A 143,340-nucleotide genomic window follows, 5' to 3' on the forward strand; every position below is an offset into this window, starting at 1 on the left:
TCCTGGTGGCAGCGACTGGGGACAGGGGGGCCGGCATCAAAATCAGCCACTGTTGGTTTGCTCCTCCTCTACTCAGGAGGACCGTGACTATTGCACGGTTCCTCAGGGGCCTTGGGTCAGCGGATATTGGGCCGGGCTCAATGGGGCTCTGGCTGGGCCCATTGCCTCACTGCGGGACTGCACAGAAAGCATCTTTAGCAGCTGATGCTTGGTTCTGGGCTTCATCTTCCATTTGCCTCTCAAAGTCTCTCCCCAGGCTCACCCCTTCAGGCCCTCTGGGAAGTTGGAGCTCATTCATTCATTCATTTATTCATTTGCATTTATTAAGTGCTTACCATATGCAAAACACTGTATTAAGCGCTTGGGAAAGTACAATATAACAATAAACCGACACATTTCCTGCCCACAGTTAGGTTATAAGCTAGGCCCAGGTGCCACCCACCTCAACATTAATAATAATAATAATAATAATAGTAATGGCATTTGTTAATTGCTTACTATGTGCCAAGCACTGTACTAAGTTCTGGGGTGGATACAAGCAAATTGGAAAGGACACAATTCTCGTCCCACGTGGGGCTCACAGTCTTAATCCCCATTTTATAGCTGAAGTAACTCAAGCACAGAGAAGAGAAGTAACTTGCCCAAGGTCACAAGCAGACAAGTAGCAGAGCCGGAATTAGAACCCAGATCCTCTGACTCCCTGGCTGTGCTCTGCCCATTAGACAACACTGTTTCTCCAGCACTCTCAGCCCTCCCCAGGGGACCCCAGCTCCAGAACAGCCGCCCCCGGGGCAGGTCCCAGGCTGGAGAGAGGGGAGTGGGAATCCCAGGCCTGGGGTCATGCTGCCCCCAGCCTGGCTGGTCTGTCTGGCACCCTGGGGAGAGGGACCTGGGGTGGGAAAGGACCAGATCAGGCGCTTTCATCTTTCCCATCCCTGGAGACCTATCTGAAACCAAATGAACAGGTTGTCATGAGACAGAGGAGCCCTTACCTGCACTGAGCAAGGCGCAGCTAGGACTACTGGAGCTAGGAGCAGAGGGGCTGTGGCCAGGACACGAGGGTCAGGGTAGAGTTACTGTAGCAAAGGGAGGGGAGTGGGAGCCGATTTGACTCCAGGGACTCCAGTTCCCGGCCGTTTCACCCTTCTCGGGTCTTTGCATGGATTTTGGAGCCTGGGCCTCTCTGGGCTGAGAAATAGGTTGCTGACAGAAGAGGGTGGAGGCCCCAGTCCAGCCCCTAGCCTGCCCTCGCAGCCTGCCCTCCCAGCCCACTTTGAGACATTTTGGAAAGTGGAGCCTGTTGGCAGGCAGAGTTAGTGGTCCGGGCCCTGTCTTCATAAGCCCTCCAGTCCGCCGGAGCGGCAGAGCCCCTGACCTCAAGGTCAGAGGCTCTGTGCTCAGTGGACTCAGTGCTCAGACAGAATGTGGGGAGCCAGGGCAGGGAAGGAGGCAGCAGGCGGGGAGGAGGTTGAGGTTTAGAGGGCAGTGAGAAGGGCCAACTAGACCTCTCTGGAGTCTCCTCAGCCTGGAGAGCAGAAAGCAGGACTATTGGGAGGCTGGGGCCATAGACACAGCATGCCTCTCCTAATGGCAATAGAATAATAATAATAATAATGGTGTTTGTTAGGTGCTTATTATCTGCCAACCACTATACTAAGCTCTGGGCTAGATAAAAAAAAGGTAATCAGGTGAGACATGGCCCCTGACCCGTGTCTAAGTAGGAGGAAGGAAGAACCAGTATTGAGTCCCCATTTTACGGTTCATGATCACAGAGAAGTGAAATGACTTGCCCAGGGTCATTCAGCAGACAAAAAGCAGAGCTGGGATTAGGACCCAGGTGCTTTGACTCCTAGGCCTGGGCTCTTTCTAGTAGGCCCCAGTGCTTCTGTGCCCACGTTCCTGACCTCCGTCTCTGTCACTGGCTCCAGGCACTGAGCAGTCCCAACTTTCTCTTTCTTCCTCCTTCCCGGCTGACCTAACTCCTGTTATGTTAGGGGGCCAGGTGAGTCACTTGAAGGGCGTGGGTTCATATCCCACCGCTACCAGCATTGTTTCCACCTCCTCACTGTGCCTCGTTCTCGCCTGTCCTGCGGTCGACCCCCGGCCCATGTCCTTCCCCTGACCTGGAATGCCCTCCCTCCACACATCTGCCAAGCCCTCTTCCTCCCTTCAAAGCCCTACTGAGAGCTCACCTCCTCCAGGAGGCCTTCCCAGACTGAGCCCCCTTTTTCCTCTCCTCCTCCCCATCCCCCCGCCCTACCTCCTTCCCCTCCCCACAGCACTTGTATAGATTTGTACAGATTTATTACTCTATTTATTTTACTTGTACATATTTACTATTCCATTTATTTTGTTAATGATGTGCCTATAGCTATAATTCTATTTGTTCTGATGATTTTGACACCTGTTGACAGGTTTTGTTTTGTTGTCTGTCTCCCCCTCCTAGACTTTGAGCCCGTTGTTGGGTAGGGACCGTCTCTATATGTTGCCGACTTGGACTTCCCAAGCGCTTAGTACAGTGCTCTGCACACAGTGAGCGCTCGATAAATACGATTGAATGAGTGAATGAATGAGCTCGTTGTGGGCAGGGAATGTGTTTACTGTTGCATTGGACTCTCCCACGTGCATAGTACAGTGCTCTGCACACAGTAAGAGCTCAATAAATATTAATTAATTAATTAATTAATTAATTAATTAATGGAGCGCTAAGCAGGAGGCAGGGTTGGAGGTCCCCAAGAGAATTTTAGTCTTTTTGTAATTTTGTAATTTTGTAAAGGGGTTTGGGAGGGAGACGGCTGCAAGGCACGCACCTACCACCAGAGGGCGCGAGAAGCCAAGACACGGATGTCCCTTGGCTCCAGGGCCCGCTTGGCCTTGGGCAGTCGTTCATTCATTCATTCATTCATTCATTCATTCATTCATTCATTCAATCGTATTTATTGAGCGCTTACTGTGTGCAGAGCACTGTACTAAGCGCTTGGGAAGTACAAGTTGGCAACATATAGCGACGGTCCCTACCCAACAACGGGCTCACAGTCTAGAAGGGGGAGACAGACAACAAAACAAAATATATTAACAAAAAAAAATAAATAGAATAGTAAATATGTACAAGTAAAATAGAGTAATAAATATGTACAAAAATATATACAGGTGCTGTGGGGAGGGGAAGGAGGTAGGCTGGGGGGATGGGGAGGGGGAGAGGAAGGAGGGGGCTCAGTCTGGGAAGGCCTCCTGGAGGAGGTGAGCTCTCAGTAGGGCTTTGAAGGGAGGAAGAGAGCTAACTTGGCGGATGTGCGGAGGGAGGGCATTCCAGGCCAGGGGGAGGACGTGGGCCGGGTTTGACGATAGGACAGGCAAGAACAAGGCCCAGTGAGGAGGTTAGCAGCAGAGGAGCGGAGGGTGCGGGCTGGGCTGGAGAAGGACAGAAGGGAGGTGAGGTAGGAAGAGGGGCGAGGTGATGGAGAGCCTTGAAGCTGAGAGTGAAGAGTTTTTGCCTGATGCGTAGGTTGATTGGTAGCCACTGGAGATTTTTGAGGAGGGGAGTAACATGCCCAGAGCGTTTCTGCACAAAGATGATCCGGGCAGCAGCGTGAAGTATAGATTGAAGTGGGGACAGACAGGAGGATGGGAGATCAGAGAGGAGGCTGATGCAGTAATCCAGTCGGGATAGGATGAGAGATTGAACCAGCAGGGTAGCAGTTGGTCATTCCTTCCTTCCTTCCTTCATTCATTCACCCATCCATCCGTTCATCCATCCATCCATTCATTCAATCATATTTATTGGGTGCTTACGTTGTGCAGAGCACTGTACTAAGCTCTTGGAAAGTCCAAGTCAGCAACATATAGAGACGTTCCCTACCCAACAATGGGCTCACTGTCTAGAAGGGGGAGACAGACAACAAAACATGTCGACAGGTGTCAGAATAAACAGAATTGTAGCTATAAGCGCATCATTAACAAAATAAATAGAATAGTAAATATGTACAAGTAAAATAAATAGAGTAATAAATCTGTACAAATATATACAAGTGCTGTGGGAAGGGGAAGGAGGTAGGCCAGAGGCGGGGGATGGGGAGGAGGAGAGGAAAAAGGGGGCTCAGTCTGGGAAGGCCTCCTGGAGGAGGTAAGATCTCAGTAGGGCTTTGAAGGAAGAGAGCTAGTTTGGCGGATGTGTGGCATCCCAGAGTCCTGCTGGGCGGGGCCGGGGAGGGGACAGAGGCCCCCAGGGGTCACCTCGTCCATGCCCCTGCCTCCAGTCAGGGCTGCTCCTTTTCCCCGAAAAATCCAAAGGGGCCGCCCAGCCCACCCCTTGGAGCAACGAGGCTCACAACCCTTTGAGTGGGCATTTTCCTCAGGGACTGTGAGGCTCATGTGAGACAGGGACTGTGTCCAATCCGCTTGCATCCACCCCAGCGCTTAATACAGTGCTTGGTACATAATAAGTGCTTAACAAACACCATTAATATTGTTTTTATTGTTAACTGTAGCAGGAGGGATTTCACAGGTGGGAGGTTGTGTGGTTTAGTAGATAGAGCACGGGCCTTGCAGTCAGAAGGTCATGAGTTCTAATCTCCTCTCTGCCACTTGTCTGCTGTGTGACCTTGGGCAAGTCAATTCACTTCTCTGGGCCTCGGTTCCCTCATCTGTAAAATGGGGATTGAGGCTGTGAAGCCCACATAGGACAGGGACTGTGCCCAACCTGATTTGCTTGTATCCACTTCAGTGCTTAGTACAGTGCCTGGCACATAGTAAGTGCTTAACAAATGCTGTAATTATTATTATTATTATTATTTCAGTTAGACTTTATCTTCCTTTCTTCCCCAACCTGACCTTGGACCCAGGTACCTGGAAGTTCCCTGACCTCTTTACCAACCAGGGTAGGGTGGCCAGGGGCAGCTCCCTCAGATATCCAGCGCTTAGAACAGTGCTTTGCACATAGTAAGCGCTTAATAAATGCCATTATTATTATTATTATATCGATGATGATGATGGTATTTGTTATGGGCTCACTCTGTGCCAGGCAGTGTGCTAAGCACTGGGGGTGGATACAAGCAAATTGAGTTGGACACAGTCCCTGTCCCATGTGGGGTTCACTGTCTCAATCCCCATTTTATAGATGAGGTAACTGAGGCACAGAGAAGAGAAGTGATTTGCCCAAGGTCACACAGTAGACAAGTGTGATTAGATCCCTGGATAGACCCAGGTTCATCTGGGGTAGATACAAGGTAATCAGGTTGTCCCACGTGGGGTTCACAGTCTTCATCCCCATTTTACAGATGAGGGAACTGAGGCCCAGGGAAGTGAAGTGACTTGCCCACAACTGACAAGTGGCGGAGCAGGGATTTGAACCCACGACCTCTGACTCCAAAGCCCGTGCTCTTTCCACTGAACACTATGTGCCAAGCACTGTTCTAAGCACTGGTAGATGCAAGGTAATCAGGTTGTCCCATGTGGGGCCCATAGTCTTACTCCCTATTTTACAACTGAGGGAACTGAGGCCCAGAGAAGTGAAGTGACTTGCCCAAGGTCACACAGCAGACAAGTGGCGGAGCCAGAATTAGAACCCAGGTCCTCTGATTCCCAAGCCTGTGCTCTTGCCACTAGGCCATATGCAGGGTGAATGTGCCCGGCACAGGAAGAAGCTGGAGGCACAGTTCCCAAGCTCAGGGTGGAGACCCTCTGTCTAATCAAAGAGTCTCCCCATTCCCAGGGATCACCAGTCTCTGACCAACACAGACCCGCTACTGGACCAACCAGCATGTAGCAGGGCTTAGTGGATGAGAAGCAGCGAGGCATAGTGGACATATTTACATACATATTTATTACTCTATTTATTTATTTTACTTGTACATAGCTATTCTATTTATTTTATTTTGTTAATATGTTTGGTTTTGTTCTCTGTCTCCCCCTTCTAGACTGTGAGCCCACTGTTGGGTAGGGACTGTCTCTATATGTTGCCAACTTGGACTTCCCAAGCGCTTAGTGCAGTGCTCTGCACACTGTAAGCGCTCAATAAATATGATTGATTGATTGAAAGAGCCCAGGCTCAGGAGTCAGAGGTCGTGGGTTCTAATCCCCGCTCTGCCACTTATCAGCTGTGTGACTTTGGACAAGTCACTTCACTTCTCTGTGCCTCAGTTACCTCATCTGGAAAATGGGGATGAAGACTGTGAGCCCCACGTGGGACAACCTGATGACCTTGTATCTACCCCAGTGCTTAGAACAGTGCTTGGCACATAGTAAGCACTTAACAAATACCATCATTATTGTTATTATAAACAAATACCATGATAGTTTGTAAGCTTGTTGTGGACAGGGAATGCGTGTTTATTGTTATATTGTACACTTCCTAGTGCTTAGTACAGCGTTCTGCACACTAAGTGCTCTAAAAATCCACCAAGCTAGCTCTCTTCCTCCCTTCAAGGCCCTACTGAGAGCTCACCTCCTCCAGGAGGCCTTCCCAGACTGAGCCCCCTCCTTCCTCTCCCCCTCCTCCCCCCTCCACCCCCCGCCTTACCTCCTTCCCTTCCCAACAGCACCCGTATATATGTAAATATGCTTGTACGTATTTATTACTCTATTTTACTTGTACATATCTATTCTATTTATTTTATTTTGTTAATATGTTTGGTTTTGTTCTCCGTCTCCCCCTTCTAGACTGTGAGCCCACTGTTGGGTAGGGACCGTCTCTATATGTTGCCAACTTGTACTTCCCAAGCGGTTAGTCCAGTGCTCTGCAATCAATCAATCAATCGTATTTATTGAGCGCTTACTGTGTGCAGAGCACTGTACTAAGCGCTTGGGAAGTACAAGTTGGCGACATATAGAAACGGTCCCTACCCAACAGTGGGCTCACAGTCTCAAAGGGGGAGACAGAGAACAAAAGCAAACATACTAACAAAATCAAATAAATAGAATAGATATGTACAAGTAAAATAAATGGAGTAATAAATATGTACAAACATATATACAGGGCTCACACACATATACAGGGCAACAGTGGGCTCACACACACACACATAAGTGCTCAATAAATACGATTGATTGATTGATTAAAAATACAGGTGAATGAAATGACAGAGCTAGTTTCAGAACCCGTTCCCCTTTCTCCCTCACCTCTCACAGCCGGGAAGTGACCCCGTCCAAGGCTTCAGTTTGCCCGGCTGTGAAACAGTCTGCAAAGCGCTCAGGATTCTGTCGACGTGCAGAACCCACGGGAATCTCATGCCTGTCTGGGGGGTCTGTATGTGTGGAGGGGGCGGGGGACGGGAAGACCCCAGACCTGGGCTCTGAGTGGCAGAACCGGTTTCCCCCGGGGGCCGCTGACTGGGCCTCGCGCCCGGCTGTCCCGGGCCACACGTGGGCCCAGTCGGCGTGGCGGCGGCTCAGAGCCGAGGGGAAGCGATGTGCTCGGAAGCGGCAGGAATGTACACGGAGCCGCTCTCCGCCTCTCCATCTGTTTACTTTTCCCATCCCTCCTGAATCCGTCTCCCCGCTGAGGCCCCCAGACTCCACGAAACCCGCACGGAGAGACGGCCCGGCCCTTGGCGAGACGAGCTGGAGACGGGGCGGCTCTTCGCCGCAGCTTTTCCGAGAAAGCCCCCCGACCCGGGTGGGCCCGGGCCGCTGCTGCCGTCGTGGGCACTTAACCTCTCTGTGCCTCAGTTACCTCATCTGTAAAATGGATTAAGACTGTGAGTCCCACGTGGGACAACCTGGTTGCCTTATATCTACCCCAGTGGGAGTGGGGGAGAGGGGGGACCGCGGATGCGGTGGAGATAGAGAAGCAGAGTAGCTCAATGGAAAGAGCACGGGCTTGGGAGTTCAAACCCCAGCTCCGCCACTTGTCAGCTGTGTGACTTTGGGCAAGTCACTTCACTTCTCTGGGCCTCAGTTACCTCATCTGTAAAATGGGGATTAAGACTGTGAGCCCCCCATGGGACAACCTGATCACCTTAATAATAATGACGGCATTTGTTAAGCGCTTACTACGTGCAAAGCACTGTTGTAACCTCCCCAGCGCTTTGAACAGTGCTTTGCATGTAGTAAGCGCTTAACAAATGCCATCATTGTTGTTATTATTATTATTATGAGCAGTCCCTCTGAGAGGCAAGCCAGAGGGCCGGAAAACTTGGAAGGGCGGAAAGGGAGTCAGCACCGCCTTGGGACATTGGCCCACCACCCTGCTGGAGCCAGGGAAGCCTAGGTCCAAATAAAATAATAATAATAGTAATTGTGGTACTTGTTAAGCGCTTACTGTGTGCCAGCATGAGAAGCAGCATGGCTTAGTGGACCTCTGTGGATTTGGGAGTCAGAGGTTGTGGGTTCTACTCCCGGCTTGCCACTTGTCAGCTGTCACTTGTCACTTGGGCAAGCCACTTAACCTCTCTGTGCCTCAGTTACCTCATCTGTAGATGGATGAAGACTATGAGTCCCACATGGGACAACCTGGTTACCTTATATCTACCCCAGTGCTTAGAACAGTGCTTGGCACATAGCAAGCGCTTAACAAATACCATCATTTATTTATTTGATTTTTACTAAGCGCTGGGGTAGATACAAGGTAATTGGGTTAGACACAGTCCCTGTCCCACATGGGGCTCAGAGTCATAATTCCCATTTTACAGATGAGGTAACTGAGGCCCAGAGAAGTGAAGCAACTTGTCTAACGTCACACAGCAGACACGTGGCAGACATGTGGTCCTTCTGGCTCCCAGGCTGCTGCCCAAGGCACTTTCTCCCACCCCCCAGGAAGCCCCCAGGGCCATCCCGACAGCATCCCTCGCCCTCATTCCCTATCTGGGCTGGAAGTATAAAGGTCAGAGCCCAGGAGCCCCAGAATTCCCCAGGCCAAACGGCTGATCCAGGAAGCAGAAAGGACCAAACAGAAACTCCTATCCATCGGCTTTAAAGCTCTGTCACATTGCCCGCTCCTAACATACCTGGATGCTCTGGGCCTCAGTTATCTCATCTGTAAAATGGGAATTAGTCATTCAATCGTATTTATTGAGCGTTTACTGTGTGCAGGACACTGTACTAAGCGCTTGGGAAAGTGCAATACAACAATAAACAGACACATTCCCTGCCCACAATGAGCTCACAGTCTAGAAGTGGGGAGAGAGACATCAATACAAATAAATAAATGACAGATACGGCTCCGCAGACAACCATTCCACTCCCCGCCCTGCCCCGGAAGGCATTCATGTTGGGGCTGCTTGAGAAGCAGCCTGGCCTAGTGGAGAGAACACAGGCCTGGGTGTCAGGAAGACCTGAGTTCTAATCTCGGCTCCATCACTTGTTCATTCCTTCGCATTTACTGAGAGCTTACTGTGTGCAGAACACCGAACTAAGCCCTTGGGAGAGTACAACAGAATCATTCCTTGCCCACAACGAGCTCACAGTCTAGAGGGGGAGACGGACAGTAATATAAATACATTACGGATATGGACGTAGGTGCTGTGGGACTGGGAGAGGGGGTGAATAAAGGGAGCAAGTCAGGGCGGTGCAGAACAGAGTGGGAGAAGAGGAAAAGAGGGCTTAGTCAGGGAAGGCCTCTTGGAGATGTGCCTTCAATAAAGCTTTGAAGTGCAGAAGAGTACTTGTCTGACTTTGATACCTCCTAGCGCTTAGTACAGTGCTTGGCCCACAGTAAGCCCCTACCAAATACCACAATTATTATTATTAGTTGGCACAGTGCTCTGCATTCAATAGGCATTCAATAAATAAAAATGCATTCAATTGTACTTATTGAGCGCTTACTGTGTGCAAAGCACTGTGCTAAGCCCTTGGGAGAGTACAATAAAACAATAAACAGACACATTCCCTGCCCACAACAAACTCACAGTCTAGGGGGGAGACATAATTATTATCATGGTACTTGTTAACACTTGCAAGGTGCCAAGCACTGTTCTAAGCACTGGGGGAGATACATGGTGATTAGTTTGGACACTGTCCCTCATAGGACTCACAGTCTCAATCCCCACTTTACAGATGAGGCAACTGAGGCCCAGAGGAGCGAAGTGACTTGCCCAAGGTCACACAGCAGACAAGTGGCATAGCCGGGATTATCAGAAAGCTCGTGACCGTTCATAAAGGGGTTAAAGAAAATTTCAATTACACCCTCACTTACCAAGGAGAGTCAAACTTGAAATTCATTCAATCGTATTTATTGAGTGCTTACCGTGTGTAAAGCACTGTACTAAGCACTTGGCAGAGTACAATATAACAACACACCGACACATTCCTGCCCACAACGAGCTCACAGTCTAGAGGGGGAGACAGACATTAATATAAATAGACAAATAAATAAAATAACAGATATATACAGATATGTACATATGTGCTGCGGGGAAATCTTGATTCTTCCCAACCGTAATAATAATAATAATGATGGCATTTGTTAAGCGCTTTACTATGAGCGAAGCACTGTTCTAAGCACTCGGGGGGATACAAGGTGATCAGGTTGTCCCACATGGAGCTCAAAGTCTTAATCCCCGTTTTACAGATGAGGTAACTGAGGCGAAGTGAAGTGACTTGCCCGAAGTCACGCAGCTGACGAGTGGCGGAGCTGGGATTAGAACCCACAACCTCTGACTCCCAAACCCGGCCTCTTTCCACTGAGCCACGCTGCTTCTCTAACAGTAGGGAGTAGTGCTGCACCGGTCATTTCAGGATGTATACCAGACCACCACTCTCCCCACCTTCGAAACATTAGAGACCACCTCTTCTCCAAGAGGCCTTCCCTGATGATGCCCTCTTTTCCCTACCGCTTTCTCCCTCCTGTGCCATCAATGCGCTTGGAACTGTGTCCTTTGGGCATCTGATTTGGGCCCCTCCCTCAGCCCCACAGCACTGACGCACATATCTATAAATTACATATTATAAATTACATTTTTATATTAACGTCTGCCTCCCCCTCTAGGCCGTACGCTCATTGGGGGCAGAACACGTTTGTTAGTATGTTTGGTTTTGTTCTCTGTCTCCCCCTTTTAGACTGTGAGCCCACTGTTGGGTAGGGACTGTCTTTATATGTTGCCAATTTGTACTTCCCAAGCGCTTAGTACAGTGCTCTGCACATAGTAAGCGCTCAATAAATACGATTGATGATGATGATGATGACCAATTGTGCTGTACTGTACTTTCCCAAGCCCTGCGTAGACTTCGTCAACATCTGCCCCTTTTACCCGTGGGTCGGCACCATTCACTCATTCTCTTTAATCGTATTTACTGAGCGCTTACTGTGTGCAGAGAACTGTACTAAGCACCCAGGGCGAGGAGGGACTAAACCCGGGCTGGCACCTGGGGAGCTTATTTTGCTTTCCCAAGGACAGCGTTTCGGTTCTCCTGTTCAAGAAAACCCCGCAAGAGAAACAGCTGCCATAGCTCCAGCTGAAGAGAAGCTGCCTTAGTGGCACTGGAGAACTTGGCTTAATGGAAAGAGCCTCGGTGTCAGAAGGTCCTGGGTTCTAATCCCACCTAACTGCTGTGTGACCTTGGGCAAATCACTTCACTATGCCTCAGTTACCTCAACTGTAAAATGGGGTTAAAGTACAGAGTCTTACGTGGGACAGGGACTGCGTCCAACCTGATTAGCTTGTATCTACCACGGCGCTTAATAAAGTACAGTGTCTGGCACGTAGTAAGCACTTAAGCACCATAAAAAAAATTATTCAGCCCCCGCCCCTGCCCCCAAATTATTCAATTTGTTTTGATGGCATTTGTTAAGCGCTTACTATGTGCAGAGCACTGTTCTAAGCGCTGGATTCTAATTCCTATTCAATTCCACCTCCCTGCCCCTCACAACTAGAACCACCACCTCCAGCTTGCTGAAGCACTGAGAGAAGAGTCTTTAAAAGGAGACAAGGAGACTGGTTTACACAAAACACTGTTATTTAAGATAAATTAGATTCTTCTTACCACCTTAAACATGCAGCAGTTCGGGATCTTGAATGCAAACTGTCATAACACAAACGAGCTGGCTATCCACATTTCATACTAATAATTCTCAGACCCCTTTAAACAAATTTTAAGAGACTATGAACTTCACACTCCGCTTTAAGTTTTTGGCGACACCTGATATATTTACAAGATTGATAAATAGATCACAGTTAAACAGAGAATTGAGTGTACGGTACTAGTCTCCTGGCAAAGAACCACTTAATTGCTCTGCGACCGTTAAATCTTCAGTTCCCCAGCTACGATAAATAGTACGTCCACATCCGGCGTGATAGATGAGCCCCCAGTAACAGTTGCTTTACCGAGGAGTTTAGAGCCTGGTGTGAGACGTCCAAGATATGCAGTTGTTTCTCTCCTTGCAAAGAATTCTTCCCTAATCCAGAAAACAACTTTTGAAGCCCAAAGGGAGGAGGTTTACGCGGCCCTCACCTCAAAAAAGGTTATTAATACTCGGTTCCTTTGGCGTACGTTTTACAAGGACAGGCCACAGGTCCGAGTCTTGGTGTCTGAAGCCACGCTGGCCTTCCTTCCTAGATGACGGCTATATTGGCTCGGGAGAGGGGAGAAAAAAAAAAAAATCTGGCCTGTGGACAAGGGTTTTTACTAATCACAAGCCCAGACCTCAGGAGTTACATCCTTGGAGAATCCAATTCTGAATGCAACGCTCCGGGACAGACTCCACCGTGGCTTCGTCACCCGATTTTCCCATTTAAAGGGATCCGTACCTCCAAGGAATGCTTCCTCCTCTTAATTTAAGATACCTTATGTCCTTTTTCTGGTTTTGTGTCTGTCCAGCGAACCGGTAATTTCCCAGAGCCCCTTGCCCACGGGTAAATTAGCAGCATCCAATTCCCCCGTCACTCCCGGGCACCGACGGTGCAGTGGGTTTGCTCCGAAACCCACCGTGGCTTTGTTGGGTGGCCCCTCTCCTCCCTCCCGCCCTGAGTTCTGGGCTCCAGGTCTTTCCAAATGGGCCTTCTATCCTGCCCAAAAGGAGGCCGGGTTCGGCCAGAGTTTCCGACTGGACCGTGGGTGAGGTGGACGGGGCGGGGAGGGACCGGGCGGCCCCCGGACCGCGCATCCCCCGGGGTTCGGGTTGTGCCGGCCCCTCGGGCAGCCCGTTTTGAGAAGTCCACGTGGCTCTAAAGGAGCGGAAGGGGGTCAGGAGAGGCCCGGGACCACCCCCGGGGAGTCCGAGGCGGGCGGCGGAGCCGGTCGGGGCCCCCGGGGTCCGCCCTCAGGGGATGCCATCCTTCCTCTGGCAGCACTGCGAGGGGGGCACGGCCCAGTCGTAGACGTAGGACAGGCGCAGCCTGACCTCCTCCTTGCAGAGCTTGCCCTCCCGGGCCAGGGTCTGGTGCTTCTCCAGCATGTCCTCGATGCTCTGCTTGTGCGTGACCAGGTATTTGTTGTCGCAGCCGCGGGACTTGTACTCGGTGTCGAAGCGCGGGTCGTGGACCCGCTGCACGTCCACGGGGGCCAGCCAGGCGCCCAGGGACACGTCCTCGCTCTGCCACGCGTGCAGGTAGTCGCGGCTGAGGCTGAGGAAGCGCACGAGGTCGGCGGACAGGACGTAGCCGCCGCCCAGGGCGTAGGGCAGGTAGTAGTCGCACAGGAGCCAGGCCCCCTCCCGCCAGCGGCCCCCGGGCTTGACCCGGCCCCGCCCGGAGAAGAAGCCCCAGTAGAGCCGGCGTCGGCGGGCCGGCTCCCGGGCCCTGAGCTCCTCCAGCAGCGCGTCCAGCCGGGCGAAGGTGTCGTCGTCGGCCTTGAGCACGAACTGGAAGTCCAGGTGGCGGTCCAGCCAGGCGTACATTTCCAACGCCTTGGCCGTCAGGTTGTCGTAGGAGTCCCGGAGCTGGGGCAGGAGGAGGAGGTCGCCGTGGCGGGCCTGCTCCAGCTCCAGGCCCCTCAGCTGGTCGGCCGGCAGCCCGGCCGTGCCCACCACGAAGCGGCCCCACACGTCGCCCGGGCGGCCCCGCCTGGGGCCCGACAGCCACGTGCTGCGGATGATGCTGCGCCGCTCGGCCGCCTTGGGCCCGCTGGCCACCAGCACGGCCAGGAAGGTGCGGGCCTCGACGGCCACGTCCTGTGAGGGTTGGGCCCGGTTGGGGGGCCCAAGGGCCGGGCCGGGCCTGAGGCCCTCCGACGTGCACTTGGCCAGATAGAGCAGCACGGCGGCGAACAGAGACAGGGCGCCCAGGCCCAAGGCCGTCTTGTGACGGCACACGAGGCGCGGCACGTTCATCGCGGCCCGCCCGCCAGGTGGCGCTCCGGAGCCGGCGCGCCGTCGGGGGTCGCCCGACGGCGCCCCCCGGGGACTCGAGCGTGCGCGCGCCTGCCCCCCGTCGACGTCTCCCTCTTCAGGCCGTTGGATGACGAAGGAAGGGGGGTGGGGGGGGGAAACACACGTCGAAACGGATGGGACCGGGTCGGGGGGGCGGGCGGGATTTGGGAAAAGGCGGCCCGATTCCGGATCCCCGACGACCCCGGTCACGTGGTGGGGGGGGCCGCGCTTCCGGACCACCGTCACGTGGTCTCTTCCGCCAGCAAGAAAGATGGCGCCCGCCGGGGGGGATAAAGGGCGGTGACGTCCGGCTTTTTCCCGGAAGAAAGATGGCCGCCGCTGGCGTCGAGGGCGTCGCGGTGGGCCTTCCTTGAGCATCCCCCGGGCGAGGGGACGAGCGGTGAGTGCAGGCCCACCTTCCCCTCCTCCCTCCCCTCGGCGTCACGGTGGGGTGTAATAGTAATAATAACAACAACAAGGGGATTTGTTAAGCGCTTACTATGTGCCAGGCACTATTCTGAGCGCTGGGGTGAATGCAAGGTAGTTAGGTGGTCCCACGTGGGGCTGCCAGGCTTCATCCCCATTTGACAGGTGGGGGAACTGAGGCCCGGAGAAGTGGAGTGACTCGTCCAAGGTCACACAGCTGACAGTGATAATAGTGATGATGGCATTTGTTAAGCGCTTACTTTGTGCCAGGCACCGTTCTGAGCGCTGGGGTAAGTACCAGGTAGTTAGGTGGTCCCACGTGGGGCTGCCAGGCTTCATCCCCATTTGACAGGTGGGGGAACTGAGGCCCGGAGAAGTGGAGTCACCTGTCCGAGGTCACACAGCTGACAATGATAATAGTGATGATGGCATTTGTTAAGCGCTTACTTTGTGCCAGGCACTGTTCTAACTGCTGGGGTAGATACAGCGTAGTCAGGTCGTACCACGTGGGGCTCCCAGTCTTCATCCCCATTTGACAGGTGGGGGAACTGAGGCCCAGACAAGTGGAGTGACTTGTCCAAGGTCACACAGCTGACAATTATAATAATAATAATAATAATAATAATAATAATAGCATTTGTTAAGCGCTTACCATATGCAAAGCACCGTTCTAAGCACTGGGGAGGTTACAAGGTGATCAGCTTGTCCCACCGGGGGCTCACAATCTTAATCCCCATTTGCAGATGAGGGAACTGAGGCCCAGAGAAAGGAAGTGACTTGCCCAGAGTCACACAGCTGACAATTGGTGGAGCTGGGATTTGAACCCATGACCTCTGACTCCAAAGCCTGGGCTCTTTCCATTGAGCCACGCAGTGTTAAGCACTTACTATGTGCCAGGCACTGTTCTAACCGCTGGGGTAGATACAACGTAGTCAGGTTGACCCACGTGGAGCCCCCACTCTTCATCCCCATTTGACAGGTGGGGGAACTGAGGCCCGGAGAAGTGGAGTCACTTGTCCATGGTCACACAGCAGATAATAATAATATGACGATGGCATTTGTTAAGCACTTACTATGTGCCAAGCACTGTTCTAAGTGCTAGCAGGTACAAGGTTAATAATAATAACAGATGATGGCATTTGTTCATTCATCTGTTAAGCGCTTACTATGTGCCAGGCACCGTTCTGAGCGCTGGGGTAGATAAAGCGTAGTCAGGTCGTCCTACGTGGGGCTCCCAGTCTTCATCCCCATTTGACAGGTGGGGGAACTGAGGCCCAGAGAAGTGGAGTGACTTGTCCAAGGACACACAGCTGACAGTAATAATAATGATGATGGCATTTGTTAAGTACTTACTATGTGCCAGGCACTGTTCTAACCGCTGGGGTAGATACAATGTAGTCAGGTCGTCCCACGTGGGGCTGCCAGTCTTCATCCCCATTTGACAGGTGGGGGAACTGAGGCCCGGAGAAGTGGAGTTACTTGTCCAAGGGCACACAGCTGACAATAATAATAGTGATGATGGCATTTGTTAAGTGCTTACTTTGTGGCAGGCACTGTTCTAACTGCTGGGGTAGATACAGCATAGTCAGGTCGTCCCACGTGGGGCTCCCAGTCTTCATCCCCATTTGACAGGTGGGGGAACTGAGGACCAGAGAAGTGAGCCCACTGTTGGGTAGGGACTATCTCTATATGTTGCCAACTTGTACTTCCCAAGCGCTTAGTACAGTGCTCTGCACACAGTAAGCACTCAATAAATACGATTGATTGAGTGGAGTCACTTGTCCAAGGTCACACAGCAGGTAATAATAATAGTAATGATGGCATTTGTTAAGCACTTACTGTGGGCCAAGCACTGTTTTAAGCTCTAGCAGATACAAGGTTAATAATAATAACAAATTATGGCATTTGTTCATTCATTTGTTAAGCGCTTACTATGTGCCAGGCACTGTTCTGAGTGCTGGGGTAGAAACAGCGTAGTCAGGTCGTCCCACATGGGGCTCCCAGTTTTCATCCCCATTTGACAGGTGGGGGAACTGAGGCCCAGAGAAGTGGAGTCACTTGTCCAAGGTCACACAGCAGATAATAATAATGATGATGGCATTTAAGCGCTTACTGTGTGCCAAGCACTGTTTTAAGCTCTAGCAGATACAAGGTTAATAATAATAACAAATGATGGCATTTGTTCATTCATCTGTTAAGTGCTTACTATGTGCCAGGCACCGTTCTGAGCGCTGGGGTAGATAAAGCATAGTCAGGTCGTCCCACGTGGGACTCCCAGTCTTCATCCCCATTTGACAGGTGGGGGAACTGAGGCCCAGAGAAGTGGAGTCACTCGTCCAAGGTCACACAGCTGACAATAATAATAGTAGTGATGATGGCATTTGTTAAGCACTTACTATGTGCCAGGCACTGTTCTGAGCGCTGGGGTAGATACACCGTAGTCAGGTCATCCCACATGGGGCTCCCAGTCTTCATCCTCATTTGACAGGTTGGGGAACTGAGGCCCAGAGAAGTGGAGTCACTTGTCCAAGGTCACACAGCAGATAATAATAATAATGATAATAATGATGATGGCATTTGTTAAGCGCTTACTATGTGCCAAGCACTGTTCTAAGCGCTAGCAGATACAAGGTTAATAATAATAACAAGTGATGGCATTTGTTCATTCATTTGTTAAGTGCTTACTATGTGCCAGGCACTGTTCTAACTGCTGGGGTAGATACAACGTAGTCAGGTTGTCCCATGTGGGGCTCCCAGTCTTCATACCCATTTGACAGGTGGGGGAACTGAGGCCCAGAGAAGTGGAGTCACTTGTCCAAGGTCACACAGCAGATAATAATAATAATAATGATGGCATTTGTTAAGCGCTTACTATGTGCCTAGCACTGTTCTAAGCGCTAGCAGATACAAGGTTAATAATAATAACAAATAATGGCATTTGTTTGTTAAGCGCTTACTGTGTGCTAGGCACTGTTCTAAGTGCTGGGGGGAGATACAAGGTAGGCAGGTTGTCTCACGTGGGACTCCCAGTCTTCATCCCCGTTTGACAGGTAGGGGAACTGAGGCCCAGAGAAGTGGAGTCACTTGTCCAAAGTCACACAGCAGATAATAATAATGATGGCATTTGTTCATTTACTTGTTAAGTGCTTACTATGAGCCAGGCACTGTTCTAAGCACTGGGGGAGATACAAAGTAGACAGGTTATCTCACGTGGGACTCCCAGTCTTCGTCCCCATTTGACAGATGGGGGAACTGAGGCCCAGAGAAGTGGAGTGACTTGTCCAAGATCACATAGCAGACAGTAATAATAATAATGATGGCATTTGTTAAGCATTTGTTATGTTGCCAACTTGTACTTCCCAAGTGCTTAGTACAGTGCTCTGCACACAGTAAGCGCTCAGTAAATACGATTGAATGAATGAATAAGCGCTTACTATGTGCTAAGCACTGTTCTAAGCGCTAGCATATACAAGGGTATCAGATTGTCTCACGTGGGGCTCACAGTCTTAATCCCCATTTTACAGATGAGGGAACTGGGGCACAGAGAAGTTAAGTGACCTGCCTAAGGTCACACGGCAGACATGTGGCGGAGCCGGGATTAGAACCCATGACCTCTGACTCCCAAGCCTGTTCTCTTTCCACTGAGCTGTGCTGCTTCTCTAGTGGCAGAGCCGGGATTAGAACCCATAACCTTCTGACTCCCGGGCCCGGGGTCTAGCCACTATGCCAAACAGCTTTCCAGGCTGCTTCCTGCATAATAATAATAATAATAATGAGGATATTTAAGTGCTTACGATGTGCAAAGCACTGTTCTAAGCACTGGGGGGAATACAAGCTGATCAGGTTTTCCCCCGTGGGGTTCACAATCTTAATCCCATTTTACAGATGAGGGAACTAAGGCACAGAGAAGGTAAGTGACTTTCCCAAAGTCACACAGCCGGTAAGTGGCGGAGCCGGGATTCGAATCCATGACCTCAGACTCCCAAGCCCGGGCTCTTTCCACTGAGCTAGGCTGCATCCTTGGCACCTTTCCCCCAGCCCCTCTTGGGGGGTGCCGGCGTCTCCCTCCACCCCCGGGGCGGGAAGGGAGAGGAGAGAAGCAGCAAGGCATAATGGATAGAGCCCGGGCCTGGGAATCAGAAGGACCTGGGTTCTAATCCCGGCTCTGCCACTTGTCTGCTGTGTGACCTCGAGTAAGTCACTTCTCTTCTCTGTTCCCCAGTATTCTCATCTGTAAAATGGGGATTGAGACTGTGCATCCCATGTGGGACAGGGACAGTGTCCCACCCGATCAGCTCCTATCTACCCCAGTGTGGAGAACAGTTCTTGGCACGTAGTAATCACTTAACAAACAGCAGCACAGTGCCACTTGCCTACCTTGGGCAAGTCCCTTCACTTCTCTGTGCCTCAGTATCCTCATCTGTAAAATGGGGATTGAGACTGTGAGCCCCACGTGGGACAGGGACTTTGAGCTCGTTGTTGGGTAGGGACCATCTCTCTTTGTTGCCAATTTGTACTTCCCAAGCACTTAGTACAGTGTTCTGCACACAGTAAGCGCTCAATAAATGCGATTGAGTGAATGAGCAAATGCCATGATTATTATTAAAATGATAAAGGGAGCCCCTTTGGTTGTGCTGGGATGTTTGCTGTCTGGAGCCCCTCTGTATGCCGCTGCTCCGATGGTCCTAGTTCTTGGTTTTATGAAGAACTTACTCTGTGCTCTGGGAAGCAGCATGGTGCAGTGAATAGAGCCCAGGCCCAGGAGTCAGAAGGACCTGAGTTCTAGTTCTGACTCCGCCACTTGTCTGCTGGGTGGCGTTGGGCAAGTCACTTCACTTCTCTGTGCCTCAGTATCCTCATCTGTAAAATGGGGATGAAGACCGTGAGCCCCATGTGGGGCAGGGACTGTGTCCAACCTGATTAGGCTCTGCCAATTGTCAGCTGTGTGACTTTGGGCATGTCACTTAACTTCTCTGGGCCTCAGTTACCTCATCTGTAAAATGGGGATTGAGACTGTGAGCCCCACGTGGGACAACCTGATCACCTTGTAACATCCCCAGCGCTTAGAACAGTGCTTTGCACATAGTAAGTGCTTAATAAATGCCATCATTATTATTATTATTATTATTATTGTTAGCTCGTGTCTACCCCAGCGCTTAGAACAGCGCTTGACACCTTGTAAGTGCTTTGCAAGTACCGTTACTATTATTGTAGGTTCAAGGTAAGCAGGGCAGAAACAGTTCTGTGCCACACGGGGCTCGGAGAGGCTGTGACTCGTCCAAGGTCACTTAGCAAACCAACCAATCAATCAGTCGTATTTATTGAGCGCTTACCGTGTGCAGAGCACTGTACTAAGCGCTTGGGAAGTACAAGTGGTTAACATATAGAGACAATCCCCACCCAACTGTGGGCTCACAGTCTAAAACCAGTCAATCAGTAGTGTGTGTATGGTAGAAGAGCACTGTACTTAGCGTTTTGGGGGGTACAGTACAACAGAGTGGGTAGACACATTCCCCACCTAGTCTTGAGGAGACCTGTGGCAGAGCTGGGACTAGAGCAGGGTATGGAACATGATCAGATTTGCTTTTAATTCTTGCATCACCCCCCGGTTTCGTCGGCCAGCTACTTGTCCTCTCTCAACTGTCCTCTTTTAACTGTGGGCGTCTCACAAGCTTTGTTTCGGATTAATAGTATTTATCGAGCTCTTCGTCTGGCAGAGCAATGTACTAAGTACTTAGGAGAGTACCAGAGAGGTATTCATGTCCTACCTGGAGCTTACAATCCAGCAGGGAAAACTGACACTAAAATAAAGTACAGGCGGGGGGAAAGCAGTAGTAATAGTTATGGTATTCAACGCCTATTCTGTCAAACACTGTACTAAGTGCTGGGGTAGATACAAGATAATCCCTGTCTCAGGCGGAGTGCATAGCAGGGAGAAAAGATATTGAATCTCCATTTTAATAATAATAATTATGGTGTATAATAATAATAATGGCATTTATTAAATGCTTACTATGTGCAGAGCACTGTTCTAAGCGCTGGGGAGGTTACAAGGTGATCAGGTTGTCCCACGGGGGCTCACAGTCTTAATCCGCATTTTACAGATGATGGAACTGAGGTCCAGAGAATAATAATGATGGCATTTATTAAGCGCTTACTAAGTGCAAAGCACCGTTCTAAGCACTGGGGAGGTTACAAGGTGATCAGGTTGTCCCATGGGGGGCTCAGAGCCTTAATCCCCATTTTACAGATGAGGTAGCTGAGGCCCAGAGAAGTGAATTGACTTGCCCAAAGTCACACAGCTGACAAGTGGCGGAGCCGGGATTTGAACCCGTGACTTCTGACTCCAAAGCCTGGGCTCTTCCCACTGAGCCACGCTGCTTCTCTGAGGGAACTGAAGCCCAGAGAAGTGAAGTGACTTGCCCAAAGTCACACAGCTGACAAGTGGTGGAGCCGGGATTTGAACCCATGACTTCTGACTCCAAAGCCCGGGCTCTTTCCACTGAGCCACGCTGCTTCTCTATGCTATGCTAACTTACTATGTTCCAGACATCGTACTAAGCACTGGGGTGGATACAAGCAAATCAGGTTGGACGCAGTCCCTGTCCCATGTGGGGTGCACAGTCTCAGTCCCCATTTTACAGATGAGGATACTGAGGCTCAGAGAAGTGAAATGACTTACTCAAGGTAGGCAAGTGGCGCTAGGCTGCCACCCGGCAATGTTGGGGGGCACTGGGTTCTCGGAGAACATCTCCTGCCCCAGGAGCACATGCCTTTGTGGACACAGTAGCTTCAAAGGGTTGTCCCATTTCATTCATTCATTCAGTCGTGTGTACTGAGCGCTTACCGTGTGCAGAACACTGTACTAAGCGCTTGGGAGACTAGAGAAGCAGCGTGGCTCAGTGGAAAGAGCACGGGCTTTGGAGTCAGAGGTCGTGGGTTCAAATTGTCAGCTGTGTGACTTTGGGCAAGTCACTTCACTTCTCTGGGCCTCAGTTCCCTCATCAGTAAAATGGAGATTAAGATTGTGAGCCTCCCATGGGACAACCTGATCATCTTGTCACCTCTCCAGTGCTTAGAACAGTGCTTTGCACATAGTAAGCGCTTAATAAATGCCATTATTATTATTACAATACAGCAATACAATGGAGAAGCAGCGTGGCTCAGTGGAAAGAGCATGGGCTTTGGAGTCAGAGGTCATGGGTTCGAATTCTGGCTCCGCCACTTGTCAGCTGTGGGAGCTTGGGCAAGCCACTTAACTTCTCTGTGCCTCAGTTACCTCATCTGCAAAATGGGATTAAGACTGTGAGCCCATGTGGGACAGCCTGATCACATTGTATCCCCCCCAGCGCTTAGAACAGTGCTTTGCACATAGCATTTAATAAATGCCATTATTATTATTATTATAAACAGACATATTCTGGGCACATCCACCTGGGAACCCCTGCCCTGTCTGTGAAGGGGCTGGGAGAGTCTGACCAGGTGAAATACTTTAGGACTCTCCTGTCACTCGCTTGGGATTTGAGCCTGGAAAGGGACCCAGGGCTAGCCACAGTTCTGGCTCCGCTCCGACTTGGAAAAAGCCTGGGCCTGGGAATCAGAGGGGCGGGGTTCTAATCAAGCAGTTCATTCGTCATTTATTGAGTGCTTAATATGTGCAGAGCACTGTACTAAGCTCTTGGGAGTGTGCAAAGCAACAGAGTTAGGAGGTGTGCTCCCTAGTGAGCTTACAGTCTGCGGAGGGGACAGACATATGAATTAATAATTTATAAGCTAGAATTTAAAGAGAGATAAATAACCGCCGTGGGATTGAGGGTGGTGAGATATCAAGTGTCCAAAGGTCGGAGATCACCACGTACCCTCCATGTGACTTTGTCACTTATCTTCTCTGTGCCTCGGTTCCCTCATCTGCAAAATGGGGGTCCAATATCTGTTCTCCCCCCAACTCCGACTGTGAACCCCATGCGGATTTGATGATCTTGTATCTACCTCAGCCTTAGTACAGTGCTCGGAACCTAGTAAGTGCTCAACAAATGCCCCAAATTATTATTATTATTATCATCATTATTAGGCTGGGGATGGGATACGCAGGTGTCCCTGCCTGCCCAGCAGCTGAAAACTCCCAGTAGGGAGATAAGTATTTATTCGTTATGGCAGAGGCAGCCTGACAGTAATTCAATTCAATTGTATTTATCGAGCGCTTACTGTAGATATATGAATTAATAATTTATAAGCTAGAATTTAAAGAGAGATACATAACCGCCGTGGGATTGAGGGTGGTGAGATATCAAGTGCCCATAGGTCGGAGATCGCCACGTACCCTCCATGTGACTTTGAGCAAGCCACTTATCTTCTCTGTGCCTCGGTTCCCTCATCTGCAAAATGGGGGTCCAATATCTGTTCTCCCCCCAACTCTGACTGTGAACCCCATGTGGATTTGATGATCTTGTATCTACCTCAGCCTTTGTACAGTGCTCGGAACCCAGTAAGTGCTCAACAAATGCCCCAAATTATTATTATTATTATCATCGTTATTATTATCATCTGGAGAGAAATTACTCCACCAAGGCTGGGGATGGGATACCCAGGTGTCCCTGCCTGCCCAGCAGCTGAAAACTCCCAGAAGGGAGATAAGTATTTATTCGTTATGGCAGAGGCAGCCTGACAGTAATTCAATTCAATCGTATTTATCGAGCACTTACTGTACACGGAGCACTTGGGAGATTATAATACAACGATAGATAGACGCATTCCCCGCCCACAGTGAGGTTAGAGTCTAGAGGGGAAGAGAGGGCTTCTTGGGCAGGTCATGACTTAGTGGACAGGGGACTTTCCCTGAAGATAGGGACATGGGAGATGTCCTCTTTCCTCTTCATCCATTCCACTGTGACCATCACTCCTGCTCCAGCTCTGACCTCTCACCTGCTCTCTGACTTGCTGTTTTCTTCTGTGTGGAACTTCTCCACTTGGACCGAAAACGAAACTCCTCCTTGCTCCAAATCCTTTCCCATCTCTCTCGTCCTTGACTCAAACGCTGTCTCCTTGCTCTCATTCGCTCCTCCTCCGAGTCCCTCTCCAATCAATCAATCAATCGTATTTATTGAGCGCTTACTGTGTGCAGAGCACTGTACTAAGCGCTTGGGAAGTATAAGTTGGCAACATATTTTCCGAGCACGTTCTGTGTGCAGGGCATCGTATGTACTAAGGTTATGGGAGCCCTGCTCACTTTTCTCCATTTCCCGCACGATTGTACTTATCATTATTATTGAGTTTCTGAAGTACTTACAGTGTGCTAAGTGCCAAGGCAGATACAAGGTTATCAAATTCATTCATTCAGTCGTATTTATTGAGCACTTACTGTGTGCAGAGCACTAGCTTTATTTCTGTTTATTCTGGTGACTTGACACCTGTCCATATGTTTTGTTTTGTTGTCTGTCTCCCCCTTCTAGACTGTGAGTCCGTTGTTGGGTAGGAACCATCTCTATATGTTGCCAACTTGTACTTCCCAAGTGCTTAGTACAGTGCTCTGCACACAGTAAGTGCTCAATAAATACGATTGAATGAATGAATCAAATTGGATGCAGTCCCTGTCTCGATCAATTGGTTTTTTTTTAATCCCCCTTTTTCAGATGAGGAAACAGGTTCAGAGAGGTGAAGTGGCTTCCCTAAGGTCACACAGCAGCCCAGTGGCAGAGCCGGGACTAGAACTCATATTGCACGAGGCCCCTATTCCTCCCTGCTGCTCTCCCTGGCCCAAACCTCCCCTCAATTCAATCGAGCAAACAGCGTTTTTCTCCCACCCTGATCTGATCGGAGCCTCCAGGAGCTCCCCTATCAAATCAAATTGCCTCATCAAAGTCAAGCATCGAAGCCTCTCCTCTGGCTACGGCTGCTGTTCCTGCCTTCTCCTCCATTCATTCAATTGTATTTATTGAGCGCCTGCTGTGTGCAGAGCACTGTACTAAGCGCTTGAGCACTGCATCCTCTGTGCTCTGCCCAAGCAAACCTGCGCAGTGGTCCCCGCACGTAACTTAGACTCTGCCGTTTCCCCGAGCCGTGATGGATTTTAATGTCTGTCTCTCCCTATAGACCATAAGCTCCTTGTGGACAAGGATTGTGTCTACCGGTTGTGTCGTATTGTACTCTCCCTAGTGTTTAGCGCAGTGTTGTGCACACAGCCAGCACTCAGTAGATAGCAGATAGCATTGATTGATTTTTCTACTTGCCTGGCCGTCTGAAGACTGCGAGCCCCATGTGGGATGGGGATTGTGTCCAACCTGATTAGCTTGTATTAAGTACTTAGTACAGTGCTCTGCACACAGTAAGCGCTCAAATACGATTGATTGATTGTATCTATCCCAATGCTTAGTACAGTGTATGGTGCATAGTGCTTAACTAATGCCATTACTATTATTATTATTATTAAGGGAACCCCTTTGGTTGCGCTGGGACGTTTGCCGTCTGGAGCCTCTCTGTATGCCGTTGCTCCATTGATCCTAGTTCTGGTCTTTATTAAGAACTTACTGTGTTCTCTGGGAAGCTGTGTGGCCCAGTGGATAGAGCCGGGGCCTGGGAGTAGAAGGACCTGGGTTCTAATGCCACTTGTCTGCTGGGTGACTGTGGGCAAGTCACTTCACTTCTCCGGGCCTCAGTGACCTCATCTGTAAAATGGGAATGAAGACTGTGAGCCCCATGGGGGACAAGGACTGATTAGCTTGCATCTACCCCAGCATTTAGAACAGTGCTTGGTACATAGTACGAGATTAACAAATTCCATAATTATTATTATTATCTCCTACATCTGTGAGGGATAGGGAATGCATTCAGTCTGTATATTCTGTTTCTGCCGAGCGCTTTAGTTCAGGGCTTGGGCACAGTAAGCGCGTAACAAGTGCCCCAGTTATTATTATTATTATTATTCTTACCATCACCTCTTTCTGTTCTCCCTTCCTCTCTCCGCCTTTTCTCCCTCCCGCTTCTCTCAAGCCCTGTCCTGTCTGAAAGCTTCCCAGAGTGATTCAGCTGTCCTTCACTTCACCCCCGTTGCCCTGATTGTGCTTTTCTACCCTGCCATTCCTCCAGCACAAAGCCCAGAAAGAGAGATTTCTGCCATTTGTTCCCCTCTGGGACCATTAGTTATTTAATAATAATTTTGGTACTTGCTAAGCACTCTCCCCAGGCCCAACTCTCCCCTGGTGCCTTCTCTGTGCCTCAGTTCCCTCATCTGTCAAATGGGGATGAAGACTGGGAGCCCCACGGGAGACAACCTGATTACCTTGTATCCCCCGCAGCGCTTGGAACAGTGCTTGGCACATAGTAAGCGCTTAACAGATGCCACCATCATCATCATCCCCCCTCCATCCCCCCATCCCACCTCCTTCCCTTCCCCACAGCACCTGTATATATGGATATATGTTTGTACATATTTGTTACTCTATTTATTTATCTATTTATTTTACTTGTACATATCTATTCTATTTATTTTATTTTGTTAGTCTGTTTGGTTTTGTTCTCTGTCTCCCCATTCTAGACTGTGAGCCCACTGTTGGGTAGGGACCGTCTCTATATGTTGCCAACTTGGACTTCCCAAGTGCTTAGTACAGTGCTGTGCACACAGTAAGCGCTCAATAAATACGATTGATGATGATGATGCTCTATCCACTATGCCATGCTCCTTCTCCACTAAGCCAAGCTGCTTGTCTGTGTGTGACCTTGGGACCCGGGTCAGGGTTCGACCCCGAGTAGGGGCTCAGTGCCAGCTGCAGGAGACGGACTTGCCACTGCCCGTGGCTTGGGGCCCTCAGATTTGCCTCAGTGGAGGTGGCGTCCCTGACGGGTAGCAAGGTTAGCGCTCGTTGGCTGTGCGGGAATCTGCGGCTCGCTCAGCTCTCTCACTTGCAGAGAAGCAGCAAGGCCTAGTGGATAGAGCATGGGCCTGGGAATCAGAAGGTCACGGGTTCTAATGCCGGCTCCACCCCTTGTCTGCTGGGTGACATTGGGCAAGTCACTTAACTTCTCTGTGCCTCAGTTACCTCATCTTGAAAATGAAGATTAAGACTGAGCCCCACGTGGGACAACCTGATTACCTTGTAATCAGGTAATTACAAGTGCACATAGTAAGCACTTAACAAATACCGTCATTATGATTATTATTCCTTCTGAGCACCAGGATAGAAACTGTAAGCTTGCTGGGGGCAGGGAATGTGTCTGTTTATGGTTGTGCTCTACTCTCCCAAGCGCTTAATACAGTGCTCCGCAGACAGTGAGCCCTCAATAAATATGACTGACTGACTGAGCCCCTTGGCTCAGCGGGCCCCTCTGTGCTCCCTGGGTTTGGGGCGGGCCTTCCTGTTGGGGAAGGGTGGTAAGTTGGGTTTCTAGGCATATTCTGGATTGCTTCTGGCACCTCCTTGTGTAAATAACCTTTGGCTTTTGGAAGGTAAACATTATAGATGGCTAGGTTTGCTTTGTGTTTCCAGCTAAGTAAATGTTCCCAACTAGGTTAACCCCCAAAAGAATGGTGATGGGTAACGCAGCTTAACGTGGTTCCTCCTTCCTTAAAATTGAGTTGCTGGGCGGGGGGCTAGTGGACAGAAGGAGGGACGCGGAGGGAGAGACATTATATTAATGTCTGTCTCCTCCTCTGGACTATAAGCTCGTTGTGGGCAGGGAATGTGTGTATCGTTGCTTTGTACTCTCCCAAGAGCTTAGTGCAGTGCTGTGTACACACGAAGCGCTCAAATACGATTGAATAAATGAATGAGAGAGGGAGAGAGTGAGCCTGACCTTCCCATTTCTCTCTTGCATATCAATCACCGGGCCCAGCTGGGGCGAGAATCTGCGTGGGGCGGCGCCTGGGGCCCAACACAAGATGGTGTCTAAGCAGGCCTTCCTCTGCAGCCTGGGCTCTCTTTATGTGTCTCTCCTGCTCGTCTTTCTGCTCATGGACGTCTACGCCAGGCCGGCCAACAATTCGTTCCTAAAGGAGAAGGGAACTGACAGAGATGAGAATGAAATCCTCCCCCCGGACCACCTGAATGGGGTCAAGATGGAGATGGACGGGCACCTTAACAAGGAGTTTCACCAGGAGGTCTTTCTGGGCAAGGACATGGAGGAGTTTGATGAAGATTCAGAACCCCGAAGGAACAGGAGGAAGCTCATGACCATCTTCTCCAAGTGAGTCTTGGGCACGGCCCTTGGGTCACCCCAGGACCCTCCCCGTCCCACGAGGGCTCCCCAAATCTTTTGTGTCTTGCAGCTCCCATTTGGGTTACCCTGGGACCCTCCCCGTCCCATGAGGGCTCCCCAAATCCTCTGTGTCTTGCAGTTCCCATCGGGTCACCCCGGGACCCTCCCCATCCCATGAGGGCTCCCCAAATCTTCTGTGTCTTGCAGCTCCCATTGGGTTACTCTGGGACCCTCCCCGTCCCACGAGGGCTCCCCAAATCTTCTGTGTCTTGCAGCTCCCCTCAAAAAAATTGGCATCTGGGTGCCATGGTGTGGCTGAGGGTCCAAGGGTTGAGATGTGTTCATTGCTTCTCACATTTCACAAGTGGTCAATCTTCTGCCCCCCCGGGGTACCCCAGGGTTGTGGTGGGAGGAGCCTGTCTGCACTCAGGTGTGTGTGGAGTCCCACTGGGAAGGGCAGACTAGGAACGGGAGGGCAGTACTGGCAGTGGGGATGGGAGCGTCTCAGTCGTGCCCCTGGGTCTCCCGCCATTCTGAAACTGCCAGCTGAGACTGGGGAAAAGTGGCGGGTAATTTGTCTTTGTGTTCCTCTCCCAGTCCCCTGCCACTCAGCACCACGCAATGTTTAGTCGAGGCAGAAATAATAATTACGGTACTCGTTTAGCACTTACTGTGTGACAAGCACTGTTGTAAGCGCAGGGCATCAACACGGATGAGCCCAGCAGTCCGTTCCGCCTTGTTGCAGAGAACATCTCTGTAGAGATCGAGGTTGTTGAGCTGCAGGAAAGTTTGAAACGTTGGTGGCTCAGAGAGGCAGTGAGGCGTAATGCAAAGAGCACGAAATGGGGAGTCAGGAGACCTGTGCTCTAGTCCCAGCTGTGCCAGTGGCCTGCTGTGTGACTGTGAACAAGGCGCTTAACCTCTCTGGGCTTCAGAGACCTTGTCTGTAAAATGGGGATAAGAATCCATTCTCCTCAAATCTTAGATTCTGAACATCATGTAGAATGGGTACCGGCTTCAGTCTAACTAATCCTGTGTATCTGTCTGCTCTAATAGGGATTGTCATTTAATAAATACAGTAGTATTCATTCATTCGATTGTATTTATTGAGCGCTTACTGTGTGCAGAGCACTGTGCTAAGCACTTGAGAGAGTACAGTACAATAAACAGACACAATACCTGCCCACAAGGAGCTTAAATAAATTACAGATCTGTGCCTGTAGATAGAGAAGCAGCGTGGCTCAATGGAAAGAGCACGGGCTTGGGAGTCAGAGGTCATGGGTTCAAATCCTGTCTCCGCCAATTGTCAGCTGTGTGACCTTGGGCAAGTCACTTAACTTTTCTGTGTCTCAGTTTCCTCATCTGTAAAATGGGGATTAAGACTGTGAGCCCCACGTGGGACAACCTGATCACCTTGTATCCTCCCAAGCACCTAGAACAGTGCTTTACACATAGTAAGTGCTTAACAAATGCCTATTATTATTATTATTATTATTACCTAAGTTCTGTGGACACCAGAAACTGAGGACCCCTGGAGGGTGGACTGCCCAGTTAAAACTGTGAGAAGATAGGAGGTGGTCAAGGCCAGAGGGTGCCACACCATGCTGAGGGCAAGCAGAGAGGATTTGGGGGCACACTTCTTCCCCAAGCCTCCTCTATTCTTCCAAAATTCTTGCCCCCTCCCAAAATTCTGGAAATCCCGCCTCCTCCAATCAGTCAATCAATAAATGCGACTGAATGAATGGAGTCACAACTCCAAGAGCCATCAGGCAGAACTGAACTGTGACTCTGAGTTTTCTTTTGCTGGCCTCCAGCTGAATGAAGGTCAGAGGGAACAGGCCAAGCAAAGTCCGGGAGTCTGGTCAAGGACTCAGGAAGTCACTCTCCCCTCCCCCATCCTAGCACCCCATTCTACCCCTTAATGGGGAGCTCTCTAGACTGTAAACTCATTGTAGGCGGGGAACTGTATCTGTTAGATTGTCACAATATACTCTCCCAATTGATTAGTACAGTGCTCTGCTCACAGTAAGCACTCAATAAATTCATTCATTCAATCGTATTTATTAAGCACTTACTGTGTGCAGAGCATTGTACTGAGTGCTTGGGAAAGTAAATTCAACAATAAATGTGACATTCCCTGCTCACATTGAGCAGCTCACAGTCTAGAGCAGGGAGACAGACATCAATACAAATAAAATTACAGATATAGATATGTAAGTGCTTTGGTGCTGGGCAGGGGAAGCGGGGAAGAGCAAAGGGAGTGGGAGATGAGGAAATGTAGGGCTTAGTCTGGGAAGGCCTCTTGGAAGAAATATGTCTTCAATAAGGCTTTGAACAGGGGGAGAGTAATTGTCTTTCGAATTTGAGGAGGAAGGGGGTTCCAGGCCGGAGGCAGGAAGTGGGCCAGGAGTCAGTGGCGAGATCAGGGCACAGTGAGAAGGTTAACACCGGAGGGGCAAAGTATGTGGGCTGGGTTGTAGAAGGAGAGAAATGAGGTGAGGTAGGAGGGGGCAAGGTGATGGAGTGCTTGAAGGCCAATGGTGAGGAGTTTTTGATACGAAGGTGGATAGGCAACCACTGCAGGTTTTTGAGGAGGCAGGTGACATGTCCCGAGTGTTTCTGTCGAAAGATGATCCGGGCAGTGGAGTGAGGCATGGACTGGATTGGCCAAGGAGACACAGGAGGTTGGGACTTCAGCACGGAGGCTTATTCAGTAATTTAGGCGGGTTAGGATGAGTGATTGTATTAACGTGGTAGCAGTTTGGATGGAGAACAACTGACTGCCCCTCCCAGAAGCTCCCCGTCCCCTAGCCTTGCCTCAGAATTTTATTTTGCCAGAAATGTCAGTTGCCGCTCAGTGTTCTGATAGCCGACTTGCTCCATCCCTGCCGTGGCTGTAGGTGAAAGCTGCTAACTCCTAGCCGTTACTCCCAGCCAGGCTGACCCCGCGTGGACTGGGCACGTGGGGGGGAATCCCCTTGGGAATTTTTCCTGTTGAGCTCCTTCTGGGACTGGTGGTCTCTGAGGACAGAAAGCTGATGGAATAGTCGCCCTCTTTCTGGCCCGGTAAATCTGCTTCATAGAGAACAGAAATGTTTGCGTTTGGGTGCCTGATGGCGTGGGAAGAGCAGTCGTGTAATTGCACGCGTTGAAGTCTGTGAACATGTCCCGCTTTAAGACATTCTGAGGCCACGTGGGCCTACAGTAACACACTTGGGAGAGCCAGGAAAACAGCGGCCCTCCCCGAGTGGGTTGTTGAGATGCAGTGTGGTTTAGTGGATAGAGCGCAGGTTTGGGAGTCGAAAGGACTTGGGTTCTAATTCTGGCTCCACCAAATGTCTGTGTGACCTTGGGCAAGTCACTTCTCTGGGCCCTAGTTCCCTCATCTGGAAAATGGGGACTAAAAGTGCGAGCCCCATGTGGGACAGGGGTGGTGTCCGACCTGATTATTTTATATCTACCCCAGCATGTAGAACAGTGATTGGCACCTAGGAAGCACTTGACAAGTACCATTATTATTATTATTATTGTTGTTGTTATTATTATTATTACTATCCCCAAGAAGTGGCTGTTTTTCTTGGTGTGAGCCAGTCTGCCAAAGAGCAGAAGCACACATCTCTCTGATGGGGGGTGGGCGTATCTTGTCGCCTCTAACCTTCCAGGGGTCTGAGCACGCTCCCCCAGATGGCCAGAGGCCAGAAAAGATGCCCGACTGGAATTTCCTGGACAGTGTGCAAAGTGCATGGGAGATCTTCGTGGCAGCCTCCTCGTGTCCCAAGAGGTAGAGAAGCAGCGTGGCTCAGTGGCTAGATCCTGGGCTTGGGAGTCAGAGGTCATGAGTTCTAATCCCGGCTCCGCCGCTTGTCAGCTGTGTGACTTTGGGGAAGTCACTTCTCTGTGCCTCAGTTCCCTCATCTGTAAAATGGGGATTAAGACTGTGAGCCCCACGTGGGACAGCCTGCTTATTTTGTATCCCTCCCAGTGCTTAGAACAGTGCTTGGCACATAGTAAGCGCTTAACAAATGCCATTATTATTATTATTATTTTACCTCGAGTGGGAGAATGGCTCTCTTGTTCATCATCATCATCAATCGTATTTATTGAGCGCTTACTGTGTGCAGAGCACTGTACTAAGCGCTTGGGAAGTACAAATTGGCATGTTCATGAAAGCCACCACAAGGTGGCAGGGCTTACCTTTCTTTGCTTTCCAAAAGAGGCACCTATTTAAGGAGTGGAGTATAACACACGTACATTCACACACAAAAAAATCTCCAGTATATATTAAGCGCTTCCTAAGTGCCATTCATTCATTCATTCAATCGTATTTATTGAGCGCTTACTGTGTGCAGAGCACTGTACTAAGCGCTTGGGAAGTACAAGTTGGCAACATACAGAGACGGTCCCTACCCAGCAGCGGGCTCACAGTCTAGAAGGGGGAGACCGACAACAGAACAAAACATCTTAACAAAATAAAATAGAATAAATATGTACAAGTAAAATAAATAGAGTAATAAATATGTACAAACATATATACATATATACAGGTGCTGTGGGGAGGGGAAGGAGGTAAGGTGGGGGGCTGGGGAGGAGGGGGAGAGGAAGGAGGGTGCTCAGTGTGGGAAGGCCTCCTGGAGGAGGTGAGCTCCCAGTAGGGCTTTGAAGAGAATTGCCTGCATAAGGTTGCTCCCTTGCCTAGGAAGACCTGGAAAAGTGCAGAGGTCCAAACCGCTTATCAATCAATCAACCAATGGTATTTATTGAGAGCTCCTGATATGCAAAGCACTGAACTGAGTGCCTGGGACAGTACAGTACAACAGAGTTGGGAGACGAGTTGCCTGTCCACCAGGAGCTGACAGTCTAGAGGGGGAGACAAAGATTAAAATAAATTGACAATATACCAAAGTGCCATGGGGCTGAGGGTGGGGTGAACCTTGAGGGTTTAAAGGGTACAGATCAAAGGGCAAGGGTGACGCAGAAGGGAGAGGAAGTAGGGAAATGAGGGCTTAGATGGGGAAGGCCTCTTGGTGGAGATGGGATTTTAATAAGGCTTTGAAGGTGAGAAGAGTGGTGGTCTGTCAGATATGAAGGAGGAGGGAGTTCCAGGACAGAGCGAGGTTGGGGCAAGGAGTCAGTGGCAAGATAGATGAAATTGGGCATTGGCGTTAGAGGAGCAAAGCATGGGGGTTGGGTCTTAGTGGAAAATAAGATAGGAGTGGATGAGCTGATTTGAGAGTCTTAAAGCCATCGATATGGTGCTTCCATTTGATGTAGAGGTGGAAGGGCAACCACTGTAGGTTCTTAAGGAGTGCGGAGATTGGACTGAACAGTTTTTAGACAAAATATCTGGGCAGCAGAGAGAAGAAAGGACTGGAGTGGGGAGAGGCAGGGAGATCAGACGGGGGCTGATGCAGTAATCAAGGTGGGATTTGGATCAGGGTCATAGCAGTTTGGATGGTGAGGAAAGTGTGGATTTTAGTGAAGTTGTGAAGGTAGAACTGACAGGAATTGGTGACAGATTGAATAGGAGATTGAGAGAGATGAGTCAAGGATAATGTCGAGGTTACAGGCTTGTGAGGTGGAAGATTGTGGTGGTGCCTACAGTAGTAGGAAAATCTGGGTGGACAGGGTTTTTTCGATGGGAAGATGAGTTCTGTTTTGGACATGTTAAGTCTGAGGTGAGAATGGAGGAGCAGCATGGTCTAGGGGATAGAGCACAGGCCTGAGAGTCAGAAGGTCATAGATTCTAATCCTGGCTCAGCCACTTGTCCAAGGTCACACAGCAGACAAGCTACTTCACTTCTCTGTGCCTCTGTTACCTCATCTGTAAAATGGGGATTGAGACTGTGAGCCCATGTGGGACAGGGACTGCGTCTTTGCCCTTTGGCCCTTATCTTCTCCACCTTTCCCTCCTGTCTGTCTGTCTGTTTGTCTGTCTGTGTGTGTGTCTCTCTCTCTCTCTCTCTCTCTCTCTCTCTCTCTCTCTCTCTCTCTCTCTCTCTCTCTCTCTCTCTCTCTCTCGCTCACTTCTCCCTTCCTCTCTCTTCTTCCTCACCCACCCCAGGGCTGGACGTTGTCCAGTTTTTCCATGAATTTTAAGGAAAGATGTCTCTGGTCAGTGGGAGCTCACCAGGTCAGGGGTTCACATCATTAGGTCATCCCCCTCCCCACCCCCATCCTCGAGCCTTGGGTTTTTGGCTTTTGGCTTTGGGCAGGAGCAGTGGGTTTGCATGCATGCAGTTTGCTGTGGACTCTGTACGTTCAAACGTGATCAGCAGCACACGCCTGCCTGGTTCCCACTGTGCTCTGAGAAATGAGTTTCATTTCCTTTCCCTGACCAAAAATTTCGTTTGGACGGTTTATGCCACTGAAGTCAGGCTCAGGGCCAGAAGATAATTTTTTCCTCTGGGCATCCTGTCCGCTGGCTGCCAGACCCGATAATCGCCGGGCATCCCCTCCGAGGACAGCTTGTGCCACGTGGGCGTCAAGAGCTGGGTCGGCTTTTCCACAGTGGCATTTAGGCGTCTTTTGGAAAGTGCCTGGATTTCCATGGGGTTTGATTTTGAAGCCACCAAAGCCTGGCTTGGTCACCAGAGTAGAGCAAACCAATCAATCATTTATATTTTTTGACTGCTTACTGTGTTCAGAGCACTGTACTAAGTGCCTGAGAGAGTACAATAAACAATATAACCAACACATCCCCTGCCCACAACAAGCTATTAGCACAGGACTAAGGTTTAGGGAGAGTACAGTACAATTGAGTTGGTGATAATAATAATAATAATGATTATAATGGTATTTTTTAGGCTCTTACTGTGTGCCAGGCACTACACTAAGCACTGGAGTGGAAACAAGCCAATCAGGTTGGACACAGTCCCTGTCCCATATGGGGCTCGCAATCTGAATCCCCATTTTACAGATGAGGAAACAGAGGCCCAGAGAAGTGAAGTGACTTGCCCAAGGTAACACAGCAGATAAGTGGCAGAGCTGGGATTAGAACCCATGACCTCCCCCTTTTAGACTGTGAGCCCACTGTTGGGTAGGGACTGTCTCTATATGTTGCCGACTTGTACTTCCCAAGCGCTTAGTACAGTGCTCTGCACACAGTAAGCACTCAATAAATACGATTGATGATGATGATGACCTTAGTATATACCATGCTGCTAGACTGTAAGCTCATTCATTCATTCAATTGTATTTATTGAGCGCTTACTGTGTGCAGAGCACTGTACTAAGCACTTGGGAAATACAAATTGGAAACATATAGAGACGGTCCCTACCCAACAGTGGGCTCACAGTCTAGAAGGGGGAGACAGAGAACAAAACAAAATATATTAACAAAATAAAATAAATAGAATAAATATGTACAAATAAAATAAATAGAGCAATAAATACGTACAGACATATATACATATATTCAGGTGCTGTGGGGAGGGGAAGGAGGTAAAGCGGGGGGGGGTGGGGAGGAGGAGAGGAAGGAGGGGGCTCAGTCTGGGAAGGCCTCCTATGGGTAGGGCTACTTATTTTGTGGCATTGAACTCTCCCAAGCGCTTTGTCCAATGCTCGGCACATAGTACGCACTCAAAAAATAAATACCACTGATTGAGGCGCGTACAATCCAGAGCGAACATTAGCTTCCTGATGAGCTGGGTCTCTCCCTTGCCCCGACTGATGGCACGTCCCTCCCTTTTGCACTTCTGATTCACTCCCTTGGGGAACTCATCCGCTCTCATGGCTTCAACTCCCATCTTCACACGGGTGACTCCCAAATCTACCTCTCCAGCCCCAGCATTTCTCTGCAATCTCCATTTCTGCTCATCTCCAGGGTAGCTCCCCTCAGCTGTCTAGAGAAGCAGCGTGGCTCAGGGGAAAGAGCCCGGGCTTTGGAATCAGAGGTCACGGGTCCTGGCTCTTCCAGTTGTCAGCTGTGTGACTTTGGGCAAGTCACTTAACTTCTCTGGGCCTCGGTTCCCTCATCTGTAAAATGGGGATTAAGACTGTGAACCCCACATGGGACAACCTGATCACCTTGTATCCCCCGCCCCCCAGGGCTTAGAACAGTGCTTTGCACATAGCACTTAACAAATACCAAAAATTATTATTATTATTAAGGTCCCTTAAGCTGTTTGTCAAAAACGCAACTCTTAATAATTAATAGTAGTGATAATTGTGGTATTTAAGTGCGTACTATGTGCCAAGCACTGTACTCAGCCCTGGGGTAGGTACAAAATAATCATGGGCACAGTCCCTAGCTCACGTGGGGCTCACAGTCTAAGGTGAGAAGCACCTTAGCATCTTATGAGAAGCAGCGTGGCTATGAGGAGCAGCATGGCTTAGTGGAAAAAGCATGGGGTTGGGAATCAGAGATCGTGGGTTCAAATCCCGGCTCTGCCACTAATCAGCTCTGTGACTTTGAGCAAATCACTTCTCTGTGCCTCAGTTACCTCATCTGGAAAATGGGGACAAAGACTGTGAGCCCCACATAGGACAACCTGATAACCTTGTATCTACCCCAGTTCTTAGAACAGTGCTTGGCACAGAGTAAGTGCTTAACAAGTATCATCATCATTATTATTAATAATAATAATAAGCAGGGAGGACAGATATTAAATCCCCATTTTTACATTTGAAGAAACTGAGGCAAAGAGACCTGCCGAAGATTACATCGCAGACAAGTGGCAGAGCCAGGATTAGAGCCCTGATCCGGTGACTTCTAGACCTGAGATCTTTCCACTAGGCCACACTGCTTCATCTTCCCTCCCAAATCCACTTCCCCACCTAGCTACACCATTGCAGTTGATAACACGAGCAGCCTCCCTGTCCCAGCAGCCATAGTATTCTCTGTGAACTCCTCCCTCTTTTTATTAATAATAATGATAATAGTAATAATAGTGGGATTTAAGTGCTCACTCTGTGCCGAACCCTATACTAAGGGCTGGGATAGATACAAGATATTTAGGATAATAATACTAACAACAATAATAATAATAATGGTATTTGTTAAGCACTTACTATGTGCAAAGCACTGTTCTAAGTGCTTGTATCCCCTCCGCCCCCCACAGCGGGGGATACAAGGTGATCAGGTTGTCCCACGTGGGGCTCACAGTCTTAATCCCCATTTTATAGATGAGGTAGCTGAGGCACAGAGAAGTTGTAACTTGCCCAAAGTCACACAGCTGACAAGTGGAGGAGCTGGGATTAGAACCCATGACCTCTGACTCCCAAGCCCCTGCTCTTTCCACTGAGCCATGCTGCTTCTCCCTGTCCCTCATGGGACTCACAGTCTAAATAGAGGGAATGGGATTTAATCCCTGTTCTGTTAATGAGGAAACCAAGGTCCAGAGAAGTGAAGTAACTTGCCCAAGGTCACACAGCAGACAAGTGGCAGAGTTGGGATTTGATCCCAGGTCCTTCTGACCCCCAGGCCCAGGCTTTCTCCTTTAGGCCATGCTGCTCCCCTTCTCTCTTTCAACTTCCAAATTCAGCCTCCACAACACTTGCCTGGATCTGCTCTTTCCTTTCCATCCATGCTTGGAAGAAGCAGTGTGGTCTAGTGGATAGAGCACAGGCCTGGGAGTACAAAGAATCTCGGTTCTAATCCCGGATCCACCACTTACCTGCTGTGTGACCTTGGGCAAGTCACTTCACTTCTTTGGGCCTCAGTTACCTCAGCTATAAAATGGGGATTAAGACCATGAGCCCCAGGATAAACTGTGTCCAACCTGATTAGCTTGTAGCTACCCCAGCAATTAGAGCAGTGCTTGACACATAGTAAGCACTTAACAGATAGCCATTTGGATGATGATAATAATGATATTTGTTAAGTGCTTACTATGTGCCAAGCACTGTTGTAAATGCTGGGATAGACACAAGGTAATCAGGTTGTCCCACGTGGGGCTCACAGTCGTAATCCCCATTTTACAGATGAGGTAACTGAGGCACAGAGAAGTTAAGTGACTTGCCGAAGGTCACACAGCTGACAAGGGGCAGAGCTGGGATTAGAACCCACAGCCTCTGACTCCCAAGCCTGTGCTCTTTCCACTAAGCTACACTGCTTCTCATAATGATATCACAGTGGCCCAGGTGGTCATCGTCAACTCGATTACCCTGTCAGCCTCCTCACGGACTGCCACATACTTCATTTTGCTGTCTGCATCATCTTTCTACTATGTTCCTCTATAAAACATCTCTGTACTCCTCAAAAGTTTCCAACGATGACTCGTTCCACTCTGCATCAGACACTCCTGACCATTGGCTTTAAGGTTCTCTCTCAGCACTCTCTCTCTCGCTCATCCATTCTCTTCCCCCATTATATCCCAGCTTCCACTCGGCATTCCTCTCAAGCCAACCTATTCATTTCATCAATTGAGAGTATTTACTGAGAACCTGCTGTGTGTGGAGCACTGTGTTTAAATGCTTGGGAAGAATAAAAAATAATTAATAATAATAATAATGATGGCATTTATTAAACACTATCTGCAAAGCACTGTTCTAAGCGCTGGAGAGGTTACAGGTGATCAGGTTGTCCCACGGGGGGCTCACAGTCTTAATCCCCATTTTACAGATGAGGGAACTGAGGCACAGAGAAGTTGTGACTTGCCCAAAGTCACACAGCTGACAATTGGCGGAGCTGGGATTTGAATCCATGACCTCTGACTCCAATGCCCGGGCTCTTTCCCCTGAGCCACACTGTCATTGCCCTGAATGAATTAACTTTCTAGCAGAGAGGCAGACACGGAAATAATTTAGAGAGAGGAGGAAGGAGGTCGAGGGAAGTATGTACGTGAGTTGATGTGTATTCATTCATTCAGTTGTATTTATTGAGCACTTACTGTGTGCAGAGCACTGTACTAAGCGCTTGGGAAGTACAAGTTGGCAACATATAGAGACGGTCCCTACCCAACAGCGGGCTCACAGTCTAGAAGAGGGAGACAGACAACAAAACAAACCATATTAACAAAATAAAATAAATAGAATAGTAAATGTGTACAAGTAAAATAGAGTAATAAATCTGTACAAAGTTTCAGAGGATATTATTATAATAATAATTATGGCATTTAAGCACTTATTGTGTGCCCAGCACTGTTTAAGTGCTGTGGTAGTTACAAAGTGATCAGGTTCCAACCTGTCCCACACGGGGCTCCCACTCTTCATCCCCATTTTACAGGTGAGGGAACTGAGGCGCACAGAAGTGAAGTGACTTGCCCAAGGTCACACAGCTGACAAGTGGCGGAGCCGAGATTTGAACCCATATCCTCTGACTCCCAAACCTGGGATTTTGCCCCTAGGCCATGCTGCTTCTGACATGTACCTAAGATTTCTACATCCCCTATCTGTAATCTGTTTTTAAAGTCTTTCTCCCCTGGTAGAATGCAAACTCCTATTGGGCAGAGATTGTGTCTACCAACTGTTGTACTTTCCCAAGCACGTAGTACACGCTCTGCATGTAGTAAGCTCTCAATAAACGCAATTCATGGATTGATTTAGGGGTTGTGAGAAGATAATGTTCAGTTGGCGCAGAAGTGCTGGGAAAGCAGTTGGTAGGGAAACTTAACCATGATAGAGATTAATCAGATAAAACATCTTGGGGGAGGCGTGATTTGTATAGGTCATCATCAATGATATTTATTGAGCATTTACTGTGAGCAGCGCTTGGGAAGGTAGGAGAAGCAGCGTGGCTCAGTGGAAAGAGCACGGGCTTGAGAGTCAGAAAATGTGGGTACTAATCCCGGCTCCACCACTTGTCAGCTGTGTGGCTTTGGGTAAGTCACTTAACTTCTCTGTACCTCAGTTACCTCATCTGTAAAATGGGGATGAAGACTGTGAGCCCCACGTGGGACAACCTGATTACCTTGTATCTACCCCAGCGCTTAGATCAGTGCATGGCAAATAGTAAGCACTTAACAAATACCATCATTATTATTATTATTATTTCAATATAATAGAGTCGATTGATGTGATCCCTGCTCACAAGGAGTTTAGAGTCTACAGGGTGGGGCAAAGTTAACAGAAATATCAGATAACGGGAAATAGTAGAAGCAGCATGGCTTATTGGCTAGAGCATGGGCCCGAGAATCAGAAGGACCTGCGTTCTAATTCCGGCCTCGCCACTTGTCTGTTATGTGACCCTGGGCAAGTCACTTGATTTCTCTGTGCCTCAGTTCCCTCATTTGTAAAATGGGGATTGAGACTGTGGGACAGGGACTGTGTCCAACCTGATTTGCTTGTATCCACCCCAGCGCTTAGTGTAGTGCCTGGTACATAGAAAGCGCTTAACAAATACCATAATAATAATATTCCAGACAAAGCTGGGGTTTCTGTGGGTAAAGTCCAGAGTGGGGAATCAAGCCAGGTTGTGACGGATGGCTGGCACTGGTGCTGACGGTGAGTTATTTTCCAGCCGGGCTCGGGTTCTGAGGTACCTGCCGCAAGAGCCTTGGAACTGTCAGAACAGGCAGAAAGGGCAGGAGTCTTCCTCATTCATTCAATCGTATTTATTGAGTGCTTACTATGTGCAAAGCACTGTTCTAAGCGCTGGGGGGATACAAGGTGATCAGGTTGTCCCACGTGGGGCTCACAGTCTTCATCCCCATTTTACAGATGAGGTCACTGAGGCTCAGAGAAGTGAAGTGACTTGCTCAAAGTCACACGGCTGACAGTTGGCAGAGCTGGGATTCGAACCCATGACCTCTGACTCCAAAGCCCGGGCTGTTCCCACTGAGCCACGCCGCTTCTCACCGAGCCTTTGGCATCGTGTCCTGGCTGCAGCCAAGGTTTGTTCTGGGTGGGACCCTTCAACCAAACCGAAACCCCTGGGGTTGGGAGCCCAAGAGCGCAGGCTGGGCTGGGACTGGAAGCCGGGGGAGGTCCCCAGCCAGGTGGCACCTCAGAAGCATCCTGGTGTAGTGGCTAGAACACGGGTTTGGGATCAGAAAGTCGTGGGTTCTAATCCTGCCTCTGCCGCTTGTCTGATGGGTGAACTTGTACAAGTCACTTCTCTGAACCTCAGTTACCTCATCTGGGGATTAAGATTCTAAGCCCCACGCAGGACAGGGACTTTGTCCAACCCAATTAGCTTATATTCACCTCAGCGCTTTCTACAGTGCCTGGCACATAGTAATTGCTTAACAAATACAACAATTATTATTATTATTATTATTGGCATTTATTAAGCCCTTACTATGTGCAAAGCACTGTTTTAAGTTCTGGGAAGGTTACAAGGTGATCAGGTTGTCCCACAGGGGGCTCACAGTCTTAAGCCCCATTTTACAGATGAGGGAATTGAGGCACAGAGAAGTTGTGACTTGCCCAAAGTCACACAGCTGACAATTGACAGAGCCGGGATTCATTCATTCAATCATATTTATTGAGCACTTACTGTGTGCTGAGCACTGTACTAAGCGCTTGGGAAGTACAAGTTGGCAACATATAGAGACGGTCCCTACCCAACAGCGGGCTCACAGTCTAGAAGAGGGAGACAAACAACAAAACAAAACACATTAATCAAATAAATAGAATAGTAAATATGTACAAGTAAAATAAAGTAATAAATCTGTACAAACATATATACAGGTGCTGTGGGGAGGGGGAGGAGGTAGAGTGGGGGGATGGGGAGGGGAAGAAGGGGGAGAGGAAGGAGGGGGCTCAGTCTGGGAAGGCCTCCTGGAGGAGGTGAGCTCTCAGTAGGGCTTTGAAGGGAGGAAGAGAGCTAACTTGGCGGATGTGCGGAGGGTGGGCATTCCAGGCCAGGGCGGGACAGGCGAGAACAAGGCACAGTGAGGAGTTTAGCGGCAGAGGAGTGGAGGGTGCGGGCTGGGCTGGAGAAGGAAAGAAGGGAGGTGAGGTAGGAGGGGGTGAGGTGATGGACAGCCTTGAAGCCGAAAGTGAAGAGTTTTTGCCTGATGCAAATGTTGATTGGTGGCCACTGGAGATTTTTGAGGAGGGGAGTAACATGCCCAGAGCATTTCTGCACAAAGATGATCTGGGCAGCAGCGTGAAGTATAGATTGAAGTGGGGAGAGACAGGAGGATGGGAGATCAGAGATCGGAGGCTGATGCAGTAATCCAGTCGGGATAGGATGAGAGATTTGAGCCCATAACCTCTGACTCCAAGGCCAGTGCTCTTTGCACTGAGCCACACTGCTTCTCTGTTATTATGCACTTACTATGTGTCAGGCAATGTACTAAGCACTGGTGTGGATACAAGCAGATTGGGTTGGACACAGTCCCTGTCCCATGTGGTACTCACAGTCTTATTAATCCCCATTTTACAGATGAGGTAACTGAGACCCAGTGACGTGACTTGTCTAGGGTCACACAGCCGACAAATGGTGGAGCCAGGATTAGAACCCATTCCTTCTGATTTCCAGGCCTGTGCTCTTTCCACTAGGCCACACTGGACATCACCAAGGTTATGGGCTTGGTGGGCAGAGAGCATGTCTACCAACTCTGTTCTCTTGTACCCTCCCAAACGCTTAGTACAGTGCTCCATACACAGTATGTGCTCAATAAATACGATTGAAAGGGAGAATAGTGGTACCGTCTACAGTGATGGGGAGGACAGAGTTTGGGCAGAAGATAAGGAATTCAGTTTTGGACGTGTTTAGTTTTGTTCCCCACCCACCTCACCCAGCCCCATGGAGGGGGAGAGAGAGAAAGAGAGAAAGAAAGAAAAGGAAAAAAAAAATAAAACATTGGGATCAGCTGGGTTTCATGGTAGTGACGGGCCCTGGGTGTGTGCACGCACTGAATGACGTAGATTAAATCCAGCCCATTTAAGGAAGTCAGTCTCAGCCCAAAACAGACCTCATCAAGAGGGCCCGAGGCAAGAGGCCAGGGACCATGTCCCACCTAATACCATTTCCTGGGGGAGGGCTCAAGAGACTCGGGGCCCCTTCAGGAGAGAACCAGTTTATTTCTGTCCAGACAGGTACTTGAAGATGTAGACACTCTTTAAATATTTACAAGCCCAGAGAAGGCAGGGAGGGTCAGTACGGTAAAATTCGTCGTTCTGTGTTCCCTAATCATGGCAGCACTGGTATGCGAGCCAGTGACTGTGAACTGGGTGTGTGGAAAGAAGCCCAGGCTTGTCCCTAAGGCAGAGCTGTGGTGGGGGCAGGTTGGGAGGGAGGGGACAGTGAGTTCCTGGGAGACAGGGTCCTCCCTCCCTTTCCTTTTCTTTCGCATCTACTCACCACGAGGCCGACTGCCAGGAGAGCTCTCTCTCCCCCTCAAGCCCCGTGGAAGGGCTGTTCGAATTCTCCCAGTGGTGCTGGAATTTGTAAGCTGTAAGCCCAGGGGTTCATTCAGTCGTATTTATTGAGCATTTACTGTGTGCAGAGCACTTCCCAAGTGCTTAGTACAGTGCTCTGCACACAGTAAGCACTCGATAAATATTATTGAATGAATGAATGAATGAAGGACACCCCTTGTCCTGGGGAATCGGTGGGGTGGAGAAGATGCAGAGAGCCGAGACGCAAGCGTTGGGCGTTATCCAGTGTGGCAGCGGCCCTTGTGACCCCTTGACTTTGGCCTCAGCTGTAGTCTTCTCTCCCTTCTCCAAGTCGGGCTTGTGTAGGGTGAAAAAGAAGGTCTCCGGCTCTGGGTTCGGAGGTGCTTCAGGGCATAGAAACGGTGCCCGCCTGACAGAGTGAGTGTAGAGAAGCAGCCTGGCCTAATGCATAGAGCACCAGCCTCCGAGTCAGAAGGACCTGGGTTCCAATCCCAGCTCCGCCACTTGTCTGCTTGGTGACCTCGGACAAGTCACTTTCTGGGCCTCGGTTACCTCATTTGTAAAATGGGGGTTGAGACTGTGAGCCCTATTTGGGGAAGGTTGTGTCCAACCCTATTACCTTGTTTCTACTCTAGTGCTTAGTACAGTGCCTGGTGCATAGTAAATGCTTAAATACCATAATTATTGTTAGTATTACTATTAGAAAGCATGGACTGGGATAACCTTGTACCAGACCTGAAAGCTGGACAAATGCAGAGCCTTCCACTTGGAAAGCAAAGCAAATTCAATCATTCTGACCTATTTGAGCGCTTATTGTGTGCAAAACACTGTACTGAGTGCTTGTAGACACCGTAACGGACAGACTGTCATGCATCCGGGGACCCTCGGATGGAACAGAGACCGGCTGCTGATCAGACTGGGGTTTTTCAAAATTTTCCCGCAAAATGCTAAAATTTTGGAAAAATTAGGGGCTCGAGACTACTTTAGGGCGACGAGAAATTATGAGGTTTTGTTTTGCCCCAGAAATTCCCCCAAAAGGTGCAGGCCTTTTGGCTTGACTTAGAAAGGGTTTCGAAAGATCTACATCAGGACTTACGTTGGAAAGTTACTACTCACTGCTGTGGAGGTGAATCAGTCTGAAAATGAGCTCTTCCTTTAGAAACAACCTGACTCATAAACAGTCAGAAAAAAGGGCGCTTCTGTTGTTTCTTTGAAGCCCTGCTTCCCGCCGTCTCACTTGGCTGTAATTTGTTGCTTCAGAAAGTCATGCCAGAGACCGTGTGTGTGTGAAGCGTATGGAGGGGAGGAGGGGGGGGGGGGGGGTCTGTGCATATCAATGCACGAGAGCTGGGGAGTTGACTTGGGAAAACTATTCCTTTGGCAATTCAAGGTAGGGAGAGGCTCACTGATCCGGGTAGAAAAACAGCAGAGAAGCAGTGTGGCCTGATGGTTAAAGCACAGGCCTGGGACTCAGAAGGACCTGGGTTCTGATCCTGACTCCGCCACTTGTCTGTTGTGTGACCTTGGGTGAGTTTCTTCACTCCTCTGGTCCTTGGGTTACCTCATCTGGAAAATGGGGATTGAGAATATGAGTCCCATATGGGACAGGGGCTGTGTCTAACCAGATCTCCTTGCATCTACCCCAGCACTTTGAATAAAACAGTGACTGACAGACAATAAGTGTACCATTAAAAAACACACATAATAAGTGTACCATTTAAAAAAAGGATCTGCAGGTCTGACTGAGCCATCATTGGGGCGTCAGCAGGGCAGTGCTGAAATTAAAGCAAGCAGAAACATAACCAATTGATGCAGAATTCCTGGAGTATAGGAAGTAGGGGTGAGTCATTTGTCTCCACTTCAGTCTGATGCTCCCTTGGGAAGAATCCAGGCCAGCCCAGCCTTTTGGGGAAGCAGCAGGGTTCCGGGGGGGATAACCTGGAACGAACAGCAGAGCCTTTGATGTCCGCTTCCATGGAGCTCGGAGAACTCCCGGCGAATGCAGGTAAAGGAAGCTTCCATGTTGCCCAGTGACGTTGGCACCGATGGAGCCAAGTCGGGCAGCCTAAGAAACCAGTCAGCAAACCAATCAGTCATATTTGCTGAGCACTTACCGGGTGAAGAGCACTGTACTAAGTGCTTGGGAGAGCATGGTACAACACAGTTGGTAGACACAGTGGTAATATAAATAAATTGTATGTAAGTGCCGAGGTTGGGGTGAATAAAGGGGCCAAATCCAAGCGCGAGGGTGCTGCAGAAGGGAGAGAGAGTAGGAAATAATAATAATAATAATAATGACATTTATTAAGCGCTTACTATGTGCAAAGCACTGTTCTAAATGCTGGGGATGTTACAAGGTGATCAGGTTGTCCCACAGGGGGCTCACAGTCTTAATCCCCGTTTTACAGATGAGGGAATTGAGGTCCAGAGAAGTGCCCAAAGTCACACAAGTGACAAGTGGCCGAGGTGGGATTTGAACCCATGACCTCCTACTCCAAAGCCCGTGCTCTTTCCACTGAGCCACACTGCTTAGGCTTTGGAGAAGAGCGTTTTAAGGAAAGAATTGGCAGCGGAATGCGGAAAGGGGGCTGGAAGAGAGGTCCTCTTTTCCAGATTTTGGGGGTGGGGGGGACCCCTCGAGACTCCGCCCCCTCACGGACTCCAAGAAGAGAGAAAGGGCCTTACCCCCACGTCCAGCTAACTTGCCATTTCAGGGTTGGTGGCCGTCCTGTTTCTGCAGGAGGCAGCAGCTAAGGAGAGAGCAGGGAGGAAGGCATCCGGAGGACATGTGTGGCACGTGTGATTTGTCGGCATTGACTACCAGCCGCTCCGCACCACAAGAAAATCGTGGTAGGACAGGGTCATTCATCAGCTGGACTTAATTCAATCAGTTCCATGACTTCATTTTACTAATTCCTATTTTAGTTATGAGCTACGTGTGGTTTCCTGTCATTGCATAAATGTGTTATTGTGGTAACATAGTTACTACCATTTTTCAATTTAAATCCCCAGGGCCTTCAGCTGGAAAGCCGCATTTCGGCTCCCAGTGTGGGGTCTATCATGGTTCTAAGCCTCCAGATCTAATCCTGACTCTGCACGTGGCTCAGTGGAAAGAGCATGGGCTGGGGAGCCAGAGGTCATGGGTTCTAATCCCAGCTCCACCACTTGTCAGCTGTGTGACCTTGGGCAAGGCACTTAACTTCTCTGGGCCTCAGTTCCCTCATCTGTAAAATGGGGATGAAGACTGTGAGCCCCACGTGGGACAACCTGATAACCTTGTATCTACCCCACTGCTTAGAACAGTGCTTGGCACATAGCGCTTGACAAATACCAACATCATTATTATTATTATTACTGTGTGACCTAGGGCAAGTCACTAAATTTCTCAGGGCCTCAGCTGCCCCATCTATAAAATGGGATTTCAGTTCCTGTTCTTCCTCCCACTTAGACTGTGAGCCCCATTTGGGACAAGATCTGTGTCCTACCCGATTGACCTAGATGTACCCCAGTGTTTAGAATAATGCTTGACACATAGTAAGCGCTTAAGTGTGGCCAGTGGATAGGGTCAGGCTGGGAGGCAGAAGGACCTGGGTTCCCCTCTTGTAGCATTAATAATAATGATATTTGTTAGGCACCCACTATGTGTCAAGCACTGTTATAAACGCTGAGGTAATAACAATAATGGTATTAAGCACTTACTATGTGCCAGGCACTGTACTAAGCCCGAGCACAAATAGGTACAAGTTTAGCAGGTTGGACACAGTCCCTGTCCCACTTGGGGCTCACAGTCTTCCTCCCTATTTTATAGATGAGGGAACTGAGGCCCAGAGAAGTGAGGTGACTTGCCCAAGGTCACACAGCAGACAAGTGGCGGAGCCGGGATTAGAATCCAGGTCCTTCTGACGCCCAGGCTGTATCCACTATGCCATGCTGCTTCACTGGGTGACCTTGGAGTTGTCTTCTGGGTGACCTTGGGCAAGTCACTTTACTTCTCTGTGTCTGTTAGCTCATCTGTAAAATGGGGATTAAGATGGTGAACTCCATGTGGGACATGGACTGTATCCAACCTGATTAGCTTGTGTCTAGCCCAGCACGTAGAACAGTGCCTGGCACATAGGGCCTAATAGATTCCTTAAAAAATAAAAATAAGAAAATAAAGTGTGGAAGTTTATGAATGGAAACTGCAGCTGCAGTGACCCAGGCTCTGTTTATTTCCCTCTCCGCCGTGCCTGCTAGGCTGTGTTAGGCTCCCCGAGCCACATCTTCCTCCCCACATTGTGTAGGGTCACCCTGCTTTCTTTTCTTTCCTTGTGGTATTTGCTAAGCGCTTACTATGTGCCAGACTCTGTACTAAGCACTGGGGTCGATACGGGCTAATCAGGTTGGACACAGTCCCTGACCCACGTGGGGCTCACAGTCTCAATTCCCATTTTCCAGTTGCGGTAACCCAGGCATTGAGAAGTGAAGTGACTTGCCCAAGTTCACACAGCAGCAGACAAGTGGCAGAGCCAAGATTGGAACCTAGGTCCTTCCGCCTCCCAGGCCTGTGCTCTGTCCATTAGGCCACACTGCTTCTCTTCCCTGGTTCTCCAGGGAGGCCTCACCCCGCTGAAAGTTTTCTCCTAGAATCGGTTAGAATTCCAGTAGTATTTTCAGGAAGCAGAAGTAGCCCCCTGGGGCGCTGGAAAGGTCAGGGATCTCCGAAGATCCCTTGGGTAGGAAACAGACCACAGCATTGGGCAGAAACTTCCTCCTTCCCACAGGGGAGCTCCAGTTTCAACCCGAATGTCTGTGGGGCTATTCAGGCCTGCTGTTTTGCGGAGGGAATGGTGTCGTTGATGTGACGCGCTCCTTGCTTCTTCCAAGATTTTTTTTTCTAATGGTATTTGTTAAGCATGTAAGCACTGGGATAGCTTGGAATTAATCAGGTTGGACACGGTTTCTATCCCACGTGGGACTCATAATCTTAAGTAAGAGGGAGAACAGGTATTGAATCCCCATTTTATAGATGAGTCAGTCAGTCAATTGTATTGAGCGCATACTGTGTGTAGAGCAGTGTACTAAGCGCTTGGGAAAGTACAATGTAACAGACATATTCCCTGCCCACAATGAGTGTACAGTCTAGAGATTCAGTTGAATTTATTGAGCACTTACTATGTGCAAAGCACTGTACTAAGCACTTGGGAGAGTACAATATAACAACAAACGGACACATTGGCTCAGTGGAAAGAGCACGGGCTTGGGAGTCAGATTATGGGTTCTAATCCCAGCTCCGCCGATTGTCAGCTATGTGACTTTGGGCAAATTACTTAACTTCTCTGTGCCTTAGTTACCTCATCTGTAAAATGGGGATTGAGACCGTGAGCCCCACGTGGGACAACCTGATCACCTTGTATGCCCCCAGCGCTTAGAATAGTGCTTTGCACATAGTAAGCACTTAAGAAATACTGTCATCATCATAACAAGCTCACAGTCTAGAGGACACTGAGGCACAGAGAAGTTCACACAGCAGGCAACCCCCCTGTAAGGGAGCCCCCAGGGTTGTGGCCCACAGCCGCCCCACCTTGCCGGCTCTTTCACCTCCCTGCCTTTTCCTTGGGAATCTGTTCTCCAAATCCTCTAGGCTGCAGCAAGGGACATCAGATCAACCCAACTTGGTGGGATATAAGAGAGAACAAGAGAGAGAGAGAAGAGAGAGCAAGAGAGAGAGAGAGATGAGAGAGAGAGAGCGCAAGAATATGAATGAATAAGAATCCAACCCGTCTTCAGGGCTGGTGTGGTTTTAGGGCCTGGGGAGGTCAGAGAGAGAGAGAGAAAGCAGGTAGCCCCGAACTTCTGGCCCATGTAGCAGCCACTGTAGTCATGACAGAAGCCAAGCACCTGCAGCTTACGAGGCCTGAACACTCAGGGGAGAGTGCAGGCAATTCAGCAGCAGCAGCAAGAATCCAGCACCTCACCGCTGGGAGGGAATGATCGCCGGGATCCCTCCAGACTGTTCCGTCCACGGCCCAGAGCTGCCATCACCGCTTCGTTAATTAATAATGATATTTAAGTGCTTACTATATGCCAGGCGCCTTGCTAAGCACTGGGGTGGATACAGGCAAATTGAGTTGGACACAGTTCCTGTCCTACGTGGGGCTCACAGTCTCAATCCCCATTTTCCAGATGAGGTAACTGAGGCCCAGAGAAGTGAAGCGACTTGCCCAAGGTCGCACGGCAAACAAGTGGTGGTGGCAGGATTAGAACTCATGAGCTTTTGACTCCAGGGCCCGTGCAGGGGGACCGTCTCTCCCTCCCCCCACCTCAGGACTCTGGGCCCCATGATGCAGCCGCTACCCTCTCCGGCCAAGAGGACAGGACTGGTTGGGGGACGCTAGGAGAGTAGTAATGTGGTGTGCACTCTGCCTCTGAGCAGTGCACCGATAACCCCAATGGGAGGAGGTGAAAGAGGACCACATTCAATCTGTCACTAAATCCTGTCGGTCCTTCATTATATCTTTGGAATCCACCCTTCCTTCTCCATCCAAGCTGCTGCCATGCTGATCCAAGCACTTATGCAGCGTGGCTCAGTGGAAAAGAGCCTTGGCTTTGGAGTCAGATGTCATGGGTTCAAATTCCCGCTCCGCCAATTGTCAGCTGTGTGACTTTGGGCAAGTCACTTAACTTCTCTGGGCCTCAGTTCCCTGATCTGTAAAACGGGGATTAAGACTGTGAGCCCCCACCGTGGGACAACCTGATCATCTTGTAACCTCCCCAGTGCTTAGAACAGTGCTTTGCACATAGCAAGTGCTCAATAAACGCCATCATTATTATTATTATCCTGCCCAAATCCTCATCAGCCTCCTCTCCGACCTCCAGTGTCTTCCTTCTCCTGCCTATACTTCACTCTGTCGCCCAGATCATTTTTCTAAAAAGCTGTTCAGTTCACATCTCCGTTGTCCTCAGAAACCTCCAGTGGTTGCCCATCCGTCTCCACATCAAAAAGAAACTGCTTATCATTGGCCTTAAGGCACTCAGCTCTCCCCTTCCTACCTCAATTGCTAATCTCCCACTACAGCCAAGACCGCACACTTCGCTCCTGCAACACCAACCTAGTCACTGCACCTTGATCTTGTCTCTCACCATCAACCCCTTCTTCACATCCTCCCTTCTGCCTGGAACTCCCTCCCCCTTCATATCCATCCAGACCACCACTCCCCATCTTCAAAACCAAATTTAAATAATATCTCCTCCAAGAGGCTAGCTTGGCTAGTCCTCCTTTTCCCCCACCCTATTTGTCCTCTCTTCAGTATCATCTGTTCTGTGCATTTGGGTTTGTTACCCCCGAAGCACTTGGATTTTCTTCCCCACTCTAGCCTCTCTCTCTCTTTTTTTAAGTGGTATTTAAGTGCTTACTATGGACCGGGTACTGTACTAAGCGCTGGGGTAGATACAAGCTAATCAGGTTGGACGCTGTCCATGTCCCAGCTCGGGATCGCCTCATCTTAGTTACCTCATCTGTGGAATGGTGTTGAAGCTCAGAGAAGTGAAGTGACAGGCCCAAGGTCACACAGCAGACAATAGAGATCCAGAATTAGAACCCAGGTCCTTCTGACTCTACAGGCCCGTGCTCTATCCACTGTGCTTCTCCTTATCGCTCTTGCCTCATACATACCTCATCACCCCTAAGCCCTTTGATACTCACGTCTGCACAGCATTTAGGGACATAGCCTTATACTATACTATAGAAAAGTTCATCTATTTTCATCCCATTTCATAATATTTCATCTCGCTCTATTCGAGTACAAGCCTCTTGTGTACAGGAAACATGTGGACTGGTAGGAGTTGTGATGAGGGTCGCAGGCTGGCTCGGTCTTAAGCGCACGTTGTACTTTCCCAAGCCTAATGCGGTGGCGGGCAGTCCGGGAATCCCATTGCCACGACTGCTACGAGAAGGTTGTGGGATGGAGGGCGTGGGGAGGGCTTCCCACGCACCCTCTTCCCCATCCCCAGAGTGTCCAGCCCACATGGAGTCCCCCTGCTCACCCTCTGGCTCCCCGCCCCACCCAAAGGAGCCAGGCTTTTCCTCCAGAAAATCATTCTCCAGCTGCCGCTTGTCTCTCCGCAGGGTGGACATGGACAAGGACCGAAGGATCAGTGCCGGGGAGATGCAGCGGTGGATCATGGAGAAGACGGAGGAGCACTTCCAGGAGGCGGTGGAAGAGAACAAGATGCACTTCAGAGCTGTCGACCCTGATGGGGATGGTAAGAAAGCTTGACCTGTGCTTGTTTAGGGGGGTTCCTTGGCCCCCTGGACTTGTAGGGGGTCGCCAGGGTGGGATGCAGGCCGCATCTGTCTAGGTCACAGGTTGAACTCACCCCATTTGTGACTGGAAGTTGTTAAGCACTTACTCAGCGCCAGGCACTGTACTAAGTGCCGCGGTAGAGCCAAGCTCATCAAGTCGGATACAGCCTGTGTCCCCCATGGGACTCACAGCCTCAATCTCCATTTTATAGAGTAGATAACTGAGGCACTGTGAAGTGGCGTGCCCAAGTCACACAGCAGCCAAGTGGCGGAGCTGGACTTGGAACCCTGGTCCTCTGACTCCCAAGTCTGTGCTGTTTCCACTAGGCCTTGCTCCTTGAATATGTGACTTCTCCAGAACAAAAAGCATTAAAGCCCCAGATGGTCGTTTCCCACACATTCCCAGCGGCAGAGGATCCCCTGGACTGTTGTGGACTCTGTCTCACAGGCGCCAGAAGTTGCGGAGAGGGGGTGGGCCTGCTTACTGACAGCTCTGCTGACACCCCTCAAACTGCCTCCCTCCTTCCTTCCCTTCCTGTCCACCTTCCTCTCCCCTTCCTCCTTTCCTCCAGAGAGAGAAAGAACAGTTCAGACTCAAAGAAGATGCTCCTGTGAGTGACTTGCCCATGTGAGCATGACTGCAAAGGCCTCTGTGGGACTCTCAGATCCAACCACACCAGATGAACACAGACTGTTTTGTTGTAGGATTTGTTAAGTGCTTGCTATGTGCCAAGCACTGTGCTAAGCCCTGGGGTGGCTACAAGGAAATTGCATTGGACATAGTCTCTATCCCACATGGGGCTCCCAGTCTTAATCCCCATTTTACAGATGGGGTCATTGAGGCACAGAGAAGTGTAATGACTTGTGCAAGGCCACACAGCAGACAAGTGGCAGATTGGTTGCTTGCCTCCTCTGGTGCCCTTTTCACTTGTGCCTCCTTGCTTCACGATCTTCCCCAAACTTCTCCTTGAAAAGAGGAGACCAAGGTCCCAGTACTAGGATTTGAATTTTACTGCACTTGAGAGATTTACCCAGAATCAGTTATGCTGGCCTAATAGGGGTCAAGGAACACACTGGCCTCTCTACAAGCAATTCACAGTAGTATTGATTCATTCTTTCCCAGTGCGTGCTTCCCCGACACACCTCCTCCCACTCGTATACCGGTCTCCTCACACATGTATACCTACCTCCTCGGCCTCTTAGCTGGCCACGTGAGGGTCAGAGGTTGAGCTATAGCTGGAAACCACCATGTCCAGCTCTTCAGATGTTGGAGTGGTTCCATAGATCTCAAGACTTACATTTTCTTTATATTCTGTTCCTGTCCGTGAGCGTCCAGGGTCCTTTGATCGTCATTACCGAGCACTTATTGTGTGCATAACACTGTACTAAGCACCTAAGAGAGTACAGTATAACGAACAGACACATTTCCTGCCCTCAACGAGCTTATGCCCCAGTTACTCATCCTAACTCTGCTTGTCCTTTCTACCTCTGGAACTGACTGGTACAGTTTCTGCCAACCTCCAGTCAATCAGTGATATTTATTGAGCACTTACTGTTGGCAGAGTACTGTACTAAGCCCTTGGGGGAGTACAGCCTAATAATATAAGACACATTCCCTGCCCATAACGAGCCTACAGTCTAGAGGGGGAGACAGGCATTAATAGAAATAAAGTTACAGATATGTACATAAGTGCTGTGAGACTGGGATGGGGGTGATGAATAAAGGGAGCAAGTCAGGGTGACGCAGAAGGGAGTGGAAGAAAAGGAAAAGAGAACTTAGGGAAGGCCTCTTGGAGGAGGTGTGCCTTCAATAAGGCTTTGAAGGGGGAGAGCAATTTGTAAATCAGTCATATTTATTGAACACTTACAGTGTGCAGAGTACAATAGAAGCACAATATAACAAAGTACAGTATACTAGGTATATTACAATATAACAGACACACTCCCTGCCCACAATGAGCTTACAGTCTAAGGTAATTGTCTCCCGATCCTGCCGATTCCTCTGTGAAAGGACCAAAATATCAGGGAGGGTTACCAAGGGCATCTCCCTTAGCCCAGCTTCTCCTCGAGGCCTGTATCTGGGACCATTTCACAATCTGCAAGTACCACTTTATCAGCAGGATGCATAAGCAACTCAATAAACTCCATTGATGATGGTGATCAGTAGGTTTCTTAAGGAAGCAACATGGTGTAGTGAATAGAGCAAGGGCCTGAGAGTCAGAAGTTCATGGGTTCTAGTCCCAGCCCCGCCACTTGTCTGATGTGTGACCTTGGGCAAGTCACTTCACTTCTCTGGGCCTCAGTTACCTCATCTGTAGCATGGGGATTGAGACTTTGAACCCCACATGGGACCCAGACTGTGTCCAACCTGATTTGCTTGTATCCACCCCAGCGCTTAGTACAGTGCCTGACACATAGTAAGAGCTTAACAAATATCATAATTATTATTATTATTCTCCAGAGTTTTCTACCCCATTTTAGCCATAGCCCAGCCAAGTTCTTCCACACTGTCACACATACATCCCGTCCAACACACCCGTACACCCTCTCTGAAATTTCTGACAAATTTCTGGATTGTCTGCATCATGCTGGGCTGTCTGCCATCTGTCTCCCAGTTTTCTGAAGGAATGCAGCTTTTTCTGAACTTTGGTACTGTAAAAGCTTGTACCTTGTTATCCTTGCTTTTGATTTCCCTATTCATCTCCCCTTCCAGCAGGCATTGCGGTAGTAGTTGTTGTACTGGTAGTATTTATTAAATGCTTACAGTGTGCAGAGCACTGTGCTGAGAGCTGGGAGAAAATACCCTGGGGGGAAATCAACAGATTTAGGCATCCTTTGCTGGCCATTCCCCTTACATGTCACACTCTGTGCATATATTTTGTGGGGCTTGTAGGAGGCAGGCTTTATTTTTTTAAAAGGTATTTGTGAAGCCCTTACTATGTAGCCGGCACTATACTAAGCGCTGGAGTAGTTACCAGGTTGTCAAATTGGATACAGTCCCTGTTCCAGCTAGGGCTCACAGTCTTTATTCCCACTTTAGAGATGAGGTAACTGAGGCCCGGAGAAGTGAAGTGACTTGCCCGGGGTCACAGAGCAGAAAAGTGGCAGAGCCAGAACTAGAATCCAGATCCTTCCGACTCTCAGGCCTATGCTCTATTCACTGGGCCACAGTCCATCCGTCAGTCAGTGGTATTTATTAAGCACGTGGGAAAGTACAGTGTAAAGACATGTTTGCGGCCCACAAGGCCCGTACAGTCTAGAGGGGGAGATGGACTTTAAAATAGATTCTGGATAGAGGAGATAGTAGAGTGTAAGAATTTGGAGATAAGTGCTAAGGGGCTGGGAAGACACCACCCTGGGGCAGGTGGCCCTCTGGCCCTTTTAACCCAGGATTTGGCCTCTGACAGGATTTTGGGACATTTGGAGGAGCTGGGGGGACTGGATCTGAATTCATTAAGCTCTTGAGTTGGTATGGAGGTAGGGAGGGTGTCCCTAGCTCCAGTGACAGTGGTGAAGTGTACAGCGATTGCCAGGTTTTAGGGTTTCCCCCGTGTCAGCCACTGATAGATCCCAGCTCCGCCACTTGTGTGCTGTGTGACTTTGGGCAAGTCGCTTCACTTCTCTGTGCCTCAGTGACCTCATATCTATAAAAAGGTGAATTGGGACTGTGAGCCCTGTATGGGACGGGGACAGCGTCCAACTTGATTTGCTTTATCCACCCCAGCATACTATGTACAGTGCCTGGTACATAGCACATAACATTCATTCATTCAATCATATTTATTGAGTGCTTACTGTATGCAGAGCACTGTACTAAGCGCTTGGGAAGTTCAAGTTGGCAACACAGAGACGCTCCCTACCCAACAGCAGGCTCACAGTCATACCATAAGTATGACTATTATTATTAATTATTATTGTCTTAGACATAGAGTCAGCAGAGTGGTGGGTCTTTGAGCTTCCAAGTGTGCTAACAGCTTACCCCATCGTTCTTTCAGGCCATGTGTCGTGGGATGAATATAAAGTGAAGTTTCTGGCAAGCAAAGGTTTCAATGAAAAAGAGATCGCAGAAAAGGTCAAGAACAACGTGGAACTGAAGATTGACGAGGAAAGTAAGTCCATGAGACCCCCAGGTTCAGCGTGGGGGGGACCTCCTACACCAAGGCTCCAGACTGCGATGTCCAGGCCCAGGACTGAGAGCGGCCTGAAAGTCAGAAGGACCTGGGTTCCAATCCCGGCTCCACCACTTGTTTGCTGTGCGACCTTGGGCAAGTCACTTCACTTCTCTGGGCCTCAGTTACCTCATCTGTAAGGTGGGGATGAAGACTATGAGCCCCCTATGGGACATGGATTGTACCTAATGTGATTGTCTCCCCCTTCTAGACTGTGAGCCCACTGTTGGGTAGGGACTGTCTCTATATGTTGCCAACTTGTACTTCCCAAGCGCTTAGTACAGTGCTCTGCACACAGTAAGCGCTCAATAAATACAATTGATTGATTGATTAGCTTGTATCTCCCCCAGCGCTTAGAACAGTGCTTTGCACATAGTAAGCGCTTAATAAATGCCATTATTATTATTATTATAGTAGGCACTTAATAAATAACACATTTGCAAAAAAAAAAAAGCAGGTTTCAAGCAAAACTAATGGCCCCTTTCTGGGGTGCCTGGAGACCCTTTGATCGGAAGCAGCATGGTCTAGTGGATAAAGTTTGGGCCTGGGAGTCAGAAGGTCATTAGTTCTAATCCTGGCTCTGCCACTTGTTTGCTGTGTGACCTTGGGTAAGTCCCTTCACTTGTGCCTCATTTACTTCATCTGTAAAATGGGGATTGAGAATGTGAACCCCACGTGGGACAGGGACTGTATGTAACCCGACTTGCTTGTATCTACCCTAGCGCTTAGTATAGTACCTGGAACATAGGAAGTGCTTAACAAATACCATAATTATTGTTATTATTGCTATTATTGTTTCTTCCTTTTCCGGTCTCCCTCACCAAACTTGGAACCCCACGGGTGAATCCTCAGCAGGGACCTCTGAGAGAGTTGATCTGTGCCAGCCCTGATGTGGGATAAGTAATTCCAAAATTGTGTCCCACTCCCTGCTAGAAGTAGGAAGGGGAAGCAGCAGGAGCCAGAGGAGGGAGGGAGGGACAGAAGTAATATAAGTAATAAGTAATAAGTAGCAGTAAGTAATAAGCAGCAGGGCCTAATGGAAAGCACACAGGATTGGGAGTCAGGAAACCTGGATTCAAGCCTTTGCTCTGCCATACGCCTGCTGTGTGACTTTGGGCTTGTCGGAGTGGAGAGAACATGGGCCTTGGAGCCAAAAAGTCATGGGTTCTAATCTCGCCTCTGCCATTTAATAATAATAATAATAATAATAATAATAATAATAGCATTTGTTAAGTAGTTACTATGTGCAAAAGCACTGTTCTAAGCGCTGGGGTAGATACAAGGTGATCAGGTTGTCCTACGTGGGGCTCACAGTCTTAATCCCCATTTTACAGATGAGGTAACAGAGGCACAGAGAAGTTAAGTGACTTGCCCAAAGTCACATAGCTGACAAGGGGCAGAGCTGAGATTTGAACCCATGACCTCTGACTCCCAAGCCCATGCTCTTTCCACTGACCCACGCTGCTTCTCTGCTCTGTGACCTTGGGCAAGTCACTTCCCCTCTTTGGGCCTCAATTCCCTCATCTGCAAAATGGGGATTAAGACTGTGAGCCCTGTGCAGGACATGGACTGTGTCCAACCCGATTTGCTTGTATCTACCCCGGGGCTTAGTACAGTGCCTGGCACATAGTAAGTGCTTAACAAATACCACTATTATTATGATGATGATGATGATGATTACTATTATTTCACCTTTTTCCTCATTCCTAAAACAAGGAATCATTACCTGTTCTCCCTCTCCCTTAGGTTATGAGCCCCATGTGGGACAGGGACTGTGTCAGGTCTGATTTTCATGCGTCTGTCTAGCACTTAACCAGATGCTTGGCATAGAGTACGTGCTGAATAAATACCATGATTATTATCATCATCCTTCTTATTGGGTCAGAACCCAGAGCAATCAATCAAATTTATTGAGCACTTACTGTGCGCAGAGCACTGTACTAAACACTTGGGAGAGTACAATATAACAGAGTTGGTAGATATGTTTCCTACCCATAGTGAACTTACAGTCTAGAGCAGGAGATGGACATTAGTATAAATAAATAAATTACAGATATGTACAGAATTGCTGTGGAGGTGAGGTGAATAAAGAAGGGTACAAATCCAAGTACAAGGATGATGCAGAAGGGAGTAGAGGAAATGAGGATTTATTTAGGGAAGGCCTCTTGGAGGAGAAGTGCTCTTAATAAGGCTTTGGAGGTGGAGGAGCGGGAGGGAGTTTCAGGCTGGGTTGTAGAAGGAAATCAGAGGCCACTGGATTTGGCAAGAAGCAGTGTGGTATAGTGGATAGAACATGGGCCTGGGTTCTAATCCTGGCTCTGCTACTTGTCTGTTGTGTGACTTAGGGCAAGTCACTTAACTTCTCTCTGCCTCAGTTACCTCTTCTGAAAACTGGGGATTAAAAGTGGGAGCCCCAGTGGGACATGGACTTTGTTCAACCTGATTACTTTGTATCTACCCCAGTGCTTAGAACAGTGCCTGGCACATAATAAACGCTTAAATTTATATTAATATCTATCTCCCCCTCTAGAGCATAAGCTCAATGTGGGCAGGGAATGTGTCTGTTCATTGTTATATTGTACTCTCCCAAGCACTTAGTACATTGCTCTGCACACAGTAGAGCTGAGTAAATAGAATTGACTGACTGACTTAACAAATACCATAAAAAAAAAAATAGGGATCATTGGTGACTTTTGAGAGAAGAGTGAGGGGGCCTCATGGAGTGAGAAGGGCCAAGCTAATAATAATAATAATTATAATAATGGTATTTGTTAAGCGCTTACTATGTGCCAGGCACTGTACTAAGCCTTGGGGTGGTTACAAGGTAATAGGGTTAGACAGAGTCCCTGTCCCATGTGGGGCTCATAGTCTCAATCCCCATTTTACGGATGCGGTAACTGAGGCACAGAGAAGTGAAGTGACTTGCCCAAGGTCATACAGCAGAGATTGGAAACCAAGACATGGGGGACCAGTGGGGACAGAGAGAGTGGTTCTGCAAATTCTTTGTGAGTTTTGCCTGGCAGGGCATGAAACTGGGTCAGCCATGGCTCCAGTGCAAGTCTGGAGGGTGACCAGAGAGTCGGATTTAGACCGTGAAACCCAGGTGGAGTTGGAGGTGTCCCTTCTGGGAAGCTGTGGGAAATCACATTCGAGTAATCGGGCCAGAGGGAAATGGGAGAGCTCAGATCTGGACAGTTCAGATAATTTCCCATTTCAGAGCAGCTTTGCAAAAACTGTGTGGGTGTCCCCTCTCCCTTTAGTCGAGAATGGGGTTGCATTCGATAGGGAAAGTTGGAAGGAGCCAAAAGTGTTAAAGGATCCAACATGTAAGATGAGCAGTGGTGGTCCTACTTGGAATGGGTCTGTTTATTGTTGTATAGTAATTCTCCCAAGCACTTAGTACAGTGCTTTCACACAGTATGTGATCAGTAATATGACGGAATGAATGAATAACTTGGAGCCAGGGGTCAGGCCTTTCCTCTGGCTGCAGAGGGAGACGGGACCCCCGGGAGGTCTTTGAGAACTGGAGAGACGTGTGCTGAGAGCTCCTTCTGGAAGATATGGGGAACAGTTTGTGGTATGAACTGAAGTGGGCAAAGGATGAGAAGCAGCGTGACCTAATGGATAGAGTACAGGCCTGGGAGTTGGAAGGACCTGGGTTCTAATTCCGGCAGTGCCACATGTCTGTCTGCTGTGTGACCTTGGACAAGTCACTTAACTTCTCTGGGCTTCAGTTGCCTCATCTGTAAAATGGGGATTAAAAGTGTTAGCCCCATGTGGGACAGAGACTGTGTCCAATCTGATTAACTTGTATCTACCCTAGTGCTTAGAACAGTGCTTGGCACATAGTAAGACCTGTGGGGAGTCCTCCAGGAACAAAACGTCCAGGCCCCCAGCTCTCCCAGCGTTTATGCTCTTTTGGAGCTCCTGGAAAAGGAGGGTTGCCAGGTGGGCGACTTCCTGAGGTGGAGGGAGATGCAATTCAAATTCAATTCAGTTGTATTTATTGAGAGCTTACTATGTGCAGAGCACTGTACTAAGTGCTTGGGAGAGTACAATACAATAATAAATAGTGACTTTCCCTGCCTACAATGAGCTCACAGTCTGGAGGTGGGGAGACAGACATTAATATAAATTACTCATTCAGTAGTATTTATTGAGCACTTACTATGTGCAGCGCACTGTACTATGTGCTTGGCAAAGGACAATAGGATTTGGGTGTTATCATTCATTCAATCATATTTATTGAGCGCTTACTGTGTGCAGAGCACTGGACTAAGCACTTGGGAAGTACAAGTTGGCAACATACAGAGACGGTCCCTACCCAACTACGGGCTCACAGTCTAGAAGGAGGAGACAGACAACAAAACAAAACATGTGGAATAAATAGAATTAAAGGTAAATGCACATCATTAACAAAATAAATAGAATAGTAAATATGTACAAGTAAGATAGAGTAATAAATCTGTACGAACATATATACAGGTGCTGTGGGGAGGGGAAGGAGGTGGGGGTGGGAGGAGGAGAGGAAAAAAGGGGGCTCAGTCTGGGAAGGCCTCTTGGAGGAGGTGAGCTCTCAGTAGGGCTTTGAAGGGAGGAAGAGAGCTAGCTTGGTGGATGTGTGGAGGGAGGGCATTCCAGGCCAGGGGGAGGATGTGGGCCTGGGTTCAACGGTGGGACAGGCGAGAACGAGGTATAGTGAGGAGGTTAGTGGCAGAGGAGCATCAGCATTAGTTGAAGCCATGTGGGCAAATGAGTTTTCCAAGGTAGTGGGTATTGTTGGAGAAAAGAAGGGGGCCCAGAAGTGAATCTTGAGAGCTACCCACAGTTAGAGGATGGGAGGCAGAGGAGGAGCCCACTAAAGAGACTGAGAATGAGTTGGCAGAGAGGTAGGAGAATCAGGAAAGGACAGTGTCAGCGAAGCTGAGGTTGGATAATGTTTCCACGAGAAGGGAGTGGTTAGGAGTGTGAAAGACACCTGAGAGGTTGAGGAAGATTAGAATGGAGTAGAAGTCATTGGATTTGGCAAGGAGGAGATCATTGGTGACCTTTTAGAGGGTGGTTTCTGTGGAATGAAAGAGATGGAGGCCAGATTGGAGGGAGTCAGGGAGAGAATTGGAGGAGAGGAACTTGAGGGAGTGGGTGAAGACAGCTTGCTCAAGGAGTTTGGAGAGGAATGGTAGGAGGGAGCTAGGGTGATAACTGGAGGGAGCCATGGAGTCAAGGGAGGGATTGTTTGGATAGGGGAGATATGGGCATGTTTGAAAGCAGTGGGAAAGAAGCCATTGGAGAGTGAACAGTTGAAGGTGGCAGTTAGGGAGGGAAGAAGGGAGGAGGCAAGTATTTTGATGAGGTGCAAAGGAATGGGGTCTGGGGTCAGATGTGCAGGTGGAGGGGGTGGATTTTGAGAGAAAGCAGGAGATTTCCTCTAGAGATACTGCTGGGAAAGATGGGAGTGTTGGATAATAATAATAAAAATGGCATTATTATTATCATGGAGAAGGGGCAAGAGAGGGGAGGGACTAGAGAGGGACAGGGGAGATTTGAGGGAGATCGCACCTGCCACTGTCAAATTTGTTGATGAAGAAAATGGCCAGGTCTTTGGGGGCAAGGGATGAGGGAGTTAAATGTCTGGAACTACTGGTGAGGGTGATGGACATGGGTGTTAATAAGAATGGAGAAATAGTATTGCTGGGCAGAGGAGAGGTCAGAGTTAAAGCATGCAAGGATAAAGTTGAAGAGGACGCAATCGGTTGAGATTTAGATTTCTGCCAGCAATGCTCTGTGTCTTGTGCATAGGAGCGAAGGAGGTGAACTGTAGAGGTGATCCAGGGCTGTGTGTTAGCGGTACGAGATCAACGAAGGGTTAGGGGAGCGAGTGAGTTGAGTTCAGTAGAGAGGGTGGTGTTGAGAGCATCAATTTGATCATCAAGGGAAGGTAGTTTGGGTATGGAGGCTAAATGGGGCATGACGAGTTGAGAAAATTGGATGAGGTCAAAAAATCGGAGGTCTCTGTTGGGGAAAAGTACAGATTTATGGGGAGGAGGCGTGTGGGAGAAAAGGCAGATGAGGCGGTTCATTCATTCTTTCAAGTGTGTTTATTGAGTGCTTACTGTGTGCAGAACACTGTACTAAGCGCTTGGGAAGCACAAGTCAGCAACATATAGAGACGGTCCCTACCCAACAACGGGCTCACAGTCTAGAAGGGGGAGACTGACACCAAGAAAAACAGAACAAAACCTAGTTCTCCCCACTCTACTGTTCCTTTGAAACACTGAGCGTCTGCTGACCTGTCGGCCTTTCCTCCTACCCACCAGCCTGTAGAGGTGATCAAACATAATGACAGAGTCAGCTGCCCTTGACGTTGCATGCCACCACGGGCCCCACCCACCCTCCATCCACCCCTAGGACAGTCCGCTCGCTCAGCTATCTTGACGACCAGCAGGTCAATGGCTCTGGGGTCGGTGACGTGAGTGTTTTTCACGAACATCTCCCACACCTTGTCTCGCCCCTGCTTCACAGAGATGTCCAGCTGGAACAGGTGCACTAGAAGGACAGTGGTTTCCTGAGTGGCCCGCCTGGTTAAAACCTCCTTTGTCGCGGCCCCACGAAAGCCCCACCGTTGTCTAAAACACATGAAAAGGGATTGCGTCTCCTGCATCAACTACCATTGGCCTGAGCAATCAGGTTGTGGTCAGATAGAGGGATTTAAGAGTTGGTGAGGGTAGAGATTGTGCAGCAGCTCGAGACGATGAGGCAGAGCGTAGGTCCAGGTTGGTGAGTGGTGGGTGAGATGGGGTGGAGCAGGAGGTCATTGGATCTGAGGAGTGATTGAAGGCGGGCGGCGGAAGGGTCATCAGAAACATCTTGTCCTCATCTTCCTTCCCAAAGCCTCTCTCCCACCTTTCTAACTGTCCCATCACCATGGATACCACCACCATCCTCCCAGTCTCCGTATTACTCGTAACTTTTTGCTGTCTTTCAACTCACATTCAGTCCTGTCCCACAACATTTCCCAGATCCACTCCCTCCTCTTCATCCAAGAAGCCGCCATCCAAGTCCAGATGTCTGCCACATCCTGGCTCATCTACTCTTCATTGGCCTCCCTCTCTCCAGCCTCCTCTACCCCACACTTCCCTCTGCTGCTTTGATATTCTTTCTGAAACACCATCCTTTCCACATCTCCCACTCCTCCGAAACCTCCAATGGTTACCTGTTCCTCTCCACGACAAGCAGAAAATCCTAAACATTGGCTTAAGTGCCCTCCATCATCTCTCTCCCCGCTTACTTATCCATTCTCTTGTCCTGTTACATCCAGCTCACACTCTTTGCTCCTCCCTGTCTCTTTCTCACTGTTCCTCATCCTTGACCCTCTTTCCCCTGCTCACAGCCTTCACTCAATCAGTCCATTGACCACTTACTATGTGCAGAGCTCTGTACACTTGGGAGAGTACAATAGCACAGAATTGTGAGCCCCACGTGGGACAACCTGATCATCTTGTATCCCCCCCAGTGCTTAGAACAGTGCTTTGCACATAGTAAGCACTTAACAAATACCATCATTATTATTATTATTATAATTGACAGACACATTCCCTGCCCAGCGCTTCTGGCCCAGAGAGGGAGACAAACATGAACATGAATGAATGTCATTTATAATATAGTTTAAAGATTTATAATATATAATTTGAAGATATGTATGGAAGTGCTGAGAAGTTGGGGGTGGGGCGAATATCAAATGTCCAGAGGTCACAGATCCAAGTGCGTAGATGATGCTGAAGGGAGAGCGAGCCAGGGAAGAGAGGGCTTACTTGGGAAGGCTTAATAAACCTTAATAAGGCTTTGAAGGTAGAGAGAGTGGTGGTCTGGCGCATATGGGGGGAGCGAGTTGCAGGCTACGGAGAGGACATGGGAAAGGTGTTGGCGGCAAGATAGATGAGATCGGGGCCCAGTGAGTAAGCTGGAGCTAGTGGAGCAGAATTCATTCATTCATTCATTCATTCGTGTTTATTGAGTGCTTACTGTGTGCAGAGCACTGTACTAAGCGCTTGGGAAGTGCAAGTTGGCGACATATAGAGATGGTCCCTACCAAACAGTGGGCTCACAGTCTAGAAGGGGGAGACAGACAACAAAACAAAACATGTGGACAGGTGTCAAGTCGTCAGAATAAATAGAATTAAAGCATGTGAGGGTTGGCTGTAATAAGAGATCAGTGGGGTGACGTAGGGACGGCGCGAGCTGACTGGGGGCTTAAAAGCCAATGGTAAGGAGTCTCTGATGCAGAGGTGGATGGGCAGCTCTTGGAGATTCTTGAGGAGTGGGGAAACATGGACTAAATGTTCTTGTTGGAAAATGGTCCATTCCCTTCCCCCTGCCAAGAGCTTCTTCCCCCTTCACCTTTGTCAGACCACAAGTCTCCCCATCTCCAAAGCCCTTCAGAAATCCCTCCTCCTCCAGGAAGCTTTGCCTGATTAATTTTATTTTCCCCAGTTCATGTCCTCCCAGCCATCCCCTCAGCACTTGTGCATTCAAAACCATCCACTGTACTTTTCTGTAGATTATTTAGGTACCCTACTAGTTCAACATTTCCTCATCCTCTCTGTAAATTATGTTGTCTGTCTCCCCTACTAGAGACCAGATTGTAAACTCTTTTGGGGCAGGGATCCTGTCTTCCTGCTTCAGACCCATACTCTTCCAGGGTATGGGTATACTCTTTCCAGGTATCATTTTCTTTAATGGTATTTGCTAAGCACTTACTATGTGCCAGGCACTGTACTAAGCACTGAGGCAGAAACAAGATAATCGGGTTGGACGCATTCCCCTGTCCGACTTGGGTCTCAGAGTCGTAATCCCCATTTTACAGATGAGGTAACTGAGGTCCAGAGAAGTGAAATGACTTGCCCAAGGTCTCACAGCACACGAGCAGCAGATCTGGGATCAGAACCCAGGTCCTTCTGACACCCAGGCCCGTGCTGTATCGGCTAAGCCGCGCCAAGTCCTGTGTATTAGCGGTCGCTTGACCCCGAAAAGTCAGCCCTGATTTTTTTCTCACCAAATCAGTGTATTGTTCTATCCCATGTGCTCAAAGAAGCTCAGAGACAGTTTGACAGGAAGAGACAACTTGAAACTTCAAGCCCAGAATGTTTCCTTCCATGGGTTAGTAATGTAAAACCGGGTTACCTTGGGTTTTTTTTTTTTTTTACCATTCATCAAAAAGCAACTCGGATGCAAATGCGCCTGAGAGCCTCGGGCCACGCAGGGGTTTTCCCTCCCTTGGTGTGGCCTTGCGGTCCCCATCCCCCCCACCCCAGTTTACAGGAACGCTGATCAGACAACGCAGCCAAGAGGAGCCGAGGCCTTGGGCCAGGCTCACCCTAATACGGCTCCCCTGCCTTCCCCTCCGGCAGGGCTTGTCGGCGTTGGCGTCAATCGTATTTATAGAGCGCTTACTATGTGCAGAGCACTGTAATGAGAATAATAGTACTTCTGGTATTTGTTAAGCGCTTACTATGTGCCAAGCACTGTACTAAGCGCTGGGGTAGATACAAGCAAATCGGGGGGGACACAGTCCCTGTCCCAGATGGAGCTCACAGCCTCAATCCCCATTTTACAGATGAGGTAACTGAGCAGAGAAGTGAAGTGACTTGCCTAAGGGCAGACATGGTGGGGTGCTGGGATTAGCACCCATGACCTTCTGACTCCCAGCGCTCTATCCACTATGCCATGGAGCTCTTGGGACAGTACAATATAACAGACATATTCCCTGCCCGCAGTGAGCTTACAGACTACAGTCAGGGATCTCCTAGCCAGCTCTCCTCCTGAGTGCAGTCCATTCATTCATTCAGCCATATCTATTGAGCGCTTACTGTGTGCAGAGCACTGTACTAACAATAATAATAATTATAGTACTCGTTAAGCACTTAATATGTGCCAAGCACTGTTCTGAGCGCTAGGGTAAATACAAGTTAATCAGGTTAAACTCAGTCCCTGTCCCATGCGGGGTTCACAGTCTCAATCCCCATTTTACAGATGAGGTAACTGAGGTCCAGAGAAGTGAAGTGGCTTGCCGAAGGTCACACAGCAGACATGTGGCAGAGCCGGAATTAGAACCCATGGCCTTGTGATTTCCAGGCCCGCTCTGTATCCATTACAACACGCTAAGTGTTTGGGGAGAGTACAATATAACAATAATTGGGCACATTCCCTGCCCACAACGAGCTTACAGTATTGAGGTTGGATTCAGTCTAGCGCTCTGTCTGGGAAATGGGCATTCAGTCCGACCCCTTTCAAAGTTCTGCCCGCTAAGGAGCGAGGGCATCCGGGGGAGCGTTGCCAATGGCAGTGCAGGTTGGGCATCCCCCTGGTCACTCTGGTCCCCCCAGGGAGGGGAGAGATGGCCATCTGCTACCTTGACTAGGTGTCCTCCCTTCCTGTTTTGCTGCCGTATTGGACGGCCACGGGGGCTGGGAACAGAGAACAAAGAGCACGGGCTTCTGCTTCACAGAGCAGGTGCAAAGTGTTCCCGAGGCCCAGAGAGGGAAGCGGTGTGAGGGTGGGGTTAGGATGCATTCTATATTTAGGTGGGAAGGGCAGAGGTCGAAAAAAAAAATTTTTCTTAAATGGTTAAGGAAAGCCCCTTGGTAAATGCTTAGCCCCCAGTGCATCAAACAGTGCGTGGTGCATAGTAAGTGCTTAACAAATACCCTAGTAATAATAATTATACTAATGAATGCCCTCCCCACAGCAAAGCCCAGAGACAAGGTCTGCTTGCGTCTGTCACTGGGACACTCGGAAAAAACTAGAGAGGGTGGAAAACCCCAGTTTCTGGCGGGGACTCCCAGCCTCCCCTTACCCTGCAGTATGTGGATTCCATGTCTCCTCTGCCCAGAATTCTGGGAGACGAGTTTACGGTCTCCTAGGCCCCGGAGTTCTTCGCAGCCTAAGCCGATTGTAAGACTCGGGAGGCAGGTAGGGGATGAGGAGAGGGTCCTAGACAATCCTCACCCCCTTGCTCAATTTGGGGTCCCCTTCTGTTGTCCATCTCCAGTCACGCCCTTGGTACCTATTTGCTACCATGACTTCAACTACCATCTCTGCATGGGTGAGAAGCAACGTGGCCTAGTGGATAGAGCACAGATCTGGGATTCAGAAGGTCATGGATTCTAAATCTGGCTCTGCCACTTGTCTGCCATGTGACCTTGGGCAAGCCTCTTCACTTCTCTGGGCCTCAGTTCCCTCATCTGTAAAATGGGGATTGAGACTGTGAGCCCCACATGGGACAGGGACTGTGTCCAATCCTATTTGCTTGTATCCACCCCAGGGCTTTGTACAGTGCCTCGCACATAGTAAGTGCTTCGTGGCTCAATGAAAAGAGCACAGGCTTTGGAGTCAGAGGTCGTGGGTTCAAATCCCGGCTCTGCCAACTGTCAGCTGTGTGACTTTGGGCTAGTCACTTAACTTCTCTGTGCCTCAGTTACCTCATCTGTAAAATGGGAATTAAGACTGTGAGCCCCCTGTGGGACAACCTGATCACCTTGTTACCTCCCCAGCGCTTAGAACAGTGCTTTGCACATAGTAAGCGCTTAACAAATGCCATCATTATTATTATTATTTAAGTGCTTAACAAATACCACAATTCTTATTATTATTACTACTACTACTACTAATAATAATAATAATGAATTCCAAGTCTACATCTTCAGTCCTGATCTCTCTCCCTCTCTGCAGTCTCACGTCTTCTCCTGCCTTCGGGACATCTCTACTTGAATGTCCCACCAAAACTTCAAACTTAACATGTCCAAACTTAACATGTTCATCTTCCCCTCACCACCCCAATCCTGTCCTCTCCTTGACTTTCCCATCATTGTAGACAACCCCACTATCCTCTCTGACTCCAACGCTCATAACGTTGGCATTATCCTCATCTCATCTTTCTCATTCAGCCTACAAAGTGTCACCAAATCCTGTTGGTTCTACCTTCATGACATCTCTAGAATCTTCCCCGTCCTCTCCTTCCAAACTGCTACCGCACTGATGCAAGCGCTTATCATATTCCTTCCTCAGTAACCACATCAGCCTCCTCGCTGACCTCCCTGTGTCCTGTGTCCCTTCTCCAGTTCATACCTCACCCTGCTGCCCAGATCATTTTTCTAAAAAAAAAAAAAATCATTGTCATCTTCTCCCCATGTCTCAAAAACCTCCAGTCGCTGCCCACCCATCTCTACATCAAACAGAAACTCCTGACGATTGGCTTTAAAGCACTCAATCTGCTCTCCCCTTCCTACCTACTACCTGAGAAAGCAGCATGGCCTAGTGGAAAGAGCACGGCTTGGGAGGCAGAGGACCTGGGTTCTAATCCTGGATCCACCATGAACATGCTGGGTGACCTTAAGCAAGTCACTTAACTTTTGTGTGCCTCTGTTCCCTCATCTGCAAAATTGGGATCCAATACCTGGTCTTCTTTATTGCTTGGATTGGGAGCCCTCTGTGGGAGCTGAAGCTAAACCCAGTGCTTATTCCAGTGCTTGGCACATAGTAAGCACTTAACTAATACTATCATTATTATTACCTTACCTCAGTGACCTCCTAATAATGATAATGGATTTGTTATGCACTTATTATAGCCCAAGCATTGTACTAAGCACGAAGCCTGCTTGGACACGTGGCTCCTCTAAGGCACACCTACGTACTGTGCTATACTCTCTGTACCTTGATCTTGTGTATCTCACTGCTGACCCCTTTCCCTCATCTGCCATCTGCCATTGCCACAAGTTGGCAATGTTGCCAACTTGTACTTCCCAAGCGCTTAGTACAGTGCTCTGCACACAGTAAGCGCTCAATAAATACGATTGAATGAATGAATGAGTGAATGAATCTCCTCCTTGTGTCCTGGAACTCCCTCCCAACTTCATATCCGTTAGACTACCACTCTCCTCATCTTTAATGCCCTCTTAAAATCACATCTCCTCCGAGAGGCTTTCTGTGACCAAAACCTCCCGTTCCCCCTCATTCACCTTCCCTTCTGCACCACCTGAGACTTGGGTCTGTACCCCTTAAGTACTTTGAGACTCACCCCAGCCCCACAGCATTTAAATTGATATACTTATTCCCTGCTGCTTCCTCTCTCAGTAATTTATTTTAATGCCATTCTCCCCCTCTGGACTGTAAGTTCCTAGTATCTAGCAACTCTTTGGTATTGTCCTCTCCCAGGAATGGAGTACAGTTCTCTGCATACAGTAAGCGCTCAGTAAATACCATGGATTGATCGACTGATTGCGGTGTGGCAAGACGGGCCCCTGGACAGCCGAGTCTCGTTTTGTATCGCTGAGAGTACAGAGCTCAGAGCACTGCAGTTGCATTCTCAGAAAATGCCGCATCTGATGAAATGGTTTCTTCAGAAGTACTGAGTCAATAATGGGAAACAAGTTAGATTCTTGGGACTCGGATGTTTTCATCATTTAAAAAAAAATTACCGCTTTTCAACCCATATTTAGAAGAGACTTTAAATGGCATAGAAGGGGGCTGTTCTCAGAACCTGGAGGAAGAGAGGAGTGTTCCTATGTGGAGAAAATCCACAGAGCAGAGTGGACTAGCAGAAAGAACAGGCCTAGGTAATTTCTAGGTTCCAGTTCTGACTCTGCCACTTGCCTGCTATATGACCTTGGGCTAGTCATTTAAGTTCCTTGGACCTCAGTTTCCCAACCTGTAAAATGGGGCTTAAACACCCATCTCCCTCCTACCTAGGCTGTGAGCCCCATGTGGGACAGGGACTGAATGTGAATCACCCCAGGCCTTAGTACAGTGCTTGGCACGTAGTAAGTTCTTAACAAATACCACAGAATTAGTATGACATGGAAGTTATCCAGTTCGACTAGGCATCATCAATCGTATTTATTGAGCGCTTACTGTGTGCAGAGCACTGTACTAAGCGCTTGGGAAGTACAAGTTGGCAACATATAGAGACAGTCCCTACCCAACAGTGGGCTCACAGTCTAAAAGGCATGCCTTGAGGGCGGGGGACTTGGTTCCTACTTCTGTTGTACTCGCCCAAGTGCTTAGCCATCAGCAGACACTTGGAAAATCCCACTGATTGATTGGTTGGCGATTGACACAATCTTCCATTGGGGTTGGAACCCCACTTTCTTCCTGTTGGTGATAGCATGGAGTTGGGTACACTGAGGGTACCCCAAAATAATGTGGAACCCGACTGTCCGGAAAGGTCTCTGCACCAGGAAAAGGATGACCAGCTTGAGGCTGCAAAAGCAGGAGGGATTTGTGTGGCCACTGGATGGGCTAGCCAAGGGAGGGTGTGGCATGTCAGCCCTCAGAGATCTCTAGGAAAGTGGCCTGCGTGGAGGCAGGAGGTTGGACCCTGCAGGTCTGATTTGTCCGAGGTGCTTCCTGCTGAGATTTCTTGCCTTCTGGGACTGAGCTCTGTGCTCAGTCCCCAACGAACGACTTCAGCAGGCCAAACTCTCTGTGGCTTCAGGCTTTCAGCAGGTGGTCTATAACATCAGTTTCTCCCAAAGGCAGAGAGTTTGCCTCTCTCTATTTTTTTTCTTTCCTTACATCTCTTGAGGCTTGCTGGCCAGAGGCAGGTTGGCTAAGGAAGAAACCATCCCATTAAGGCTCAGAAGCTCCGAAGAGGCTGCAGGGCCTCGATTTACTGAACTCTACTTTCCCAAAGCAACCTTCTGCTCCCTTAGAATTTGGTTCATCAGGCTGAGCCCCCTTGCATCCTGCGGTTAGTTCTGGGTGAGTGTGTGAACACCCCCCCCCACACACACACACACACACACAACCTCTCCCACCCAAACCCCATTCATTCCCTGCCCCCTTTCACTGCCTCTCCAGGGCCTGGTCAGTTTGTGTCTCTGCTCTAATGAGATCTCTGGAGGTAGGAGGCCTCTCACGCCTCCATAGGTTCCCTGCTGTGCTCTGCCCCTTTTTATTGTCTTCTCAGAAGTAGCTCTCTTCCTTCCCTCACAATGGAAACTCTTACTCAGCTGGTATTTTTTTTTCAAAAAGTGGGTTTTTCCTTTTTAAATCGAATCCTCTCCTATCTAAAGCCATCTGGCACGTGAGAGAGAAACTGAAAGGAACAAAGAAATCACCTCTGGTTTTGTTCCTCCCTAAAAACTTTTGATTAAGCATGAAATGCTCTTACTAGTGAAATTTCCACTTATTTCTAAAAATCCAAAGTAGGAAGTTTGATTGGATTCTCAGAGCATCACATTGAGGCCGGACTTGTCGCGGCCAGACTTCCCGGCACTGCAGCCCAAACCGGTGTCACAGCACTCAGTAAAGCGCCTGGTGCATAGTAAGTGCTTAACAGATACTATTATTATTATTATTAGAGCTACGACACCACGATTCCTCAATGGAGTCATCAGAACCCCTAGAGACCCAGCAGGAGAAAGGGGAAAGGGAAGAGAAGCATTGTGGTCTAGTAGAAGGAGCCCGGGCCTAGCTGTCAGGGGACCTAGATTCTGATCCCAGCTCCTCCACTTGTCTGCTGTATGACCTTGGGCAAGTCACTTCATTCTCTATGTCTCAGTTTCCTCAGCTGTAAAATGGGGATTCAGTACCCATTCTCCATCATACTTAGACTGTGCCATTCAGGACAGGGACTAATTGATAATAATAATAATAATAATAATAATGGCATTTGTTAAGCACTTACTATGTGCCAAGTAGTGTTCTAAGCACTGGGGTAATAACAATAATAATAATAATAATAATAATAATGTTGGTATTTGTTAAGAGCTTACTATGTGCCAAACGCTGTTCTAAGCACTGGGGTAGATACAAGGTAATCAGGTTGTCCCACGTGGAGCTCACAGTCTTCATCCCCATTTTACAGATGAAGTAACTGAGACACAGAGAAATTAAGTGACTTGCCCAAGGTCACACAGCAGACAAGTGGCAGAGTTGGGATTAGAACCCGTGACCTGGCTCCCAAGCCCATGCTCTTTCCACTGAGCCACTCTGCTTCTGTTCTAAGCGCTGGAGTAGATACAATTTAATCAGATTGGACACAGTCCTTGTCCCACTGGGGCTCACACCCTTAATCCCCATTTTACAAACAAGGTAACTAAGGCCCAGAGAAATTAAGTGACTATGTCCGACCTAATTAACTTGTACCTACCCCAGCGCTTAGAACAATGTTTGACACACAGTAAGCACTTCACAAAGCCATAGGAAAAAAATAAACACGTCAGATCCATGCTGCCGAAGGATGAGAGGTTGGGGCTGGGGTGGGAAGGAAGGAAACAAGTGACCAGTAGGAGCTGAAATCCACATAGCAGGACCACCCCCCTGGGGCCCAGCATCTTCTGGAAAGCCACTCAAATCCAAACAGCCAAATCACATGTAGCACATCACCAGTTTCCTTGAAGTCATCTCAGAAGGCCTATCCAATCAGCACTATCCTATGCAACAGAGAGTGACTCTCCCCTCTTTCAAAGCCATTTGGATGGCACATCTCCTCCACGAAGCCTTCCCTGACTGAGCCCTCCTCTCCTCTTCTCCCAATCCCTTCTGCTCCGCTCATACTTGCTCCTTCATTCGGCCTCTCTCCCTTCCCCATGGCACATATGTATATATCGTAATTTATTTATTTATCTATTAATTTATTTATATTAATGTCTGTCTCCCCCTCTAGTCTCTGAGCTCGTTGTGGGCAGGGAATGTGTTTGATATGATTTGTACTCAAGCGCTTAGAAGAACTGCTTTGCACACAGCAAGCGCTCAATAAATACTATTAATGATAATAAATGATGATGTGATGATACCACTCTCTCTTTTTCTAGCTCAGGAAGTTCTCGATAACCTGAAGGATCGTTGGTACCAGGCTGACAACCCCCCAACTGATCTGCTGCTGAATGAAGAAGAGTTCTTGTCGTTCCTCCATCCTGAGCACAGCCGGGGGATGCTGAAGTTCATGGTCAAAGAGATTGTCCGGGACTTGGGTAGGTCCGCATAGGTCACCATGTCGATCTTGATCCTAGCGGTTCACCCGAAAACTCTCCTCCCCTCCCAGGCTCTGGCTTTGTGATGGTTGGCTTGACCAGTACCTAGTTCCCATTGTGATTTTAAAAGTGCTCCACACCGCCCTGCCCCCTTCTAACACTAAAAAAGCCTTCCCAAACTAAAAAAAAACCTTGTTCCTCAAGCTGACCCCTCTGATTCATTCATTCATTCATTCAGTTGTATTTATTGAGCGCTTACTGTGTGCAGAGCACTGGACTAAGCGCTTGGGAAGTACAAGTTGGCAACATGTAGAGACGGTTCTTACCCAACAACGGGCTCACAGTCTAGAAGGGGGAGAAAGACAACAAAACAAAACATACGGACAGGTGTCAAAACCATCAGAATAAATAGAATTATAGCTGTATGCACATCATTGACAAAATAAATGGAATAGTAAATATGTACAAGTAGAATAGAGTAATAAATCTGTACAAGCATATATAGAGGTGCTGTGGGGAGGGGAAGGAGGCAGGGCGGGGGGGATGGGGAGGAGGAGAGGTAAAAGGGGGCTCAGTCTGGGAAGGCCTCCTGGAGGAGGTGAGCTCTCAGTAGGGCTTTGAAGGGAGGAAGAGAGCTAGCTCGGTGGATGAGCGGAGGGAGGGCATTCCAGGCCAGGAGGAGGATGTGGGCCGGGGGTCGACGGCGGGACAGATGAGAACGGGACAGGCATTCCCTGGCCTGGAATGCCCTCCCTCCGCACATTGGAGATTTTTGAGGAAGGGGAGTAACATGCCCAGAGTGTTTCTGCACAAAGACGATCCGGGCGGCGGTGTGAAGTATGGATTGAAGAGGGGAGAGACAGGAGGATGGGAGATCAGAGAGGAGGCTGATGCAGTAATCCAGGCAGGATAGGATGAGAGATTGAACCAGCAAGGTAGTGTTTTGGATGGAGAGGAAAGGGCGAATCTTGGCGATGTTGTGATGGTGAGACTGGCAGGTTTTGGTGAAGGATTGGATGTGAGGGGTGAAAGAGAGAGTGGAGTCGAGGATGACACCAAGGTTGCAAGGCTTGTGAGATGGGAAGGATGCCTTTCCAAAGAGAATTTATCATCGTGGGCCATGGGTCTGTCAGGAGGAGAACCTCAGCCCAGCTGCTGGCAGGAGAAGCCCAAGAGACCCAAGTTCTCATCTCTAATCCCAGCTCTGCGGTGACCATGGGCAAGTCACTTAGCCCCATGAGGGGTTAAGTCTGTGAGCCCCAAGCCCCATGTAGGACAAGGACTGCATCCAACTAAATTTGCTTGTATCCACCCCAATGCTTCGTACAGTGCCTGGCACATAGTAAACGCTTAACAAATACCACTAAGCCACGCTGCTTCTCCAGTGCTACCATAGTTCTTAGAACAGTGCCTGGCACAGAGCAAGTACTTAAAAAATATAATTAAAAAAATAACAAGCCCTGAAAAAAAAACTGAATACACATGACTGGCCTGTCCCCTGTCCCCTGAGTCACTCTCTGACCTCCACGTGGCTCTAACGTAGAGAGGTGAGTTAATGGAGTCCTCCCGCCCTACTGACTTCTCCGCCCTCGGTTTTCCAGACCAGGACGGCGACAAGAGGCTTACTCTGTCAGAGTTCATCTCTCTGCCGGTGGGGACGGTGGAGAACCAGCAGGCGCAGGATGTCGACGATGACTGGGTGAAGGACCGGAAGAAGGAATTCGAAGAGGTGATAGACGCAAACAGGAATGGGATCGTCACCATGGAAGAGCTGGAGGTGGGTGTCGGGTCCCTCGGGTGGAATCCATCTAGAAGCCCTCTGCTCTCTTCCAGCCGAGAGCGGCTGGGCTTCTGGTTTCCCACCTCTGCCAGCATTTGCCCACTGTTCACTTGTCTTGCTGGGCGGCACGGGGGCCTGCAGATGGGCCCTGAGCACGTTTTCGCTCCGGGCTTCTATCACGCAATTGTCTGGGCACAGGATGGAACTGGTCCGGGGTGCTGCACCAGAGCCCACCCTTACCGTCGCGAGGGGTCGGTTCTTCGAGAACGCGGCCCCGTGCGGTGGAATAGCCGAGAGGGTTGACTGAGGGCTTACTGTGGGCCGAGCACCAGAGCAGATACAAGGTCATTGGACCAGACACCGCCCATCCTGTCGTACACACGGAGCTCGTGGTCGGAGAGGGAAGGAGGGCAGGGATCTGATGCTTACAGCTGAGGAAACTGGGTGTCCAGAGAGGTAAGTGATTTTCCCAGCATCCCCGAGTGGTAGGAGGAAATACAATTAACACTGAACTCACATTCGACGATGGCCTCAAGGGGATTCTCTAAATCTGTTTTACTGTCCAGCACTATCAAGAATAATAATTATTGAGAGTCTGCTGGGTACTCTGGTCACCCAGCAGGCCACACTTGCCTCTCAGCTTGACTACCGGTCAGGTCTGCCCGATAGGGCCGTAGGGGAGCACAGGTATGTGCTCCAGGGCGGGGGTAGGAGGAGGGCACTTCCCTCCCAGGCTTATTTGGTCACAAGCACCAGCTCCCCAAGACCCACTGTCCAGCCTTCCCAACGCTGAGTTAAACCTAGGACTGGAAAAGCAGTTTGGGCTGGGTTTTCCATTTATGAGTGAGTCATTTCGCCCTTTGTGAAAACTCGCTCTTTTCCAGCGTGCCACCCCAGCATTCAGCACCTTTGCTACTCTGTTGATAGTACAGAGCATTTCTGATATTTATGGACAACCTCTGCTTGAAGGTCAGAACTAGGACCTAGGGTACAGAGTGGCAGCAGCAGTAGTAGCAGCGCTTAGTTCCGTGCCTGGCACATAGTAAACACTTAACAAATACCATAATTATCAGTAGTAACAGTAGCAGCAGCAGTACTTGTAGTGCCTGGATATTATCTATCTCGCCACTGATCCCCTCGCCCACATCCTGCCTCTGGTTTAGAGCTCCTCCCCCTTCACATCTGACAGACCACTCAACTCCCCTCCTTCAAAGCCTTATTAAAACTACATCTCCTCCAAGTGGCCTTCCGTGATTCTGTCCTTCTTGGATCGGAACCCTCTAAGCACTGGATATTCACTCCCGCTTTCAACCCCGCAGCCCTCGTGTACAAACCCGTACTTTATTTTAGTGTCTGCCTCCTCCTCTAGACTGTAAACTCCTTGTGGGCAGGAAACGTGTCTACTGACTCTGTTGCATTGTACTCTCCCAGGCGCTTAGTTCACTGCTCTGTATACAGTAAGCATTCAAATTCCAGTGAATGATGAAGAGGTAGTATGCAGTGCAGTGCACCCAGTGAACACTCAGTAAATACTATTATTCTTGATACTGCTGGTCAGTCAAATAGATTTCGGGATCTCCCTCAAGGCCAGTGTTGAAGGTGAGTTCAGTGTTGTATTTCCTCCTACCATTTGGGGACCTTTTACCTGACTGACCCCCAACTCCTCAGGGGTCAGCTTCCCTGCTCAGAGCCTCAGGGACTTTCCCACATTCTCCCTGTTCTCCGCTGGCGATGGGCTGGCTTTCAGACCTACCTGCCTGCTTCTCCTACCCACAAACTGATAGCCCCCTTTTTTTGTTTTGTTTTGTTATGGTATTTGTTAAGCACTACTCCGTGCCAGGGAGTATATTAAGCACTGGAATAGATACAAGATAATCAGGTTGGACACAGTCCCCACCCCAAAGAGGGCTCACAGTCTCAGTCCCCATTTTACAGATGAGGAAACTGAGGCAAAGAGAAGTGAAGTGACTTGCCCGAAGTCACACAGATGACATGGGGTGGAGTGGGGATTAGAACCCGGGTCCTCTGTCTCCCAGTGCTCTTTCTACCAGGCTAGGCCGCTTTTCTAGTAGGCAAATGGTTTCTGAAATCCTGGAACATATTGTCTTTAGTATGGCTAAAAGACGGGGCTCCAAAATGACATAGGGTCCATGAGTCTTGTGGATCAGACCCCGCAAAGACAGGAATATTAACTCTGATTTCTCATTCTACGTCTTTGTGGTTTGGTACAGCCTCTTCCAGTTACCATAAATCATCTGCCTCTAATTTCCTAGAATCGGACACCTTGGAAGCACTGTCAGATGTTCATCTTAACGGTTAACAGCATCAAAACTACTGCCTGAACTCCTACTGAGTGCAGAGCATCAAACCAGTCAATTGAACAGACTAAAGGCTTAACGGATGTGATCCCTGCCCTATAATGTGTTTGCATTCTAAGGAGACAGAGCAACAAATGGACATATATACAGAGTGTTACGGGGGAAAGAATCAATATTCATTGAGTCGTATTTATTGAGCACTTACTGTGTGCAGAGCCCTGTACTAAGTCCTTGGGAAGTACAAATCGGAAACATATGAACAGTAAACTCAAGTGACTAAATAACGAAAGATAGGGAGGATAGTCTGCTGTAAAGTACACAGGGTTGCGAGTCAGGAGACTTAGGTTCTAATCTCAGCTCTGCCTTGACCTGCTGTGTGACCTTGGCCAAATCACTTAACCTCTCTGAGCCTCGCTTTCCTCGTCTTTAAAATGGGAGTAAGATCCCCACCTCTTTGAGTATAAACCCTTGGTGTGCAGCAGTTTCTTCTGATCCGATTATCCAGGTTCTACCCCAGTGCGTAGCACCTAGTGACTGCTTGATAAATATATCAGCAGCAGCATCAGGATCTAGTGGAAAGAGCACAGGCCTGAGAGCCAGAGGATCTGGGTTCTAATCCTGGCTCTGACATTTGTCTGTGGTGTGACCTTGGGCAAGTCACTTACCCATGCCCCAGTTACCTCATCTGTAAAACAGGGATTGAGACTGTGAGCCCCATGTGGGACAGGGACTGTGTCCAATCTGATGTGCTTGTACCCACCCCGGCACTTAGTATTCTTTCATTCATTCTATCGTATTTATTGAGCGCTTACTGTGTGCAGAGCAGTGTACTAAGCGCTTGGGAAGTACAAGTTGGCAACATATAGAGACGGTCCCTACCCAAGCTCACAGTCTAGAAGGGGGAGACAGACAACAAAACAAAACATGTAGACAGGTGTCAAAGTCATCAGAACAAATAGAATTAAAGCTATATGCACAGTGTCTGGCACACAGTAAGCGCTTAACAAATATCATAATTATTATACCTGTTCTCCCTTCTGCTTAGACTGGGAGCCCTAGGTGGGACAGGGACAGTGTCCAACCTGATAACTCGTATCTCCCCCAGCGCTTGAGTGCCTTGCACACAGTAAAACCCTCAATAAATATCATTGATTGATAGTAAGCACTTAACAACTATCACTATTATTATTATTATTATCTTTACTGATAATAATCATCATTTCATGAGTGCTGAGGTGGCGGGTGGGATGGCTTGACCCAGCATGATCCAGAAGGCTGAGGTTGATTAGGGAAGGCCTCCTGGAGGAAATGACTTGTGGCGGAGCTTCAAAGGAGTGAGGGGTGCAGGCATCATAGAGAGAGAGAGAGAGAGACAGAGACAGAGAGAGAGGTGGTTTGGCTCATATGAGCGGAGGAGGTGTTAGTAATGTGGAGGTCGGAGGGTTGAGAGTGACAGGCCAACCTGCTCCAATCTCAGTGCAAATAGGCCTGTGGCCTCTGGGCAAAGAACGCTGAATTTGGGGGTTCCAGGGGCCAGCCCAGCCATGCAATCGGGGGAGGAGGGGAGAGTGGTCCAGTCCTAAAGAACATATTATTTGCCAACTGGCTTCCCTTGGGCTGTGCGATGCCCCCTTGAATGGTGGACTAAGGGAAAAGCTTCCAAGGACGAGGATGGAGCCCCCAAATGGGGATCCTGTGGGTTCGGAGGTCAGGAGGCAGGCAGTTGGCAGGAGGCAGCGGAGCCTGTGGCAGCTCAGCCAGCCACTCCCCCTTGCCACTTGGACGGAGCAACCAGTGATCCCAGCTGGGGGTACCCAGGTGGCCAGACAGCCTGCATCCTGGGCAGCGGGCCAGTCTTGCCCTCTGTCAATAAGTTGTATTTATTGAGCACTTACTGTGTGCAGAGTACTGTACTAAGTGCTTGGGAGAGTACAGTATAACAATGAACACACACATTCCCTGCTCACAACGAGCTTACCGTCTAGAGGGGGAGACTGACCTCCTCCCCTCCTCACCTGGCCTTTTCTCTGTCCAGCCAGGAGGAACATTGAAGCCGTAAAGCCACAGTTTTTTCCCAAGGGTTTCTCCTGGCTCTGTCTTTGTTCATTTACTGAGTGCAGATCTCTAACCCCCTGATGAGTTAGCTGGAAAAATGTCCCAGACCCAGCTCTACCTTGTTTCTAGCCGTGGTTCCCCGCAAGCCTCCCTGTCGCAGCCTGCTGTCCCCTTCGGGGGTGATCCCTAAAAGCTGAAGGAGAGGGGAAATGTTGTGGCTTGAAGCCCACAGGTTGCAGGCAAATTGGGCCGACGGTCCATCCCCTTGGGGGCCCTCTGGGGTGGTTGGGCGGGCAGCGGGAGCGGCTGACGCTGCCCGCGCCTGGGGACTGGGATGGATGCGTAGCACCTTGTGGCTTTTACAGGTAACGATTAAAGCACAGGATGTGAACTAGCCACTGCGAGTGTGCGGTTCTGAGAAGTTTACGGGAATGACACCACGCTTGTTCCCCCGGGCCTGAGAGCAGGGGAGAAAGCGGTGCACACAGGCATGCGCGTGCGCGGGTGTTGGGAGGGTGGGGGGGCGGGTAGGGGGGTTGGAGGTTGCGAGTGGCTGGCGGCTTTCTAGGAGGAATTTGTGACTCTGGCCTTGCTTCTGGAGGACATGACCAGGGCCCCAGAGCAGGGAATACTCAGGATTCTGGGGTCCCTTTGGGCTCCAGGCCACTGGCCAGTGGAGAGCCTCCCCCAGTGTTTGAGCTGAGCCCCTGGAAGACACAGGGGTGACCTTTTCAGGGTGGGCACTTACCCAAACAGGGCTGAACCATTCCCTCCCCTTGGCCTTGTGGCAGTCCTGACCCCCGCCACCCAGTGCTTGGCAGTATAATGGCCACCAGGACCCTTCCGCGGCCATCGGCCACTGGGCAGATCACGGGGCCCCTGGTTCTCAGCCCAGCCGGGGGTCAGAACTGGTGCTTCCCCAGGTGGCGGCGGCAGGGCCCCATCCCTTGGGGGCCTGGAAGGAGGGGACGGAGGTGTGGGGGGCTGGGGGCCGGGGAGCGGCACGGCTCTGCCCCAGGGTGACTGCCGCCTGTCCACCTCAGGAGTACATGGACCCCATGAACGAGTACAACGCGCTCAGCGAGGCCAAGCAGATGATTGCCGTGGCAGACGAGAACCAGAATCGCCACCTGGAGCTGGAGGAGATCCTGAAGTACAGCGAGTACTTCACGGGGAGCAAACTCATGGACTACGCCCGCAACGTCCACGAGGAGTTCTGACCCCACCCCCGAGGACGATGACACCACCCCTCCCCCCGCCCCCTGCCACCACCCCTGCCGAAGGGCTCACAGCACCTTGTCACCCGACCCCGACTCCCTGGAAGCGGGAGACCGACACCACCTTGCTGCTAGCCGTGTTCCGTGTGCGTGCGTTATGTGTTCAGACTGACGGCTGCCCCTCCAGAGACCCCAAGGTAGTTGGCCTCACTGGAAGGAGGGAACGAGGGGCCAGGCAGAGCTGACCCAACTCTATGCCCTCCTGGGCAGAGGACCGGTCATCTAGGGAGCGATTTTGCCCCCCTCCCACCATTGAAAAGCATTAATTTTGTGCCTGGAAACGCTGTTCTGGATCATATGTCCGACGGGGGAGGTTATAGAGGCGTCGCTGGGCTTCCTGAGATTCCTGGTTCGGCGTCCTGGTGGGCCTGGAGTGGGAGGGAAGAGGGATTTGGCTGTGGGAGAGCTGTGCCCTTCTTGCTTGGCTTTCTACTTCCCCTCCACCCAGACCCAGTAAGCAACAAAACAGGCAGGCTGCCACCCCCAAATGACCCCCTGCCCCTCTCTCTAGACAGGTTTTCTCTTGTATTCAAAAAAAACACACACAACAACTCTGGAATGATTTGGGGCGTGTTTATTAAATGTTAGGGGGAGAAGGGGATGCTGCCAGCACCCAGCGTTGTGCACACTTCTGGCCCTGCCCCAGAACAACACCGACACCATGCCTGTATGCGCTCCATTGGAGTCAGAGTGGGCAGTTTATTAATAACAATAATAATAATAATTGTGGTATTTGTTAAGCGCTTTCTATATGCCAGGCACTGCACTAAGCAGTGGGGTAGATACAAGATACAATTTGTTCTGCTCACTTTCTCATGTGCCTCAGGAGCTGCTCTTTGGAAGCCCGGCAGCAGCCTCCTCACCCACCAAGTGTCCTGGGTACCTAGAGGTAAGAGGGCACCCTGGGGGCTGTATGCGGCCTCTCCCAGAGGAGAAGAAAAGGTTGGCGGCAAGCTCCTTGAAAGCAGGGATCATGTCTACCAACTCCAGTACAGTGCTCTGCTTCCAGTAAGCGCTAAGCAAATGTCAACAGTTGATTGACTCTGATTGAAGGCCCCTGGGCTCCAGGAACTGTCCCAAGCACTTGGGAGAGTTCAGCAGACGCAAGCTGTACATCCCCTGCCTTCAAGGAGCTGACGGTCTAACGGGGAAACAGGCGTTATTTACAAAACGAGCCGGGGGAAGAACTCGGATCTAACATACGTCATGATGAAGCAACTGAATAAATAATTAAATCCACATATGTTCCTGAGTGTTGAGAAGGGGAAGAAACTATGTAAGTGCTAAGGGTGGCTGCTGAGTTAATTTGCCATGGATTTGGGGGATGAATCAGGAAGAGCTTCTTGGAGGAGGTGGGATATTAGGAGGTCTGCAAAGATGAGGAGAGCTGGGGCTTGGTGGGGAAGAGAGCTCCGGGCTTGGGGAACAGCAGGAACAAGAGGGTGGAAGCAGGTTGTGAAAAAGGTAGAGTAGTAGGGTGAGCTTGTGATCAATCAGTCAATATATCAGTGGTATTTATTGAATGCTTACCGTGTGCGGAGCACTGTACTAAACACTTGGGAGAGTACAACACAACAGAGTTGACAGACATCCCTGCCCACTGGGAGTTTTTAGTCTAGAGGGGGAGGCAAGCATCTAGGGGAAATGGCAGGGTATAAAGACATGCACATAAATGCTGTGGGCCTTTGGGTGGGGTGAATATCAATAATAATGGCATTTATTAAGCGCTTACCATGTGCAAAGCACTGTTCTAAGCACTGGGGAGGATACAAGGTGATCAGGTTGTCCCACGGGGCGCTCACAATCTTAATCCCCATTTTACAGATAAGGGAACTGAGGCACAGAGAAGTTAAGTGACTTGCCCAAAGTCACACAGCTGACAATTGGCAGAGCATGGGTTTAAACCCATGACCTCTGACTCCAAAGCCCAGGCTCTTTCCACTGAGCCACAAATGCTTCAAGGGTACAGATCTAAATGCATAGGCAATGCAGAAGGGAGATTGAGTAGGAAAAATGAGGGTTTAGGGAAGGATTCTTGGAAGACACGTGATTTTTATGAAGGATTCTTGGAAGAGAGACAATTTTTAGGAAGGATTCTTGGAAGAGATGTGATTTTTAGGAAGGATTCTTGGAAGAGATGTGATTTTTAGGAAGGATTCTTGGAAGTGATGTTTAGGAAAGGGTTCTTGGAAGAGATGAGATTATTAGGAAGGATTCTTGGAAAATATATGATTTTTAGGATAGCTTCGAATGTGGGGAGACTAATGCTCTGTCGTGTATACAGGGGACAAGAGTCCCGGGCCTGGAGGAGGATCAGTCAATCAATCAGTGGTACTCATTGAGTGCTTAGTGTGTGCAGAGCACTGTACTAAAAGCTTGGGAGAGTATAATAAACTGAGTTGGTAGACAGATTCCTTGCCCACGTCAAGCTTGTAGTCCAGAGGGGGAGACAGATATTTTAATAAAAATTAGTTGTGGATATGTACATAAGTGCTGTGGGGCTGGGAATGGGGTGAATATCAAGTTCCCCAAGGGTACATATCCAAATATATAGATTCATTCATTCATTGTCATATTTGTTGAGCGCTTACTGTGTGCCGAGCACTGTACTAAGTGCTTGGGAAGTACAAGTTGGCAACATATAGACACAATCCCTACCCAACAGCGGGCTCACAGTCTGGAAGGGGGAGACAGACAACAAAGCAAAGCATATTAACAAAATAGAGTAGTAAATATGTACAAATAAAATAGAGTAATAAATCTGTACAAACATATATACAGGTGCTGTGGGGAGGGGAAGGAGGTAGGGCAGGGGGAGTGGGAGAGGGAGAGGAAGGAGGGGGCTCAGTCTGGGAAGGCCTCCTGGAGGAGGTGAGCTCTCAGTAGGGCTTTGAAGAGAGGAAGAGAGCAGATGATGCAGAAGGGAGAGGAAGTCGGGAAAGAGAGCTTAATTGGGAAAGGACTCTTGGAGGAGATTTTGCCGTAAAAAGGCTTTGGAGGTGGGGAGAGTGGTGGTCTGGTGTATAAGGAAGGGGAGGGAGTTCCAGGGCAGAAGGAGGATGTGGAAAAGGGGTCGGCGGTGATATAGATGAGATTGGGGCAAAGTGAGCAAACCGGTGCTAGAGGAGTAAGAGTGAGGCCTGGTTTTATTAGGAAATCAGTCGGGTAAGTTAGGAAGGGGAGAGCCAGTTGATGGTTTTAAAACCTATGATTAGGAGTTGGTTGGATGCAGTGGTGGATGGGCAACCACTGGAGGTTCTTGAAGCATGGGGAGATGTAGAGTGGATATTTTTTTTAGAAAAATGACCTGGGCAGCAAAGTAAAATATGGACTGGAGTGGGGAGAAAAAGGAGGCAGGGAGGTCAGCAAGGAGGCTGATGCAGCAGTCAAGGTGGGATAAAATACGTGCTTGAATCAGCATAGAAGCAGTTCCGATGGAGAGGGTAGGACAGATTTTAGCACTGTTGTGAAAGTGTACTGACAGGATTTGGTGACAGGATGGATTATAATAATAATAATAATGATGATGGCATTTGTTAAGCGCTTACTATGTGCAAAGCACTGTTCTAAGCGCTGGGGAGGATACGAGGTGATCAGGTTGTCCCACAGGGGGCTCACAGTCTTCATCTCCATTTTACAGATGAGGTAACTGAGGCCCAGAGAAGTTAAGTGACTTTCCCAAGGTCACACAGCTGACAATTGGCAGAGCCAGGATTTGAACCCATGACCTCTGACTCCCAAGCCCGGGCTCTCTCCATTGAGCCACGATATGTGGGTTATATGGGAGAAAGGAGTCAAGGATAATGCTATGGTTATGGGCTTGTGAGATTGGGAGGATTGTGGTCTTGTTACAGGAATGGGAAAGTCGGGGAGGATAGGGTTTGACTGGGAAGATAAGTTCTCTTTTGATCATGTTTAGTTTGAGGTGTCGGCGGTACATCCAAGTAAAGATGTCCTGAAGGCTAGAGGAAATATGAGACTGGAGAGAGAGAGATTTGGGAATCATCAATCAATTGATGGTATTTATTTATTTATTTATTTTAATAGCATTTATTAAGCGCTTACTATGTGCAATGCACTGTTCTAAGCACTGGGGAGGTTACAAGTTGATCAGGTTGTCCCATGGGAGGCTCACAGTCTTCGTCCCCATTTGACAGATGAGGGATCTGAGACCCAGAGAAGTTAAGTGACTTGTCCAAAGTCACACAGCTGACAAGTGGCGGAGCCAGGATTTGAACTCATGACTTCTGACTCCAAAGCCTGTGAGGGCTTACTATGTGCAGAACACTTTACTTTAAAGTGCTTGGGAGAATACAATGCAGCAGGGTTGGCAGAAAAAATCATTTGCCTAAAGATGTTAGTTGAAACTGTGGGAGTGATTGAATTCTTCAAGGAAGTGCTCATTGTGGGCAGGGAATGTGTCAGTATAGTGTTCTGCATATAGTCAGTTATCAATAAAAATGATAGAGATGAACTAAGGAAGAGGACTCAGAACTGAGCCTGACAGAGGCAGAGGAGGAGCCTGCAGAAGAGATTGAGAAGTAACGATCAGAGAAATAGGAGAGAACAGTGTCAGTAAAGCCAAGATTGAATATGCTTCAAAGAGAGAGGGCTGTGTTCTACAGTGACAAAGGCAGCTGAGACAGGAGGATTTGGATGGAGTAGAGGCTGTAGGATTTGGCAAGAAGAACATCATTTGGTGATTGTAATGAGGGCTGTTTCTGTGGAATGAAGAGGGCGGAAACCAGTTTGAAGGAGATCAAGGAGAGAATTGGAGGAGAGAAGCAATGTGGCCTAATGGAAAGAGCACAGTCCTGGGAGTCAGAGATCTGGGTTCCAATCCCCGTTCCGCCTTTTGCTATGTGAGTGTGGGCAAGTCCTTTAACAGCTCTGTGCCTCAGTTTCCTCATCTGTAAAATAGGACTTAGATCCTAGTCCCTCCTACCCAGGCTGTGAGACCCATGTGGAACAGGAACTGAATCCAAACTGATATCCTTTTATCTCTCTCAGCAGTTAGAACAGAGTTTGTTACATACTGAACAAGTACCATTAAAAAAAAGAGAAAAAAAAGAGGAAATGGAGTCGGCGGGAGTAGACAGCTTTCTTGAGGAGTTTGGAGAGGAATGGTAGGAGGGTGATGGGATGTTAATGGAGGGAGCTTTGGGGTAAAAGGAAAAGGGGATGTATGAGCATTTTTGAAAGCAGTGGGGAAGAAGCTTTTGGAAAGTAAACGGTTTCAAATGGTGGTCAGGGAGGGAAGAAGGGAGTGGGCAAGGGTTTTAATTCGTTATAAGGAAATGAAGTCTGAGGCACAGGTGGAGGGGGTAAATTTGGGGAGGAGGCAAGAGATCTCTTGAGATACTGCTGAGAGTATTGTGAGGGTGGAAGAGGAAAGGGAACTGGAGAGGATCAGGGTAGATTATAGGGAGATCATACCTGGCAGTTTTAATTTTGTCAATAAAGTTTGTGGCTAGGTCATTAGGGGAAAGAACTGGCAAGTGGGGAACAGAAGGTTTGAGTAGGGAGTTTAATGTCTGGAGCAGTTGGTGAGGGCAGTGGGTTTGGGATTCAATTGGGAAGGAGAAGTACTGTTGTCAGGAGGAGGAGAGGGCAAGTAGTGTGGCCTTGTGGTTAGAGCATGGGCCTGGGAGTCAGAAGGACCTGGGTTCTAATCCTGGCTCCACCAGTTGTCTGCTGTATGACCTCGGGCAAGTCACTTAACTTCTCTGTGCCTCAGTTCCCTCATCTTTAAAATGAGGATTAAGGCTGTGAACCTTATGTGGGACAGGGACTGTGTCCAACCTGTTGATCTTGTATCTACCCCAGCACTTAGAACAGTGCCTGGCACAGAGTAAGTGATTAACAAGTACTATAATTATTATTATTAAGGGATGTGGACAAGGGGTCATTGGTAAGGTACAGTGAGTAGATTGGCATTAGAGAAGTAGAGTGTGTGGGCTCGGTTGTAGATCAGTGAAGTATGGAAGGAGGGAGAGAGCTAATTGCCTTAAAGCTGATCTTAAAGAGTTTCTATTTGATGTGGAAGTGGATGGGCAATGACTAGAGAATTTTGAGGAATGGGGAGACAATAACTCGTTTTTTTTTTTCAGAAAAATAATCCAGGCAGCAAAGTGAAGTATGGACTGGAGAGGAGAGAGGCAGGGAGGTCAGCAAGGAGGCTGATCAAGGTAGGAAATCAGTGCTTAGATCAGTGTGGTAGCAGTCTGTTTGGGTGGAAAGGGTGGATTCTAGAGATTGTGAAAGCAGAGCCGACAGGATTTCTTGACAGATTTTTTTGTGCAGGTTGAAGGCAGCAGAAAGGTCGAGGAGGATTAGGATGGAGTAGAGGCCATTTGATTTGGCAAGGAGGAAGTCATTGGTGGCCTTAGAGAGGGCAGTTTTTCTATGTAATGAAGGGGCAGAAGCCAGCAAGGGATCGATTAGAGTAAGTGGAAGCAGCGGGTTTAGAAAACTCACTGAAGGAGTTTGGGGAGGAGTGGTAGAAGAGAGACAAGGTAGTAACTGAAGAGTGCTATAGGCTCAAGGGAGGATTTTTTTTTTTTAGGGTAGGAGTCACATGGGCATATTTGAAAGCAATGGGGAAGAAGCCATTACAAAATGAATGGCTGAAGATGACTGTCAGGGAGGGAAGAAGGGAAGGGACACTTGTTTTGATAAACTGTGAAGAAATGGGGTTAGGTGCCGGTGGAGGAGATAGATTTGGAAAGTTGGCAGATATTTCTTCTTGAGATATTGCTGGGAAAGATGGGTGAGTCCAAGAGGGAGCAGGCGGAGGAAGGGACTGGAGAAGAGCCGGGAAGGTTTTACCGAGTTCATATGTAATTGTTTCAATATTTTCGACAAAGTAGGTGGCCAGGTCATTAGGAGCAAGAGGTGGCAGGGATGGAGGGGACGGGGGTTTGAAGAGGGAGTTACAAGTCTGAAAAAACTGATGTGGGCCATGGGAGTGGGAATCAGGATAGAGAGGTAAGGATAGAGAGGTATTGTTGCCAGGCAGAGGAGAGGGCAAAAGTTAAAGTAGATGATGATAAATTTTAAATGAACGAGGTCAGCCTGGTGTCTAGTGCTTAGTACAGTGCTCTGCACACAATAAGCACTCAGTAAATATGATTGAGTGAATGGATTTCCACCAGCAGCTCTCCACAGATTAATTACAAGAGAGGGGGAGTAGAGTAGAGTATACTGTAGAGGTGATCCAAGATTGCCAGTTGGTGTTTTGAGGTTCGTGGAGAGTGGAGTTGAGTACATTCATTCATTCAGTTATATTTTTTGAGTGCTTACTCTGTGCAGAGCACTGTACTAAGCACTTGGGAGTACACTATAACAACAAACAGACACATTCCCTGCCCAAAACGAGCTTACAATGTAGAGGGCATGGATTTGTGTGATAAGAGAAGGTTAGATGGGTATGGAGAGTAAAAGGGGCATGGTGATGCTAGAAAATTGGAGGGGGTCCAGAGATGGGAGTTCTCTGGGGGAATAGGGCAGATTTGAGATGAGAAGATAGCAGATAAGAGATGAGATAAGGCAGATAAGAGAAGCAGTGTGACTCAGAGGATAGAGCACGGGCTTGGGAGTCAGAGGTTATGGGTTCTAATTCCGACTGCCAACTGTCAGCTGTGTGACTTTGGGCAAGTCACTTAACTTCTCTGTGCCTCAGTTCCCTCATCTGGAAATTGGGGTTTAAGACTGAGCCTCACGTGGGACAACCGGATTACCTTGTATCCCCCCAGTGCTTAGAACAGTGCTTGGCACATAGTAAGCGCTTAACAAATGCCATCATTATTATTATTTGAGACATGGGTGTGTTGGGGAGAATGCAAGTCAGGAGGTTGTGGCCAGACAGTAGAATTTCAGTTGGTGAGGTTGGACATTGTATGGTGAGTAAAGGTAAGATTTAGTATATGGCCAAGTCTGTGAGTGGTTGAGGTGGGATGGAGCAAGAGGTCTGTGGATGGAACTGAGGAGTGAGAGAAAGCGGGCAGCAGAAAGGTCATTGCGAGCATTCACATAGATGTTGAAGTCCCCGATGATCAGTGTAGGGACAGGGAAAGTGAAGGAATATGAAAAAGGGATCAAAATGGTTCAAAAAATTGGAAGGAGGGTGGTAAGTACCGGTGACAGAATCATCCGTGGAGAGGTGGTAAACAAAAGCGGTGGAAGCAGAGAAGCTCCCTGAGGTTTAATAATAATAATGATTATAGTATTTGTTAAGTGCTTACAATGTGCCAAGCACTGTTTTAAGTGAAGCTCTCTCTCCCCCTTGCTGGTCCAAGTTGGGGTGAACTACTGGAGGAGCGGGGTGAGCTTGGGTGGTGAGAGGGAGTCCAAGAGGCTCCTAGCCCCAGTCTCAGTAGAAGGCGGCCCTGTTGCCAAGAGGGCAGGAACCGGAGGGGTTAGGCCTTGTTTGTGACAACCGATCGCCCTGCCCATTTTGTATTAGTTGTTTTTTCCAGGGATATCTTTTCTGATGCCTTTTGCCTCTTAGTTAGAATCCCTGACCCAGCCCTGGCCAGCATCCTGACGCCTCTCCTGGTCTTCTCAGCTGGGTGGCCAACCCAGGGCTTTGGGCTGGTCCTGCTCACCTTGGCCGAAGCACCAGCGAGGATCGCCACTGGTTGGGACAGCCTTTGGGCACACTGGTCCCAGAGGAGCCGAGGTGAATGCAGGCAGGCTCGGGGCCTCCCCGAGCATCGATTGCCACCGGCAGGGCCAGGCAGGGCCACCCCACCAGCAGTTCAGCAGGCCTGGAGTTTCCAAACTGTCAGCTGGGGAAGCCGCGCAGCTCATTATCTTTCTTGCTCGAGAGCTGAAAACCCCATGCTGCTTGGAAACAAACTTGGGCCTGGTTGCCCGAGGTCAGAGATCAGAACCAGCCCAACCGGGCCCCCATATCCAGGGGTCACGCCAGGCCCATGGGCCCCCCGACCCGGCGCTGAGGAGAGCAGGTGGGAGCCTCCTGAGTTCATTCATTCATTCATTCAATCATATTTATTGAGCGCTTACTGTGTGCAGAGCACTGTACTAAGCGCTTGGGAAGTACAAGTTGGCAACATACAGAGACAGTCCACTGCGCCCACCCTCATCCAGCAGGGGCCTCACACGTCCTCCCGGCTCAGCATTGCCGAGGATGTTGTTGTGGGCGGCTAGAGGCTGACTGTCGGAAAAAAATGAGTCAGTGTTTTGGAACTTGAGCGGGGCCCAGCACACCTGTTGGAGTCCGATCCTTAGGGTTGGGGGCGGAGGGAGCCGAGGAATCGACCCTGGAGCCTCTGGACCTCGCCCCTCCCTAGCCACCTGGCTTGACCATGGCCCGCGTTTGAACCTCCTGGCCTCTCCCCCTCCCAGGGGCCTGCTCTGATGTCTGTGTTACAGGGGCTGGGGCTGCCTCTCCTGCTCATGGCCTGTTTCTGGGGTCCTCCTCCCTCTGAGGCCTCGCTCAGCCCCACTAGCTGCTGGAGGTGGGGCGCTGCCATCCTCTCTCCCTTTGGTGACTAGTCTTAGGGCAGTTTGCTCGCTGTGAGGGAGTGCCTGTGAGCCTGCATGTTTTAGAACAGGGAAATCACTTTCCTATCTGGCAAGTCTACAAAATATCTCTAAAAGAAGCTCTCCATCAACTTTTTCTCTTGCCAATAAAGAGCATAAGTAAGTCATTGTCTGGGCAGGCCAGCGGAGGGCCCGGAAGTGGCCAGTATCTTAGCTTAAGCTTTCACATGCCATGAGAGAAAGCTTGGATAGCACCCATTCCACTGTGGACTTTCTCCCAAACAGCTGCCTCACCACGGTGGCCCACCAGCTGTAGGCAGAACCAACTCAGTTCCCGTCGGACTCACCCCAGGAATCCAGGATCAGGTAGCCGCCAGTGGCCACAAACCCAGAAAGGGAAGAAGGGGAATGATGGAATCTCGGTGCCCCCGAACCCTACCTCCCTCGCTGCTGCTTCCCAGAGAGCTTTCCCAAAGGCATCCCCCAAGAAATGGCCCCAGCCCCAGTGAGGGCAGAGAGAAACCGAAGGCAGAGCAGGGGGAGTCTCCCTCTCTAATAGTGGGGGTCACATGCCCAGCAAGGCAGCAGCACCCCATGTTTGGAGGCTGAAACCCCAGAGACCTGAACTCCGGCATCCTGACTCCCAGTCCAGAGGCTTTGCCCACTGACCCTTTAGAAATATGCTGGCAAATCGCCCTGCTGTCCTGTCCGGCACCCTTCTCTCCCATAATAATAATAATAATGGGATTTATTAAGCGCTTACTATTTGCAAAGCACTGTTCTAAGCGCTGGGGAGGTTACAAGGTGTTCAGGTTGTCCCATGGGGGGCTCACAATCTTAATCCCCATTTTACAGATGAGGTAACTGAGGCCCAGAGAAGTTAAGTGACTTGCCCAAAGTCACACAGCTGACAATTGGTGGAGCCGGGATTTGAACCAATGAAACTCTGACTCCAAAACCCGTGCTTTTTCCATTGAGCCACGAGGCAGGTCGAGGTCAAGCACGTCTGCCCTTTCCTTCAAGCTCCAGGAGAGACAGCAGTTGGTAGTATTTATTGAGCACCTACTCTTTACAGAGCGCTGTACTTAGCACTTCGGAGAATACAAGAAATTCCAAACCATCATCCGTATCTTCTGGGAATTTACAGATTAGGGGGAGATGCACAAAGTAATTCACAGAAGAAAAAAAATGGATGTGTAGATGAGGAAGTGCTTAAATAGTAGGATCTGTAAATCAGTGTGTACAAAACTACTCTAAGCAGATCCCAGACATGCTGAGGACAGAGCCTAGGGAGATGAAATATTAATCCAGCAAGGCCTCCTAGAAAGGGATATGATGATGATGGCATTTGTTAAGCGCTTACTATGTGCGAAGCACTGTTCCAAGTGCTGGGGGGATACAAGGTAATCAGGTTATCCCACGTGGGGCTCAAAGTCTTAATCCCCATTTTACAGATGAGGTAACTGAGGCCCAGAGAAGTGAGTTGGGTAGGGACTGTCTCTATATGTTGCCAACTTGCACTTCCCAAGCGCTTAGTACTGTGCTGTGCACACAGTAAGCATTCAATAAATACAGTTGAATGAATAAGTGAATGAAAGTGACTTGCCTGAAGTCACACAGCTGACAGGTGGCGGAGTCGGGATTAGAACCCATGACCTCTGACTCCCAAGCCCTTGCTCTTTCCACTGAGCCACGCTGCTTCTCTCGGAAAGACTTTGAAGATGGGGAGAGCAGTTTTAGTAGCTATGAAAGGCAAGGGACTTCCAGACCAGGAGGAAGGATGAAATGGGAGAGATGAGAATGAGGTGAGGTGAGTAAGTAACCTTGAGAAACGAGTGTGAGCTGGAAGGTAGTGGGAGAAGAGAGTGGTTAGCTGGGAAAGAGAAAGCTCATTCAATGCTTTAAAGGCAATGATCAGAAGTTTTTTTCCTGAGGAGGAGAGGAATGAGCAGCAATCTGAGATTTTTTGAGGAGTGGCAAGAGAGGGGGCAGAATATTTTAGAGAAATGACCCCAGAGCAGCAGAGCAAAGTATGGATTGGAGAGAGGAGGGAAACTGGAGGCAGGGAGACCAGTGAGTAGATGGATGCAATAATTTAGCAAGGATAGGACAAGGGCTGGAATCAGGATAGTGGCTGCTTGGATGGAGCAGATTGGGAAGATCTGAGAAACGTTTTGGTGGAAAATCCAAGAGAATTTAACAGTGGGCTGGATATTAAAGTTGAAAGTGAGGAAGGAATTAAGGATAAGAATGCCAAGATACAGGCTTGCGAGATGGGGAGGATGTCAGTGTTATCAACTGAAGGGAGAGATTTTGGGAGGGAAGATGAAGAGCCCACATTAGGACCCATTGAGCTTGAAGTGCCAGTAGAACAAGCTAATGGAGTTGTCCCGGAGGTAAAAGGAAATGTGAGAAACAATCAATCAATCCATGGTATTTATTGAGCACTTATTGTGTTCAGAGCACTGGATTAGTGCTTGAGAGAGGACAGACTACAGAGTTGGTAGACACTTTTTTTTATGGTATTTGTTAAGCTCTTACTATGTTCCAGGCACTGTTCTAAGCTCTGAGGTAGATAAAAGCTACTCAATTTGGTTGCCGTCCATGTCCTACATGGGGCTCACAGTCTTAATACCCACTTTACAGTTGAAGTGACTGAGACTCAGAGAACTAAAGTGACTTACCCAAGGTCCCACAGCAGACAACTGGCACAGTCAGAATTAGAACCCAGGGCCACCTGACTCCTGGGCCCATGCTCTATCCACTATGCCACGCTGCCCCTCCAGGGAACTAGTAGTCTACAAGGGGAAACAGACATTAAAATAAAAGTATGGACATATTCATTCATTCAATCGTATTTATTGAATGCTTACTGTGTGCAGAGCACTGGACTAAGCGCTTGGGAAGTCCAAGTCGGCAACATACAGAGATGGTCCCTACCCAACAACGGGCTCACAGTCTAGAAGGGGGAGACAGACAACAAAACAAAACATGTAGACAGATGTCAAAATCGTTAGAACAAATAGAATTATAGTTATATGCACATCATTAACAAAATAAATAGAATAGTAAATATGTACAAGTAAAATAAATAGAGTAATAAATCTGTACAAATATATACAAGTGCTGTGGGGAGGGGAAGGAGGTAGGGCGGGGGGGGAGATGGGGAGGAGGAGAGGAAAAAGGGGGCTCAGTCTGGGAAGGCCTCCTGGAGGAGGTGAGCTCTCAGTAGGGCTTTGAAGGGAGGAAGAGAGCTAGCTTGGCAGATGTGCAGAGGGAGGGTATTCCAGGCCAGGGGGAGGACGTGGGCCGGGGGTCGACGGCGGGACGGGCACAGTGAGGAGATTAGCTGCAGAGGAGCGGAGGGTGCGGGCTGAGCTGTAGAAGGAGAGAAGGGAGGTGAGGTAGGAGGGGGTGAGGGGATGAAGAGCTTTGAAGCCAAGAGTGAGGAGTTTTTGCTTGATTCATAGGTTGACAGGCAATACGTAAGTGTCGCGGGGCCCAGGTCGGGGGTGACTAGCAAGTGCTTAAAGGGGATAGCTCCAAATGCAACAGTGATGCAGAAGGGTGAGGAAGAGATCTGGGCTAGCGAGGCCCATTTCAAAGTCATCCGCCTAGAGGTGGTAATCGAAGCGGTGTCCTCCTCATGTCTTCAGCAGCTCAAGGTGTGGGGGCTAGCAGATGTGGAACTAGAGAAGCAGCATGCCGTAGCAGATAGAGCCTGGGCCTGGAATTTAGAAGGACCTGGGTTCTAATCCCTGTTCCACCACTTGTCTGCCGTGGGACTTCAAGCAAGCCACTTCATTTCTTTGAGCCTCAGTTACCTCATTTGTAAAAGGGGGATTAAAACTGTGTGGGGTGGGGACTGTGTCCAACCTGATTCTCTTGCATCTACCCCAGTGCTTAGCACATAGTAAGCGCCTAACAAAAAGCAAAACTGCACATCAGGTGTGCCCCAACTCCCATCTGGCGACTGGTGGTTGCCTGTCCGGCCCCCACATGCAGCCAGCAGTGCCCCGATTCCTGAGGACATGGGAGCAGAGGGGAAATCAGGGCCCAATCGTCGAGCTGGCGGGGCTCCTCAACCACCAATCCAGGAGCCAACTAGACTGCTGGCAATACAGGCAAGCCCACACCTGGCTGGCGCAGCCGGGAAACTGCGTCACAACTGGAGATCTGCAGAGGCAGAGGAAGTTTCCCCAGAGCATGGGGCGGTTGAGAAATTGTAGATAAGGCGCACAGAGCCCTACCTGTGTGCACGCCCACAGGTGGGGGATTTCCCACAGCCAAAAACAGCAACTGACGACAGTCACACAGGAGCACTGGTCTAGGGCTGCCTGGTGTGTGCGTGTGACTTGGTAATAATGATAATAATAATGATGGTATTTAAGCGCTTAGTATGTGCCAAGCACTGTTCTAAGTGCTGGGATAGATACAAAGTAATCAGGTTGTCCCGTGTGGGCTCACAGTCTTAATCCCCATTTTACAGATGATGTAACTGAGGCACAGAGAAGTAGAAGTAAAGTGACTTGCCCAAGGTCACACATGTCCTAGAACCCATGTCCTCTGACTCTCAAGCCCAAGCTCTTGAAACTAAGCCATGCTTCTTCTTGGTATGGGTCAGAGTGGCCCGGGGAGCTTATTCTGTCTTTAATAGTATCCTTTAAGCGCTTACTCTGTCAAGCACCGTTTTAAGCGCTAGGGTAAGTACAAGTTTATCACGTTATGAATCTTTTAAATCTGAAGGCCCTTCCATTACTATTGCCTCCCATTACCAAGACGGGGTCTGAGCCCGCCTCCCTGCCTGGGGGTCCAGGTCCAGCCCCCTACTTCTGTCCCCCCACCAGAACAGGTAAAATCTGTTCTCTCCTTAAAAGTCCCAAGACCACAAACTTCACTCTTTCTCTGGATTGTCTGTTCCAGAGTGTATCCCTGCCCAGCCACCCAGAAATGCTTTCTCGTGCCTAATCATCTTCTTGACCCGCTGCAGCCTAAACCTGATTCTTTTTTTTTTAATGGTATTTGTAGTGCTTAATATGTGTTAAGCACCATTCTAAGCGCTGGGGTAGACACAAATTAATCAGATTGGACACAGTCCCCGTCCCACATTTGGGGCTCACAGTCTCTCACCCAACCCCCAAGCGGTCCCGGAAAGGGCTTGCCAGCGACCTGCCTTTCCGAGGCTCAGACAGCATCTTGATCTCTCAGCCTTCCTCCTCTCCCGGCTAAGCACACCGGTCGGTTTCCTTGGGCATCATTAGGGAAGCAGTGCGGCCTGATGGATAGAGCACAGGCCCGAGAGTCAGAAGGACCTGGGTTCTGATTCTGACTCTGCCACTTGTCTGCCGTGTGAACTTGGGTAAGTCACTTCACTTATCTGTGCCTCAGTTACTTCAACTGTAAAACGGGGATGAAGACTGAGCCTTTTGTGGGACAAGGGACTGTGTGCAAGTCAATAACCTTGTAACTACCCCAGTGCTTAGTACAGTGCCTGGTACATAGTAAATGCTTAACAAATACAATTGTCATCATTACTATTATTATCAGAGGAGGTGGCTCCCTCCCCATTGCCACACTGGCTGCTCTTCCCGAGGGCCCTCAGGGACTCTGTGTCCTGACTTTAGTGTGGCGGCAGCTGCGACCCGCCCCCAGGATTGTGCTCTCGGCCCTAGAGCCAGTAGAGGGGTGAACCCAGTGGCCAGTCCCACCCCAGGTGACACCTTCTCAAACTGCTGGATTGACGGTGTAAACTTCTGAGGCTCTCTTGTTTTCCCCATGCTCACCTAAATGCTAACTACAATGGCCAGCATTTGGTGGCCCTTCATTCATTCATTCATTCATTCATTCATTCATTAATTCAGTCGTATTTTATTGAGCGCTTACTGTGTGCTGAGCACTGTACTAAGCCCTTGGGAAGTACAAGTTGGCAACATATAGAGATGGTCCCTACCCAACAGTGGGCTCACAGTCTAGAAGTCGGTAAATGCCATTGATTGATGACCCCACGCTGCCCTTGACAGCTCCCAGTATTGTTTCAATGGGCCTCTTAGTGGAGAAGCAGCATGGCCTACTGGAGAGATCATGGGTCTGGGAGTCAGGAGGACCTGGGTTCTGATCGCTTAGTACAGTGCTCTGCACACAGTAAGTGCTCTATAAATACAGTTGAATGAATGATCCTGTCTGCTGTGTCACCTTGGTCAAATCACGGTGTTTCCCTGGGCCTCAACTGTAAAATGGGAATTAAGACTGCGAGCCCCAACTCGGACAGGAACTGTGTCCAAACCAATTTGGGCCTGTACCCACCCCAGTGCTTCATACAGTGCCTGGCACATAGTAAGCACTTAACAAATACTACAATTATTTTTTTTATTATTATTGCCATGGGCCCCAAATTCCCCTCAACCAGGGCCCCTCGCTCCTTCTGGCTGCACCATTGGCTGAACACCTGGTGTTGGGACCACCGTACTGCCTCCCTGTGACTCATCTGCTCTCTCCTCCCACTACTCCCCAGCTCACCCACTTCCATTCCTCCCAAGCTCACTTCCCAGCTGTGAGGGAGGTGAGGTTGGCTCTCCTATCTCTGACACCTCGCTCCCATTACTTTCCTCTGCCTCACCCACAGGATAGAGCTGTCCTTCACCTTTTCCACACTTCAGGTCACCCAGACCAAGCCTCTCCCCTCCTTTGAAGCCTACTAAAGCGTCACTGCTTCCAGAAGGCCTTCCCTCATTAACCCCTACTTTCCCAGTAATGTTATCACATCAGCCACTGAGCACTCATGGGTAGATCTGTTTCTTGTATTTTGTATCTTTGCTCTTTGACATCTGGGTTTTTTTGGCCTCTATATCCAGTTGTCTCCCCCAAGAGACTGTAAGTACCTCAAGGGCAGGCCACCCTTCTCTCTCTCTCTCTCTCTCTCTCTCTCTCTCTCTCTCTCTCTCTCTCTCTCTCTCTCTCTCTCTCTCTCTCTCTCTCTCTCTCTCTCTTCCTCTCTTTTTCTCTCTCTTTCTCTTTCTCTCTCTTTCTCTCTCTTTCCCTCTCTCTCTCTCTCCCTCTCTCTCTCTCTCTCTTTTTATGGTCTTTGCTAAGTGCTTCTATGTGCCAGGCACTGTACTAAGAGCTGGGGTAGATACAAGTTATTCAGGCTGTCCTTGTCCCACATGGGGCTCACAGTCTTAATCCCTATTTTACAGATGAGGAAACTGAGGCCCAGAGAAATGAAATGACTTGCTCAAGGTCACACAGCAGACAAGTGGCAGAACTGGGATTTGAACCCAGGTCCTTCTGACTCCCAGGCCTGTGATCAATCCTCCACGGCATACTGCTTCTCTCCTTTTACTTTTATTGCATATTCCCACTTTTTTAATGGCATTTATTAAGCGCTTACTATGTGCAAAATACTGTTCTAAGCACTGGGGAGGCTACAAGGTGATCAGGTTGTCCCACAGGGGGCTCGCAGTCAATCCCCATTTTACAGATGAGGTAACTGAGGCACAGAGAAGTTCAGTGACTTGCCCAAAGTCACACAGTTGAATTGGTGGAGCCGGGATTTGAACCATGACCACTGACTCCAAAGCCCATTCTCTTTCCACTGAGCCTCCTTCACGCAGGTGTTCACTAGATACCAAAGAGGAAGAGGAGGAGGAGTAACTGCCCTCCCATATCATCTGAGACGGTGCTTCCCTGAGACCTTATTACCTTTCCTCTGCCTTCGTCTCATTCATCCATCAGTTGCTTGCGAATCTGGCTGTCGTCCATTCTCCTCACATGCCCTGCTTGGTGAAACCAAGTTGCACTCAGCGTTGCCCCAATGCTGATAGTCAGAATGACCAGACTGCATCACAGCGTGGCCCCTCCATCCATAAATGGAATTTATTGGGTGCTTGCTATGTGCAGAGCACTGTACTGAGTGCTTGGGAGAGTACAGTGCAACATTTAGTAGACACGTTTCCTGCCCTCCACAAGCTTCCAGTCTAGAGGGGGAGACAGAAAATATAAATAAATATTTTATGATATGTGATTTATAGATATGTACGTAAGTGCCGTGGGGTTGAGGGTGGGGTGAATATCAAATGCCCCAAATTCATAGATCCAGGTGCTTAGATGATGCAGCTGAGAGAGTGAGCCCATGTAAAGAGGGCTCAATTGGGGAAGGCCTCTTGGAGGACCGAAATAAGGTTTTGAAGGTGGGGAGAGTGGTGGTCTGGTGTATATGGAGGGAGAGGGAGCATGTGGGAAAGGGGTTGGTGGCGAAATAGATGTGATCAGGGCACATTGAGCAAGCTGGAGCTAGAGGAGCAAAAAGTGAAGGCTGGGCTGTAGTAGGAGATCAGTGAGGTAAGGTAGAAAGTGGGTAAACTTATTGAGTGCTTTAAAGCTGATGGTAGTGAGTTAAAGCTGATGATAGAGATGGTAGCGACAACCACTAGAGGTTCTTTAGAAATGGGGAGACAAGGACTGAATGTGTTTTTAGAAAATAATAATAATAATGGTATTTGAGTGTTTATTATGTGCCCAGTACTGTAAAAAGCGCTGGGGTGGATACAAGTAAATTATGTTGGGCACAGTCCCTGTCCCATGTGGGCTCACAGTCTCAATCCCCATTTTACAGATGAGGTAACTGAGGCCCAGAGAAGTGAAATGACTTGCCCAAGGTCACAAAGCAGATAAGCAGCAATGACTTGGGCAGTGGAATGAAGTATGGACTGGAGTGGGGAGAGATAGGAGGCAGGCTGCCATCATTCTCTGCACATTTAGCCTAGTGGAAAGCACCCAGGGCTGGGAGTCAGAGGACCTGGGTTCTAATCCCAGCTCTGCCACTTGCCTGCCTGGTGATCTTGGACAAGACATTTAACTTCTCTGGGCCTCAGTTTCCTCATCTGTAAAATGGAGATGAAATCCCCATTCTCCCTCCCATTTTGGCTGAACCCCATCTAGATCAGGGACTGTGTCCAATCTGCTTATCTTTTATCTATCCCAGCTCTTACTCCAGTGCCCGGCATATAGCAAGCACTTAAAAATATTATTATTATTATTATTCACAGTAATGATAACAGTAATAATATTAATAATAAATATCATCATTATGATGATGATGATCATTATCACAGCACACGGGTGATACCGTTGGCTAAAGTCCTGCCAGATGATCTCAAGAATGGCCTGCAGGGGGTATTCATTCATTCATTCAATCGTATTTATTGAGTGCTTCCTGTGTGCAGAGCACTGTACTAAGTGCTTGGGAAGTACATGGAAGTGCATGAGAAGCCAACGTGGTGTCCGCCATAGGTGCTGTGACCATAGGCAAAGTTGAACATCATCATTATCTTTCTAAGTGATGTGTTCTGAGCACCTTCCGAGAGTGAAGCACTATCCTGCAGCAGAAGCAAGACCTACGGCCCTTGCCCTCCAGGAGTTTATAGTCTAATAAGATGGGCAGTCAGACCAAAAAGTCTCACATTGGTCTGAAGCTGGATTCCCTGTCAATGCCACCCTGCAGTTCGCGCTGGCCTGTGCAGTTTGCCTTCCTCTTTCTCTGCCTGTCTAGGCCTCATTGGCCAGTTAGCTGCCTAGACAATCCCACCTTGATTACTGCAAGTGCTTAGTACAGTGATTTGCTCAGAGTAAGCGCTCAATAAATACAATTGCCTCCTCACTGATCTCCCTGCCTCCTACCTCTCCCCACTCCAGGCCATAGTTCCCTCTGCTGCCCCGATCATTATTTTTAAAAAGTTCAGTCCAAACTCCCCACTCTTCAAAAACATGGTTGCCCATCCACCTCTGCATCAGACAGAAACTCCTTACCATTGACCTTAAAGCGCTAAATCAGTTCGCCCCCTCCTACTTTACCTCACTGATCTCCTATTACAGCCCAGCCCGCACACTTCGCTCCTCTAGTGCCAGTGTGCTCGCTGTGCCCCAATCTTCTGAATTTCTAAGGTACTTGCTAAGTGCTTACTCTGTGCCAAGCACTGTTCTAAGTACTGGGGTAGATACAGGTTAATCAGGTTGAACACAGTCCCTGACCCAAATGATGCTTACAGTCTGTTAGAAGTGGGTAGGATTTAATCCCCATTTTATAGATGAGATAACCGAGGCACAGAGAAGTTAATAATAATTATAATTGCATGTATTAAGCACTTACTATGTGCAAAGCACTGTTCTAAGTGCTAGGGAGGTTACAAAGTGATCAGGTTGTCCCACAGGGGGCTCACAGTCTTAATCCCCATTTTGCAGATGAGGTAACTGCGGCACAGAGAAGTTAAGTGACTTGCCCAAAGTCACACAGCTGACAATTGGCAGAGCTGGGATTTGAACCCATGACCTCTGACTCCAAAGCCCGTGCTCTTTCCACTGAGCCACACTGCTTCTCTAAGTTAAGTGACTTGCCTAAGGACATAGCCGACATGTAGCAGAACTGGGATTATTCATTCATTCATTCATTCAATTGTATTTATTGGGCACTTACTGTGTGCAGAGCACTGTACTAAGCACTTGGAAAGGACATCGGCAACATATAGTCGGTCCCCACCCAACAATGGGCTCACAGTCTAGAAGGGGGAGACAGACAACAAAGCATGTAGACAGGTGTCAAAACCGTCAGAAGAAATATAATTATAGCTATATGCACATCATTAATAAAATACAGTAGTAAATATGTTCAAGTAAAATAAATAGAGTAATAAATCTGTACAAATACATGCAAGAGCTGTGGGGAGGGGAAGGAGGTAGGACGGGGGGCGACGGGGAGGGGAGGAGGAGAGAAAAAAGGGGGCTCAATGTGGGAAGGCCTCTTGGAGGAGGTGAGCTCTCAGTAGGGCTTTGAAGGGAGGAAGAGAGCTAGCTTGGCAGATGTGTAGAGGAAGGGCATTCCAGGCCAGAGGTAGGATGTGGGCCAGGGGTCAATGGCAGGACAGGCGAGAATGGGGCACAGTGAGGTCAACGGCAGAGGAGCGGAGGGTGCGGGCTGGGCTGTAGAAGGAGAGAAGGGAGGTGAGGTAGGACAGGGTGAGGGGATGGACAGCCTTGAAGCCGAGAGTGGGGAGTTTTTGTTTGACTCATAGGTTGACAGGCAACCACTGGAGATTTCTGAGGGGAGTGACACGCCCAGAGAGCTTCTGTACAAAGCTAATTCGGGCAGCAGAGTGAAGGATAGACTGAAGTGGGGAGAGACAGGAGGGTGGGAGATCAGAGAGGAGGCTGATGCAGTAATCCAGTTGGGATAGGATGAGAGATTTAACCAGCGAGGTAGCAGTTTGGATGGAGAGGAAAGGGCGGATCTTGGTGATGTTGTGGAGGTGAGACCGGTAGGTTTCAACTATTTGTGAATGGCTTAGATCTGTCAGTCACCTCCCTTGGTTGGTAAACTCTTTGAGGGCAGTGCTTATCATCATCATCATCATCATCAATCGTATTTATTGAGTGCTTACTGTGTGCAGAGCACTGTACTAAGCGCTTGGGAAGTACAAATTGGCAACATATAGAGACAGTCCCTACCCAACAGTGGGCTCACAGTCTAAAAGGGGGAGACTAAACCAAACATACTAACAAAATAAAATAAATAGAATAGATACGTACAAGTAAAATAAATAAATAAATAAATAGAGTAATAAATATGTACAAACATATATACATATATACAGGTGCTGTGGGGAAGGGAAGGAGGTAAGATGGGGGGATGGAGAGGGGGAGGAGGGGGAGAGGAAGGAAGGGGCTCAGTCTGGGAAGGCCTCCTGGAGGAGGTGAGCTCTCAGTAGGGCAATTATCCAATTATATCAATGGCATTTATTGAGCACTATGTGCAGAGCACTGTAATAAGCGCTTGGGAGGGTACAATACAACAGAATTAGCAGACATGTTCCCTGCCGTAACGAGTTTACAGTCTATAAAGGGAAATGGACATTAATACCCTCCCTGGCCTTTGTCCAGAGCCCTGCAGCCAAGCAGATGGATGCTTAATAAACACTAGTGATTAATAGGCACACACCCTCCCCCTACCAAAACAGTCTCCAAAGAAAGATTATGCCAAAAAGGTATTAGTGGGTCAAATGAATTATCCTTCGGCACAATCACTTGCCTCTAACAGTGGCAAAACAGTGCTTGGGGGAACAGAATCGTTGCCTTCCTCTCCATCCAATCACTGGAATTCGAGTGCTTACTATGTGTAGAGCGCTGTACTATGTGCTTGGGAGACACGCTCCTTGCCCACAGCGAGTTTGCAAGGTAAAGGATGTTTAGGAATGTACCATTACATGTCTTATTTTCCCTATAGTAACTATACTTCGGGATCTTCCCTCAATTAATTTATCCAAAACTTACTACATCTAAGCAACTTCTTCTCGAGGAATTAATGTCCATCTTCAATGCAATGAAGTCAGCAATATAAAAATAAATTAAGGACAAAAAATTTGGTAAGTTCCTCAACATTTTCATACTCTGGATAACCTCAACTATTAGAACTCACATCCTCTGACTCCCAGGCCCATGTTCTTTCCACTAAGCCACACTGCTTCCCAATCTCATCTTTTTCACTGTTGATCCTTTTCCCAGTCCTCCCTCTAGCCTGGAACTCCCTCCCCCTCCAAATATACCAGACCACCACTCTCCCCACCTTCAAAGCTTTATTAAAATCACATCTCCAAGAGACCTTCCCCCAATTAAAACCTCTTTCCCTGACTCTCCCTCCTGCATCATCTGTGCACTTGGACTGTATCCTCTGGACATTTGGTATTCACCCCACCCTCAGTTCCACCAGCTCTGATGTACATTCATTCATTCAATTCAATTCATTCAATCGTACACACCCATAATGTATTTATTTATATTAATGTCTGTCTCCCTCACTAGACTCTAAGCTCACTGTGGGCAGGGAACGTCTCCCAGATCAATTGTACTGTACACTCCCGACCACTTAGTACAGTGCTCTACACAGAGTAAGCATTCAATAAATTCCATTAATTGATGGATCAATCATCATCATCATCAATCGTATTTATTGAGCATTTACAGTGTGCAGAGCACTGTACTAAGCGCTTGGGAAGTACAAATTGGCAACATATAGAGACAGTCCCTACCCAACAGTGGGCTCACAGTCTAAAATGGGGAGACAGAGAACAAAACCAAACATACTAACAAAATAAAATAAATAGGATAGATATGTACAAGTAAAATAAATAAATAAATAGAGTAATAAATATGTACCATTATATCAATAATGGACTGCAGCTTTAAGCTCTGGATTGCCAATCAAAATTTTGGATGGCATGTGGGGTTTTCCTTGTGTGGGTTGGTGTCTACTCCTGTGTGACCCTGGGCAAGTCACTTGACTTCTCTGTGTCTCAGTCACCCCCTTTGTAAAATGGGGATTAAATCGTACTCCCTCCTACTTAGGCTGTGAGCCCCATGTGGGACAGGGACTGTGTCCAACCCAACCCAATATGTTTGTATCCACCCTAGCGCTTAGTACAGTGCCTGGCTCACAGTAAGTGCATAACAAATACCACAGTTATTATTAACAGTGCTTGGTACGTAGTAAGCGCTTAAGGACTACCATTATTATTATTCTCATTCTTCTTCAGGCTGTTGGCCCAAAACCTTGTGCCAACTGAGAAATAGTTCCCATCCCAGACCCAGCTCCTTCTGCCACAGTGTGCCCCTCCAGAGCGGAGGCGTCAGCACTTGGTAGTCCCCAGCCGGCAGCTTGGGCTCTCTGGGTGATGCTCACAGCCCAATGGAAGAGCTTCCTCGTAAATACCGTCCCCGAGTAAGTTGTCTTCTCCCCAGGTCAGAGCCTCCCAACTCAGCACCTCGTCACTCTGTGTCACTACTTTATGTCTTGATTTACATATTCTACTTACATATGAACTTATTTACTCTACCAAGATCGCACTTACTTATCCACCTGCCCATTCCGGCTCTGCCACTTGTCTGCTGTGTAACCTTGGGCAAGTCACTTCACTTCTCTGTGCCTCAGTAACCTCATCTGTAAAATGGGGATCGAGACTGTGAGCCCCACAAGGGACAGGGACTGTGTCCAAACTGATTTGCTTGTATCTACCCCAGCACTTAGTGCAGCACCCGGCACATAGTAACCACTTAACAAATACCATCATTATTATTATTATCTTACCATCCTTTTCTTCATCCTATTTTCTGTTTTATTAAATTTTATGTTGGTCTCCCCAGTCAGATGATAACCTACTTGAGGGCAGGGATTGTGTCTTTTACCTCTCTTGAACTCTCCCAAAGGCAAACTACTGTGCTGTGCTCACAATGGAGCTGGGTCTGGGATGGGAAAATACTACTGATTGACTTTTGGTGGATTGGAAGGAAATTCGGACTCCAGTTTTCTGATCCTTGCTTCCCTCCTCAGGCCTGAAGGCTCAGACCAGGCTGAACAGAATCGAACCAAACACCCAAGGAAGGCAACCGTGCAATCAATTTTTCATTCTGATTGCTGTATTTTTATCTTTATGTCTGTATCACTTATTAGAATAAGTTCCTTGTGGGCAGGGAATATGTCTTGTGCTTCTACTTTCCTTTTAAAGTGCTTAGTACAGTGGGCCCTCAGTAACTATCATTACTCCCACTGTAGTCCTGCTTTACTCCAATGCCACTGGAGAGTCAGTGAGGTGCCTTTAGCTCTGATGGCACTGGCCATATCCTCGGGGAGCAGCCTGCAGATTCCCCCAGTGATGCAGTTCACTCAGGAGCTGCCAGAGACCAGGTATCAGGACTCAACAGTATTTAGAATAATGATGATAATAATAGTTGGTAAGTGCTTACAAGTTAATCAAGTTGGACACAGTCCCTGTCCCGCATAGGGCTCATGTCTAAAGAAGAGGGAGGAGGATTTAATCCTCATTTTACAGGTTAAGTACCTGGCACAGAGAAGTGAAGTGATTTGCCCAAGGTCACACAGCAGACAAGTGGCAGAGCCAAGATTAGAACCCAGGTCTTCTGACTCCCAAGCCCATGCTCTTTTCAGTAGGCCTTCTGTTTATCCTGCTGATGGTGTCAGGTCCTTCAGTCTCCGAAGTATGGTGGTCCTGACATTGCACCCCGCACTGCTCTGGTGTCTGTCGCACTGCAGAGATCATCCCTCCTAGGCTGTGCCACGGGTTTGAGCCAACACCGCATGGTGCACATCAGGTCGGAATATCCTTGAGGGCCGGAACTGTATGTTTTCAACGATTCTCAGGGACCTAGCACCATGCCATGCTGCAGTGGTGGTGGGGTCTCCCAACCAGGGCGATGAACGAGCTTCAGTCCGGAGACTTTGGGAAAGCGCACAGTTAGTGCTGTTCTTCGGTGTCTGCTGCCAAGGGATTCTGGCTGGGATCTGGACATCGGTGGAGAGCAGTAAGTCATCTAGCTTGCTTTCCCGGTTGTGCTAGGGCACAGGGGTGGTGATGGCTTTCCTTCAGCTGAGGAGCAGCAGGTGCAGGTGTTCTCCCCCCACCCCCCCCACCTCACCCCCCACCGCTTATGCGGCTCGTGGATCTGTGCAGGAGTGTCACTGGATCCTGTGCACCCCCTGCCCCTCTCTGTGAGGTTTGGGATGGGGCCACGCAGACCGTCCCAAGAACCGAGGTAAACTGTGGGCCGGGGGCAGTGTCAATACTAGTTCAGACGATGCTCCTGTCAGAGGGTTCCCGAAGATAATCATAATAATAATAATAATAATAATAATAATAATAATAATAATGGCATTTGTTGAGTGTTTACTATGTGCAAAGCACTGTTCTAAGCACTGGGGGGATACAAGGTAATCAAGGTTGTCCCACGTGGGGCTCACAGTCTTAATCCCCATTTTACAGATGAGGTAACTGAGGCTAGAGAAGTTAAGTGACTTGCCCAAGGTCACACAGCAGACGTGGTGGATCTGGAATTCGAACCCATGACCTCTGACTCCCAATCCCCTTTCCACTGAGCCAGGCTGCTTCATCAGGGAGTCTCCCACCCCCTGGGCTGTAAATGCTGGGTCCTAGGGGGAGCGAGGTGGGGTTCCAAAGTTGAAGAGAAAGGTGGCTTAGGACCCCTGCCCCATTGATGGTGTCTGGCCCTGGATGAAGGGTTGGAGTTGGGCAGCCATCCTCCACTACCCCTTGGGACAGGAGTCAGGGGCTCTGTCCAGCTAGGCCCTGACCGTGATGCTGAGCTGCTCTGAACCTCACTACTTCACTGTTTTACCTAAGGACCTATCCCCTCTCCAGGAGGCAGTGGGGTTCCGGTCAACAGGGGCAGTCACAACTCCCCATCTTTGGTGGAGAGAGGGGCGTGGCCCCACAGGTCTGCCCCAGCCCAACCTGGCAGCATTCCTAACCTACATGTTTAAATGCACACATATGAGGTCTTCCCGGACTGAGCCCCCTTTTTCCTCTCCTCCTTCCCTCCCCATCGCCCCCTCTCCCTCCCTCTGCCCTACCCTCTTTCCCTTCCCACAGCACTTGTATATATTTGTACATATTTATTATTTTATTTATTTTACTTTTACATATTTACTACTCTATTTTATTAATGCTGTGCATATAGCTATAATTCTCTTTATTCTGATGGTTTTGACACCTATTTGTTTAGTTTTGTTGTCTGTCTCCCCCTTCTAGACTGTAAGCCCGTTGTTGGGTAGGGACTGTCTCTATCTGTTGCCGACTTGTGCTTCCCAAGAGCATAGTACAGTGCTCTGCACACAGTAAGCGCTCAGTAAATACGATTGAATGAATGAATGTGGATGCCTTTATATATTTGGTCAGGTCTGTGTGTGTTTGCATCCATAAGGGTGCAAAGGTGTTTCTGTATGTTTGGGTCCAGGTAGATTTGTCTGGATGCCTGTGCGGTTGAACTTGCCCTTGTAATAATAATGATGATGCTGGTATTTGCTAAGCGCTTACTATGTGCCACACACTGTACTGAGCACTGTACATGTGTGCTCACATGTTTGTGGTATGTGTCCAAGCAAGGCCGCCAGCAGGCTCAGGATTGCCAAAACAGCTTTAGTGCCTTGGAGAGAACTGAGAAGCAGCGTGGCTTAGTGGAAAGGGCCCAGGCTTGGGAGTCAGAGGTCGTGGGTTCTAATTCCACCTCTGCCACTCCATTCATTCATTCAATCATATTTACTGAGCGCTTACTGTGTGTAGAGCACTGTACTAAGTGCTTGGGCAGTACAAGTTGGCAACATATAGAGACGGTTCCTACCCAACAGCGGGCTTATTGGCTGTGTGACTTTGGGCAAGTCACTTCATTTCTCTGTGCCTCAGTTACCTCATCTGTAAAATGGGGATGAAGACTGTGAGCCCCGTGTGGGACAACCTGATTACCTTGTATCCCCCCCAGCGCTTAGAACAGTGCTTGGCACATAGTAAGCGCTTAACAAATACCAAAATTATTATTATTATTAGCTGGGGGAGAGGGGTAGTAGCCGATAGGAATAATAATAATAATCATGATGGTATTCGTTAAGCGCTTACTATGTGCCAAGCACCGCCGGCGAGTCCCCTTGCCTCTCCAGCCCCAACCCCGAAGAGTCCAACTTGTTTTGGAAAATGAAAAAATGACGTCCTTTCCTCTTTTTCCTCTTCCTCCATCTGGACCGGGGGTTTCCCCGGGGGCCGGGGGCTCGGTAACAACCACCACCGCGGCTCCTCACTGTGCGGCTGGAGCCGGGCTCGGAAGCATCTGGGCAGAAGCCATGGTCGGGCGGAGCCGGCCTGGGCCTCGAGGTCCGGCCCTCCCCTCCCTCCTCGTCCTCCTGCTGCTGCTGCTGCTGCTGCTGCTGGGCCGGCCGGGCCGCGCCGCGGGACTGGACTGCGGGGCCGGAAAGTACCAATTCGGCTCCAAGTGCTGCCACGACTGTCCAGCCGGTAAGAGGCTCCGGCCGCTCGGCCCCTGGACCCCCGCGGACCTCGAGCTCCAGGGTGACAGTTGGCTCAAAGAGAAGCCCCGGCTGTGCGGTGCGCTCTGCAGGCTGGAGGGGAGGGGATGGAGGTGGGCCCCAGCCCCTAGGCCCCCGCCCCGGGGAGCTGCAAGAAGGAAACCCTGGTTTGGGGATGGGGAAGGACACCGTGGGTTGCCCTGGGTGGGGAGGAGGGGTCCTAGGGACCCCTGGGGGGGGGGGGGGGGTCCAACCGGCGTCCAGAGCCTTGAAGGGCTGGGAGGGTCGAGGCCGGGCTGGACCCCCAGGGTCAGGGGGACGGACCCAGCCCCACAGAGGGGTAGGGGAGGGGGAGAAGAAGAGTCACATCTTCCCTCCTGCTGCAGGGGGTCGCGCCCCTGGGGGCGGACAAGTCCCCCACCTGCGCCCCCCGCCCCCTGGCCTGCGCTGGAAGGGGAGGGGGCCGCACTAGCTGTCCCGAAGAAGGGTCAAGTGCCCACCCCCTCCCGCAGCTCCGCCCTGGGGGGTATTTTGAGGGTCGAAGGTGGTCGCCCTTCCGGGGACGCTGTCCGGTCCTGACGACCCACTTTGGGGCACGATCCTGCGGCCCAAATCCACCGAGCATTCATTCATTCATTCACTCGTATTTGTTGTGTGCTTACTGGGTGCAGAGCACTGGACTAAGCGCTTGGGAAGTAGAAGTTGGCAACATACAGAGAAAGTCCCTACCCAACAACGGGCTCACAGTCTAGACTAAGCGCTTGGGAAGTACAAGTTGGCAACATACAGAGACGGTCCCTACCCAACAACGGGCTCACAGTCTAGAAGGGGGAGACAGGCAACAACAAAAAAAAACCAATGTGGGCAGGTGTCAAGTGGTCAGAGCAGGAGGGAAAAGGGCCGGAGATTTACAATCCCAGAGATGGGACCATCCCCCTTCACCCCAACCCTGTAGGTTTGGTGTTCGCGGGAGACCACTAGGCCCCAAGAGCAGTGGTCAGTGGAGGGCAGAAGGGGGCTGGGGCCGAGTGGACACACACCCACTCATACAATAGTCTTGGCTCTTTCCAGGTGGGCTTTAGTGGGTTCCCACCTGCAGCAGAATTCAGACTGGAGGTGGCCCACCCCTACCCTCCCACCAGTGGCAATGTAATAATGATAATTATGGTGATAATAATGATGGTATTTGTTAAGCGCTTACTGTGTGCCAAGCACTGTTCTAAGTGCTGGGGGAGATACAAAGTAATCACGTTGTCCCACGTGGGATTCACAGTCTTAATGCCCATTTTAGAGATGAAGTAACTGAGGCACAGAGTAAGCGCTTACTAGGTGACTGTGAGCCCGTTGTTAGGTAGGGATTGTCTCTGTTGCCGAATTGTACTTTCCAAGCGCTTAGTACAGTGCTCTGCACACAGTAAGTGCTTGGTAAATAAGATTGAATGAATGAACAAATGAATGTGCCAACCACTGTTCTAAATACAAGTTAATCAGGTTGTACTCAGTCCCTGACCCACATAGGGCTCACGGTCTTAATCCCCTTTTTACAGATGAGGGAACTGAGGTCCAGAGAAGTGAAGTGACTTGTCCAAGGTCACAGAGCAGATGTGTGGCAGAGCCGGGATTAGAACCCCTGACCTTCTGGGGAGTCTGAGCAAAACTCCCAGGCCTGTGCTCTATCCACTACGCCATGCTGCTTCTCACCATATCTCAGAATATCTGAGTCATTCATTCAATCGTATTTACTGAGTGCCCACTGTGTGCAGAGCACTGTAGTAGGCGGTGGGGAGAGTACCTTATAACAATAAACGGATACATTCCCTGCCCACAACAATCTTACAGTCTAGAGGGGGAGGCAGATATTAATAGAAATAAATCTGTGCTCTCTGCGCCTGCCCCCACTGCCCCTGGTCCCGCAGGCTTCGAGATGTTGGAGCGCTGCAACAACGAGCGGGACTCGAATTGTGTGCCCTGTCGAGAGGGATTCTTCAACGAGGCTACGAACTACTACAAATGCAAGCCGTGTAGCTGGTGTCACACAGGTGAGCCCCCTACCCCCACCCCCCCCGGCTCCTCATCTCCTATCTCCCCTCCAACTCCCGGCCCTTCCCACCCCCATATTTTTCCCCTCCCTCTCTCCATCCCCCTCCCCCTCTCCTGCCTATTAATAATAATTGTGGTTAAAGATAATAATAATTAATTATTATAATAATTATCATCATCATTATAGAGTGGTAATAATTATAATAATTAATGATTATTATCTTTACCACAATTATTATTAATAGGCTGGAGAGGGGGAAGGGGATAATTATTATCATTATGGTATTTGCTATGCGCTTACTATGTGCCAGGCACTGTACTAAGCGCTGGGGTGGATACAGGAAAATCGGGTTAAATACAGTCCTGTCCCACGAAGCTCACAGTCTCAATCCCCATTTTACTGTTGAGGGACCTGAGGCCCAAAGAAGTGAAGGAACTTATTAATAATAATAATGATGGTATTGTTAAGCAGTTACTATGTACCAAGCACTGTTCTAAGCACTCATTAATGATAATAATTATTATCATTATGGTATTTGTTAAGTGCTTACTATGGGCCAGGCACTGTACTACGCGCTGGGGTGGATACAGGAAAATCAGGTTAAATACAGTCTCTGTCCCACGAAGCTCACAGTCTCAATCCCCATTTTACAGATGAGGGACCTGGGGCCCAAAGAAGTGAAGGAACTTATTAGTAATAATGGTATTCTTAAGCAGTTACTCTGTGCCAAGCACTGTTCTAAGCACTACCGAAAGTCACACAGCAATCAAGTGGCAGAGCAGGATTAGAATCCATGATCATCTGACTCACAGGCCCATGTTCTATCCACTACATCATGCTGCTTCCCTACACCATAAGTGCTTACTATGTGCCAGGCACTATACTAAAGTGCTGGGGTAGATACAAACTAATCATTCAGTCTGTGTCCCACATGGGTTCCCATTTTACAGTTGAGGTCACTGAGGCACAGAGAAGTGAAGTGACTTGCCCAAGGTCACCAGCAGACAGGTGGCAGAGCCGGGATTAGAACCCAGGTCCTTCTGACTCCCAGGCCACCCAGCTTCTCTTCTCCCCCACTTCACATGCTCAGTGTTCCTGGGCTGCCGCCCCTTCTAGAGTCGCCTCATTGTGACTGACCAAAGTTCTTTCTGCCCCAAAATCCACCTGTAGACCTTCCCCCTTCAAACGTCATCTCTCCTTCCACATCCCCTCCCCCGCCGTGCCCAGTCCTCACGATGGTCCAGGTTCTGTCAGGATGGAAATTCCCAAACTGGGGCTGGCTAACCCCAGGACAGCTCTCTCCTGGCCTGTTGCTGAATGTTCAGTCAGGGTAGCAGAAATCTCCAGTGCAGGCAGGTTCACCCCTAGCACCATTGCAGGCAGAACCAAAGAAAATAGAAGTGGCGTGTCCACCTGGATAGAGCACGGTCTTGGGAGTCAGAAGGACCTGGGTTCTAATCCGGCTTTGCCTCTTGTCTGCTGTGTGATTTTAGGCAGGTCACTTCACTTTTCTGTGCCTCAGTTACCTCTTCTGTAAAATGAGGATTAAGACTGTGAGACCCATTTGGGACTGTGTCCAACCTGATTACCTTGTATCTACCCCGGTGCTTAGTAATAATAATGATGGCATTTATTAAGCACTTACTATGTGCAACACACTGTTCTAAGTGCTGGGGGAGATACAAGGTGATCAGATTGTCCCACAGGGGGCTCACAGTCTTAATCCCCATTTTACAGATGAGGGAACTGAGGCCCAGAGAAGTTAAGTGATTTGCCCAAAGTCACACAGCTGACAAGTGGCAGAGCTGGGATTTGAACACATGACCTCTGACTCCAAAGCCTGTGCTCTTTCCACTTAGCCTTGCTGCTTAGTACCTGGCCCATAGTAAGTGCTTCACAAATACCATAAAAAAACGGCTTCTGGAGTCACTTCATCAGCAGGACAAATTGAAATTAGGCATAGAGTGCACTTCCCCATGTCCAACCGATATTTAATACCAAGTTGTCAGCTCCAGAAGGGCAAGTGTGGAGGGAGTCTTGGGGAATCCGGAAGAACCCATGAGACTGGGCTGGTGATGTGCTCTCAGGCAGGGTACTAGATAGAATGACCTGTGGGACCTATATAGGAGCGAGAATGGGGTTGGTGGGGGGGGGGGGGGGGGGGAAGGTCAGACTTCACTTCACTTCCTGCCCCTCCGGCTGCCTGCCCTAGACACGGGGAGTCAGAAATCGGAGAATTGCACCACCACCAAAGACACGGTCTGCCGCTGCTCCGAGGGCACCCAGCCCCGCAAGAACAGATGGGGCCCCTCCGGAACAGGTAGGGCCAAGATCCAGGGGAGGGCACAGGGAGGACCATGGGGAGGAGGATGGAGAAAGTCACGGGGTCGGGGGAGGCCCCAGCCTGATGGACCCTCCCCTTCCTAGCCCTGATGAAACCAGGCTGTTGGGGAGACTCCCCCTGCCCATCCGCTCTGTCCTGGACTGCTGGTGGACATGTCCCAAGTCAGGACCCCGGTCACCCTGCCAACCGCCCATCCATTCACTCATTCATTCAATCATATTTATTAAGCACTTACTATGTGCAGAGCACTGAACTAAGTGCTTGGGAAAGTGCAATGCAATGATAAACTGCATCATTCCCTTCCCACAAAGAGCTCACAGTCGAAAGGAGGGGAGACAGACAGACATCAATACAAATAAATGAAATTACAGATATATTTGGAAGTGCTGTGCCTGTCCAGCCCAAGAGTGGGGCTGCCTGCTGGGAAATAGGAGCTGTGAGGGCTGGGTCTATGGGTACACCTGCCTGTGCCCACATGGGAGAAGTAAGTGTGTGTGTGTGTGAGTGTGTGTGTGTGTGTGTGTGTGTGTGTGTGTGTGTGTGATAATAATGACGGTATTTGTTAAGAGTTTACTATGTGCCAAGCACTGTTCTAAGCACTGGGGGGATACAAGGTTATCAGGTTGTCCCACGTGGGATTCACAGTCTTAATCCCCATTTTACAGATGAGTGAACTGAGGCACAGAGAAGTTAAGTGACTTGCCCAAGGTCACACAGCTGACAAATGGCAGAGCTGGAATTAGAACCCATGACCTTTGACTCCCAAGCCCGGGTTCTTTCCACTGAGCCATGCTGCTTCTCTGTATCACTGTGTGATGTGTGTGTAGAGTAATGATAATAATAATAATGGCATTTGTTAAGCGCTTACTATGTGCAAAGCACTGTTCTAAGCACTGGGGAGGATACAAAGTGATCAGGTTGTCCCACGTGGGTCTCGCAGTCTTAATCCCCATTTTACAGATGAGGTAACTGAGGCACAGAGAAGTTAAGTGACTTACCCAAAGTCACACAGCTGACAGTTGGTGGAGCTGGGATTTGAACCCATGACGTCTGACTTCCAAGCCCGGGCTCTTTCCACTGAGCCACGTATGGATGTATGTGTGTGCACCGATATGAATGTGTGTGGTTGCCTGTGTCTATGCAAAGCAATGCATGCTCTTGGGGGAAGGATGTACAAGAGTGCAAGAAGGTGTGTATACAAGGTGTGCACATGGGCACTAGACTGTGTGTGTGGTAATGCATGTGTGTGCACAGTGGAGTTTGTGTGCCCATGGGGATGTGAGTGGATATGCACACAGGTGTATGTAAGCATGAGGGTGGCGGGAGATTTTCAGATGCAGAAGCTCAGCCCTTTCCCAGTCTCTAAGGAGGCCCACACAGTAACTTCCAGAGGACAGAGGTCATTCACTGGCTTCAGCCCAGCCCCCCAGCTTTTATGGTCCCTGTGGCCCCGCGGGTGGAAGGGGCTCAGCATCTCATGGGAGTGCCATGGTGGGGAGGTCTGGACACTATCTCAACCCTGCATCCTGGCAGGGGAGAGTGCCCTAGCTGTGTGGTGGATAAGGTGGGCCACATACCCCATGATTTTGGGGGTGGGGTGAGCCAGCCACACTCATAGGGCAGGGAAGAAGGTGGGCAGCAGCAGACTACACTCTGAGGGTGACTGAGGTGACAAATGGCTACCTCTTTCCCCAGTGGGGGGTCTCTGCTCCAGTTGCAGCTGGAAATATCCTTGCTTTTTGTGTTCCAGAGTGTGTTCCCTGCCCACCGGCACACTATTCCCCTGGAGAGAACCGGTTATGCCGCCCCTGGACCAAGTAAGTGGGCTTGTGTGTGTGCTTGGGCCTGCATGTGAGATCAGTGTGAACCTCACGAGCTGTTTCAACTTGGCTTGGTGGATAGAACATGGGCTTGGGAGTCAGAAGGGCCTGGGTTCTAATCCCAGCTCCGCCACATGTCTACTGTGTGACCTTGGGTGAATCACTTCACTTCTTTGGGTCTCAGCTACCTCATCTGTAAAATGGGTATTAAGACTGAGAACCCCATGTGGGACAGGGACTCTGTCCAACCTGATTAACTTATATCTACTTCAGCACTTAGAATGGTGTGTCACACATAGTAAGCGCTTAACAAGTACTATTATTATTATTAACTGTGTGCGCTGATTTCCCTTCTGCCTGCCTCTCTCTCTGCCTCTCTGCCTGTCCGCCTGGTTCTGTCCATCTGTTTTCCTTGGTTCCCCTCAGCTGCACAGCTGAGGGAAAGCAGACTCTCCTACCAGGCACCAGCAGGGCTGATGCCATCTGTGAGGGTCAGAGACCCTCACGGACTCCCCTCCCCCTGATCTCCCGGCACTCTCAGACGACAGCAACCCAGGTCCAGGGGCTCTCGTCCACAGGACCGCAGCCCACCAGCCAACACTCTCTCGAGGGCACCCAAGGTACGGGGTTTCTCCTCGGCACTCCCTTCGTCCCCCTTCTGTCCCCCTCACCCATGGGCAGCCTGCATGTGAGTTGGGAGGGTGGGAGCGGAGGGGAGGCAGGGTGGGCGCAGCCCTGTGGCCGAAGGGAAAGTCTCTGGGGCCTCCAGGCACCCCTACCCCCCTTCCCTCTGAGTTGCGGCTATGGGACACAATGAGGAAAGTCTGCAACCCTAGACTGGAGTTGGGAGAAGTCGGGTGGCGGGCTGGGTCCCATTGTCACGGCTGGGTGTTGTGGCTCCTCCCCAGAACTGTTGCCCTTGGTGCTCGTGGGCCTGACGGTACTGGTGGTGTCTGGCCTGATCTTCCTGCTCCTCACTATCTACGTCTCCAAGAGGAGGGAAGAGCGGCCGCCCCCTGAGTTTGGGCAACAGGGTGAGTCTGGGGGACCCCGCCGGCTGCTCCGCTCCAGGACTCCAAGGCCGTCCTGTTCCCACTGCCATATATAGTGCCCCTCCCCGGTCAGGGCTCAGCTGCCCTGGCATCCCGAGGTCCAGAATCTCTGCCTCACCAGTTTGGGGTTGCCCTGCCCCTTCCTGGCCATGCCCCTGTGCCTTCGGCTCCACTCCCTTCTCTGGACAGGGTAGGATCACCCCTTTACTACCATGTGCCTCCTTCCCCCACAGAGGTGAAAAGCTTCCGGGTCCCGGTCCAGGAGCAAACCGATGCCCACTCCAGCCTGGTGAAAAACTGAGGGGCCTGTGGGCTAGTGGCCCCCAGGCTCGGGCAGACCTCGCTTTCCACACTGGGCAAACTGGACAGTGCGGCTGGAGAAGGCCAAGGACAGGCTGGGCAACCAGAAGTTGAGGCCAGTCACCTGCTCTAGCCCCGGACCCCTGGGCTTCCTGCCCACAGGCCCCACCCCAAAGGACAGCTGGACAGGAAGAGATGAGTCTTTGGGCTTTAGCTGACTGTGCGACTCCTTCAGGCCCTAGCCTGGGAGGGGGTCTCATCCTGATTCCCAGGTGCAAACCCTGAATATTTATTCAAGGAGGCTGGAAGCAGGCATGTAGGCAGGCAAGCATGGGTCCCCCTCCCCATCCCTCCCAGCGCTGCCTGCCCTCTGCCTCCACCAGAGGGACCAATACTACCCCTGGGCCCAATTTAATGTCAAGAAAGTTGACATTGTATCTGTATCTGCAGAGTCCCTGCACAGTTATATGTTATACATATGCTTTATTGCCTGCCAACCCTCCCCTTCCCCACTCTACCACCCCCCTCCCTGTTCCCCCATCCTCATCCCCCTCCCTGGCCCCATCCCCTCATCGGACCTAGCCCTGGGGAATCTAGGACCAGGGTGTGAGGTCATTTGTAATAAATTAATTTCTGAACCATCAGCCCTCTGTCTCCCTGAGCCTCCCCCTCCACAACACTCCTTTACTCAGTTCATGGGGGCCTCAGGGACCTGGGCCAGATCCCTGTTCTACTTGCTCTTTGTTTCCTTCCACTTCTGTCTCTGGACCTCTCCATATCTCTCAGCTCCGAGAGTCTCTGCTCCAACCGTCTGTTAAACAGGAAAATACCAGGATAGGGGTAATGGAGCTGGGCTCCTCCCCACAGGCCCTTTCCACCATCCCGGATTCACCACCTCTTACACAACCTCCCGGTCCTCTGTCCTTGTCCTCACTCCCGGTCATCGCTCCTGATCGTCGCTCCGGGTCCTCAGTCAGTCAGTCAGTCAGTCAGCCGATTGGATTTATTCAGCACTTACTGTGTGCAGAGAACTGTACTAAGTGCATGGGAGAGTACACCATAACAATAGAACAGATTCATTAGCTGCCATGTCTAGATGGGGAGACAGACATTATTAGAAATAAATAAATTACAGATATGTACATAAGTGCTGAGGGGTTGGGAAGGGGGATAAATAAAGGGAAAAAGTCAGGGTGACACAGAAGGGAGTGGGAGAAGAGGAAAGGAGGGCTTAGAAGAGGAATATAGGGCTTACTCCTGATCCTTGATCCTGGTTCTCAGTTCCAATCCTCACTCTGGCTTTGTGGCTGCCATTTACCACACATCAGTCAAACAATCACTCAATCACTAGTATTTATTGGGTGCTTACTGTGTGCGGAGACCTGTACTAATAGAAATAGTATTTATTATGAGCTTTCCCGCACCACCTGCAACTTTCGGGGAAGGGGGTGTCAGGTGGGGTCGGCGCCCCCGACAACCTCTATGCTTTCAGTTCGTCATGGGCAACTCTGTCCCATTATACTTCCCATGCGCTCAGTACTAGTGCCTGGCACATAGTAAGTGCTTAACAAATACCATAATTATTAAGTTTAGTGGAAAGAGCACGGGCTTGGGAGTCAGAGGATGCAGGTTCTGATCCCGACTCTGCCCCTTGTCTGCTGTGTGATATGGGGCAAGCCACTTCACTTCTCTATGCCTCAGTTACCTCATCTGTAAAATGAGGATTAAGGCTATGAGCCCCATATGGGACAACCTGATTACCTGTATCTACCCCAGTGCTTAGAACAGTGCTTGGCACATAGTAAGTGCTTAACAAATACCATTATTATTATTATTATTTATTATTACTGGGTTCAGAGCACAGTCCTCCCCCTCGGGGGCTCACAATATAACAAGCTCTACTAAGTGCTTGGAAGAGGACAGTACAGTAGACATGTCTGTCTCCTCTCCCTAGACTGTGAGCCCGTCGTGGGCAGGGATTGTCTCTGTTGCAGAATTGTACTTCACAAGTGCTTAGTACAGTGCTCTGCACACAGTATGCACTCAATAAATACGATTGAGTGGTAGACACAATCCCTCCTCACAAGGAGCTTACTGTCTAGAGGGAGAGAGAGACATTGAAATAAAGTACAGAACAGGGGAAGTGGCAGAATTTAAGGATACGGACATAAGTGCCGTGCGGCTGGAGGTGGGGTGACTATCAAAGTGCTAAGAGGGTACAGACTGCTTAGGGGGTACAGACACAAGCCTGTAGGTGACGCAGAAGGGAGGGAGGATAGGGTGGAGATAAGCGGTTAATCAGGGAAGGCTTCCTGGAGGAGATATGATTTTCGAAGGTGGAAAGAGTTCCAGGTAGGAGGAAGGATGTGTGAGAGTAAGTGGTTGATGACAAGAGAGATGAGATCACAGCATAGTAGGTTGGTGTTAGACGAGTGAAGTGAGCAGAGTGATTGTAGTGGGAGAGGAGTGAGGACACACCACAGCTACGCAGCCCCTGATCTCATCCAACTCACCACTGACCCCTTTCCCATGTCTTCCCTCCCCCTCCTTATATTGCCAAACCCCCACTCCCCCAACTGTCAAAGCCTTATTAAGGTCACATCTCCTCCAAGAGGCCTCCCCTGGTTAAGACCTTTTTTCCCCAGCTCCCTCGTCCTTCTGCATCATCTGTGTGCTAGGGTCAGTGATTCGGGGGCATCTGATATTCTTCCCACACACAGCCCCGCAGCACTAATGTATATATCTATAAATTATGTATTATAAATTTTTATTTCTATTATGTCTGTCCTCCCCTCTAGACTGTAAACTTGTTGTGGGCGGGGAACATCTATCAACTCTGTTGTGTTGTACTCTCTCAAGCACTTATCACAGGGCTCTGTGCACAGTAAGTACTCAGTAAAAACCATTGATAGATAGGAGGGAGAGAGCTGATTGCCTTAGAGGTAATGTGGAGGAGATTATGTTTGATGAGATGGACCCCATATTCATTCATTCAATCGTATTTATTGAGCACTTACTGTGTGCAGAGCACTGTACTAAGCGCTTGGGAAGTACAAGTCGGCAACATATTGAGATGGTCCCTACCCAACAACGGGCTCAAAGTCTAGAAGGGGAAGACAGACAACAAAACAAAACATGTAGACAGGTGTCAAAACCATCAGAATAAATAGAATGCCATCTCCCCCAGATTTCCAGGATGGAGCCATGAACCAGAAGAACAGGGAGCCCCAGGGTCCCAAGACTGGAATCAACATTCATTCATGCAATCATATTTATTTAGTGCTTACTGTGTGCAAAGCACTGTACTAAGCGCTTGGGAGAGTACACTATAACAACAAACAGATACATTCCTACCCACAACAAGCTCATAGTCTAGAAGGGAAGACAGACATTAATATAAACACATAAATAGATAAATAAATTGCAGATATATTACATATGTGCTTTGAGGATGGGAGGGAGGATGAAGGAAGGAGCAAGTAAGAGCGGCACAGAGGGAGTAGGAGAAGAGGAGGGGAGGGCTTAGTCAGGAAAGGCTTCTTGGAAGAGATGTGCCTTCAATAAGATCTTGAAGTCGGGGAGAGCAATTATCTGCAATTATTAGAGAAGCAGCATGGCTCAGTGGATAGAGCCCGGGCTTTGGAGTCAGAGGTCATGGGTTCAAATCCCGGCTCTGCCACATGTCTGCTATGTGACATTGGGCAAGTCACTTAACTTCTCTGAGCCTCAGTAACCTCATCTGTAAAATGGGGATTAAGACTGTGAGCCCCACGTGGGACAACCTGATCACCTTGTATCCCCCCAGCGCTTAGAACAGTGCTCTGCACAGAGTAAGCGCTTAATAAATGCCATCATCATTATTATTATCTGTCTGCTATGAGGAGGGAGGGCGTTCCAGGCCAGAGGTAGGATGTGGGCGAGAGGTTGGAGGCGAGATACCAGTCATTTCGGTCCCCAATCTCCCACACTTCCCTGGCCGGCCATCCCCTCCTCCTACCTCTAACCTGGTCCACCCTGGGCATCTTGTGTGACCAGCAGTAGACAGCAGGTAGGACACTTTGGCTCGTGGCCTAGGAGCCCTTTGATTGCCAGGAGAGGGCGCACTTAGTTTGCTTGGGGAGGGGGGGACAAGGGAGCTGAGGGAGAAGAGGTCCCTGGGGGTGCTGTCTCCTGCCCCTCTTCCCTTGGAGAAAACATCTGATCAGCGTGGCCTAGTAGAAAGAGCACGGGCCTCAGTGTCAGAGGACTTGGGTTCTTATCCCAGCTCTGCCATTTGCCTGCTGAGTGACCTTGGGCAAGTCACTTAACTTCTCTGTGCCTCAGTTCCCTCATGTTAAAATGGGGAGTCATCATCAATCGTATTTATTGAGCGCTTACTGTGTGCAGAGCACTGTACTAAGCGCTTGGGAAGTACAAGTTGGCAACATATAGAGACAGTCCCTACCCAACAGTGGGCTCAAGGTCTAAAAGGGGGAGACAGAGAACAAAACCAAACATACTAACAAAATAAAATAAATAGAATAGATATGTACAAGTAAAATAAATAAATAAATAAGTCTGTTCTCCTTCCTTCTTAGAATGTAAGCCCCAAATTGGATCTCATTATCTTGTATCTTCCCAAGGGCTTAGTACAGTGTTTGTCCAATAATAAGCGCTTAACAAATACCACAATTAATTAGCCGAGTGTCCTGCCTTTTGAAGATGACACTGTTGACTGAGAGAGTACGTCCATGAGAAGCAGCTTGGCCTAGTGGATAGAGCATGGGCCTGGCAGTCAGACGGACCAGGGTTTCGTTCATTCATTCAAACGTATTTTTTGAGTGCTTACTGTGTGCAGAGCACTGTACTAAGCGCTTGAGAAGTACAAGTTGGCAACATATGGGGATGGTCCCTACCCAACAACGGGCTCACAGTCTAGAATCCCAGCTCTTCCATCTGTCTGCTGCGTGACCTTGGGTAAGTAACTTTCCTTCTCTGTGCCTCAGACATCATATTTCTGAGTGTTGATATCCCACAGTGCCCAATCAGAGGGGGACAGTATGGAAATGACCCTTGTGGAAAGTGAAGGCGTCGGGGGGAATCAGTTAAAAACCCACACTGGGCACCCACCATCCCAGCCAGCAAGCCAGGAAGACCCCGTTTTGGGGTCAGCCAGTGGAAGGACAAGTGAAACGGGAGGTGGCTTTTACCCTGTGTGCTGCCCTCATGTTTCTTGGATCCAGTTGCCACCACTGTGGAGTTGGGGCAGTGGGGGGGGAGGTCAGTGCTTCCACTACTGTGGGACTCAGTGCTTGAGGTGCCAGTGGCAGGCAGAGGAAGAGTGACAAAGCAAAAAATGTACCAATGTAAGGAAAATAAAGAAATTGAGGCTCACCCTTCAATGCTTGGAATTTCAATCAATCAATCCATCAATCGATGGTATTTATTGAGCGCTTACTGTCAACTGACCACTCTACTAAGCATTTGGAAGAATACAGTAGAATTGGCAGACATGATCCCTATCCTCGAGGAGCTGACAGTCTTAGCAGACTAGACAGACATTAAGGTAAATTACAGGTAAAGGGGAAGCAACTGAGAGATATCATAACTGTGGAGAGTGGCCTTCTGGGGGATATGAAGTGAGAGATGAAGTGAGCAAGGGATTAATGGGAAGAGATGAGACTGGGTAATAATAATAATTGTGGTATTTGTTAAGCGCTTACTACGTATCAAGCACTGTACTAAGTGCTGGGGTGGATACAAGAAAATCAGGTTGGACACAGTCCCTGTCTTACAATTTCAATCTCCCATTTTACAGATGAGGTAACTGAGGCACAGATGAGTGAAGAGACTTGTCCGAGGTCATACAGCAGAAAAGTGGCAGAACCAGGATTAGAACCCATGACCTTTTGACTCCAAGGCCCGTGCTCTATCCACTACGCCATGAGTAGATTGGGGTTAGAAGAGCAAATTGGGTGGGCTGGGATGTAGTCAGAGACGAGTGAGTGTAGGTAGGAGAGAGAGAGCTGATCTTGAATCCAATAAATTTATTTGTTGGGGAGATGAATTGACAACCACTGGAATTTTGGAGGGGTGAGGAGTCGTGCACAGAGTAGTTTTGAAGAAAAATGATCTGGAGAGCTGAGTGAAATATAGACGGGTGAGGAGGGAGGTTGGAGGTAGGGAAGTCAACATGGAGGCTGATGCAGTAGTGGAGATGGGATATGACTAGTGCTTCTCCCAGCTAGCCAAGAGGCAGCGGGCAGGGGAATCTTCCCTCCCCCAGAAACCCCCTCACTCCTTTCCTGGGCTAACCTAGAGTAGGGCTTTTGGAGGTCAGAAGAAGAGCAAAAGCAACTGCACGTTGCCTCTGCTACTTAATCCTGATCTGACCAGAACCTGCTCACTGAAGCATCTGTGCAGAAATCCGGGAGTGGTGGCAAGGAACAGGGGAGCTTTTGACACTTCACCAGTCCCCTTTCAGCCCTTTCCCAGCCCTGTTACTCCCTACCCTGCCCACCACACAGAGCACAGAAAATCACAAGTGAAAACTCCGCAGGCCCCAACTTGGTTCTTCCAGCTCCCGATTGTCCTCCATGCACCCTGTTGCCACCTTGCCGTCCCCCTGCACCAGGCTTGAAGTAAAGTTTGAGGTGCAGAGAGCCCCCCAGTGCCAGCTCTGGAGTCCTGGAGAGAGCGAGCACTAAACCTGCCACCACCCTCGAATTCTAGAGCTCCTGGAGTGTACAGTCAGATTCCAACCCTGAACCCTCGTGGCTCATTCATTCATACATTCAATCATTTATTGAGCACTTACTGTGTGCAGAACACTGTGCTAAGTGCTTGAGTATAGTACAACAACAAACAGATAAAGTCCCTGCCCACAATGAGTTTACAGTCTAGAGTTATTATTATTTAATCACTATTATGGTATTTGTTAAGTGCTTACTAGGTGACAGGCACTGTACTAAGCTGAGCTGGATACAAGAAAATCGGGTTGGACATAGTCCCTGTCCCACATGGGGTTTACAGTCCTAATCCCCATTTTATGATGAGGGAACTGAGGCACAGAGAGGAGAAGTGACTTGCCCGAGGTCACACAGCAGACAAGTGGTGGAACAGGGATTAGAACCCATGACCTTCCGACTCTCAGGCCCATATTCTATCCACTACGCCATGCTGCTTCTGCTGGCCTGAACCACTCCACTCCACCTGAACCACTCCACTCCACTCCACTCCACTCCACTCCACTCCACTCCACATCAAGCCAACCTGGTACACTTCAAGTTTATCCTTTCCCGCTTTAACTCTGCCCTCTCCTCTGCCAGACAAAACTATTTCTCCTCCCTTATTGACACCCATGCCCATCATCCCTGTCAGCTCTTCCGTACATTTAACTCCCTTCTCAGGCCCCCTGTCCTCCCCCTCCTCCTTCCCTCACCCCCAGTCATCTGGCCTCCTACTTCATTAGTAAAATTAACTCCATTAGGTCTGAGCTCCCTAAAGTCACTCTTCCCCCCTCTCTAACCCCCCTCCTTTCACCCTCTCCGCTACTCTCCCATCCTTCCCAGCAGTATCTTCAGGTGAGATCTCCTCCCTCCTCTCAAGTGCTAGTCCGGCCACCTGTGCTTCTGACCCCATTCCGTCTCATCTTATGAAATCTTTCACCCCATCCCTCCTCCCCTCCTTAACATCCATCTTCAACCACTCACTCTCCACTGGTTCCTTCCCCTCTGCCTTCAAACATGCCCACGTCTCCCCCATCCTAAAAAAACCCTCTCTTGACCCCACCTCCCCTTCTAGTTTTGCCCTATCTCCCTCCTACCATTCCTTTCCAAACTCCTTGAACGAGTCGTCTACACCCGCTGCCTCGAATTCCTCAACGCCAACTCTCTCCTCAACCCCCTCCAATCTGGCTTCTGTCCCCTACATTCCACCAAAACTGCCCTCTCAAAGATCACCAATGACCTCCTGCTTGCCAAATCCAACAGCTCCTACTCTATCCTAATCCTCCTTGACCTCTCAGTTGCCTTCAACATTGTGGACCACCCCCTTCTCCTCAACACGCTATCCAACCTTGGCTTCACAGACTCTGTCTTCTCCTGGTTCTCCTCTTATCTCTCTGGTCATTCATTTTCAGTCTCTTTTGCAGGCTCCTCCTCCCCCTCCCATCCCCTTACTGTAGGGGTTCCTCAAGGGTCAGTTCTTGGTCCCCTTCTGTTCTTGATCTACACTCACTCCCTTGGTGAACTCATTCGCTCTCACGGCTTCAACTATCATCTCTATGCTGATGACACCCAAATCTATATCTCTGCCCCTGCTCTCTCTCCCTCCCTTCAGGCTCCTGTCTCCTCCTGCCTTCAGGACATCTCCATCTGGATGTCTGCCCACCATCTAAAACTCAATATGTCCAAGACTGGACTCCTTATCTTCCCTTCCAAACCCTGCCCTCTCCCTGACTTTTCCATCACTGTAGACGGCACTACCATCCTTCCCATCTCACAAGCCCACAACCTTGGTGTCATCCTCGACTCTGCTCTCTCGTTCACCCCTCACATCCAATCCGTCACCAAAGCCTGCCGGTCTCACCTCTGTAACATCGCCAAGATCTTCCCTTTCCTCTCCACCCAAACCACTACTCTGCTGGTTCAATCCCTCATCCTACCCCGACTGGATTAATGCATCAGCCTCCTCTCTGATCTCCCATCCTCCTGACTCTCCCCACTTCAGTCTATACTTCACGCTGCTGCCCGGATCATCTTTGTGCAGAAACGCTCTGGGCATGTTACTCCCCTCCTCAAAAATCTCCAGTGGCTACCAATCAACCTACGCATCAGGCAGAAACTCCTCACTCTCAGCTTCAAGGCTCTCCATCCCCTCGCCCCCTCCTACCTCACCTCCCTTCTCTCCTTCTCCAGCCCAGCCCGCACCTTCCGCTCCTCTGCTGCTTACCTCCTCACTGTGCCTCGTTCTCGCCTGTCCCACCGTCGACCCCCAGCCCATGTCCTCCCCCTGGCCTGGAATGCCCTCCCTCCACACATCCTCCATGCTAGCTCTCTTCCTCCCTTCAAAGCCCTACTGAGAGCTCACTTCCTCCAGGAGGCCTTCCCAGACTGAGCCCCCTCCTTCCTCTCCCCCTCCCCATCCCCCCATCTACCTCCTTCTCCTCCCCACAGCACCTGTATAAATGTTTGTACATATTTATTACTCTATTTTACTTGTACATATTTACTATTCCATTTATTTTATTCTGTTAATATGTTTTGTTTTGTTGTCTGTCTCCCCCTTCTAGACTGTGAGCCCGTAGTTGGGTAGGGACCGTTTCTATATGTTGCCAACTTGTACTTCCCAAGCACTTAGTACAGTGCTCTGCACACAGTAAGCGCTCAATAAATACGATTGAATGAATGAATGAATGAGGTGAGGGGTTGCCTGGCACACGCATGGATGGACGGCCGGGACACAGGCCTTGAGGGAGCCAGGGGAAGACAAGGCAGTGGTGAGTGGGAGAGAAGCAGGAAAACGGCGGGGGGTGGGGGGGTCTCCAGGGCATACCTGGGCCGGGAGATATTCTCTGTCACCGTTCCATAGCCCCCAATGCCCCTCACTCCCCTCAACACCACTGGAGACCCTCCAGCAGAGAGCACCTAGATGGTTCCGGGGGTGGGGAGGGGTCAGAACAGCTTTAGAAGCAGCCCATCCTACCCACCCCTTGAGTCCTCCATCAGAGCACAGGGTGGGGAGCTGCTTTCTAGAGGGCCTCAAGATGGCTTCCAGCTAGATGGAGGGAAGGGCCTGGGCTGAGGAGTTGCCGCTAGCCTAGCCCACCACCACTTGCTTGCCCACCCGCCCCCACCGGGGCCCAGAACTCCTGCTCCAGTTGGCCTGGGGTGAGGAGTGGGTGAGGCACAGGAAGGCATCCGGCCTCCAGCAAGTGCTTACATGCCAGTCAGCATCTCAGCTTGGGCCCCTCTGGGGCTGCCCACAGGGCCCTCAAGCTTGAGTGCCCGATAACAGTGTTGCAGGCCACATCCCAGAAATGGCATGGGAGCTGCAGGAGGCACATGCAAGAAACCGACATCTTATTCATTCATTCATTCAGTCTATTTATTGAGCGCTTACTGTGTGCAGAGCACTGTACTAAGCACTTGGGAAGTCCAAGTTGGCAACGTATAGAGACGGTCCCTACCCAACAATGGGCTCACAGTCTAGAAGGGGGAGAAAGACAACAAAAAAAACATGTGGACAGGTGTCAAGTCGTCAGAACAAAATCTTATCTTATCTCCCTGGGCAGATCAGACCCAACCCCGGATCCGATGGGGAGGGGTGTGGCGGTGGTTATCCATCCTCATCCTTCCTTACTGCTCGGGGGCCCTGGTCGGGTGCATCTGTCCGCTGCTTACTGTACCTAAGTAACCCCACTCTAACGACTTAGTTCTCCCTCTAGCAACCCAACCTAGACCACCTCAGCTTCCTGTGGAAACAGATTCCACGAGCTCCATCTGGCCCCTCCTCCCCCATGTTCCCCTACCAGGCCCTTCCTCCACACAGGATGGACCGATGTTTCCTTCTGTTTTGAGCCTGCAGTCACACACTCACTTATACACACTCACGCTTATACACACTCACTTTGTTCAGTTCTGACATCGGTAAGCATTTTGTGTCAAGCCCCATGCTGGGTTCCTGGGAATGATAAAAGAATGTATGATTGGATGTGACAGCTTCCCCCCCTTCCCCAACCAAGGGGGCACCCAGTCTAAAGGGGGAAATGGAGGAGGGATCAGAGCTGATAGGACAGACAGTAAGAAGAGAAATAAGCAGACAGATTCATCAATTCAACACCAATAGCAGAAGAACTAACATACAAGTGCTTTAAACTTAAGCTTTTAACTTTTAATTTGTTTTAAGTTAAACTTAAGTGCTTAGTACAGTTCTCTGCACAAAGTAAGCACTCAATACCATTGATATATTGATTGATTGGGAACTCACTTCCATCTTTTTTATGGTATCTGTTAAGCACTTACTATGTGCTAGGCACTGTACTAAACACTGGTATAGATACAAGGTAATCAGGTTGTGAACAGTTCCTGTCCCATATAAGACTCATGGTCTTAATCCCCGTTTTACAGATGAAGTAACTGAGTCATAGAGAAGTTAATAATAATTGTGGAATCTGTTAAGCGCTTACTGTGTGCCAGGCACTGTACTAAGCACTGGGGTGGGTACAAGCAAATCAGGTTGACACAGTCCCTGTCCCAAGTGGGGCTCACAGTCTTGATCCCCCTTTTACAGTTGAGGTAACTGAGGCACAAAGAAGTGAAGTGACATACCCAAGGTCACACAGCAGACAAGTGGTGGAACTGGGATTAGAACCCACGACCTTCTGACTCCCAGGGCCTCTTACTCCCAGGCCCATGCTCTTTCACCTAGGCCATGCTGCTTCTCATCTCTATGGGAGGGTGTGGGAGAGAAGAGGAACCCCCCACTCCCAGGGTCAGTGGGAGGTACTTTGGTGTCCTTCCAATGGGTCAACACATAAATTATTAATCTTTATTTTTAAAGAAAAATCCATTTATTTATTACTGATGCAAATTCAAATCCAGATTTCGTAATTCACGTTCAATATGATTTGCCAGGTTCTCATGAAATTTCAATATAAACATGAATGAGTGAGATTTTATGCTCGGATATACTGAAAAGAGCACAGCCCTGGGAGTCAGGGGACCCGGATTCTGATCCCAGCTCTGCTGGGTAACTTTGGGCAAGTCACTTGACTTCTCTGTGCTTCTCATTCATTCATTCAATCATATTTATTGAGCACTTACAGTGTGCAGAGCACTGTACTAAGCGCTTGGGAAGTACAAGTTGGCAACATATAGAGACGGTCCCTACCCAACAGTGGGCTCACAATCTAGAAGGGGGAGACAGAGAACAAAACAAAACATATTAACAAAATAAAATAAATAGAATATGTACAAGTAAAATAAATGGAGTAATAAATATGTACAAACATATACATATATACAGGTGCTGTGGGGAAGGGAAGGAGGTAAGGCGGGAGGAATGGAGAGGGGGAAGAGGGGGAGAGGAACGAGGGGGCTCAGTCTGGGAAGGCCTCCTGGAGGAGGTGAGCTATCAGTAGGGCCTTAAAGGGAGGAAGAGAGCTAGCTTGGCGGATGTGGGGAGGGAGGGCATTCCAGGCCGGGGGATGACGTGGGCCGGGGGTTGACAGTGGGACAGGCGAGAATGAGGCACGGTGAGGAGATTAGTGGCAGAAGAGTGGAGGGTGCAGGCTGGGCTGTAGAAGGAGAGAAGGGAGGTGAGGTAGGAGGGGGCGAGGTGATGGACAGCCTTGAAGCCGAGGGTGAGGAGTTTCTGCCTGATGCGTAGGTTGATTGGTAGCCACTGGAGATTTTTGAGGAGTTCCCTCACCCGAAATGGGGGATAAAAATCTGTTCTCCCTCCCCAATAGACTGTGGGACAGGGACTGTGTCTGATGTGATTATCTTCAATCTGTCCTTGTGCTTAGTACAGTTCTTGGCACATAGTAAGCACTTTTTTATGGTGTATGAGCCATGCACTGTTCTAAATGCCGGAGTAGATACAAGTTTACCATGTTGGACACAGTGCTGGTCCCACATGGGGCTCACAGTCTAAGTAGAAGGGAGTAGGATTTAATCTCTGTTTTGCAGTTGAGGAAACTGACGCACAGAAAAATTAAGTGACTTGCCCAAAGTCACTCACAGCAAGCAATTGGCAGAGGCAGGATTAGAACTCAGGTTCTCTGATTACCAGGCCCATGCTCTTTGCACTAAGCCACACTCCCTCCCACCGCTTGAGAAACACCACTATTATATTATGTATTGTTATTCATTGATTCATTGATTCATTCATTCAGTCGTATTTACTGAGCACTTACTGTGTGCATAGCACTGTACTAAGCACTTGGGAAGTACAAGTTGGCAACATATAGAGACGGTCCCTACCCAACAACGGGCTCACAGTCTAGAAGGGGGAGACAGACAACAAAACAAAACATATTAACAAAATAAAATAAATAGAATAAATATGTACAAATAAAATAGAGTAATAAATTATAAATAAATAAAGAAAATTTATAAATTTAGTAAATGTATTTATAAATATATAAATGTGTTATAAATAAAGTAATGTTATTATAAGCATCTAGAGAAATGACACCCCAGGCTGTCTGTTACGTCACCAGGAGCTATCTCATCTGCTCTAACATTTGCTGCAGGGACTCTGAAGCACTCCCCCACCCCCCCACCCATTTCTGTAGGATAGGGATTCTCTCCACCTGAGATGGGCAGGAGGGGGCCGGGAGAGGGGGCCTTGTCGTTCGCTTAGATTACTGAGGCTGGGTTTGGAAGGGGGCAGAGACTACAACGTCTTAGGGTCATAGAGTGGAGACTCTTCAGAGTCCAAGAGAAGCATTCATTCATTCATTCTATCATATTTATTAAGTTCTTACTGTGTGCAGAGCACTGTACTCAGAGCTTGGGAAAGAACAATACAACAAAAAACAGTGACAACCCCTGCCCACAGTGAGCTCACAGTCTAGACATGGGGGAGATAGACATCAATACAAATAAACAGATGTCAATACAAATAAATAAAATTACAGATATATACATAAGTAGTGTAGCCTAGAGGAAAGAACTTGGGTCTGGCAGTCAAAAGACCAGGATTCTAATCCCATTTCTGTTACTTGCCTGACATATAACCTTGGGGAAGTCACTTTGCTTCCTTATGCCTCAGTTTTCTCATCTATAAGATGGGGATTTGACACCTATTCCCCCTTGAGCCCCATGTGGGACAGGAACTGTGTCCGACTTTACTAACTTGTCTCTAGCCCAGTGTTTAGTACAATGCTTGGCACTTAGTGAGTAACAAATACCACGATTACTATTATCCATTCTAGCCCACAAACTCCAGACTCCAGATGGACCAGAGCCCCCTGCCCTCTAGGTCTGGAGGGAGGGGGGAAGTGGGGAGGTGGGCCCTGAAAGATGTGGGGTGGTCTGAAGGTCAGCGGGCCACTTGTCTGCTGGGTGACCTTGGACAAGCCACTTAATTTCTCTATTCCTCAATTACTTCATCTGTAAAATGGGGATTAAAACTGTGAGCCCCTTGTGGGACAGGGATTGTGTCCAACCTGATTAATTTGGATCTTTGGAAAGAGGCCGGGCTTTGGAGTCAGAGGTCATGGGTTCAAATCCCGGCTCCGCCAATTGTCAGCTGTGTGACTTTGGGCAAGTCACTTAACTTCTCTGTGCCTCAGTTCCCTAATCTGTAAAATGGGGATTAAGACTGTGAGCCCCCCGTGGGACAACCTAATCACCTTGTATCCTCCCCAGTGCTTAGAACCGTGCTTTGTGTTTAGTAAGCGCTTAATAAATGCCATCATTATTATTATTATTATCTACCCCAGCACTTCGAAGAGTGCTTGACAAGCGCTTAACAAATACCAACATTAACATTACTATTATTATAATTAGGTGGGAGTCTCCCGCCTCCAGGTATCAGCCTCCCTCAGTCTGGGGTTCCTTCACCCCCCCCCCCCACCCCACCCCCCGGCAGACCCCCTCCCCATCTCGGGTCAGGTCCGGACCAGCTTCACACGTCTCTCATTTCTGCGGAATCCTTGCCTCGGGGTGTTGCGTGGGTAAGAGTTGTGACTTCATCCCCACCCCAAACCCTCTTCCCTCCCCCGATCTGTGCCTTTTCCTGGCCTACAAAGTACAGATGGAGGGAACCGGAGCCTTTTAAGGGACGAGAGGGGAAGAGAAAGGAAGCAAGGAGTAGTTATCGTTCTGACCCCTCTACTAAAGGCTGGGAAAAAGTAGAAACTGTACAAGGGTGGAAATTAAACACGGTTCCTGGATCGAGAGGGATAAGAATGAGCACAGTGGAATGAGCATAGGCCTGGGAGCCCTTTATAGACTGTGAACCCACTGTTGGGTAGGGACCGTCTCTATATGTTGCCAACTTGTACTTCCCAAGGGCTTAGTACAGTGCTCTGCACACAGTAAGCGCTCAATAAATACGATTGAGTGAATGAATGAATGAGTGGGAGTCCGAGGATCTGGGTTCTAATCCCGGTTCTGCCATGTGCCTGCTGCGTGACCTTGGGAAAGTCACTTCACCTCTCTGCACCTGGGTTTCCTCAACTGTTAAATGGAGTGGGGATCAGGGGGTGAACTCCACTCCCTTCACTCAACCTCTCCCCTCCGTTCAGGCCCACCCAACGTCAGTCAGCCCCACCCCCTCCCCTCAGCCCCTCCTCTTTTGCCCAGCCGACTTGGCCGGGTGGAGTGGGGACTGCTCGTGAGAGAGGGAGACACAGCGAAGACTCAATTTTTCGGGAACCCAGCCCCCCGGCTGGTGGGGCGGTGCAATGGTCTGTGCATAACCAGGGCTTAATAAACCATTGATTGATCGATTAATTGATTGTCCAGGCCAAGGTGGGTGTCTGAAGCCCTGGGGAGCTGACCAGCCAAAGGGATGGTTTCCTGGTAAGCTTCTGGCTGACCCACTGGATGGCCGGTCAGGCTCCCTCCAGCTGGACCTTGTCCCCTCCTCTAGATGACCAGTCAGCCTCCTGCCAACCAGACCTTGATTTCAATCCCATTTCCCTGGAAGGGATATGACTGATTTCTTTAGAAGAAGCGGTTGGAATGTGAAGGGTTCAGGCAAGGAAATGAACAGTCACACATTCATGGATTTAACATGCCTGGACACATGTAGTCAAGATATACTTGCCTGGGTACACATAGGCATTGAAACACATAAATACTCACATCTACCTTTATACAGACATGGACACACTTTGGTACACATGGCTATAAACCCAGCTATGATCAAGGACACAGATACACACAGCATGGCTCAGTGGAAAGAGCACGGGCTTTGGAGTCAGAGGTCATGGGTTCAAATCCCGGCTCTGCCAATTGTCAGCTGTGTGACTTTGGGCAAGTCACTTAACTTCTCTGTGCCTCAGTTCCCTCATCTGTAAAATAGGGATTGAGACTGTGAGACATGGGACATGGGACAACCTGATCACCTTGTAACCTCCCCAGCGCTTAGAACAGTGCTTTGCAGATAGTAAGTACTTAATAAATGCTATTATTATTATTATTATTATACACACGTACACACTTAACAGAAACACACACACACACACACACACACACACACTAACAGGCAGGGACACCCATTGGAATACATGGCTATAAACACAACCTTAATCATGGTCATGGACACAGACACATGCATACACTTAACATGGACACACACACAGGCATGGAAACATATGTATTCATATATGAACACTCACCTCAACATCTAATCCCAGCTCCGCCACATGTCTGCTGTGTAACCTTGGACAAGTCACTTCACTTCTCTGTGCCTCAGTTACCTCATCTATAAAATAGGGATGGAGACTGTGATTCCCATGTGGGACAGGGACTGTGTCCAGCCTGATTTGCTTGTATCCACTTTTCCAGCAGCACTTAGTTCAGTGCCTGGCACATAGTAAGCACTTAACAAATACCACAATTATTATTAGTAGTAGTAGTAGTATGTAACACCTGTGGACACACCCAAACACACATGCATTCGCACATAAACACATAAATGCCCACACTCCCACACAGACTTCCACATGCTTCCCCGCCTAAAAATAATAATAATAATGGCATATGTTAAGTGCTTACTTTGTGCCAAGCACTGTTCTAAGTGCTGGTACACACACACACACACACACACACACACACACACACACACACACACACACATTCACTCACTCATGGCCTGAGTCCACTGCACATCCCTGCTTTACCCCATTGGCAAAGAGGAATGGATCACTCCCTGCTCCGGCTGAGCACCAGCCATGCCATCCTGAAGTAGAACAGAGCCTTAATGAGCTTTACAGGGTAGCCAAAGTCCAGCTAAGTCACTTCCAGAATCCCGATTTCCTGATGCTGTCAAATGCTTTCACAAGGCCCCTGAAAACTGTGTAGGGGTCTTGGGGCTCTCCCCTGCACTTTTCCTGTACTGCAAAATTAGATAGTTATGGTATTGCTTTGTGCCGAGCATTCTGCAAAACACTGGGGTAGATGCAAATGTAACAGATCAGACAGAGTCCCTGCCCAGCATGGGGCTCATAGTATACATATCATAATCTGCTAAGATCACAGCTGCCATGCCCCATGAACTGAAAGCACATCGTGATTCTGGGAGCATTCAGTCGATGGTCAGCTGTAGCTGATTCAAGTTTCCTTCAACTTAGATTGTGAGCCTCATTGGGACAGGGACTGCGTCCAACCTGATGATTTTGTATCTACCCCAGCACTTAGAATCATGCTTGACAGGTAGCAAGCATTTAACAAATACCATTTTTTTAAAAAAGAGGACTCTGGCTAGGAACTTCCTGGCAATGGAGAGTAACATGATGCCTTCATATTGATTACAATCTAATCCTTCACTTTCTTATTATCTTGTGTTGACTGATTGATTAAAGCAGGGCTTAGCACTTAGAAAGCTCTTAGTAGATTCTATTATTATTCTTATTATTTCTTCTTAAAGATGCTGCTGCTGATGGCGCCTTGTGGCTTTTTCTTAGCATTCCATATATTGTGTAAGTGCCTAAGCAGGGTGTCTGGCCTGAATGGTAAGTCCGTGATCAGTGAGTAGACGCAGTTCTGAAAGTTCAAATCAAGCATTCAGTGGTATTTATTGTGTGTTTACTTTGTGTAGAGCACCCTACTAAGTGCTTGGGGAAGTACAACAGGGTTGGCAGACATGTTCCCTGCCTACAAGGAGCTTACAGTCTAGAGGGGGAGAAGGAACTAGAATCAGTATCACCAAAAATGCCTGAAGTCTACTGACTGCTGCCTGGACCAAACACTAAAGGGACAGAAAGAAGCAAATATAACGATCCCCCTCTAGACAGTCCCTCAACTTCGCAGTAACTCAGTACCTGACTGGGGCATATCCTGGGAGAGCTAGACTCCAAGGCTCCCTGTGTTTCTGCAGCTATTTGGGTCCTGAGGGATGGGGGGGAACAGGGGAGGGCAGGGCCCAGTGGGCCAACTGGACAATTGGTTCCACCTCATACAAAGGCCCTTGTCAGGAAGGTAACTCCCTGCTCCCAGATCTCCTCCTTTTCTGCCCCACTCTTACCCTGAAGGACAGTCAAATTCTGACTACCAGAGGGGGAAATTCCTCCCACTCAGCCCTGGGAGTACAATTGGGGGACTGGGACCCCCTAAAGTGGGCGGAGGCCTCTGCAATGCTGGGGGAGTGAGGCAGGAAGGGTGGCAGGGATCACCGACTAGGCCAGGGCTTTGCCACTTGAAGAGGTACATAATGACTATGCTGCAAGTCCCATGTGGGACAGGGACTTTGTCCAACCTGATTTGCTTGTATCCAGCCCAACATTTAGAGAAGCAACGTGGCTAGGTGGAAAGAGCATGGGCTTGGGAGTCAAAGGTTGTGGGTTCTAATCCTGGCTCTGCCACTTATCAGCTGTGTGACTTAGGGCAAGTCACTTAACTTCTCTGAGCCTCAGTCTCCTCATCTGTAAAATGGGGATTAAGACTGTGAGCCCCACGTGGGACAACCTGATCACCTTGTAACAACCTCAGCATTTAGAACAGTGCTTTGCACATAGTAAGCACTTAACAAATACCATCATCATTATTATTATTACTGTAATGCTTGGCACAAAATAAGCATTTAACAAATACCATTATTATTACTATTATGCAGAGGGGGCTGGGTTTTCAGAACCCCAGAAGGGCAGAGGTAGGAAGTGGCTGCCCCCGAAGTCCTACCACATCTGGGCAAGGGGGCATCTACTGTGAGTGCAGTGTTGAGAAGGAAATTGATGGGGGAGGGTGAAGCCAGGCAGGGCTGCAGGATGGTCCATGCTGGGAGAGGCGGGGATGGAGATAGGGGAGTCAGGGGAGCTGGATGCGACCAGTGAGGAGACATCCGACTTAGGGTCCTGCCAGCTCCCCAAAAGCTCTTGGTTCTGGTTGTGGAGCTGGAGTAAGTGAAGCCGAGAATCCAGCCAAGATGGTTGTAGGGAGATAATGGGCTTGCCTCTTCAGTTTGGAACTGAAGATCAGAGATCCCCTTCACCCCCACTGCCAGAAACCAGGTAGGAGGCAACAGCTTCATCATCCCCTTAGAGCTGGTGCTTGAGCTGCCGGCCTTCAACGTCCCCCTCCCCAGGATGCACACCCCCAAGTGAAAGAAGGCCAACTGCTCTCCCAACAAAAATAGTTACTCTCCTGGGTGAGTGGACTGAGTCAAAAATTGCAGGAAGGATAGAGACTGACCACATCTGGAGTGAGACAGACAGACAGACAACCAGACATCCTTGAGCCCTGCATTCCTGAGTCACTGACCATCCACCTATCCATCTCCCTCACCTTATCCTCCCTCCCACAGAGGGGCTTCTACCCCCATGGGCCCTCCCCTCACCACCCTAGACACAAACACACCCACTGGCTCACCTAACCATCCCATCCCTGCCAAAAGAGGCTGGACTTGCAGGGGTGGGACCATCCCTCAGGACGCTGGCCCATGAAGGGTCCAACCAATCCCCTTTCTGGAGGCCAGAGGTGGCCCAGAGATTGGTGGGAGAGAAGGAGAAGAGATAGAGCCTGGAGGATCTTTCCCCAGCTCTTGAATTCCAGTAAATCCTCAACAAATATCATCAGTCAGTCAATCAATCAGTAAAATGTATTGAGTGCCTAATGAGTGTGAAGCAGCCAGATCACAACAGGGTGTGGTGGATTGGCCTAGTAGAAAGAGCACAGGACTGGGAGTTAGAAGACCTGAGTTCTAGTCTTGCCTCTACTGCTTGCCTGTTGAGTGACACTGAGCAAATCACTGAACTTCTCTGGGCTACAGCGTCCTCATCTAAAAATAAAGAAAAACCTCCCTCTAGACTGTGAGCCTCATGTGGGACATGGACTGTCTGATCTGATTATCTTGAATCTACCCCAGTTCTGGCACATAGAAAAGGCTTAATAAATAGCACAATTACTATTATTATGTTCTCCACTTTCGAAGAACTTGCAATCTAATAGAGGGAGGCAGACAGATACAAATTATTTACAAGTAGTAGCCATGGCAGAATATAACAGGAAGTAATTCAACTTTATCAGGATGAATTGGTAAAAAAGGTAGTTGAATACTCAAATAAAAATATTAATCTATATGCAATCACTAAAGGTAGGAGCAAAATAACTGATAGAGGTAGTGTTGGGCTGGTAGTAATAGTAGTAATAGCGCTAAGCACTGCCTTTGTGCTGAGCACTGTGCTAGGTGCTGGGAAAGGGTATACAGGTGGGAATTAGACACAGACCCTATCCTTCAAGGAGCTCTCAATCTATGCTTAAGGTACCGTGAATTAATTGGGGAAGGTTAGTTGGGGAAGTGGGATTTTAGGAGAACTCTGGAGATGCAGAGGACTGAGATTGGGAGGATTGAATGGGAAAGGGAGTTCCAGGCTGGGGAAAGAGCAGGCACAAGAGGAGGAGGTAGGAGAGTCATGAGCAAGGTACAGTTAGGGGAGCTTGGGAGAGGTGAAGAAAGAAAGTTGGAGAGTAATGAGTGAAAAATAATAATGATAGTGTTATCTGTTGAGTGTTTACTAGTGGTCAAGCACTGTGCTGAGCCCTGTGATAGTCAAAGTCCCTGTCCCACAAGGGGCTCACTTTGTAAAGAGGAGGGAGAACAGGTATTGAATCCCCATTTTACAGATGAAGAAACTGAAGTACAAAGATGTTAAGTGACTTGCTGAGATCACACAGCAGGCAAGTGGCAGAGCTAGGATTAGAACCCAGGTCTCCTGATTCCCCATCCTGTGCTCTATTCATTTGGCCAGGCTGTAGCGTGGAGAGTCTATATTTAAGATAGTGTGATCTGGCAGAGAAACATCATCATCATCATTATCATCATCATCATTCTGTCCCCTGCTACAGATCTCACCTGGGCAGGTGGGCTCCTCCCCCGTCTCCTCACCTCCCACCTGCAGCCTGGGGTCCAGATTGCTCCTCTATACATTGCCCCAAGGTTCCAACCAATCAATCAATCTATGGTATTTATTGAGTGCTCACTGTGGAATACGATAGAGTTGGCTGACATATTCCCTGACCACAAGGAATTTACAGTCGAGAGGGGGAGACAGACATTAAAATAAATTACAGATAGAGGAAATTCATTCATTCATTCAATCGTATTTATTGAGTGCTTACTGTATGCAGAGCACTGTACTAAGCGCTTGGAAAGTACAATTCGGCAACATGTAGGGACAGTCCCTACCCAACAATGGGCTCACAGTCTAGAAGGGGGAGACAGACAGCAAAACAGAACAAGTAGACAGGTGTCAATACCATCAAAATAAACAGAATTATAGATATATACACATCATTAATAAAATAGAGTAATAAATATGTACAAATATACACAAGTGCTGTGGGGAGGGGGAGGGGAGAGGGCAGAGGGAGTGAGGGCAATGGGGAGGGGAGGAGGAGGAGAGGATGGGGGGCTCAGTCTGGGAAGGCCTCCTGGAGGAGGTGAGCTCTCAGTAGGGCTTTGAAGGGAGGAAGAGAGCTAGTTTGGTGGATGTGTGGAGGGAGGGCATTCCAGGCCAGAGGCAGGACGTGGGCCAGGGGTCAACGGCAGGACAGGTGAGAACGAGGCACAGTGAGGAGGTTAGCGGTAGAGGAGCGGAGGGTGCGGGCTGGGCTGTAGAAGGAGAGAAGGGGGGTGAGGTAGGAGGGGGCGAGGTGATGGAGAGCTTTGAAGCCGAGGGTGAAGAGTTTTTGCTTCATTCGAAGGTTGATAGGCAACCACTGGAGATTTTTGAGGAGGGGAGTGACATTCATTCATTCATTCATTCATTCAATCGTATTTATTGAACTCATACTGTGTGCAGAGCACTGTACTAAGCGCTTGGGAAGTACAAGTTGGCAACATATAGAGACAGTCTCTACCCAACAGCGAGCTCACAGTCTAGAAGGGGGAGAAAGATAACAAAACAAAACATATTAACAAAATAAAATAAATAAAATAGTAAATATGTACAAGTAAAAAATAGAGTAATAAGTCTGTACAAACATATATACAGGTGCTGTGGGGAGGGCAAGGAGGGGAAATAATGAGGCACTTGTTAAGTGCTTACTATTTGCAATGCACTGTTCTAAGCGCTGGGAGGGATACAAGGTGATCAAGTTGTCCCACATAGGGCTCACAGTCTTAATCTCCATTTTATAGATGAAGTAACTGAGGCTCAGAAAAGTTAAGTGACATGCCCAAGGTCACTCAGCAGACATGTGGCGGAGCCAGCATTCAAACTCATGACCTCTGACTCCAAAGCCCGCGCTCTTTCCACTGAGCCACGATGCCCAGAGCGTGTCTATAGAAAGATAAACCAGGAAGCAGAGTGAAGCATAGACTGAAGTGGGGAGAGACAGGAGGATGGGAGATCACAAAGGAGGCTGATCCAGTAATCCAGTCAGGATAGGATGAGGGAAATGTTAGAGTATAAGGATATGTTCATAAGCTCTGTGGATCTGAGGATGGGGAATTTCAAGTGATCGGAAAAGCAACATGACATGGTGGATACAGCACAGACCTGTCAAAAGGTCATAGGTTCTAATCCTGGCTCTGCCACTTGTCTGCCTTGTGACCTTGGGCAAGTCACTTCACTTCTCTGGACCTCAGTTACCTCATCTGTAAAATGGGGATTGAGACTGGGAGCCCCATGTGGGACAGGGATTATGTCCAACCCGATTGGCTCGTATCCTCCCCAATGCTTAGCAATGCCTGGCACACAGTAAGCACTTAACAATCAACACAGTTATGAAGTGGTACAGATCCAAGTGCAAGGGTGACACAGAAAGGAAAGGGAGTATGGGAAATGAGGGCTTAAGTTGTTGAAGATGTCTTGAAGGAGATGGGATTTTAACAAGGCTTTGTAGGAGAGGAGAGCTGGGGTCTGTTGTGTATGGAGGGGTAGGGACTTCCAGGCTAAAGGGAAGATGAGGGCAGAGAGTGGGTGATGAGATAGATCAGATCGAGGTGCAATGAGTAGATTGAGAGCAGCAGAGTGCGCAGGCTGGGTTGTAGTAGGAGATCAGTGTGGCGAGATAGGAGGGAAAGAGCTGATTGTCTTAGAGCCAGAGAATTTCAGCAGGCAGGAAACAGCTCAAGGAAATGTAGGTCCCTAGATTCCCCCATCACAACCCCAAACCCCTTCTGACACCACCTCCTCTACCGGACTCCTAGCCTTTCTCTCTCAACCTGCAGGCTAACCAGTGTCCCTCCTCCTTTCTTCTATCTTCAAAGTTTACCTTAGCCCATTTCCTCCCCAATTCCTCTCCCCAACCTCACCTCCTCTCCTACACCCCACTACCCTTGGCTTCCGTTCTGGCCCCCCGGGGGTAGTATTCATTCATTCAATCGTATTTATTGAGTACTTACTGTTTGCAGAGCACTGTACTAAACTCTTAGTAGTAATAATATTTAGTGCTTACTGTGAGCAGTACAGAGGCAGCACAGCCTAGTGGAAAGAGCACAGGCCTGGGAATCAAAGGACATGGGTTCTAATCCTAGCTTTGCCAACTGCTTTCTGCGGGACCTTGGCAAGTCACTTAATTTCTCTGTGCCTCAGTTTCCTCAACTGTAAAATGGTGATTGAATACCTGCTCTCCCTCCTACTTAGACTGTAAGCCCCATGTGGCCCTGTGTTCGATCTAAATAACCTGTACCTACCTACCTTAGTGATTGGAACAGCGTTCGACACCTGCTCGGTGCTTAACAAATATCATTTTAAAAAACCCCACTGTACCGAGCCTTGAGAGAGTTAATACGCGGGTGGGAATTAGATACAGTTCCCTGTCTCTCGGAGGCCTCGAAATTTAAAAATAGGAACGGGGTGAGGTCCAAAGATGCACAGGGAGGGGTGAAACAAAAACACCGAGACGACAAGGGGACGAAAACCAGCAGGACCACCCTGTCTGGCCGGCTTGAAGCCTGCGCCTCGGAACCTCCCGATGTTAGGGACCCCCAGAGTCCGGGCTCAGCTCGCCCGGGAGATCGGACGCCTGGGGCCCCCTGATTCATGCATTCATTCATTCAATCGTATTTATTGAGCGCTTACTGTGTGCAGAGCACTGTACTAAGCGCTTGGGAAGTACAAGTCGGCAACATATAGAGACGGTCCCTACCCAACAACGGGCTCATAGTCTAGAAGGGATCCTATCCGGGTGGTGAAAAGTATTATCTGGGCGAGGAGGGGGCGTAGAGAGCGGGACGGGGATGGGCCTAGGGGGCGGGAAATCCAGGGGGGGAGGGAGATGCTGACAGCCGCTTCTCTCTCTCTCTCTCTCTCTTCTCCCCCCCCCCCCTCCACCCCCCGCCTAAAAAGCTGCTTTCTGCTCGAGGAAACAGCAGATTCTGTCCCCGCCTGCGGCGACTACAGTCCTCCGAGACTGAAGGCGGGGGGCAACGCAAAACCCAGCAGCCCCAAATCTCTCCGGAGTCCCAGCAGCCCCCCAAAGCCCAGCAACAGTCTACGAAGACCCAGGAGCAAGTCCCAGCAGCAGAGGAGGCAGCGGACGGAAGGAGGAACCAGCAGTCCGGGCAGGAGTCCCGGCAGCGTCCCAGCAGTAGTCCCAGCAACAATCCCGGCAGCAGTCCCAGTAGCGTCCCAGCAGTAATCCCGGCAGCGTCCCAGCAGTAGCCCAGGCAGCGTCCCAGCAGTAGTCGCAGCAGCAGTCCTCTCAGCAGTAGCGGAGCCAGCGGACAGAGGGGAGGCCCAGCAGCCCCAGCCAGCCCCGCTGGTGGGCTGAGAGAGGGGAGTGAGTCCTGCTCAGTTCTCCAGACATGCTGAGCGGAGCGTTGGGCAGCTCCTGGCGCTGGTGGGGCATCTTTCTCCTCGGAGGGACAGGGTGGCTGTGTTGCTGCCTCGGGGCCCGGTGTCCCCCCGGCCAGTTCCCAGGTGGCTTCGGACATCCCGTCAAATGCTGCAACGAGTGTCGAACAGGTGAGCGGAGGAGGGCGCGGGGGAGAGAGAAAGAGAGAGAAAAGGAGAGGAGAGAGAGCTGGGGGGAGGGACTGAGTCTGGTGGCTTTGGCCCCACTTGACCCTAGGCAGTCAGGCAGTCAATCGTATTCATTGAGGGCTTACTATGTGCAGAGCACTGTACTAAACGCTTGGGAGAGTACTGTATAACAATGTAATAGAGAAGCAGCGTGGCTCAGTGGAAGGAGCCCGGGCTTTGGAGTCCAGAGGTCATGGGTTCAAATGCCGGCTCTGCCAATTGTCAGCTGTGTGACTTTGGGCAAGTCACTTAACTTCTCTTTGCTTCAGTGACCTCATCTGTAAAATGGGGACTAAGACTGTGAGCCCCACGTGGGGCAACCTTGATTACCTTTTATCCCCCCCCCCCCCAGCGCTTAGAACAGTGCTTGGCACATAGTAAGCGCTTAACAAATACTGACATTATTATTATTGTTGTTATTAGAGGCATCCTCTGCCGACCACGAGCTTACAGTCTAGAAGGGGAGACAGACATTAATATAAATAAATGAATGACAGGTATGTACATAAGTGCCGTGGGGTTGGGAGGGGGGATGAATGAAGGGAGCAAATTAGGTTCAGGGAGACGCAGAAGGGAGTTGAAGAAAAGAAAAAGAGGGCTTAGTCAGGGGAGATTTCTCAGAGATGTGCCTTCAATAAGGCTTTGACACAGGGGAGAGTCATTGTCTGTTGCATATGTGGAGAGCCAAGCTAGCTCTCTTCCTCCCTTCAAAGCCCTGCTGAGAGCTCACCTCCTCCAAGAGGCCTTCCCAGACTGACCCTCTTTCTCCTCTCCTCCTCCCCATCCCCCCGCCCTACCTCCTTCCCGTCCCCACAGCACCTGTATATGTTTGTACAGATTTATTACTCTATTTATTTTACTTGTACATTTCTATTTATTTTGTTAATGATGTGCATTTAGCCTTAATTCTATTCATTCTAACGACTTGACACCTGTTCACATGTTTTGTTTTGTTGCCTGTCTCCCCCTTCTAGACTGTGAGCCCGTTGTTGGGTAGGGACCATCTCTATATGTTGTCAACTTGTACTTCCCAAGCACTTAGTACAGTGCTCTGCACACAGTAAATGCTCAATAAATACGATTGAATGAATGAATGAATGAATGGAGGGAGGGCATTTCAGGACAGAGGCAGAACATCCCAATCCTCCTCCACCTCTCAGCTGTCTTCAACACGGTCAAACACCCCCTTCTCCTGGAAACATTACCCAACTTCGGCTTCACTGACACTGTTCTCTCCTGGCTCTCCTCCTGTCTCTCTGGCTGCTTATTCTCAGTCTCTTTTGTGGGCTCCTCCTCTGCCTCCCACCCCTTAATTGTGGGCATCCCTTAAGGTTCAGTTCTGGGACCTCTTCTATTCTCCATCTCCTCCCACTCTCTTGGAGAACTCATTTACTCAATTGGCTTCAGCTACCACTTCCATAACAGATGATACCCTCTCAGGAATCTCACATTTTCTCTTGCCTTCAAGACACCTCCTCTTGGATGTCCTCCCATCACCTCAAACTTAACATGTTTAAAACAGAACTTATCTTCCCACCCAAATTCTGTCCTCCTGACTTTCCCACCACTGTAGATGGCACCACCATTCTTCCTGTCTCGCAAGCCTGTATCCTGGTGTTATCCTTAACTCCTCTCTCATTCAACCCACATATTCAATCTACCACAAAACTCCGTTGGTGCTTCCTTTACAACATCACTAAAATCCACGCTTACCAGCTCATTCAAACTTACCACATTAATTCAATCACCTATCCTATCCTGCCTTGATTTCTTTAACAGCCTCCTTGCTGACCTCCCAGTCTTTTGTCTTTCCCCACTCCAGTCCATACTTCACTCTGCTGCCCGGATCATTTTTTTCTACAAAAATATTCAGGCCACGTTTCCCCACTCCTCAAGTGATTGCCAATCCACCTCCACATTAAACAGAAACTCCTCACGACTGGCTTTAAGGCATTCAATCACCTTGATTCCTGCCCCCTCACCTCGCTACTCTCCTACGACAACCCAGCCCACACACTTTGCTCTTCTAATGCTAACTTTTTCACTGTATCTTGATCTCATCTATCTCACTGACTACCTCTTGCCCTCATCCTGCTTCTGGTCCAATACACCCTCCATCCTCATATCCAAGAGACTGTCTCCCCTTTCAAAGGCTTATTGAAGACACATCTTCAAGACGCCATTCTTGACTAAGCCCTCTTTTCCTTTTCTTCAACTCTCTTCTGCATCGCCCTGACTCTGGCTTGCTTCCTTTATTCATCCCCCCTCCCAATCCCTCAGCACTTGTGTACATATCTGTAATTTATTTATTTATGGTAATGTCTGTCTCCCCCTCTAGACTGTAAGCTCATGGTCGACAAGGAATGCATCTGTTACATTCATTGTTATACTATACTCTTCCAAGCACTTAGTACAGTGCTCTGCACAAAGCAAGCACTCAGTAAATATGAATGAGCGACTGACATGGGTGAGAGGCCGGTGGTGAGATACACAAGATCAAGGTACAATGAGAAGGTTAGCATTAGGGGAGTGAAGTTAGACTGGATTATAGTAGGGTTATGGGCGGAGCAGCCAGGATCTCAGCAGACAATTAATCAACCAATGCTATTTACTGAGTGCTTCCTTTTTTTGTAATGATATTGGTTAAGCTCCTACTATGTGCTGGACACTGTACTAAGCGCTGGGTTAGTTGCAAGATAATCAGGTTGAACATGGTCCATATCCCACATGGGGCTCATAGTCTTAAACTTCATTTTACAGAGGAGAGAACTGAGGCATAGAAAAGTTAATATAACAGAGTTGGTAGGCACATTCCCTGCCCACAAGGAGCTTACAGTCTAGAGGGGGAGACAGACATTAAAATTAATTATGGATATGTACATATGTGCTGTGCGACTGAGGGTGGGATGAATAAAGGGAACAAATCCAAGAGCAAGGACGACACAGAAGGGAGAGGGAGTAGCAGAAATGAGGGCTTAGTCAGGGAAGACCTCTTAGAGGAGATGGGATTTTAATAAGACTTTGAAGGTGGAGAGATTGCTATCTAGGAGCTGAGGGGCTTTGATAGGCAGTCCATGGGTTACCTTTTTTTTATGGTGTTTGCTGAGCACTTACCACATGCCAGGCACTGTACTAAGCATGTGGTAAATACAAGATATTTGGGTTGGGCACAGTCCCTGTCCCACACAGGGCTTAGGGTTTTAATCCCCATTTTACAAATGAGGTAACTAAGGTACAGAGAAATTGTGATTTACCCAAGGTCATGCAGCAGACAAGTGCTGGAGCAGGATTAGAACCCAGGTCCTCTGACTCCCAGACCTGTGTTCTTTCCAAATCGCTTTTCTCCCCCC

The 143,340-nt window shown here is 49.2% G+C and overlaps 4 protein-coding genes across 4 annotated transcripts in view; 3 read left to right on the forward strand and 1 right to left on the reverse strand.

The window, feature by feature from the left end:
* Positions 1-12,914: 12,914 nt before the first annotated feature.
* Positions 12,915-14,290, reverse strand: B3GALT6 (beta-1,3-galactosyltransferase 6). Its single transcript, XM_038746560.1, has one exon. It carries the CDS (start codon positions 14,198-14,200, stop codon positions 13,193-13,195), a length of 1,008 nt encoding a protein of 335 aa, XP_038602488.1. The 5' UTR covers positions 14,201-14,290; the 3' UTR covers positions 12,915-13,192.
* A 259-nt stretch (positions 14,291-14,549) lies between these two features.
* Positions 14,550-81,173, forward strand: SDF4 (stromal cell derived factor 4). The gene is made up of 7 exons (XM_038746953.1): positions 14,550-14,639; positions 27,491-27,841; positions 51,189-51,325; positions 55,361-55,474; positions 72,346-72,504; positions 74,106-74,281; positions 79,701-81,173. The coding sequence occupies exons 2-7, from the start codon at positions 27,537-27,539 to the stop codon at positions 79,875-79,877; spliced, it is 1,068 nt and encodes a 355-aa protein (XP_038602881.1). The 5' UTR covers positions 14,550-14,639; positions 27,491-27,536; the 3' UTR covers positions 79,878-81,173.
* A 22,913-nt stretch (positions 81,174-104,086) lies between these two features.
* Positions 104,087-115,357, forward strand: TNFRSF4 (TNF receptor superfamily member 4). Its single transcript, XM_038747316.1, has 10 exons — positions 104,087-104,166; positions 104,641-104,801; positions 104,867-104,988; positions 107,260-107,299; positions 109,227-109,349; positions 111,564-111,671; positions 113,446-113,512; positions 113,942-114,135; positions 114,424-114,549; positions 114,801-115,357. The coding sequence occupies exons 1-10, from the start codon at positions 104,087-104,089 to the stop codon at positions 114,866-114,868; spliced, it is 1,089 nt and encodes a 362-aa protein (XP_038603244.1). The 3' UTR covers positions 114,869-115,357.
* Positions 115,358-139,358: 24,001 nt separating this feature from the next.
* Positions 139,359-143,340, forward strand: part of TNFRSF18 (TNF receptor superfamily member 18) — a 15,931-nt gene continuing 11,949 nt past the window's right edge. The window contains exon 1 of the mRNA XM_038747098.1: positions 139,359-139,933. Coding sequence (XP_038603026.1) covers positions 139,774-139,933 — 160 coding nt within the window. The 5' untranslated portion in view covers positions 139,359-139,773. The remainder of the gene's footprint in view (positions 139,934-143,340) is intronic.

Source organism: Tachyglossus aculeatus, chromosome 5 (assembly GCF_015852505.1).
Source record: "Tachyglossus aculeatus isolate mTacAcu1 chromosome 5, mTacAcu1.pri, whole genome shotgun sequence".
Lineage (NCBI taxonomy): Eukaryota > Metazoa > Chordata > Mammalia > Monotremata > Tachyglossidae > Tachyglossus > Tachyglossus aculeatus.

Coding starts and splice junctions, on each gene's coding strand:
- TNFRSF4 (XM_038747316.1), top strand. CDS start 104,087: ATGGCACTGGCCATATCCTCGGGGAGCAGCCTGCAGATTCCCCCAGTG. Junction 104,802..104,866: donor CTGGACATCGGTGGAGAGCA/GTAAGTCATCTA, acceptor GCTTTCCTTCAG/CTGAGGAGCAGCAGGTGCAG. Junction 111,672..113,445: donor ATGGGGCCCCTCCGGAACAG/GTAGGGCCAAGA, acceptor TTTGTGTTCCAG/AGTGTGTTCCCTGCCCACCG.
- SDF4 (XM_038746953.1), top strand. CDS start 27,537: ATGGTGTCTAAGCAGGCCTTCCTCTGCAGCCTGGGCTCTCTTTATGTG. Junction 55,475..72,345: donor ACTGAAGATTGACGAGGAAA/GTAAGTCCATGA, acceptor CTCTTTTTCTAG/CTCAGGAAGTTCTCGATAAC. Junction 72,505..74,105: donor AGAGATTGTCCGGGACTTGG/GTAGGTCCGCAT, acceptor TCGGTTTTCCAG/ACCAGGACGGCGACAAGAGG.
- B3GALT6 (XM_038746560.1), bottom strand. CDS start 14,200: ATGAACGTGCCGCGCCTCGTGTGCCGTCACAAGACGGCCTTGGGCCTG.